The sequence below is a fragment of the Lontra canadensis genome, unplaced genomic scaffold (genome assembly GCF_010015895.1).
Source record: "Lontra canadensis isolate GAN:19392208 unplaced genomic scaffold, GSC_riverotter_1.0 scaffold86, whole genome shotgun sequence".
Taxonomy (NCBI): domain Eukaryota; kingdom Metazoa; phylum Chordata; class Mammalia; order Carnivora; family Mustelidae; genus Lontra; species Lontra canadensis.
In genome coordinates this window covers 3854459-3998637 of record NW_022631080.1, presented here as the reverse complement: position 1 = coordinate 3998637, position 144179 = coordinate 3854459, and the positions used below count along the sequence as shown (strand labels likewise).

The window sequence follows — 144179 nt, the reverse complement described above, 5'->3', positions numbered from 1 at the left end:
CATAAAGACCATGCAGGGGACTCTCAGGTGCTAACACTCTATTCTAACTTCCGTGTTGGATACATGAGCCCTCGTTTAATTGTTATTGGTTAAATTGATATAACTCCCTTTTGTAAATATGCATAATAAAAAATGTGATCCTAGGTACAAACTTGCAGTTATAAGACAGAGAACTCACAGAGATGAAAGTACAGTATATGAAATATAGCCAATAATATTGAATAATATTGTATGGGGACAGATGGTGACTATACTTATCATGGTGAGTGCTGAGTAATGTGTAGAATTGCCAAATCACTACATTGTATACCTAAAGCTAATATAATATTTTATGTCAACTATACTTCAAATAAAATTAAAATAAATAGACTCATATATAAAACTGAGCAACGAATGAAAAGTTTCAATGTTTTCATAGTATTGGGCTAAATACAAAATATTTACAGAGGCATTTCTTTAAAAACTATTGTTATTTTGGGACCTGAAATCCAAATGCATCTTTTTCCAATTTTTCATTCTATTTCCAAAAATTACTATTAAAATAAATTAATGTGTGTTTCTTTTCCTCTCTGTACGTTCTAAGTCACAAGAAATGATTATAAGTAGCTAGCACATGGTACAGTCTGCAGTGTCTTATGGATACACATTGCCATATTCTAATGTACTCATTATTGGCTTGTTAATATAATAATAATAGTTGAATGTGAAAAAATTATGACTGTGAAGATAAATGGTTTTAGTGTTGACAGTTTGCTCAGAGGTAGAATCTGTCAGATGCTTCTCTGGACTTGCCTCTCTAGAGTTCAGGAACTGATTTACAACATTTATGGTGATTTGAACATAACCCCCTCCAAGGACCTACCCACACCATGTTACAATACCCATCCCCACCTCACTCAGACCCAGTGGTGTTTTCACAAAGTTAGAAGAGTGTATGTAAACCCAGTGAACACTGAAAAATATGTCTTTAGCTGATCAATCACCCAGTATTTTTCAGGCAGTGGGAAAACATGTGAAAGCTCCCTCTTAAACAGTGGAAGGCCTTGGTTGTCTTATAAAGATCTATGGCAGCTACTGCTGCTTCTCAGAGAATTTTTCTCCATTCTCTCTCCCTTCACCATTGCAGACCTCCTAGATATTATCTCATTCCCTCAGTTCCATCTGGCTGCCATATACCTAAGTTACACTTCTAGGTCTGGCACCTTGGGGTTGAAAATCTGTATACACAGTCTGACTTGCTTCTCCTCAGGATGCAGCTTCTTATATTCTTCCACTGTCTGTACTCATTGCACTGCCACGAACAAGTAACGCTCTGGTCCAAGGCCAAAACCTGCCCTGCTCTTTCGTGAGTGAGGAAAGGGCATAACCACCTGCTTTGGCTTTAGTTGTTTTAACGGCAAATTCGTATGATTTTTGTGATGCAAAAAACAGAACAAAACAAAACCAAAAAAAGCTTAACCTGGATAGAGTGGAGTGCAAATATTCGTCCAACTGCAGTATCAAAGCAGTGAAGTTAATATCAAAAACTATAAAGAATTTTTCTGGGATATGTCCCTGTAAGTGAAATTATTGGATGAACCAAAAGCAAGGGAATAACCATAAATTAAATGCAGATATTATAATGCCTTTTGTATACAAATCATGGTTTCTCTAAATCTGTAGCTTTTTATACTTAAAATCAATTATTTATTTAATATCTCATAAATTTATTTCTTGTCCTGGAAAGATAACTAGATCATTTTATATTCAATCTAACAACATTACCTAAGATGGGATTTAATGTTTATGACTTTTTCAATAGGTAGGGATGTAAACAAAGTCATATCTCTTCTATTTTTCAAATTGATTACTTAAGACATCCTATGTCCTTATTAGCAGTTCAGCTAATTTCTCCTTTTTCAGGGCTTTAGTTAGCATTAACCAAGAAAAAAAGAGTTTACTTTTTCCAAAGAATCTATTATTTTCCCAGAATCTGTCCACATAGAGAACTACAAAGTCTGATTCTAACATCATTGTGTTGTTGCCATATGGAGTCACAGGAGGATGCTTGTTCTTTGATGGTTACTTGTCCACTGCTGAGGTGAAGCTTTGGTGGTTTAGATCCTTTCTGGGACACAGGGGTACCCTAATCTAGGAATCCAACTTTACCTTTGTGTGTGTGTTGTGGGAGGCGGTTCCTAATGTCACATTCATATTCTCAGTCCTTATTCTTTAAAGTAAAATGGGACTTCCTCAGAGACTGAGCACCTATTTACCAATTTTGTGATACAAGCCCAAGATATTTCCTTTGAATAAGAGTGCACTGATGAAAGTCTCCTAATATGCTTCATGAATAAATGATTATCTTGCTGTTGTTGTTGTTTATCTTAAGTACAAAGAAAACTTAGACACATAGGAGTCATTCTGGATCTGGACTATATCTGGATTTTTGTCTAATTATTTCCCATTTTTTTAATCATTGCTTCTCCCACAGTTAATTTGACAATGACCAGATGATGCACAAGCACTGTAAACTGGTATCATAACAAACACAAATCTTTCCTGGTAAACATTCATCTCCATGGTGAACTGGACCATAATAGAGTAGCCTACTAGCCCAGAGTCTTAAGTATGCATTGGATATCAGTTGGCTTGCTTTACAAAGACAGTAGAGAGTGTTAGTTAATTTGAGTAGTTGGTTGAGAAGAAATAGATTTCTTACATGAAATCATGGTACATTAAATGATATATAAAGTATGACAAGACAAAACAAATCTGAACTGGGAGACACAGGTTTCCCTACATTGATTATCTTTCACTTAAGATACCTTCACTCGGGTGCTTCCCCCTCTCTCTCTGCCTGCCTCTCTGCCTACTTGTGATCTCTGTCAAATAAATAAATAAAATCTTAAAAAAAAATACCTTCACTCGGGGGGAGGTGTCAAAATGGCAGAGGAGTAGCAGACTGAGATGAAATCAGGTCGCAGTAGTTCAGCTAGATAGTTATCAAACCATTCTGAACACCTACAAAGCCAATGGAGATCAAAGAGAAGAAGAGCAGCAATTCTAGAAACAGAAAATCAACCACTTTCTGAAATACAGGACATGTGGAGAAGTGAATCTGAAGCGACGGGAAGATGGACACTGGGGTGGGGGGGGCCAGCTCCCAGTAAGCGGCGGAGAAACGTAGCACAAAATTCGAACTTTTTAAAGTCTGCTCCACTGAGGGACATGGCTCCAGAGGCTAAGCAAGGGTGGAGCCCTCATGGGGACAGTGTGGTCTCAGGTCCCACGAGGTCACAGAAGGATCGGGAGTGTCTGAGTGTAGCAGAGCTCGCAGGTATCACAGCGGGGAAGCAGGCTACAGAGATGGAGCTGAGGAGTGAGCTCTCAGCTCGGGGTTACCTTAAATTGTGATCCGTGGCACAGTCGGACCACTGCTCTTTCAGCAGGAATCCCACAAGTGGCAGATCCAGAGAGACTCACCTTCCTCTGCCGAAGAGCAGAGTGACAGGAATCTGCTGGGATTGGAGACTCCAAGTGGGCCTGTGCGCCAGAGAGAGAAAAGTGCGGTCACAGGCTGGGTGAACACGGAGTGCAGCCAGAGACCAGGGAGACAGGAGTGATTGAGCACTTTTCTCAGAGGGCGCACTGAGGAATGGGACCCTGAGCTCTCGGCTCCTCCGGCCGGAGATTGGGAGGCCGCCATTTTCATTCCCGTCCTCCAGAGCTCTACGGGAAGCATTCAGGGAACAAAGGTTCCTGAGAGTGAATTGGAGCAGATTTCTTATCCTGGCCCCTAGGAAGGGTGGGGCAATTCTGCCTCGGTCAAAGACATTTAAGAATCACTGCAACAGGCCCCTCCCCGCAGAAGATCAGCAAGAACATCCAGCCAACACCAAACTCACTGATCAAGTAGAACAGCGGAATTCCAGAGGAGGGGGAAGCAAATACGGAATATATGGCTTTCTCCCCATGATTCTTTAATCTTGCAAAGTTAATTAAATTTTTTTTAATTTTATTTTTTTCTTCTTATTATTTTTTTTAAACTTTTCCTCTTTCCTCTTTTAACGTTTTTAAATTGTTTATCTTAACAATGCCTTCCTTAAAAAAATCTTTTTAAACCTTCACTATTATAGTCATATTTTATCCTTCACTGTATCTAATTTTATTTTTTGTGTACAAGTAGAATTTTTCTTCTAAAATATTTTGGGATACAATTTCTTCTAATAGATCAAAATATACTCTAAATCTAGAACAGGCTTTGTTCTAGTCTCCAGCCTGAGCAAATTCTCTCTACTTTCTTTTTCTTTCTTTTTCCAACCAACTTATCTTATCAATTCCTTTTTTAGAATATTTTTTTAATTTTCATCTTTACAATCATATCCCATCCCTTCATCATGTTTATGCTTATTTGTGTGTGTGTATATATATATATATACATATATACATATGTATATGTATATACATATGTATATATGTATATATATATGTTTTTCTTTCTTTAAAATTTTGAGAGGTAGTTTCTTCTAAGAGACCAAAATACATCCAAAATCAAGTGGGTGGCTATGTTCTATCCACCAGTCTAATTAATATATATCTTTATTGTTTAATTTTTTAAAAATTGTTTTAAATTTAAAAAAAAAAATTCTTTTTACTCCCTTTCTTTTTCCCCCGGTTGGGGGTCTCATCTGATTTGGTTAGCATACATTTTTCTGGGACCTTTGCCACCCTTTTACTATTTCATTCTCTCGTTCATATATTCTTATCTGGATAAAATGACAAGGCAGAAAAACTCACCACAAAAAAAAAAAAAAAGAACAAGAGGCAGTACTGATGGCTAGGGACCTAATCAATATGGACATTGGTAATATGTCAGATCTAGAGTTGAGAATGATGATTCTCAAGGTGTTAGCCAGGCTCGAAAAAGGCATGGAAGATATTAGAAAAACGCTGTCTGGAGAAATAAAAGCTCTCTCTGGAAAATAAAAGAACTAAAATCTAACCAAGCTGAAATAAGAAAAGCTATTAATGAGGTGCAATAAAGGATGGAGGCTTTAACTGCTAGGATAAATGAGGCAGAAGAGAGAATTAGTGATATGGAAGACCAAATGACAGAGAATAAAGAAGCTGAGCAAAAGAGAGACAACTACTGGACCACGAGGGGCGAATTCAAGAGATAAGTGATACCATAAGACAAAACAACATTAGAATAATTGGGATTCCAGAAGAAGAAGAAAGAGAGAGGGGAGCAGAAGGTATATTGGAGCAAATTATTGTAAAGAATTTCCCTAATATGACAAAGGGAACAAGCATCAAAATCCAGGAGGCACAGAGAACCTCCCTCAAAATCAATAAGAATAGGTCCACACCCCTTCATCTCATAGTAAAACTTACAAGTCTTAGTGACAAAGAGAAAATTCTGAAAGCAGCCCGGGAAAAGAAGTCTGTAACATACAATGGTAAAAATATTAGATTGGCAGCAGACTTATCCACAGAGACCTGGCAGGTCAGAAAGCACTGGCATGATATATTCAGAGCACTAAATGAGAAAAACATGCAGCCAAGAATACTATATCCACCTAGGATATCAATGAAAATAGGAGAGATAAAAAGCTTCCAGGACAAACAAAAACTAAAAGAATTTGTAAACACCAAACCAGCTCTACAGAAAATATTGAAAGGGTCCTGTAAGCAAAAAGAGAGCCTAAAAGTAGTAGACCAGAAAGGAACAGAGACAATATATAGTAACAGTCACCTTACAGGCAATACAATGGCACTAAATTCATATCTCTCAATAGTTACCCTGAATGTTAATGGGCTAAATGCCCCAATCAAAAGACATAGGGTATCAGAATGGATTAAAAAAAACACCATCAATATGCTGTCTACAAGAAACTCATTTTAGACCAAAAGACACTTCCAGATTTAAAGTGAGGGGGTGGAAAACAATTTACCATGCTAATAGACATCAAAAGAAAGCTGGGGTGGCAATCCTTATATCAGATACATTATATTATAAGCCAAAGACTATAATAAGAGATGAGGAAGGCTACAATATCATACTCCAAGGGTCTATCCAAGAAGAAGATCTAACAATTTGAAATATCTATGCCCCTCACACACATCTATGCTCCTCACAGGGGAGCAGTCAACTATATAAACCAATTAATAACAAAATCAAAGAAATGCATCAACAATATTGCAATAATAGTAGGGGACTTTAACAATCCCCTCACTGAAATGGACAGATCATCCAAGCAAAAGATCAACAAGGAAATAAAGGCCCTAAATGACACACTGGACCAGATGGACATCACAGATATATTCAGAACATTCCATCCCAAAGCAACAGAATACACATTCCTCTCCAGTGCACATGGAACATTCTCCAGAATAGATCACATCCTGGGTCACAAATCAGATCTCAACCAGTACCAAAAGATTGGGATAATTCTCTGCATATTTTCAGACCACAATGCTCTGAAGCTAGAACTCAATCACAAGAGGAAATTTGGAAAGAACCCAAATACATGGAGCCTAAAGAGCATCCTACTAAAGAAGGAAAGGGTCAACCAGGAAATTAAAGAAGAATTGGAAAAATTCATGGCAACAAATGATAATGAAAACACAATGGTTCAAAATCTGCGGGACAAAACAAAGGCAGTCCTGAGAGGAAAATATATAGTGATACAAGCCTTTCTCAAGAAACAAGAAAGGTCTCAAATGCACAACCTAACCCTACACCTAAGGGAGCTGGAGAAAGGACAACAAAGAAAGCCTAAACCCAGCAAGAGAAGAGAAATGATAAGGATCAGAGCAGAAATCAATGAAATAGAAACCAAAAAAAAAAAAAAAAATAGAACAAATCAATGAAACTAGGAGCTGATTCTTTGAAAGAATTAATAAGATTGATAAACCCTTGGCCAGACTTAGGAAAAAGAAAAGAGAAAGGACCCAAATAAATAAAATCATGAATAAAAGAGGAGAGATCAGAACCAACACCAAAGCAATACAAACAATTATAAGAACATATAATGAGCAACTATACACCAGCAAATTGGACTCTGGAAGAAATGGATGCATTCCTAGAGACATATAAACTACCACAAGTGAACCAGGATGAAATAGAAAACCTGAACACACCCATAACTAGTAAGGAGATTGAAGCAGTCATCAAAAATCTTCCAACAAACAAGAGTCCAGGGCCAGACGGCTTCCCAGGGGAATTCTACCGAGCATTTAAAGAATTAATTCCTATTCTCCTGAAACTGTTCCAAAAAAAAAAAAAAAAAAAAAAGAAAAAAAAAGAAAAGAAAAGAAAGAAAGAAAGAAAGAAAAAAGGAAAAAAAAGAAAGGGAAGGAAAACTTCCAAACTCATTTTATGAGGCCAGCATTACCTTGATCCCCAAACCAGACAAAGACCCCATCAAAAAAAGACAATTACAGACCAATATCCTTGATGAACACAGATGTGAAAATTCTCACCGAAATACTAGCCAATAGGATCCAACAGTACATTAAAAGGATTATTCACCACGACCAAGTGGGATTTATTCCTGGGCTGCAAGGCTGGTTCAACATCTGCAAATCAATCAATGTGATACAATACATTAATGAAAGAAAGAACAAGAACCGTATGATACTCTCAATAGATGGTGAAAAAGCATTTGACAAAGTACAGCATCCCTTCATGATCAAAACTCTTCAAAGTGTAGCAATAGAGGGTACATACTTCAATATCATCAAAGCCATCTATGAAAAACCCACAGCAAATAACATTTTCAATGGGGAAAAACTGAGAGCTTTTTCACTAAGGTCAGGAACATGGCAGGAATGTCCACTATCACCACTGCTATTCTACATAATACTAGAAGTACTAGCCTCAGAAATCAGACAACTAAAAGAAATAAAAGGCATCTGAATCAGCAAAGAAGAAGTCAAACTCTCACTCTTTGCAGATAATATGACATTTTATGCAGAAAACCCAAAAGAATCCACTCCAAAACTGCTAGAACTTGTACAGGAATTCAGTAAAGTATCAGGATATAAAATCAATGCACAGAAATTACAGTTGCATTTCTATACACCAACAGCAGGATAGAAGAAAGAGAAATTAAGGAGTGATCCCATTTACAATTGCACTAAAACCGTAAGATACCTAGGAATAAACCTAACCAAAGAGGCAAAGAATCTGTACTCAGAAAACTATAAAGTACTCATGAAAGAAATTGAAGAAGACACAAAGAAATGGAAAAACGTCCCATGCTCATGGATTGGAAGAACAAATACTGTGAAAATGTCTATGCTACCTAAAGCAGTCTACACATTTAATGCAATCCCTATCAAAATACCATCAATTTTCTTCAAAGAAATGGAATAATCCTAAAATTTATATGGAACCAAAAAAGACCCCAAATACCCAGAGGAATATTGAAAAAGAACACCAAAGTTGGTGGCATCACAATTCCAGACTTCAAGCTTTATTACAAAGCTGTAATCATCAAGAACATATAGTACTGGCACTAAAACAGACACATAGATCCATGGAACAGAATAGAGAGCCCAGAAAGGGCCTCTCAACTCTATAGTCAACTAATCTTTGACAAAGCAGGGAAGAATGTCCAATGGGGGGGGGGAAACAGTCTCTTCAACAAATGGTGTTGGGAAAATTGGACAGCACAAGCAGAAAAATGAAACTGGACCATTTCCTTACACTACACCCAAAAATAGACTTCAAATGGATGAAGGACCTCAATGTGAGATAGGATTCCATCAAAATCCTTGAGGAGAACATAGGCAGCAACCTCTTTGACCTCAGCTGCAGCAACTTCTTCCTAGAAACATCTCCAAAGGCAACGAAGCAAAAGCAAAAGTGAACTATTGGGACTTCATCAAGATCAAAAGCTTTTGCACAGCAAAGTAAACAGTCAACAAAACCAAAAGACAACTGACAGAATGGGAGAAGGTATTTGGAAATGACATATCAGATGAAGGCCTAGTATCCAAAATCTAGAAAGAACTTATCAAACTCAACACCCAAAGAGCAAATAATCTAATCAGGAAGTGGGCAGAAGACATGAACAGACATTTCTGCAAAGAAGACATCCAGATGGCCAACAGACACATGAAAAAGTGTTCAACATCACTCAGCATCAGGGAAATACAAATCAAAAGTACAGTGAGATACCACCTCACACCAGTGAGAATGGCTAAAATTAAGCAGTGAGGAAATGACAGATGTTGGCAAGAATGAGGAGAAAGCAGAACCCAAGAAGGATCATTCCTACACTGTTGGTAGGAATGCAAGCCGGTGCAACCACTCTGGAAAATAGTATGGAGGTTCCTCAAAAAGTTGAAAATAGAACTACCCTATCACCCAGCAATTGCACTACTGGGTATTTACCTTAAAGATACAAATGTACTCATCCAAAGGGCACGTGCACCCAAATGTTTATAGCAGCAATGTCCACAATAGCCAAACTATGGAAAGAATCTAGATGTCCTTTAACAGATGAATGGATAAAGAAGAGGTGGTATATATACACAATGGAATACTATGCAGCCATCAAAAAAAACCCAGAAATCTTGCCATTTGTAACGACGTGGCTGGAAGTTTAGGGTATTATTCTAAGCAAAGTAAGTCAATCAGAGAAAGACAATTATCACATGATCTCTCTGATATGAGAAATTTGAGAGTCAGGGCAGAGGGTCGTGGGGGTTAGGGAAGGAAAAATGAAACAAGATGGGATGGGGAGGGAGACAGATAATAAAAGGCTTTTAATATCATGAAACAAACTGAGGGTTGCTGAGGGTTGAGGGGGTAGGGATGATTGGCTGGGTTATGGACACTGGGAGGGTATATGCTATGGTGAGTGCTGTGAAATGTGTAAGCCTGATCATTCACAGACCTGTACCCCTAGGGCAAATAATATATGTCAATAAAAATATTTTTTGGTTTGTGTTAGTATTCAGATCATGCTTACACAAAGTGAGAGTGGTGGGTGTTTTTTTTTTTTTTTTTTTATAAATGCTGCTTAGTCTGGAAGATAAGTCCCAAGGTGGAAAGAAAGGGGATTAGTAATGCCGGGGGAAGAAAAAGGGTGAATGGATGGTCAGTCCTGAGCTGAAGCCTACTAGCAGGAATAAAACAAAAGGCAATTAGTAGAGCTTTTCACCTCTTGTTCCCTGAGCATAATAGAGCTTTAGGCCTTTAAAAAAAATTAGTTGGGAATAATGAAGCCATCTTGAGGTTCTGTCACTTTCAGATGACGTAAAATAGAAACCTCAGCTTTATTACATAATTGTGTGGCCTTAGGTAAGTAACTCAATCATTTTTTTTTAAGATTTTATTTATTTATTTTGACAGAGAGAGAGAGAGATCACAAGTAGGCAGAGAGGCAGGCAGAGAGAGAGGGAGAAGCAGGCTCCCTGCTGAGCAGAGAGCCCGATGTGGGGCTCGATTCCAGGACCCTGAAACCATGACCTGAGCCCGAAGGCAGAGGCTTTAACCCACTGAGCCACCCAGGCGTCCCCAGTAAGTAACTCAATCTTTACGTCACCTGGTTACCTCACCTGAAAAGCCATGCTCACACTTATCTCTGTGTGGTTGTATTCATTCAGTAATTAAAAAGTACGTGCAAAACACCTAAAAAATGCTAGCAGTTGATAGGAACTTAATAAATCCTAAATAATAATAACATTAACAAAATGATTGCAATGAACTCTGTTTTGGAGCAATCACATCTTTCAAACTCCAGGTCATTAATACAAGTGTGTCACGACATTTAAATCTCTGGCATTCCTGGACCAGTCAGCTGAGCCATAGCCACAGTATTCTTTCTCTATCCCAACCTTCTGGCCAAACATGACAGTACACTGTTACAGGATCTTACAATGGAACTTATCTCAAATTTAAATAAGGTACCAAAGAGAACAGATATTGGGACGCCAGAGTGAGGCTGACAGAGACTCCCTCTTCCAATTACTAGACTTACAAAGAATATAAAGTAGGACAAGTTCCATAGCTCTTAAACCCCTCAGCCTGATCAACAATAAAAATAGACCTATAATAGAAGCAGCATTCCTTAAAAAAAAAAAAGAAAAAGAAAAGAAAAAGAAAAAAGGGAGTAGCTTTCTCTGTCCAAACCGAATTAAGCCTGAGCTACAGAGAAGTTTTAATGCTGACTAAAATTTGGAGTTTCGATTACTATATTGCAGCTGGACATTATAATCACTGAATTGAGATTGTATTTGCCACCTAAAGTGACCATGGGACTCTCTGAAAGTGAACAGACACGCATGAGGTCTGTAAGAGATATCAATAAAGACTAGAGGAAGATTACCTCACGCTAAAAATGTTTAAAGAGACCTTGGAGGAAGAAAAAAAAATTAAGTTGCCTTTTTACTTCCAGTGTTTTTTCTTGTGGTAAAATACACATAACATAAAATTTACTGTTTTAACCATTTTTATGTGTACAGTTCAGTAGAATTAAATGCATTCATAATGCTGTGCTACCATCACTACTATTGATCTTCATAAGTCTTTTCATCTTGTAAAACTGAAACTCTAAACCTATTAAACAGTAACTCCCTATTCTTCCTTTCCCCCTGGCCCCTGGCAACCACCATTCTGCTTTCTGTAAATTGCCTTTTGAATCATGTTTTTTCAAACAGCCCTGTTACCCATAAGTGGTGGAATCATTTTCAACTCCTCATTCTTTAGTATCCACATATCTGGGCTGTTTCCAAACAGGCTTTGCCTTTTTTTTCCCCCCTATATAATGCTTTTTCATGCTTTTTCTTCTTATGGAGTCATTGTCAAATAAATTATTTGTAGTATAGTCAACTCTAACCCAATTTGGACTAATTTCTCCACTTCTGATCTATTTCTGCTTAAAGCACTATTAATGATCGCCACCAAAACTATTCTCATTTCCGCACATAATCTACTATCTTACTCTTCTGATTGTTCCCAGAAGGGATGATAGGAAGGCAAGAAACACCTTACAAGACTAAGCATACAACATTAGCAGATATGATGAGGAACTCGGGCATGGTTGTAAAAACATTTGGAAGAGTGAAGGAAAAATGGAGCAGAGACAAAGCCATTCAAATGCTTGGCTTAAACAGTGCAGTCTAAGCGAGAACAGAGATCAAGGACAGAGTGAACATTTTGTACTACAGATTCCACAATCGCACGTCTGGATTTTGTAGGACACTCCTCATTTTTAATATTTTGGCTGGTCGTTCCTTTAAAACAGTTAGCTGGTCTCCTAAATTTGGGTTTGATGACTTGTTAGTTGGCATGAATTTGGCTTGGTAATGGCAAAAATAGCCCCATATTCAGCAAAACAGTAGTAGGAACATTATACCCAAATATGCAGAGTTTCCAGTTTGGTGTAATTGCTCACATCCAAGTGAAATTTGACCATACTTCAGGGAAAGATGGTTCTACATATTTCCTGGGGAGAGACAAGGATATTAACAAGGATTGGATGTCATACAAATAATACAGTATGAGCCATGCACGCTGTATGTGTGTCTGTGTGCGCATGTGTGTGTGTGTTTTCAGACAATGTGATTCACTGCTTGCTTATTCCCAAAAAACGACAGGATGTGGATCATGTGAGAGACTAAATATGACAACAGCAGAAGAAGGAATGAAGAGGAGTAAGATTTTTTTAAACAGGAAAAAGCAAGTCATGTATACATACTTTGGAAATGTCTTGATTGTCTTTACTTCTCTTTTTTTCTGTCTATTTCTTTCACTGAATTTAAAGAATGGAAGTAAACATTGAAAATCATCAGGAAAACATGAGTTTAAAAGGATAGGATAATGAAAGTAGAAGGATGAGGCATGGAATAGCCGAGAGTCTTTTGCAGCAGGCCTATCAATAATTAAAACCACACCCTTTAAAATAATTTCTATTTTAGTTTTGCTGACTCCAAAGCACAATTTTAATATATTTATTTTTTCTTATATTACTTAATCTTGCACTCAGAAACTTGAACAAAGAATGAAAACCAGATTTGTTTTTTCTTCTAAAAGGAAGCTTGTTAGGTGGCTGGGTTATGGACATTGGGGAGGGTATTTGCTATGGTGAGTGCTGTGAATTGTGTAAGACTGATGATTCACAGACCTGTACCCCTGAAGCAAATATTACATTATATGTTAACTTTTAAAAAAGGGAAAAAAAAAAGAAAATTTAAACCTCAGTCAATTTTTGACATGAATAAATTAAAATTACTGCCAAATAAAAAAAAAAGACAAAAATAAAAAATTAAAAGGAAGCTTGTTTCTCTGAGAGAGAAACGTACTCCAGAAAAGCCATGAACAATAGCAGCACACATCAATTGAGTTAACGTTAGAAAGAAAGAAAGAAAGAAAGAAAGAAAGAAAGAAAGAAAGAAAACAAACACCAAAGCACACACAACACACGCAGAATACATGCTTCCGTCCTGGGCACACACAAAGTATTAAAACGTATGACCAAAAAGTGAAATGAAAGTGATAGTAAATTGGTAAAGAGATTCCAAACATTTTGAGAAAACTTGTAATAGACATTGGATAGAAGAATATATTGGAAAAATGTACTTCTCTGAATATGCCTACTGATCTGCCTTATCTGTCTTGCTTTATCAAAATTGGTGATACCTTGTCAAGAAATAATACAGGGTTATCAGAAATCACAGCTTCACTTAGTTCACAGTAGGGCAACGGTGTCAAAACACAGAATGGCGGTGTCAATCACCTTGATTCTCCGCCAGCTATGAAAAATCGGTCCTTGTGAGGGTTACTAGCCAGTCTTTTGGTCGTAATTGGCAAATCTAGAAATCAGTGACTTTTATTTATTTTCTATTTTTTCTCCTGAACTGCCAACTATTCATATATATATATATATATATATATATATATATAATTGCGCTTTTTAAATTCTTTAAGTAAATTTTACTTGCCTGCCATTTTTGTTCTCTCAAGCATGCCAAAAATCCTATACCCACTCTCTCTAGACACCAGGTGCCCTGGGTGAAGTTTCGCACATGCCATCTTTCACTTACTTTTGTTTCCACGGGCGATTTCTGTTCTCAACACTGTTCACTGGCACACCATTTTTTGTTTGTCGATTTGTCAATTAAGAAAACTATGTAAGAGTTTCTAAAATCTAATAACTGGGATGGCTAAAGATAAGGAATTTAAAAGGAGTCCGGAGAGCAAATCTCAAAGTGGCCAGAGTTTAAAACCCCAACAATGCAGCTTCATCCTCTTACTTTACTTAGAGGTATAATTTCCAGGCCTGTGACTCTCTTTATTTGATGGTCTTTATCATTGGGGATTAGCTGCCCTTTTGTACTTTGTTCTGTGCTGTATTTTCAGATGACTTGGATAATTGAACTTCTGCCTTTTACTTCTAGGTGCGTAGCAATTTATTTGCATATCGTGCAGCTGCATAAATGCCTCAGAGTGAATTCGCAAGAAGCCAAGGGTCACTCTTAGTGTTCCTGGGTCGTAGAAGTTGTTTTTTAAGGTGTACCTGAAGAGGAACCGACATTTATCTTCATCAGTCAATTAACACATCATCAGAATCTTGGGACTGAACTGAGAATTACAGCTCTCAGAAGTAAGACACCATTTAGAACTACTGAGTCTAGCATACATTGATTCTAGTTAAGGTCCACAATGCTGATTAATCATTGCTAATGGCTCCAAACTCAATGACAGTTAGAGCCTACTGAGAAGTGGCTATGAATGAAACACCATTCACTTTGGCAGCAGGTAACGTGAATTTTTATTTACTTAGCAGCTGGTTTGATACCACTACTTGTAGTAGAAATTGAGCACTAAGAGACCCGAGAAGATGATGTAGCTGATGCTTCTCAAACTTGGACTTATACGCGAATCACTATGGATCCCGATAACGATACATTCTGATTCAGTAGGTCTCGGGAGAGGTCAGGGCTCTGCATTTCTAATGAATTCCCCAATGATTCCAGCTCTGGCGACATGTCTGGCTCACACTTTGAGTAACAAGGATTGAGAGCACTGGGGATGAAATCTACTGAATGAGCAGATGGGGAGAAGAGGGAGGGATGGGACCAACAGAGATGTGGGATGGATGTGGATCTATGGTGAGGCAAGTGAGACATGGAGGGCTTTACTCTTTGTAGTGTAATACTGCTTACTGATGACTTCTCAAGTAGTCCAAAAGGTTAATAATTCAAAATTATATATACAGTGGTGTTATTTGATGTATTTTTCGTGGTAACTGGTGAATAAGCTGGCATTTGCACCTAGCTTGGTTAGGGGTAGACTTAAGCATTCTACTAGATGCAGAATCAGATATAGAAAAGAACAGAAGCAAGGATTGAGAAAAGGATTTGGGGCTCTAAAGGATCATAAAATTAGTGATTTGAACAAAGTTTATCTAAATCTCCCAGGGAAAAGAAGGCCCTAGCTGACATCTGGATTATAATAATATAATAATTATGATTAGTGCTTACCATATGGCAGATAGTGTATATTATATAAATCACCTCATTAATTCTTACAATAACTCAATGACATAGGTATCACCCTATTTTATAAAAGAGGGAACTGAGGTTAATGGTATGTTCAAATCCATAAAGGCAGTAGTTTCTAGAGTATCTTAACCTTGATCTGGCTAAATCAAAAGCAATTCCCATTTTTGCTTACTGAAGACCAAAAAGATTAAAAGAGTGTATGTGGGGTGGCGTGGGAGGTAGGGAAGGAGCGCTGAAAAAGGTAGGCTAAAGAAATTGAAAAAAAAAAGACTCAGAATGACAAAAAGCAATGATCCTCATATTGTTCTGATATTTCTGCCTATATTTGTTTGAACCTGAATGAGCTGACATTTTGAATTTTGACAGACTGCTGACAAATCATGCAGTACTACTCAGTCACTTCAGAGACAAATTTTAAAAGGTGAAATCTAGAGGTGAGAGCCACACTGAAATACAATTCCTAAGAGGATCTGTTTTCCACTAACCTCAATCCCCTAGCAATATTGACATTTAAGACCACCTTTTGGAAATTCCAGGGAGAAATAGCTTAGTTGCATTCTTCTTCTTGGAAGTATGAGTATAAATTGCTCCAGGTACCCTTTCCACTTAACCTTTTTTAAATTTCAGGCTTACCTGCAATTAACTTTGAGCCAACACTATACTAGAGATTTACAAATGTGGGATTCATTTTTTCCCAATTGCAAATGTGAGTCCTTCAGGTCACAAGGAAGAAAAGGGATCCACACTTTCTAATGAAAGAGAACTCTCTTACATTATAGATACAGTCTCTATCAGAACACTTGGGAAGAGCTCCCGGCTACAACAACTTGGAGACTGTTTATACTACAAAAAATAAACACATGGTAAATAATGGAACAGTGCAAATCATCATGGATGAAACTATTTTTGAGATGAGAAACTGACACTGTTGTGACCAATTTGGGAGAGGGGGGTTCCCAAGCAGGTATTTCTTAGAATTTTCCCATCAGTCTCAACTGTCTTCATTCAAATGTCCAGGGGTAAAAGGCCTCCACGAAAAATCACAAAGTACACAAAGTTGACTTTAGCCTGAAATCTGAAGTTACAGAGGAAGCTCAGCTAACAAGTTCCAAAAAGAGCAATGGAAAGGGTGAGCAGTTTCCGAGGGTGATTCCTGATAATAATGATTCCATCCCTACTCTAACTTCACTTGGCTAGCATTTAAGTCAACACCGAAATCATAATTCAACACTCATTCCCTTCAAGTTCTGCCAAGCATATGCTAAACCTGCTCGTCTCATCAAGTATTCAGCTATTCAGGGAAACCATTTCTGAGGCTTCCAGTGTTCCATTTTCAATTTAGTCCTCTAGCACGGGGTGCACCAGGAGAGATGTAGAATTGATGTACCATGTTGGTGGTGGTGGCCAAGGACAAATGAAATTCTGCCAGAATGAGAATATGTTGGTAGGCATGCACTTGCTTCTTGCTTTAGGGTAACCAACAGCTTCAACTTGTAGTTGTAGAAACAAAATGTATAAAAATACAGTCATGAGGTGCTTGGAGTGCTTACACCTGTTCATTTATCCATAAAACTGAAAGTGAATACGAATAAAATATAAAAATGGAGGAAGTTTTGTGCCTATAAGTGATTACTGCTAAGGAAAGAGATGCTTGAAAAAGATGGAAAAGGCATTTAGAGTTAGTCCCACTGGGAATATTGTAATTTTCCATGTATTCCTACCTCCTGGGCATCTGATTCATGCTTCTTTCATTACAACAAAAATTTATTTTAAAAATAATCATCCTTCAACTCCAGTGGCCTCTTGTGTTTTCACTTCCAAGATGTATTTCCTTTATCTGTGGATGAGTAAATTATTATGGCCACAGGTACCATTATGAAACAACAATCAACTTGAAATCTAAACATCAACACATAATGTGAATAGCAAATACGTTATTATTGACTTAAATCTAACTGATTCAACAATATCATACATTTTTAAATTGGAAAAGACATTAGCAAATGATGGAATTTAAGTTTTGGGGATGTGCAATTCTTTATCTTCATCAATGTTGTTTTTTATAAAAGCAGAAATAGCGATTATTAGTAACAATTCTTGTGATAACTCTAAGCCAAGAACTTTGCCGCAATGCAACAAGAAATCTCAGCAATGCAATGCAGAATACACCATAAACTGGAACTCTCTTGGACCTTATTAATTATCATAAATAGCATGCAGGTCTCATTATATCATGGTTTCACTCCCATCAGAATCCTTCTGGTGTGGAAGTCAAGAACAGAATTAGAGTAAAGTGAATAAACCACCAAAGTACCCTTTGTTTCTGATTTTTAAAATATTTTGCCAACATTATTATCTGTGACACTGGAAAAACAGTTGATGTGTGTTTCTAATCTTTTAATGGTTGCTTCATCACTTTCCCCTCCTTTCTATTTCTTCCTTTCTCAGAGCAAACAGGTCTAACCTCTATGCCACATCTGTATGTGATCCCAGTGCCAAAAGAGCACATTGATAGTTGTACATTTCAAATGGCAAGCAAATGCAGAGATGTGCCTTTGCTGACAGACTGAGCAGACATTTACTCCTCTTTGTTCTCTTAAGACACATTCAAAGTCTGGAATGTGCTCCTCCTCCCTGTCTCTTTCATACTGTCTACCTCCCACCATAACACTTTTTATTTTTCTGATGAACTTCCCACTCTCTTCCATCTGACCTCCCTCTCACATTGATGCCCCATTTTTCTGGCCTGATTCAAGCAGGGGGCTCATTTTTTCTTTTACTTCCGGGGCTAGGGAATGACTCCTCCCTGTCTTTCCCTGGCTATACATCTCACACAGAGTCACACATTGAAGTTCTGTGACTCCAATTTTCATGGAACTCCTATACCATGATATAGAGTTAGGGCCTCTAGCCTTTGCCCCCCCTGAGGCCCAGGGAGAGGGGTGACCAGAGTGCCATGGTGTCCCAGGCTAGGCTCAGGTGAAAGAGGGGAACTCTGGCCTTTGCATGATGCTGTATAGTACAGGGCCAACAAAGTCATTGCTTTTAAGAGATTTCAAGTAAATTCTCTTGAGCTAGGAACTCTTTCTTTAAAGTTCAATGCAGATATAATTTCTCAGATATAAGTCCATTTCAATCCTCATTTCTACTTCCCTCCTGTGTACACACACACACACACACACACATACACACACTCCTTAGTTGTCACTTCCTATCCCACTCCCAGTCAATTAACTTGTTTTTTTTTTTAGTCTTCATTCAATGTTTACTAATTTTTGGAATCTTCCACACTATTTTTCCATACTTAGGATAAATGTAAGTCCACCATCCCTTATATAAAAATTTTGAGCTAGCTGTGTTGAGGAATTCAAACTTTTTCAGATTTTTTAAGGATACTCTGGTGCAGGGATGCCTGGGTGGCTCAGTCGGTTAAGCAATGGTTTCCAGCTCAGGTTATGATCCCATGGTCCTGGGATCAAGTCCCACATCAGGCTCTGTGCTCAGTGGGGAGTCTGATTCTCCCCTTCCCTCTGCCTTCCACTCTGCCTGCTTGTGCTTGCTCTCCCTCCCTCTCTTTCTCTCTGTCAAATAAATAAATAAATAAAATCTGTGTGTGTGTGTGTGTGTGTGTGTGTGTGTATGTGTGTGTGTGCATGCGTGTGTATGTGTTTAAAGGATACTCTGGTGAATATACTGTAAATTTAGACAATACCCAACAGGTTCAGTGACTGCATATTTATTCATGCTAAGTGGGTATAACCCAAAACCATAAATAGCCTCACATCAGTCTGGAATTGTTTTTTCCACCAAATGAGTTTGCTACAAACTTAGGAAAGCAACAACAAAATACTTTGTCTTGAAAGGTTTTCATGTTTTAAAAGTGAGGATTAAGGATGGTAGATCTGTACTATGTTGTGCAAATTCTAAAAATGATTAACAGAGGAATGGAGTATTTCAGGAGAATTTGGGTGTTTGTAGTTAAAAATGGCTTATTTTTCTAATTTTGGAGACAATACAGAGAAAATTTTGTAGGTAATATAAAGAAAGATGGATTCACTCAAGTAACTAGTTGAGATCAAGCCAGAAAAATGAAACAAAATAAGTGTGTGTGGCTGGGGTAGGGGGGCGGTGGGGGGGTGGTAGGGGGGTGGTGGGGATGGGGGGGTGAGGCAGGAGGAGGGCAGAGCAGCTAGGGTGGAAGTGGAGAAGGAAGGAAATTCAAATTAGAGGAAACAAAGATAAAGAAAAATATTGGCTGGCTGGAGATAAAACTTATTAAAGGCAGGTTATAAAACTTGGAGAAAAAAGAGTTCTTTATAACTTTGAGGTCAAGAAATTTTCTTAAATGTTATTTGCAAATGTACATTTTAAACCCACAAACATAAATCCAGGTAAAAGAAAAATAGCACAGTCCTGGTCATCCATATTAATCATCCAGATTTTCAATTTTTCCATGTTCCATTTGTTTTCACAGAGAAGCACTTAGGCTTCTTCCTCCTTCGAAGCTTGGGAGATCAATCTTCTGGTTGGGAGAAGCTTATGGGAAGTTAGAGGTTAAGAAGCTCAGAATGTTCTAGGTATTCCTTTGTAAGGGCAGTACATATCATAATGGAGAGGTAAGGAGGGAGTCGTCAATTTCCTAATTTCCAAATGTAAGAAAACTATGGTCTTTTATTTCACATTGGGTTGATTCTTATTCTTAAGTCATTTGACACTAACTCGATTGTTTCTTCAATTAAAAATGTTGCTTCGGTCAAAATGTGGTCAGCTCTATGGCAAGATGTGGTTACAAGAAAAGAAATTGTTATCAACAAGAGGTATGAAATCCCACAGTGCCGAGGACAGTGTTTCAATAAAAGAGAGTAGTCATTTCTTTCATTCTTCAGATCTGAACCACTATTTTGGGTTTCTACCAAATTTTCCAGATGGTGAAAGATCTGGGAACATCCCCGTCCACAATGATCTATTCAACAATTGCCTCTTTTGTAGGAAAAATGGAAAGTAGTCAAAGAGATACAATAGACAACCCGCCAAACGCAAGCCGCACTAGTCAATTACAGAACCACAAAGTCAATTTCAAGGGGTGTTTGTTCCTCACAGATAGAAAAACAAACAAACAAAGAAAAGAGTGAGTGAGTTTCCATAAGAAAAAGCTCTAGGTCGTATTGGGCTGAATCTTCAGTTGGGAGCACACAGTAGGTGCTCAATAAATGTGTGCAGATTAAGTACTTTAAAATAAGCCACTTTTCCTATGCCAGGCCCTGGGCTAAGTCTTGCGGGGTACAAGAATAAGTTAATACCCTGAAAGGAATTCAGATCTGAGTTGGCGTAGTGCAAAGCCGAATGAATAAAGGTTTTCGTCAACGCGCAAAAAACAGAGTCCCAGAGAAACCAAGTAAGGTTCACTTCACATTTTGCAGGAGCTCTCATACTCATTTTAGCGCCTGCGTTCCCTGAGCAATTGCCCTTTATAGGGGGCGCAAAAGGAGGCGAGCCTAAAGAACAGAAGTGGCGGCAGGATTGGGGGAAAGTTAGGAAATGCGAAAAACTGCGGGTTCCTGGGTCCGAGACTGAGTTCGTCCTGGATTTGAAAAGAGGACTATGCCTTTTGTCACTCTTCTCCTTTCTCCAAATCCCCCGGGAGGAGAAACTGGCTGGGGGTGGGGGGCGGGTTTACATCAGAGAGACCCACAGACAGTAACGCTCTTGGCTACAATGGCCACAGCCCAAGAAACCCATGAATCCACAGCTGACGCCTTGCAGAAAAGGACCCACCCAGGCTCGCTAAGAAAAGGAAACCCACGTGACAGCGGAGGGTGGGGGTTGGAAGCGAGGCGACCCCGGAGCAGGAGAGGCCAGAGGCGGGGCCGGAGACCAAGCTGCTGCAAGAAACTACCCCACAGAGCCGGTCCGGGGCGAAGGGCTCGCTGTGGGTTCCGCGCGTGCCGGACACTGTGCAGTAGACAACTCGTTCCGAGCGCGGCACACACGAGAGTCAGAGAAGAGGGAACCGTTTCGCTTATTGGCAAGGGGCGGGGCGCGCGCTAGCCTCTCTCGCCGGGAGCTGGAGCTTGACGCCGCCGGGGCGCGGACCCACCGCCCCGCCCCACTCGGCACCGCCTCCCGCAGCCCGGGGAGGGGCCGGGGCGGAGCTAGCCTGGCCGCGCCGGGGCGGAGCGGGCGCCAGCAGAGCGCGGCGCCGGGCTGGCAGCGAAGGTCCGCGGCGGTATCGGTGTCGCTGCGGCTGCCAGAGAGCCCCCACCTCGGCCGGTAGCCCCCACCTCGGCCGGTAGCCCCCGCAGACCTACCTTCGCGGCGCGCGGCGGCTCCGCTGCTTCCCTCCGAAGGAGGTCCGGCTCCCCTCTCTCCGGACCCGCCTGGCGACCTCGCCTCCGGCGGGGCAGGGGGCTGCGGCGCCCGGGGCATGGCTTCGGCCGGCAGCGGCATGGAGGAGGTGCGCGTGTCGGTGCTGACCCCGCTGAAGCTGGTCGGGCTGGTGTGCATCTTCCTGGCGCTGTGTCTGGACCTGGGGGCCGTGCTGAGCCCGGCCTGGGTCACGGCCGACCACCAGTACTACCTGTCCCTGTGGGAGTCCTGCCGGAAACCCGCCAGCCTGGACAGCTGGCACTGCGATTCCACGCTCAGCAGCGGTGAGGGCCCGGCGCGCCGCGACCCCTGCCTCCCACCCCGGACTGCCCGGTGCCCCGCTGCCCGGACGGCCACCGCCTCTCTCCCCGCCTTCTGTGTCCCCTACCCTCGTGCGCCCCGCCGCATCCTGACCCTTTGCGGACCCTTGGGCTCCAGCCGCCTCCCTGCGATCCACCCCTCGTCTCTCCCCGGTCCTGGTCGCCAAACCCAATGCGACGTCCCACGCCCTCTCCGTCCTCCCGTGGCCATTCCTCGGGCTCTGGAGTAACACGTATGCTGTTTGGGGTAATTGATATCATTTAAGGCGAGAACCGTGGGGCTGTGTTAGAAATGCAACGCCTTCCACACTCTCGTTAAAAAAGAGACAAGCAAAACCGCCCCAACTCCACCGAGACGTCGTGGGTTCTCTGCTCGGTCTTCCCCCCTCTCTCTTCTCCCTCCTCTCTCAAGGAGGAATTTGCCTGAGTTTACCTCTCAGTGCCCACGTTTCTGCCGGCTCTACTCCACTTTGTCCGGTTTTCCCCAGGGAGTTTCGGTTTGGGTTTTATTTCCTTAAATTTTTGACGGCTGTGGAGAGTTGGAAGAGAGACAGGCGTAATTTCCTTTCCTTTTTTGGTGACACGTCGTTGGTTGTGAGTTGCCCTTCTTTCTCTCCCTCTCCAAATACCTCCTCTCTCCTTCAAACCTTTCTGTTCTCCATGAGCTACTTACTCACAGATGCCTATAAAGTTGTGGCTTATTCAGCTACCACTGGAAGCTGCGAACGGGTGGGGTGGAGGTGGAGAAGAAGGTAGTCACCCCCTGGGAGGGAGCTTTCTTCTCTCCTTGACCCCCAGTTGGCTTCCCCTGCGCCCCAGTTACGCTGTTAGCAGAAATCTGCCAACTTCCGATTTCTTGCAGTAAACGCTTTTCCTTGCTAATCTTGATTCTTCAGCTGCTGGTGTCAGTGCAGAGAAAGGGGAATAAAGGGAGAAGACCTGCCCGTGATTTTACACTTACCCACGCGTACCCCTAAGAAACTGATTAAATTCCTTCGTGACAGTCTGTCTTCTCTGGGACTATTTATGAAGCTTTACTGGAGACGTTTCAAGTTCCAAGAAAGTTGAAATAGCACAAATGCCACACAAACCTGATTTACTTTTGTCTTTGGTTTCTTGTTTCAAGAAAGATTAGTTCACTTGGTTAAGTTTCTTCCATAAATTTGATTTTCTGTTTACAAAAGGCTGCTTCTTTGATTTTACTTCAAAATTCCTATTGATGGGATTTTGTCTTTGTTGCTTAATTCACTGTGGAGGGGACTGGTTGGCAGCAGGAGGTCAACATTTAGGTCTTTTAATTCTTTCAGGGTTTGTTGTTTACAACCAAAGATAAAATAAATTGGTAAAATGCCTTTCTTCAGTAACCAGGGGATCCAAATAAACTTTGGAGAAAATATCTTTTCTTTCCCCTTTCCAATAGAAATGGAAATTTATGTAGGAATGCCAGCTTCAGCATGTCTCCTTAGCAACGGGAATCTTTTGCCCCTTTCTCCTGTCTCCTGAAATAATAGTCCCCTGATTGCATAAAGACTTTTCAGATAGGTTAGAGAAACCAGCCTCTACTCTTTTCTTTTCAGACCCATATCCTTTTCTCTTGGCCAGGAATGTGGGGAATGGGGAGAAGCCAACCCGAGTTTGTTGAGCAGTATGCAGTGTTTGCTAATCTCTCCTTAATTGCCTCCATACCCATTTTTCTCCGCTTTCTCCCCCTCTCCACGCAAGGAAGTAGGTAGGGAGACTCAAGCTTAATGCAAAGGTAGTGATATAAAAGGTCTCTACGAAGTACAAATTGGAGCCAGGGACAGTTTCTGATTTTTTACCCCCTAAGCCCGTTATCCTACCCTTCTGCTTAAACTCATGCCACAGCATTTATTTCTATTTGGGTTCCTCAAAATCAGCTTCAGTTCTATTTTGCTTAAAATAGTTTTCATCCCAGAAAAAGTGTAGTTGGTGAGCAAATGATGTGGGAGGCTTAGAGATGGTTTTGTTTGAGGCTAACTGGAACAAGTTCTTGACTTTCTTTATGTAGTAGCAGTTCATTTTTCCTCTCCAAGGCGGTGGGTGGGGGGTGCAGGAGGAAAGGAAACAAAATATGGAAAATTGCTCTATTTCCCCCACTTTACAAAATGTGCTTTCTTAAAATGTTCTGTGAACTTGAAGCTTCTATCTACAAATGTTTTGAAGCGAAGAGGGAAGCTTGAATTGAAACGAGCAATGCTTTTCTTGCCTGTTCCAGAGGGCAGGCAGCTTTTCTCAGTCTGTTTGCTGTGTGGAGTAACAGAAAGCAGGGAGGGAAATGTCTTCTCTGAAGATTTTTTAAGAGATCCACTTCATTGTCTCTTGAAATGAATTACCTCAGGAGGAGCCACCAAGGACAGTTTTACTGAAGGCCCTTCACCAGGATCTTCGGGGCTTAATTAAAAACCTTTGTCTTAATTAGAATTAAAACTGCTATGAAGAGGCGAGCTTGTATTTACAGAAGGGAAATTTCAGGAATGTTTCTACTGACGACAATATGTCCTACTTAGGCCCAGTTCCTACGGAAACTTTCCCCTCAGCCATTATTTTTAAAGCTGCATTTTAATTTTGTTACCAACTATGCATTGTTTGCTGCCTATAACCCGTTTTATGGTTTTAAGCGAAAGCAGAACCATGCCTTTTGTGTCCTGGTGTATTGAAGGTTGCGTCAGCACTTCTAGTATGAACCAGTAATCCGGGTGTCAGTCAACTGTAATGCTTTTCTCTGGTGTACCAATTCAGAGTAGGGGGACAGTCCAGGCATTCATCTAAAGCTAGAAGTTTTCTAAAAAGACAAATGAGAAAAACGGCCAATAAACTGTCATTCGCGGTGGAAACAAACAAACAAACAAACAAAATAATAATAAAGTATGCTTGTTAAGAAGTTTAGAATAGGTAGTACTCCCATGGCTGCCGGCCACAGAATTTCTAAGAATAGTTTTCCCCACTACTGATTTGGGCAGCCTCTTAATACATCTTTAATCAGTTTTTTTAAAAAATTGTAGTCGTGTTTTTGGCTTTTGCTTAGTCACATTTAGTTTTGATAACTTTTGTTTAGAATATAGTTGTTAGAATTTCATGGCCATTACAAAAGAATTCTTAGTGCAAATAGGATTGCTCAAGTGGATACAGAATGCTGATGCCCTAAACTTGACATCAAATATGCTCTAGGATGGTTTTAAAATTTATAAATATGGAGCTATTTCATACAAGGCAGATTCCTTTTTTGATGTTCGTGTGATTTATTGACCGAGCAAAAAAGCAAGGACATGCAGATAGCCAAATGAGTGCGTTTTACTAAGAGTAATTTTGGGATATAAAAAGTGCATTTATCCATCTTTACATCTACAGAATATCTATGCATCTTTTCTATCCATGAAATACTTGATCAAATAGTCTTTTTCAAGGAATATTATTAACATCATTCGTGTACTGTCCTAAAAATAGCTTCATTTGTAACATGAGTCACTGGCAGTTTTGAAATGGCAGTGTGTGCCCTATGCTAATAACAGGTGAATATTATTATTTTTTTCAGTCGACAAGAGGTTCTCTTAAGAGTGCTTTATAGGTAGCTCCTTTTCCTAAAACTAGTAGAAAATTCCACTTTAACAGGCATTGTAAGAAAACCAACCTTGGGTCATAGTTTAAGATAAACCAAACTGCCTAAACAACTGCGTATCTTAGAAAATCTGAGGTTTAGTGATTCTGAACTCAGTTGTATGTCCTTTGTGCATATTTTGAATCCATACCTTCATTGGGAAACAGAATTGCATTGGGAAACCTCACAACTGGACTTAACTTCAGGAAATGTTTAGCTTCTTTCTCAAAATGTGTTGATACCGATGAGTGTTTACAAATAGTTCTGCAGACCTGGAGGGCAGACAGTTAGACCCTTTTCTGGCTTCCTGAAAAAGAACATAAGTAGAACAAATGCAGTTTTATTTAACCTACACCACATAGGTGGGTGGAAAGTTATACAAAGAGTAGCACTCAGCACCAAAACTTTCTCAATAAACTGGAGAAAAAAACAAGTACGACTTATTTCACGATCTTCGTGATGATTTTTCTTTTACCATCTCCTAAGATTTTCAAACTCCCAAGATTGACTTTTACAAAAGATGTTTTAATTTGTGGGCAGATATAATTCCTTTTTTGCTCACATTTATAGAATGATTGTAACCTCCAGGGAACCATTTGGATCAGTCTTTGTCAGCAAAGGGATTTGATGGGTGTGTGAGAAGCCTGGCCTTTCATAAAACATTTCCCAATAAAACCAAAACAAACAAAAGCATATCTCAGGCAATAGATTTTGTCTGCTGTCAAGAATATATTTTAGGAATTTCTTTCAAGTTTCTGTTAATGGTAAGACTACTTAATGAGACCAAAGATCCATCCAGTACTACTAGATATATTAGTGAAAAGGATTGTAGATGCTTCAGAATAAGTCCCTGGAATATATCACCTAAATATCACAGTAGATTTCTATATGAACTATGCTAAATTATAATGTAATCCTGTAGGAGAGCAGAGTAGTGTTGTGGAGAATACAGGAGGCTTTAGATTCAAACTGCCCTGAACTTGGCCACTTAACCATTCACGTGACCTCATACAATTTAATGGCTTCAAATGGTTTGTCATTAAGATTAAATATATAAAAGTACCTGCACATTAGGGTTGTGTTCCTTCCTTATTATATATTCAGAAAAAGAAGCCCAAAGTGATTTTTTTCTTTTTTTGCAAAATTGAGGACTCCCCCCATCCCCCTCGGAAGGTAAACTCTTTGCATTGAATAATGAGGTATGCTGTTAGTTTCAAATTTAAGTTTTGCTACTGCATTACCGAGCATTTAACAATGCTCTTGGTAGATCATGATCACAAAATTACTATCTAATAGCTACCCTTTTCTCAGTACTATTACAGAGCAGACATCTCAGTTTTTGCCAATGTCACAGTAAACTTGCAAGGGAGTTAATGTTATCCCTATATGTTATTGAAGAGATCAGGCGTTTTGTAAGTTTACCAAGTTTTCAGTCCGTGGTAGAGACATTTTTTTCCAAGAGAGTGCCAGTTACTAATGCTGGGAAACAAACTACTTCAAAAGTTAGTGGTACAAAACAATAATCATTTTATTATGCTCATGACATCTGTGGGTCAGGAATTTAGATAGGGCATAATGAGGATGGTTTATCTGGGGCTCCAGGATGTCTGGGGGATATAGCTGAGGGTGACTTGAATGGCTGGGGACTGGGACATCTGCAACTGCAGGATCTTCTTCTAAATGGTTTCACTGGCTTTGGCACCTTGGTGGAAATGGCGGAGAGACGGGAGTCTGGCTGCTGGGACCAGCCTTACTAGCATGGTGGTCCCAGGGTAGTCAAACTTATTACAGGATGAGTGGTTTTCCCCAGAGTGAGGGTCCTAAGAGAACGAGTCTCTGTCTTAACTAGCTGGAAAATCACAGAGGAGCCATTTGGCAGCCCAAATTCCAGGCGAGGAAAGTTGGGCTCCACCTCTTGCTCTTGATGGAGCAACTGGAAGGTCCCATTATAGAAGAGCATGTAGGATGGGAGATGCTGTTGGGCCACTTTTGAGGCATAGAGTCTCACACTGGAGTCTAGCTGCCAATCTGCATTCTTACTTTATTGCCTCTGAAGAACAAAGACAACTACGTAGCTACTTTCTTGAAGAATTTTCAATCAGGGTGCCTGAGTGGCCCAGTCAGTTACGCATCTGCCTTCTGCTCAAGTCACGATCCCAGGGTCCTGCTCTGCAGTGAGCCTGCTTCTCCTTCTCTGTCTGCCACTCCCATGGTTGTGCTCACTTACTCTCTGTCTCTGAGCTAAAAAACAAATAAAATCTTAATTAAAAAGGAACTTTGCATCAATTATATAAGTAAAATTTGGCTGGGGCAAAAACTGCCCTTAACACATGGGTTTAATGATTGGTCACTTGTATGGGGTTACTTTGGATTTGGAATCAAATGAGCTTAAAAACCTAACCCGTCTACAAATAGAGAACTTCTCCCACTCTCTTTAGGTGACCTTAAGCCATTTTGGTTTATAGTCTCAAATGACCAAGGCTCAAACTGATTTGAATCTGGGGTACAATCTGCTATTTTTTGTTTTGTTTTGTTTTGTTTTGCTTTAAGAAAGTTCTATATGAGACAGAGGAGACGGATTCTTCGTACACAAACACTAAAATGTTAAAATTTCAGACAGGGGCCAAGTTTTGTAGCACTAGAAAGATGTTGGAGTTGCCGAATTATTTTTTGTTTGCTTGTTTTTCCCTTAATAAAAAAATTATTTTCCTGACAATTGCCCATATATTGAATTACAGAATCATAGCACATTTGGAGTAGAAAAGATTTTTAAAAGTATTCCTGCCTGGGCAAATTTCTTGAATGGATAAGAAAAAGTGAGGAACATACAATGATAGTGACTCAGTAGGAATTGTACTTGGCTGAACTATTTTTGCATGATGTGTTTTCCAACTTTCCTGTCACACTGCAGGTAACTGTCTTTTCGTGTCAGAAGGTTTGTTGAGTGCTCCCAGGTATGGCACTTCGGATTCAGAGTTTAAGTACTACACATGAAATAGACGTCTACTTTTTAATAACCATCCAAGATCTGATTTCACATAGAATTTAAGATCTTCAGGTAGACTCATATGTCAGTAAGTCTGTGAAGTTTTAGATGTTTCCTATCATCAAATTTACATTGTTTGCGTGATTAGTCCTTAAAAATCAGCAAAACTTTTTTTTAAGTTTTGCCATGATCGGATGCTTTAAAACATCTGTTTAATTTTAAAATCATAATTGTAAGTATGTGGAAGGCAGCCATGTAAGTTTCTTAAATTGATTACATGAATATAAATTTCACTAGATCAAGTTATTACTGCATCCTGGCTTTTTTTTTTTTAAAGATACATTTATTTATCGAAAGGGACTGATGTTCCTTAAACAGAATTTCATCCTTATATGTCAGAGTTACTGGCAGTTAAATCTTAACTGTCTTTTCAAAGTATTGGATTATCTCCCTTGAAAATTAGACAAGGACATCTTTCCTTGCCCTTTTTTGCTTGTAATTTGTGTGGGTTTTTGAGACACTAGTGTCGGCCATCAATTTTCTATTCTGTTGTTTTGTTAAAAAACAAAATGAAACAAAAAAAATCTTCAAAAACGAGGCATCCATGGTTCCCAAAGAACCGAGGAAAAATACCTAGATCATTTTTGTCTCTAGCAGCTTATATTAACTGTTGGGGGATTTTAAATGATAGTTTAATGAGCCATATTTCAACATAATGTCACCTATTGATTCTCTTTCCAAAATACATGTTTATTAGCAAAAAGATGTTTAAATGTAGAAGCTGGGATCCATGAGTGACATATCCTCAGTCTATAAAAGGCTCATCCACAAAAGAACTACAATTGTCATCAAATGGGGTTTTCTTGCTCTTGTGTTTTAAGGTCCCTAAACCAAAAGTTCATCAAAATGTTGCCATAGTACTTTGTGAATGCGACCTGGTGTCTTCCTAGCACCACTAGGTGACTTAAAGAGATAAATGACCTTTCCCTTTTCCTATCTTGTCATGTGTGCCCAAGGAGTTAACTTCATTAAAACGTATTCATTGATTTCATACAGGGCGTAGGCATTATTCTGGTATAGAATTAGCCAGTTTGTGTGGCAACACTGTGCTAGTTAGGGACAGCAAGCTGAGGAATGAAACACTTGCTTTTAAACAACAAAATCATATAAATGTACAAAGTAATGTAAAGGGGGAAATAAAAGTTCAAATTCTGCAGGGGATGGAAGAGATCTCAACTAAAGAAGTTTGCTAACAGGGAGCTGCTATCTTGCCAATTTTATCCCCCCGCCCCGTATTTACTCAGTACGGATCGTGGGTGACTGGCTACCTTCCGTCTACCCTTTGATTATTATGAGTTACTCATCACACAGAAGATTTTTAGTTGAATAGAGGAAGGTCACCCACTCCTAGTCCTGGTGTGGACTTTCTTCTTCCTGCTTTTCCAGATAACCAAGTTTCCTAAATTGTAACCTTAGATTTTTTTTTTCCCCCAAAGAGTGGGGAAGATGTTCAGTGTAACAAACTCATCACAACTTTATGGAAATAGTACGATTAGAAATTACTACTGAGCCTGTACCCTTTAGATAATATTAATTACCATAAAATGCTAATGAAATATTTCTAACATAGTACATGATAGCAGTGATGGTGTGTCTTTTTTTTGGGGGGGGGGTCCAAATTCTGCAACATGCTTTAATTGCAGGGCACTTTGCTAAGCACTGTATGTAATGGTCTTATTTGGGGGAAAAGATACCATATGTTATGATATTTAGATGATAAATTGCATTTTCACCAAATTTTCTAAGATAGAATTCTGTGAAGCAGTTAAAACAACCCTTGATTTGTTAAAGAAAAAGAGATACATATTCATCTGACACCACACAGAATAATTCAAAAGGCTTAAATGAAATTGTCATGGATTGAAAATTAGTAACCTGTCTGGTACTTTTGGACAACCAGAATTTTCCAGAATTTTGGCAAAATCGACCTACATTTTGGTTATTAGAGTTATTGTATCACTTACTTGCATGGTCTCCTAGTATCATATATGTGCTAAAGTCAGGTCGGCGCTGTGATTTTGATACATTTTTTATCCATACGTTGGCCTGAAGAGTAGGACTCTAAGTTGTATCATTGCAACTTGATTAACAAGGTAGGTGCTTCTCTAATATTCCATTTCACTTTGTGCGGCACAGTGTACAGTGTCTATGCTGTCATTTTGTAAAAGACACATAGTTGTTTGCTTTAAATATTTGTTTGCACATGAAGAATGTAGGATTTGATATTAGTTGATTCAAAAGACATGGTCATTTTAATTATTGAAATTGGAATCAAAATTTTTCTTTTGCCTGTCTTTGTCTCTATATCTCATGGAGTCGTAGAAAATTAATACAACACTGGTGGATTTAGGTCAGAATGTAACTTAACAAAGAAAACAAAGTTTAAACTCCCTTAATAATGGCTTCAGTTTTCCATTTCATTTGCCATATACAGATTGAAAAAGTGAAGTGTATTATTTGATACCTCTGGAAATATTTTGGCTGTTAAGTCTATAGTTACCTTCCTTTTACACAAATTAACAGCACCATTTTGATTCATTCTTCATACATGAGGATATGGGCTTACTGTCCAAACCTGGAAATATGTAGCATTAATCTCAAAATCCTAAATTACAGTTGATGAAAATAATTCAGTGCATAATTTAGATGAGCTAGTCAGGAAACAGGCATGTTCTTCTGTGATGAGGTCGGTGTGTTAGAGAATTGGGGTTTGAAAAGTTATTCTGTAACTGGAGCTTGTTTTCTCCTCAGCAAATATAAACCATCCCAGTAGTTCCCATTCCTGATGATAAAAATGGAATTGGCAATAATGAGTTCGCACCAATATAATTAAAATTCATTTAAGTGTTTTGCTATACATATGCCCAACAAGTGAATAAAAGTATTTAGAAAAACTGAAGGTGCTCTGGGGATGAGTGAAATGATCCAGCTTCTGTGGATTTAGGGAAGATTTATGGATGACCTGTGAGGTGGTGTCAAGATGATAGGAAACCTCTTCACCCTGTCACCTCTTTTAGGTGGAACAGTAAATGATTTTGATTGCAGTTATGGATATCATTTTGATTGATATAACTGTCTTTTAGGGAATTCAAAGGTGAAAATAAAAGTGTTTGGCAAATTTGAATGGGATTATAAAAGTTCATTAAAAATCAGTATTTTAATTTGTGATGAGAATTCTAAAACAGTGATACTCCCATATTAAAACATTAGAATACATTTAGGAAAATACTGCCCGCCCAAATTGTGGGAGTTGAATTTCTAAGACTAAAAATCTGTTTCTTCATTGCCTTTTAATTTTATCTAATTTCCTAGAAGAAGTGGCAGTTGTGTGCTCAAGGATTTACATACAGTAGAACTAATTTCAGCGTATTAACAGTACCTACAGAGGTAAATAAATTAGCCAGTGTTTGACAAGTTAAACGTTTTGAAATGAGGTGGGTGGAGGAAAGCTTTAGACAGTGGTGTGGTGCATTTGAACTTGTGGAACGTGTGGAAATTGTATTGTCATTAAGATTTTGCCTTTCATGAAAATTGGAAGTAAACTTTGACCATGAATTCCCTAAAGGAATGTGAATTCTCCAATCTGGCAATTAGAATGTGGCTCATAGAATTTTCATAATGCAATGGCAATTTCAGACCTGTCTCATGTATTAGACCGTAAAGAAAGTCAGCACAATTCTGCAGAATACTAAAGCATTTATAGACATTGGAAACTCTGGCGCCAGCTAATAAAAATACCTTGAAAGAGGACTTGAATTTAGTTCCTGAGTTGCATATTAATGCTGGACTTGATATTGTGATATAAAGACTGCCCAATTTTGATTCTGTAACTACAGGGGAAAGTATAACATTATATATATTCATTCCTGTTATTTTTTCCTTTTTAAAAATGTTTAACTTTTATTTATTTATTTATTTATTTATTTATTTTTTAGAGAAAGCACTAGTAGAGAAGTACACACATATCTTGAGCCTTGGCTTCCACAGGTGCACATCCAGTGCCTTGTGTGTGCCACTGTGTCAGTTTTGCCAAAATACAATAGCCCCCCCCACCACATCTCTGGGGGATATATTACAAGAACCTCAGTGGATGCTTGAAACTCTGGGTGGTACCGAGCCATATATATACTATGTTTTTTCCTATTCACACATACCTGCAATAAAGTTTAATTTTTAAATTAGGCACAGTAAGAGATCAACAACAATAACTAAGATTAAAAAATAGAAGAGTTATCACAATATACTATACTAAAAGTTATGTAAATATGATCTCTCTCTCGGACTATTGTATTGTGCTATACTCATCCTTCTTGTGATTACATGAGAAGACAAAATGCCTACATGATGAAATAGGGTGAGGCGACCGATACATGCATTGTGACATAGCATTAGGCTACTACTATTGACCTTCTGGTGATTCATCGGGAGGATCATCCGCTTTCAGCCTGGACTACGTTTGACTGCAGATAACTGAAAGCAGGGAAAAGTGAAACTGCAGATAAGCGGGGGAACTGCTATACTCTTAAACAGAATCTGCCAGAGAGTATGGCAGCCTAATTTCAGGTGGGAGTTCCAGATCCAAAACATTCTTCACAGCCCATTTGAGTCCTCCCTGGTTCATGGACCGAGGATGTACCTTTTTTTTTTTTTTTTCATCAAAACTGATTAGCACTTGTTTTCTGAGATCTCGGAAACCAAACTCAAATTTCAAATCAGCTGGCCTGACATTGAACAATGACCAGTTTTAACTGTGCAGAGCACTGCAATCTGTAAAGTAGCACCGTGGCCATTGATGTTCTGCAGAGCTGGTTTATGTTCACTGCTCCACTACAGTGTCACTTTATCATTTATAGAAATGTGTAAAACTAATGCAGAGTAATAAATCTCTAAGGACTCTTAACACTTCATCTGACTAAATACTGTGAGGGCTATAAAATTGTGGAACTAAGATTGATGTAGAAATTAACCAATTATGAGAACTTAAAATAGATGATTTTATTTTAAGAAATGGGGCTGAAAATTGAGATTTTTATGACATTTTAATTTGTTTTGCAAACACTGAATATGGGATAGCAAGTATTTGTGGCATGCAAACCTTCTAATGGAAAAACCTTAGTGTAGAGACAAATTTTCTGCTCATTTGTTATAATATTATCCAAAAAAATCATTCAAGTACAGAACATTCTATATGTATATGTTGTTAACTCTACATTGGTAGATAAGGAAGTATATGTGTATACATGAAGCCCAGAGTATATTGTTTTAATGGCTATTGCTAGGTATCTATAAAACTATTTTTCACTTTTTTAGAATTCTCTGTATACTAGTCTTGTTCAACAAGAAAGAGGAAATGGTATCAGTCCGATCTACATGGTCCCTGACTTTAGCTCACCTGTAAGGCAGGCAGGCCCCAATATTTGGACAGAGGATTCTGTTTCCTGAAAGAGGCCTGATGCCACAAGCACTGTTCTCAGCTTCAGAATACCTAGTGCTCAGCCGGGAAAAGTGCCCTGGATCTCACTGACTATGGTAGCCTTATCGAACCAGTTTTTGGCTTCCTAATTGTTCAGTTGATCAGCGAGTTAAAGCTTGGGTCCTGGGCATCCTGCCTGAGTGAATCATTCCAAATGGCTATAATGACAACAATCTCAAAACTTGGCACTGTCTATGAGAGATATGGGCTCAATACTTCAGTCTAAGCCCCAGATTCTGGCCAGGCCGTGGCAGACATGGCCTAATTCTAGTCTTTCATAAAATAAAATGGCTTCTCTGTGTGAACAGGCATTATCTATGGTTAAGGACCAAAGGGAAGGGTAACAGTATTACAGTGTGATGTGCCTTTTTGACTTTATGTCTAGTATGACTTTCATTAGCCACAACCCTCAGTACTAAAAATAGAGAGATACAGGACTTTTAGAAGACAATAAAGGAGCTCCTGGGTGGCTCAATCTGACTCTTGGTTTCAGCTCAGATCATGATCTCAGGGTCATGAGGTGGAGCCCTGCCTTGGGCTCCGTCCTCAGCCATGTCCTTGAGATGGTCTTACCCTCTCCCTCTGCCCCTCCCTTCCCCAAATAAATAAATCTTTAAAAAAAAAAAAAAGGAAGAAAATGAGAACTGGTTGTATTCACTTACTTTTTAGAACTACTTCCTGTGATGTAAGTGGTTCCCTTCCTAATTAGGTTCTAGTCCCTTTTAATAAGTGTTGTTCTCCTGGTGGCTTCTATTGCATTTTATTGGTTTTCTCTATGACATGAAGTATTATTATTTTAAGGAGATTCGACATTTTGTGAGATTTGTGTTTTTTGTACTTTTCGGTTGCTAAATTGGATCAGCATCACTTTGCATACCTTTATTACGCATTTATCAAATTGACTTTATTATGAAATTATTATTGTCTGAGAGACCTTTACATAGAAAAAAATTCAACATTTTTAAATGGTACATAAAGTACAGACCAGAGGTCAGTAAATTTTAGCCAGAGGGTCAAAACTAACCCACCACCTGTTTTTGTAGATAAAGTTTTATTGGGACACAGCCATGCTCATTCATTTATATATTGTCTATGGCTGTTTTCACACTACACAGCAGAGGTTGAGTAGTTGCAACACAGACCATCACCCATAAAACTGAAATATTTACTGTCTGGCCCTTTATGGGAAAATTTTGCCAATTTTTTTCTGTCTTAGTTTGTTTTTACAAAATGCAAATAAATACATGTGTTTTATCTATTCTTTGAGGATATTTAAAGTAGAGAAAAGTGAACAAAATTCCTTTTTTTCTTTTGGATTAAAAGTGGAAGTAGTCAAATGTGTGGCATTTTATGCATACATATTGGGCTGTGTGAAAGAACTTACCAGAAAAGCAGTCTTTTAAGCTATTTTTTGAAGTGAGTGAATATTTAGGTTGTATCTTGACTTAAAATTGATTCTGTAAAAATTCTTATTTAAAGGAATTTGGAGATGCTAAGAGTAATAAACATTTTATAAAAATAATGGTCCAACTAGACAGTGTTCCACATCGTCTCTCTTAAAGAATTTGATTAATGAATGGAAGGATATTTTTTTGTACCCTAAACACTTTAATACAATGAAAATTTTACTTATTCAGAAATTTCAACTTAAAAGCTTTCAGAAGGATTTTTGTTATGTTAAAGTAAAAAATAATTGTGCTATGTATAAACTTTTTCAAAGAAATTTATAGACTTCCAAATGTAAGGATTACTCTTTGGGGTTTTTTTAATTCAAAGCTACATGCTGTTATGGAATAAAAAATCCATAGTATGGCTCTCCTTTTAAACTCTAGTTGAAAGCCAGATATACTTTTGTTTGAAGTTATATGGCTTTGTTACAAATAGATGGCATAAAAAATGCTCTCTACTTTCTTGTGGTTCACCTTTATATTTTAGAAGTGTGGATTTTTTTCTGTTTTCCCCTTGTTTGTTTGTTTCCTGAATGCAATGCAAGTTCTGTCAGTGCCAGTTATAAATCCAGAATTTATTAGAAGGCAAGGATGTGGGAGAGGACACTTAAGGAGGAGATATATAAGTGTAAAGAAGAGAAGAAAATCCTAGGGTTTTATAGGTTCCTCCATTCACCCGTGGTAAAGAGTGCGCTTTGAAAGCTTTGTGGAAGGATAATTTCAGAGTGCAGCATCAAAATATCATGAGTTCTTGACTTTGGATAGACTACTTTGCAATTTAACCATGGATTAAAGTCTATTTGCATTTTCTGCACGTACATTACAGTGAGGACCAGAAGAGGCAGTCTGGGACTTCCAAAGGACCCCCATTGAAGAACGTTCTGCACAATAACTTTTTTTGTGATGCTTCTTAAACTGGATAGTGCTTTCATATATTCACTTTGCTATACTTCTTAGAGAACATTCTCCTCTTCTTATGGAATGGGAAATGGGCCAATTTTCTGTCATGCTATTTCTATATCTTTATAAGAAATGACAGATGCATTTCTGTGAGGTTTACATTTCACTCAGCATATGGGAGACTCACAGTATCCATGTATAGAGACATGTATGTAGCATGTGGTCAATATATGCTTGCTGTTTCCACGTATGAATGAAGACAGGGGGTCAACAGCTATTTAGAGTACATTCTGGCTCTCTGGGAATACTTAATTTCACAAACCATCCTTGTGGTAAATACCACAGTGAGATTAAAATGAAATGAAAGAGAGGAGGAAAGGACAAACAGCAACAAATTCTCCTGATGCCATTTTGCTGGGGGAGTTGTTTTAGGGAAGACTGGCAAATAAAAACTTGGTTTTTGTGGGGGTTGGGGGCGCGGTAAGGAGAAGGAAGGCTAGACAGGAAAGGACAGGAAAAAAAAAAAAGGACGAAGGAGTGTGTTACTGCCACACAACATGGGTGGATATCAGAGACGTAAAAGCCAGACACAAAATCAATATCACAGACATAAAAGCCAGACACAAAAGAGTTCATACCATTTACATAAAGTTTAAGAATAGGCAAAAATGAATCCAAGGTGATAGATGTCCCTTACTAGCCTGGGTGGGAGGATAATTATTGACTGGGGAGGGGCACGAAGGAACCCCGGTGAACAAATGTTCTATATCTTAATGTGGGTGATGGTATATGGGCATACGAATATATATAAAATGTCATCATAGTCTCAACATTCATATTTAAGATTTGTGAACTTTATAGCTCAATAGAGAAAACAATAAAATAATGAAAATAGGTTATGGAAAGGATACCCAATTTACCATGAAGGCTTAGTAGAATCCTTGGAAAGCGTGGCAAACCCCTGGTCTAAAAACACTGCTGAGCTTAGCATAAGAGACTTTTCTGAATAAGGACGTTTATGGTAATTTTTGTTGCAAAACAGTTCAGTTCCCAAAGGATGCTTAGCGTGTAGCCGGATCCCATGTATTTCGTTGTAGCTAGGTACAGACTGCTGAACATCATTCTGTTGATTCTTTGAGGACAGACTGCTTAAAAGCAATACCTTTCTTTTTTTCTTTCCAGATTGGCAGATTGCTACTCTGGCTTTACTCTTGGGCGGTGCTGCCATCATTCTTATTGCATTCCTGGTGGGTTTGATTTCTATCTGCGTGGGATCTCGAAGGCGCTTCTACAGACCTGTTGCTGTCATGCTTTTTGCAGCAGGTAAATACATATTTATTATGTTCAAACTGGTATTCAAGTTGCAGGAACCTTTCTACCACCCCTCTCTTCTCAGGCAAAAGCAGTATGGGGTTGCTGCATTACATAAAAATTGAGAGGCATTTGTTATATTTTAAGGTAACTTGATGAAGGGTTTGTCTTATTATTAGTTTTCAGTTTGTTAAGCACTTCAGACAGAGCACAGTGGCAATTTCTAAACTTCTAACTAAAACATGAATAAGTCATAGTTCTTGACAGGGCCGTTGCCTTATGAATTGCAGCAGATGTATTTACCAACCATCTTCATATTCAGCTTTTTACCCCACCTTTCACTGCCCCCTTGGTGATCTTAAGGCAACATTATTTTTTTCTGACATGAAACTGAAAAAAATTCCCATATATTTAAACTTAAAGTTCTAAATCGGTTTGGAAACAAACGTGCTTGTAATGAAAAATGATGATGTGTAACTTGAACCATCAAACAATTCAGTTGTATGCCGTCCCTGGCATAGTTGTTAATAAAACAGCCCTTGTCCTATGAAGCACGCACAGCTTGGATGAAAATACCAAGCAAGAGCGGGTGGAGGTTTTGCTAAAATCAGGGAACCATTTAGAAAGGGGGTTTATAAGACTAAAAGCCCAATCCATTAATGTGTTTTAATTTTCATTTATAAGAATAGCCTTGGATATATTGTTCTTTTTGATCCAAACGGAAATATTCTTGGTGGTGCCTTCAATTTATCCTGTCAGTCACAGCTGATTTGAAGACTGCAAAATAAGCCCCTGTGACTGTCAATAATGAAGACACTGACAGAACCGTCTCGGCTGTTAGATGGATTTTTTTTTAAAGCTGTTTAAAGATGGGAACAGATGAAATTTCTCAGGATTTGAAGTGTAGTTTGATCTAAAAATATAAGATCAAAAGTATTCTGCTGCCCCCTGCTGTTTGTGTTCATTTTTGTATACCCAGGAACTGATGGGAATATAAGCGTTACGAAAACAAAGGTCCAGAGGGCTGAAGTACATCTAAGTCAAATCTTTGAAGTGACTTGCTCAAGATTGTGTAGTAGCTACTGTCAGAGCCGGGGCTGGGAGGCTACTGAATTTTGAATTAGTGGCTTATTCACTACTGACTCATTCATTCATTCAGCCGTTCATTAGGTGCCTCTTACGGACGGAACATGGTATTAAGAGACCCACAAAACGAGCTAAAGAGCATCACAGACACTTTCTAATGGAATAGAAAACACCATTACAAAAAATAGTTTGAAGTCTTAGGCAGTGGCAATACTACTAATTTTTTTGTTGATCTCCTGTGTAATAAAGATCTTTATTGTGAATCATTTAGTACACCATGAAGATTCTTCTAAAGATTTCGTCACAGTTCTCTTGTTTATATCTTGGTTCATGGATTTAGCATGGATCTTTCTATTCTTAGAATGAAATATCTTAGATATTTTAATTTTAGTATAAATTTGTCTTTACAGCTAGGATTTATTAACCTAGTGATAAGATAATTGTGATAGAATTTCTTGATAAATTGTTCTGAAATGATATACCATTCCTTAAAACTGGAATTATGTTTTGAATAATCTTTAGAACACTCAGCTATTTCTGGTTTTAGAAAGGTACAGAGGTTCTCTAGACATTCTCTTATAAATATCCAATATTATGGTGCTACCCAGTTACTGTCTCATTTAGACTTTAACTTACCACATAATAGCATGCACAGAATCTGTAAAGAAACCCTTGTTTATAGCACCTATTCTAAACATGCTTAGAAAAACAACTAGGAGTTTCTAGTTCTTCCTTAAAAACCTCAGTTTTCCCAAGTATAGCAAAATTTATGAGAATGTGAATATAAGTACTGATTGTAACAGAAAACATACTGTAAATGACCATAAGTTATGGTAATGGATTTGGTCAAAGTAAAGATTCCTATTTAGCTCTAGCTACTACAAGTATTAGTAAATTATAAAAAAATAAAAGAAATCCTACAGCAATATTCATATATTCATATTCTACCCGCTGAGACCTAAAGCAAGCATTATACTGCTACATTTTTAAAATGTACATGTGCTGAGATTTTAATTTTACCCATTCTCTTTTGACACTGTGCTTATGGAAGCTTTTTAATGAAATAACCATTAGTTTAGTGTTCTCTTTGCATAAAACAAGGTAAAACTTACTGGTTATTTGAAACATCATGGAAAGGTTTCTCTCTCCCATCTGAGAACCCATTAAAGACTTGCCTGTAGCTGATTTCTGGAAAAGGTACTCATTACACATAATAATCCATTATTGATTTGGGCGTAAAAGTAACAAATTTGGAAAATCTGCCCACTTGAAACAATGCTAGCAAGAATCATGGCTGTTTATTTCACTTGCTTCATAGTAAACATACTTATTCTCTTGGTTGGCCTGTCTCACCTGTAATTCAGTTTAGTGATTCTTTGTAAATGTGTATTTGGGGCCATTTCCCCTTTTTTCTCACCTTGGTGTGCTTGAAAATAGTCTGTTTCTCTTCTTTTCTCAAATTTTTTTTTCAAATAATACCCAGCTTTATCTTGGTGTTGACACACAGAGAATGTTAACGTATCTCAGCGAACAAATAATCTTTTCTTCTGCTGAAACATGCAGTACATAAAATCAAAATAAACATAACACTACCACTTAGAAACATCTCTACACTGGACTACATAATTAATTCAGCACCAAGTGCTATGCCCAGTACAACGTGGTGCACAATGAATAGTTGAATGAATGCTGGAAAGATGACGAAGGCATGTGTGGCTTATAACTTGACAGGGAAAAACAGGCACGTGAACAACTAACTATCTCTAGTGCCATTTTTCTTAAACCATTTCTCTCTTGGCAATTTATGAAGTAGCAAGTTTCATGCGAGCACAAAGCTCAGACCAAAACAGCTCAAGAATTTATTCAAGTTTTCATTCACTTATTTAACAAATACTTGTGGGACATCTCTAATATGTAGGTATACTGCCTTGGGGTTAGATTATATACTCCAAAGGTATTTACTTAAAAGCTGATGATTAAATCTCATAAAGGCAGCCAAACATATTTTAAAGATTTTTCATCTTCCATATGTCCCTGAATTTCCTAATTTGGTAGGGGGGAGGGTTGTTACCCACCTGAATATTTACAAGAATTGCTAAGAGCTTGTCATCATTGCAGCCCATCTAAAACATTGTCCCATGTTCCACAACTCTTTCATTCACTGGTCCTAGAAGTCTGAACTTCAGAATAAGATACTATCTGTAATAATAAGGTTGACAACAATAATTAATTGAGCACCTACCCCCTGTAACACTGCTAGACACTTAGCATATACTCTTTCTGACCCTAGCAATCTTAAGATTGGGTATTTATTTTTGCCATATTATCACTGAAGAAATAGGTTCAGAAAGGTTAAGTGATTCCCCAGGATTATCCAGCTAAACAGTTGCAGGGCCAGGGTTTCAATTCATCTTTACTTGGACATGCCTAACACATAGCGAAACAAGAGCAGAATCAGCCTTGAAGTTTGAATTCAGCTGCCAGCTGTGTGCTGCAGCTAGAGTCCATCCCATAACTCCAGTTACTCCATTTTTGGGGGGCAACACCTGAAGGAAGTAAGCAACTAGAAATGTCCTAATAACCACACATTGATCAGTGCAATGTGACTGAATCATAGTGCATCATGAAAGTGTATACATTTCCAATACAGAGGACTATAACATATTTCTTACTGTGTAACTGATAACAATAGGTTATATATGATGGGATTATAAGTTACATCTAGTTCTCACTAAGAGTTGGTGAAATTAAAGGGGCTGCTTCTTTCTCGGTCCTCTTCTTTTATTGTCTGGTTTTGCAGATCTGTTTTATGCTCCACTGGAACTTACGATGATATAAAGGCCTCTTAAAAGGGCCTTTGGTACAAATTGCATATTTTCAGTCTTCTAATTCAGATTTTAAATAACAGAATCCCTACTAATTTTACTAAAGATACTTCCTTTCTGTTCTATCTGCAAAAATCCTTCTGTAAATGAATGTTTGTACAGAATGGTGATTTTTTTCCCCCATGGTCCTGCAACTGCTTTCTACCTCTGAGCTGTCTCTGATTAGAGACTTGCGTTTTGTAGCCCTACACACCATCCTGTTATACAATGAGGTGCCTGGAGGTATTTTGGTTCTAGATTTTGGCAGAAAAACCAATGTTCAGCTTCGATTTCAAACTAAAAAGGTATTCTATTCACAGATCTTTATCAGTATTGAACTACCCTTTGGTTAGAACAATTTATAGTATAAATGCCAGTAATTAATTTCATATGTAGTATGATTCTCGGTAGTTACGGATTAAATTTAAAAAGGAAAATAAGTGGGTGCCTGGGTGGCTCAGTCGGTTAAGCACCTGCCTTCGGCTCAGGTCATGATTTCAGGATCCTGGAATTGAGCCCTGGCTCTGATACTCAGCGGGGAGTCTCCTTCTCTCTCTCTCTCCCTCTAGCTCTGCCCTCTGCCTGTGCACGCACTCACTCTCTCTCTCTCAAATACATAAGTAAAATCTTTTAAAAAAAGAATAAGAAGGAAAAGAAGATCACTTCATATTAACCCTTCATGGGAAAATGTTTTCATTCTCCAAATTACCATTTTCTTTTTGTAAATATTCTGTATTTAGAGACTTGCCTGGTAAGTCCTATCAGTTCTGTCTCTAAATTAATCTCCTAAGTCCGTAGTTTCTTTTCATGAACCACCATTACTGACTTAGTTGAGGGCATAACTCTTCAAGTGAAACATCTCCATTTCCAGATTAGAAATTCCCCTACTTTATTTTTCAATAATATCTGACTTAAACTATCTATGTGATTCCTTCCTTTCCCTCTCTTAGAATCCAGTTACTGAGTTTTTCTTTTACCGCCTTTTCTTCAGCTTCTTTCCCTTTCTTTCCCGCTGGTGTCAGCTCAGTCATCACTGCGTACAGGTATCCATGCATTGACTAGCCTCCTAGGGGCCTCCCATCTCTAGTCTCCTTCCCGCTTACAGTCTGTCTTGCACACAAACACATGAGGTACAGTTCTCAAATACACAGCTGGTGTTGTCACTTGTCCTGTTGGTTTCCCCAGAGGAAGAATTTAAGACAAGGAAACAAGTTCAAGTACTTAGTCTGGGAGGCAAAAGCAGGGAAGCTTAAACTTCGTGGAAAAATTCTGGAAACTGGTTTACAACATACAGCTCAGTTATTTCATTGGAAGGACTAGAGAACTGGGGTGTTTAGAAACCAGATTCTGAGAGTCATTGGTAAGGGCTGAGGTGATGCAAGGGAGCCAGCAGTGTTACTTTCCCAGAGCAACAGACTTGCCCCGCAGTCAGGCAAAGTAGCTTTCATGGCCAGAAGAAAAGTCAGGCAAAGAAGTGCAGGTGCTGCTGACAGTTGGAAGTCAGGCTAACATGTACTGGAGTGACGAAGATGAGAGCATACGGGTAGGGCATGAATAGCATCTACAATTCAAATAACCTCTGAGATGTCTCCCTGTAGAAACCAGTCTCTTATTTTTATGACACACTAAGCCTTTTATAGTCTGAACCAAACCTTTCCATGGGAATGCACCCTTTATTCCAACCTCGTGAATTTTCTACAGGCACACCCTCTTATACTGCTAAGCTCTATACAGTCTGCTGTTTTTTTACCAGAGGTCTTTTTGTTTCTATCTTCTGATCAAGTCCTGTCCATCCTTCAAGAATCAGTTCCAACGGTGCTTCCTCTTGGAAGCCCTCCCTTCTTTATCCAGGCAGAAATGGTGTTTGGGATATCGTTAGAGTTCAGGAAATATGTAGTTAATGGGTCAGTGAACATGCCTCTGCTCTTACTGTTGAACACATTCATTTGTAATTATCTATGTGTCTGTTTTCACCATAGAGTATGAAATCTGACCAGCCAAGAGCCATGTCCTGTCTGTCTGATCCCTTTCACCTGCCACACAGTCAACATCCAATAAGTGTTTGTTGAAATATCCCCTTAAATTAAAGTATTGAATATTTCAGTATTGAATGTTTTCAATGTTTCAGCATTGAAAGCGCTGAAAAATAGCCCCTTAAAGAAAACTAGATGTAAGACAAAAATCAGTACTTCTAAGTTCTTGTCATGCCTCTCTCCACACAATTTCATGGTTAGTAGTTTCGTTACTTCTTTTCAAAAAAATGGAGAGAAGTATAAAATGAACTTCAAACTCCCTTCAAATTCTAAAATGCTACATGACTTCACTTACGTTGCCTCTGAGGTAGAGCACAGAGAATCCAAAGCCCGTCCCTATTATGTTTCATTGATTGGTAGGAAAGTAGAAATGTAAGTGTGATGATGTTTTCTTGAGTTCTGGCCTTGGTTTGTGTGTTTGTTTTTGCCTTCATAGCATCTATAAAAGGCAACGAGGCATTTTTACCTGCTTCTGTGTATTTTTATTAAGTGGAAAAAGTTATTTACAAATGCAGGCTTATATATTTTTTTTCTCAGTTTTGCTATTACATGCTTTTCTCTCAGTGATTCTAAAGAGAGTAAAATAATTCAGAGGCATAAAGCATTTTGGGGTAATTTTCATCTGGCTACAACACAATAAAGCTTTATCTCTAAGAAAGCTGTTCAGGAGAATATGCCGGAGGAGCCTAATGGAGTTGTATTACCCCTTTTCCACTAGTGGGAAATTATGTCATTGTGCTATACCATGGAGGCCAAATAGTTGCTAAATAAAACACATTGAAGTGAATATTAAAAGCAGTCTAGGTAAACAACTCACCCTAGGGACTGGCTGTTTCACACACGAACCCATATAATCCTTCTAGAATAGAATTCAGATTAGTTATTACTTCTCTGCTCAAACTCCTTTAGCAGTTGTCCATCACACTGAGAATAAAATCCAGACCCCCACCCATGGTTCACAGGGCCATCCCCAAATGGGCCCCTGCTTCTCTCTTCCATCTCATGTCCTGCTGTGCTCTGCCTCATTCTCTGTACGGCAGCTACAGTGTCCTTACTGATGGCCCGCTGCCACTGGCCTGCTCCTGAGTCAGGGGTTCTGCACTGCCTCTGCCCTTTACCTCACTCAGTTGACCTGCACCCTCACTTTGTTCTGGTCTGTGCTCAGATGACCCCCCCCCCCCCCGCAAAGAGGCTTTCCCCAGCTTTTGATCTGAAAGAGCAGCCTGCATCCCTCTATCTGGTTTTCTGGCATTCTTGTATTTTCATGTTTCTTGACAATATCTGCCATATTCTCTGCCTAGTTACCAATGGACTGCCTCCCTGTGAGGGTAGCAACTTTTGTTACCAATGCCTTAAACTGTACCACTTGGTTCAAACATTTATTGAATGAGTGAATTTATTGAATGAGTAAATGAATGACTATTCCTAATTCACATTTGTATTTCAGTCATCTACTGGTAGGATCAGTCATGCTTTGACTAGTTACCAGAGTATAGAAGCCTGAGGAGAAATGCCTTTTTCTTTTTTTAAACTTCCTAACTTAGCAATTTTTTTCTGTACTTCATGGTTGATAGTAATTGACTTCTTGTTAGTTTTAAGACGTTTAATACATGAAAGCACCCTTTCCCTCACAAAGTCACAGAGCCAGCTGACTTTTTTTTTTTAATACACATTTAGCACTTACTGGCTGGAAGTAGAGCAAGTGTGGGTTATATAATAAGCTGTCAGTTGTCCTAACAATGACTTAAAACATTTTCTGAGATTTTTAAACTATAAACAAGTTCTGATTTCCATTTTGGATGCCAAGAGATTCTCATTTTATATGGACCTATTTTTCCATCCATTCTCTATAGTGCAGAAGTGTGGTAGGCGCAGCGTTGACCTACATGGTAAAAGTGTTTCAAATTCTTATATCTGGCTCCAGAAATGTTACTTGACCCCTAGTCAGAACCTTTTAGAATGGAATGATTTTGTGCAATCTCACCCTCATGTATTTTCTGGAGTTCATCAGTGTTATGCTAGAGAGAGGACCATTAATGTAGACTTCCTGAGAACATGAATCATATTGGTAACATGGATCTTTTATAGGTACTGAGAATAGACGAACATAGACTTTAAAGCACAAAACTCCAGTTTAATTAAACACACTATCCATCCTACTGCTCTTTTTATTTTTATTTTTTTTTAAGATTTTATTTATTTATTTGGCAGAGAGAGACACAGTGAGAGAGGGAACACGAGCAGGGGGAGTGGGAGAGGGAGAAGCAGGCTTCCCACTGAGCAGGGAGTCCGATGCGGGGCTCGATCCCAGGACCCTGGTATCATGATGTGAGCCGAAGGCAGATGCTTAAGGACTGAGCCACCCAGGTGCCCCCCCTACTGCTCTTTTAAAAAAAATATAATAAACCATATCTTTTTTTTTACCATATCACATTTTATTCTTGTCACTTTAATTGTTCATGTTTGTTGTTGTACTTTTGGAATTTACACTGTTTTTAAGATGAGTTAAATAATAATCATTTTGACTCATCATTTACTTTATGTATTAGGGGTTGGCAAACTTTTTTTTATAAAGGGCCAGAGAGTAAGTACTCCCGACTTCGTGAGCTGCATAGTTTCTCTTGCAACTACTCAGCTCTGCTGTTATAGTGCGGACAGTACATAAATGAATGAGCCTGGCTGTGTTCCAAGAAAACTTGTTTTCAAAAACAGACAGCAGACCAGATTTGGTTGTTTGCCAATCCCTGCCCCATAGTACATGGTACCCCAGATTTTTTAAGATTGTTTCTTAAGGGTGGAAGCTGTTCTATAGTAGAGAATGAGGCAGACACATCCCATAAATTCTAGTTAAGCTGATTTAAATGAAGTAGCAATTATATAATAGTTGATGCAATATGCAGTGAAGATTTTGAATGGAAGCCATCATCTCTTGTGTAATCTAGTGCCTCCCATATAGAAATAGCCACAGGATAAGGGCCACTTTAATTTTATATATATAAGCAAAAACAACAACCCTTCCCTTTCCTGATGAATTGGTTTGTTTTATTTTGTTATGTATGACTCATCACAGTTCCCCTTTAGCCGTGACTGACAACTGACTTAAGAAGTGAGAGTTAGCTAAGAATGAATAGCTGAGTTTTGTGCTTGAGGTAGTACCCAGCATTCACTGATGTTTTCAGTACCATTAGCTCCTTCCTATGCCTTCATTGATTTCATTCTTTTTTTTAAAAGATTTTATTTATTTATATGAGAGAGAGAGAATGAAAGGGGGGAGGGTAGAAGGAGAAGCAGACTCCCTGCTGAGCAGGGAGCCCATTGTGGGACTTGATCTGGGGACTCCAGGATCATGACCCGAGCTGAAGGCAGTTGCTTAACCAACTGAGCCACCCACGTGTCCGATTTCTTTCTTTTTTGAAAGTAGATGAAGAATGAATATATAAATGTCATCTATTATATCTAATACAAAAGTATAATTCGATGTGGCTTCTTTAGAGCCCCTTTTGAAGGATGAGAGGAAAGGAATAAAAATCATTTTTGATCAGAGGAATATAAGCAAAAGACATCACAGTAAGAATTGCTAGAATCGTCGGCTCAGTTGTGGTATTGAGAAGCAACAGCAAGAAAAGTGTGTCTTAAAATCACAGCTTAACTATTTTCATCAGTACAAATGAATTTGAATTCCTCAATTCCTTAAGAGCATAAATAAATAGCAAGAGTTTGGGGTATTTGGGAATCACTGTTCTCGGGAAACTATTTACAGGTTTTGTATAGTGGAACAGTTGAACTTACAGTAATACTTGCATAATAGTGATGCTTATATATGTATGTCTGTAAAGTGAGAATCACTATGCTCTTGTAAATTATTGCACTAATTATTTCATCAAGTACTATTACTGTGAGTTACTAATTACTAACCATAATTCTTACTATATTGTGAAACAGTGTTAAAGAAAAAAATGTTAATGTTTTCAGGTATACCATCTAGAACAAGCAGTCCTTCAAATTTTTTGGCTTTTATATTTGATTACAAAGTAATTCTCATATATATAATTATATATATATATATATATGAGAATTATATATATATATATATGTATGTATATATGTTGTACCCTTTTATTTCCTGCAAATAACATTTTTCTAATTTCTGTTTGCTTTTCTTTCAGTTGTTTTACAGGTTTGCAGCCTGGTCCTTTACCCAATCAAGTTCATTGAAACTGTGAGCTTGAAAATTTACCATGAGTTCAACTGGGGTTATGGCCTGGCCTGGGGTGCAACTATATTTTCGTTTGGGGGTGCCATCCTTTATTGCCTGAATCCTAAGAACTACGAAGACTACTACTAGAAACAACAGTCTGAGATTTTAAAAACAACCAACCATCCAACAAAAGGATTATGTCTGTATCTTTTCTAACTCACTGTTTTCTAAAACACTTGTGGAGCATCAAGCAGTTTGCTCAGTTGATTTAATATCTTTTGCCTTTTGGCTGTCAACATCATAACCAGCTTTTACATCCATTTTAGGGACCTGCACAAATTAAGAGAGCTGATTAGACATAGGCAAATGCTGCAAACTTCAAATATTTTCATGTCATTTTTCTTGACAAGTGAAGGGTCTATATGACAGCAACCATTGTGAGAAACTAGTTGGAATGAGAAATGCCTGAATCTCCTATTGCCTGCAGGGGAGCAGCTGGCATAAGCAACATTTAGAAGTTCCTTTGCTCTAACAAGGATTCCACTGTTAGAGTCCTTGTCTCCTGCTTATCCCACCCAATGACTAGATTGGCCATTGGTTATTTGTTTGAGTGAGCTTTTGAAAAGTGAACTGCCCTTTAGCACCTAATGGAAGTTCTGAATGTAATCGGTTCAGGGTACATATTCCACCTTCAAGAATACTCTTTTTTTTTAATGGGAGGCAATGCTTTGGCAATCAGCTTCTCCCCGGGAAGGGAGTCAAGTCTTGGAGACATGTGCTTTTCATTATGTGGTTAGCAGTTGTGCCTCAGCCATATCTAGAATGAGGAAAATTGAGAGTCTCTACTTTCCCTGGGGCAACTAGAAAGAAATATGCATGAGTTGCTTTTGTCCTAAGTACCCTTTAAATCATTTACCAAACATTACCGCAAATAATTGTGCATATGTAACAAGCTTAAGTATTTTTATAGAAGGTGAACCATTAGTATAAATGGTAATAAGTTGTTCCCTAACCCTATACATGCATTTGCCTATTACACATAAAAGTAATATTTGCTCTAGTGAAGTGATTTGAACACTAACCTTGTACACGTTAAGAGGCTTAGATTGGTATTCACACTTAGTTACTGTACAAAAGTACATATACCTTAAAACTTTTGCTCTATGTTCTCTACTGTTTCACTGGAAAGTTTTAATAGAATTGTTTAAGAAGAAAAATTGAAATGGTGTTAATCTGAAAATTCATGATTCTTCTGTAAGCACTGTAGTTCAAAAGAGAATAGCAATTAGAATGATCATTTTGTTAAAAATTCAGTAAAATAGAAGGCTGCTTTTTTTTCAAGTACTTTAAACGTCTTTATTAAAAAATAAAATAATAGCAATAGATTTATAGAAATGTTTAAATGTCTCAGTAGAGGAGTAGAATTCATCTGGTTATCACCTGGTCCTCTGAAGTTAACTAATGGGCTAACTGATTTGTGCACACATTTATGATGGATTTATGTTAAGGGAATCATTTGTTGGCTGTTCAAATGGAAGGAAATATTAATGATAGGGAAAAAGTTTGCAGCTAATCTCATACTGCAAACTTGCATTAATCCTGTTTAATATACAAATTTGGATAGTTTAATTATAAACATATTTTTATATCAAATAATACAGTTCTAATATAAAAGTTATAGATAGTTATTTTTGTTAACAAAGACACTAAAACAGTATGTCCTGATTTTGGCCCTTTTGCAGAAAGAAGCATTGGAAAAATCATTTAAAACCCACTTATGTTCTATTGTATTGCAAAATCCGTTAAGAGCAGGACCACATCAATAGTATTTAATAATTTGCTTTACCTCCCAGAGCCGAGTTCTGCTTTCAGCTTGTCTTAAGAACTGTTGCCAAAACAACAGGGGGGAAAAATCTATTTTATTATTCAAACACTTAAAAAAAAAACCCTCCTATCTTGTGACTTTTCTATAGAATCACAAAGTAAATATAAAGAACCAGGCTTAATCTTACTTTAGCAATGACAGACAAAAGTAATTAAATGCATCCTAGAGAGAAATCTTTGTAAAAGTATATGATTCTCCATAGAATCATAAGAAACTAGAAACTGGGTGGAAGTTTTCCGGAAAGGTATTAGTATTATAGAATCTTCTGAAGCAATTTTCTTAAAAACTAGTAAAATCTGGGCCAGACTGTCTTGCAGTTAATTGCATATTGTCAGAGCAGCATGAGAAATACGATATTTCTTGGATAGGGATTTCGGCTACTAAACACTCTCTATTGTGAGAGAGTCTCCTTATTCCTGAATAATGGAAGAACAGTACTTTGGTGCTGACATCAATGAGGCACTTTTCTTAGTCCTAGTAGAGGATGCAGTGTGCTGTTAGACCAATATCACATCTCGAGTCTTATCAAGTTTTTTCATTCTCTGTCAATATGACAGGCTGGAAAATGACAGAATATGTTATAGGCTAAGGCACACATGTTTGCAGTACACTGAAAAGTAGATTTCTTATATAACTTTTCTCCCCTTCCCAGTGAAGAGCCCTATGTTATATTTCTACCATCACTAATATTTGAAAGTATTTCATGACTAACAAGCTCAGTACAACATGAAAGTTGTTGCTCATCCAAAATACTGTTTCATCTATCAGAATGAACACATGTGAATTTTCACCTACATTATGTCTTTGCAGCTTTAGGTTTGCTTGATGGTTTCTTACAAGCAAAACTGTTGGCTATAAATCCATTGTTTATCTTAAAGAGATATATACACGTACATACACACATAGAGCATAAAGTACTCAGCAGGGCTAGTTATTTGGATTTCTTGCACAACTATTTAGCTTTTTGTAAGTTCAACATGTAAATTTTAAAGACAAATATAGAGAGACCTATGTGTTTGAAATATAAATGATATATATGGATTAGCATGTACCTGTATATTATTAAACATGCAATGAGCTGACTGGTAAGTGACGTCTAATTGTATGGCTAGCAATGTAATTTATTCAGACTGTATTTTTGTACAGAGCAGCGCACACTAACCTATGCCTCTGTGTCCTCTTTAATGCCTAAAACTGTGCCTAGAAATTTCATCTGTCTTAAAAAATAAAATTATACTTCATGCTGTTTATGCTATAGTTTCTCTACTGCTGTTCTATATTTATTATTTTTAAATATATGACATGTTTACTACTTAAATATGAATCCATGGTATTCTGGTTATTTTTTCTAACAGTCCTCTGTGGGAATCCTGTTTATCACTCCAGTGGTTTTGAGTTTGCAGTTTCGCGATGGGTTCTTCATTTCATGATTTTTGTAGCTGACCTGAAGTTATCTATGTGGAAAAAATAAAAATAAAAGTGGTTTCACTGATGTGGTTTGACTTGTGCCTTCTGTGCTGTGTAGACCCATTAACAGGTTCCCAAATTACACGTCTGCAAGTTGATGTTCTCCTTTATAATATATACTTAGAAAACAGAACCTGCCATAACATGGCTCATTTTATGTAAATCTTCTTTCTTTTTTTTTAGATTTTATTTATTTGACAGAGAGAGATCACAAGCAGGCAGAGAGAGAGGAGGAAGCAGGCTCCCTGCTGAGCAGAGAGCTGGATGCAGGGCTCGATCCCAGGAGTCTGAGATCATGACCTGAGCCGAAGGCAGCGGCTTAACCCACTGAGCCACCCAAGTGCCCCTATGTAAAACTTTTTATGTTAAATGTCTCTTTAAAGCTTTCTTTTGAAATGCACAGGAAAGAGATACAGGGCAAGCTATTGATTTTCATACTTTAATGACACAATTAGAAACAGGAGTAGCAAAAGGCTCGATATTCTGTTTTGGATTTTGTTTAGTTTTCAGTGTTTGCAAGGTAGGTTAAAACAGCCTCTCCTGCATTATTTTCTTATTTTTAATTAGAGAAGTACACTCCATTTGCCATGCACACATGCATGTGCATATGAACAAATCCATAAAATTGAAATTTTGCATCACGTTTGTGTATATAAATGGTGGGTATACTTGGAAGGAAATTTTTTTTTAAATAAATTTTATTTTTTTTAAACATATATTTTTATCCCCAGACTTGGAAGGAAATTTAAATGAGGCAATAAAATCCACTTGTATGGTTGCCAGAAATTTTTCTTGAAAACCTAAATAGAACCACATGTAATTGAATAAATTTTCTTGTATTGTTAAAATCAGTTTGAACAAAAAGTACATATTTTTGTTAGGATATCCTTTCATGTCTCTTATGAACCCTTAAATTTTGAAAGGTTCACAGAACTCTTTTCTGCCAAAAAATACTGTAAATCATCTGCAAGCCTATGCTATATTTAATCTCAAACTTTCAAAAGTATGCATATTTGACAGCCATATGTTCTAATATTTTCTATCACTTTTCCTTTCAACGGCTTTATAGTCTAATTTGATGGAGTAACATCATTCATATGATGTATTACATTTTCAAGATAAAGTAACTTTTATTTGTATGTAGAATTCTCATGGGCAAAACACTTTTACAAACATGTCCTGCCTGGGAATTATCCATGACCCACTTTCTCTGAATACAAAGGACATGGAGACATAACTTTGCTCTGATTTGACAAGGGAAAATCCTTTGCCTTCAGAGATTTCATTGTGAACACGAAACAGGAAAGCGTTTTCAATTTGCTCTGCCATGATGGCCGAATAGCCTGTTAGCAGTTTCTTTTATTAAGCCAGGTCCATCCTATGTCAATACAGCATACCATTTAAGTCATTTGGGTTAGAAAGTAAATTGGTAGTGAAGTCATTTTCTATTCTGTAGAATAATCCACCGAATGCCTGAATTTCTGAATTTATCGAATTCTCATGGCCTTCTATTAATAGCTTTCCAGAAGCAGAACCTTAGGTGGGATTAAAAGAGCAAATAAAAATTTAGAATTATGTGCTTAGTATTTTCACTAGAAGCACTAATTTACTTGAATAATTTAACTTTTATGACAACTATTGGACTGTGGCATCATAGCTACTTAATGCCAAAGTTAAGATCAGACGAAGTAACAAAACACCATCTAATAAAATGCCAACAGTTTTTCTTATGTGAGACAGGTCTTCAGACTGTTTGGGAAGTCCTCAGATTTTTTTAACAACTACGTGTTGCTATGAGCAGAGAGTCCATATATCTATAATTAGAAAATCCGTTTAGAAGAGTCACCAGCTGGGTGACTCACACATTTATATTCCAGCAGTAAGTCTAATAGTTCCAAAGTATAACTAAGAGAACAGGAGCTGAACTGTTCAAGAGGGAAGAATAATATGTGGTGTTTCGAAGCCAAGATTAACAGCACACAAAGAATGGTGTTCTTTATAAAACTAAAGCTGTGTTGAGTGGTTCACCAGAGAAACTCAGTTTTGGCAAGCAATTATTTCCAAGTTGAATGACTTCATAGGAATAATGATTATAAAGGAAACTTGGAACAAGTGCTGGAAAATCATGTCATCAAACCAGCAAAAACCTTGAATACTTCAATTTCTGCATGTGACCAGAATTAATGAAGAAAATAGTACCTAAATATATATATATATATATACACACACACACACACACACACACACACACACACACACATTAATAGCCATATATACTAATCGTATGTAGTAGATAATTATACATTACATATATGGGATAGTGGTACTGAAGACTGCCCCTTGGCAGCTTTGAATTTATCATTATAAAGGTAAAATAAGAAACAAACAACCGTTTTTAAATAAAAATATGGTTCACAGGAAAAGTTTAAAGAAATTGTTTTAAGTCTGAACAGACTTGAGCTCACTATGAATGAGGGATTACATTGCTAAGGGATAAATGGAGGAGATGCTTGTGTTAACAGATACCTTGTGCTAACTCATTGATACCATGTATTAACTGAAAAGACAATGCTCTCATGCTTGAGAACCTCTCCCACACACAAACTTCTCTGTCAAAGTGTTTTTGGAGACTTTTGTGGCCATATCACTCTTCAGTGGGAATGTAGCAACTCCTAACATCAAGAACAGTTTTCCAATTTCTAACATTTAGGTGATACTTCTTAAACATTATCTAGCTATTATGATCGTGTTACTTATTTGTATAGTGATGTGTCCGAAAGAAGCAAAATGAGAAATTGTAATCATTGGAAAGGAAAAATTTTCCTCTACCATTCAAGTTTTTTTTTTTTTTTTGCTAGTCTTAAATTGCTATGAGACAGCTAAACAGGAGAAAATCAAATTTAATTATGTACATATGGGGACTCTATAAGATTATGAGGCCCACAGGCAGTCAGGCATTTCACTAATAAGCAGGTAGGGGTCTGGGGCTACAAAGGGAAGAAAGGCAATTCACGGGAAGATGAAAAAGTCAATGTTTGGTAAACAGTATTTGCTGAGTCTTCCAGAAACAATAGGCCATAGAGGACTTGGCTCGAACAGGACTAGCTAGGGTTCCTCCCTGTCTATCGCACCTAGTTCATATTATACTATAGTTATCTGTGGTGATAGCTCTCTCTGGGAGCAGATCCTCTGTCTAAATCCTTTCAAGCAGTTATGGAAGAAGCAAAAAAGAAAAACTCCTTGAGTCGATTGTTTCTTAAAAACAATCAGCCTAAAGTAATCCACAGGCCAAAAGACACATTTGAGGAGGAAAATTTTGCGTCCCTAAATAATAAAACATTTAACACTTAAGATAATGAAAATTATGCTTCTCATTCAACTCCACCCTCTGAATGCTGTTCGCTGTTGGAAAAATTTTGGCATAAATTTGACATAATATAGAAATCCTTATGGAGGTGTAATGTTTCATATAAAATTTTCAGTTATATTTTCTGAAGACCTTGATATTTTTAAATGCTGCTCAATGAAGCAGAATTTTGGAAAAGTCTATTCTCAGGGTATTTCTGTGCAAGCCTCAATATTTAGAACATCTTTCTAGCCAATTTTCAAGACATGGAATACTTTGAATTACTTTCTCCCATTTCTTCAGGCCTGTATAAAATTATTTTTTTCCTATCTGTATCAAAAGTCAATAAACATTAGTACATAATTTGGCCAGGCCTTTGAGCTTTAGCAAGTTCAAGTATGATCCTACACACCAGGATCCAACCTCCTACTGCCAATGATTGGATAACATTTTTGAATTAGAAATGTTCTAGAAGTTGAAGCAAACACTAAGACTTCTCATGCCCATTCAAACCAAAAGCACAGTTTGGCTTCAGTTAGGTTTCTTTGACTATTGTGCCATTTGGACAGGGAAAACACATGTAACATGCTATTTTCCTAAACTAAGGCTGGTTTTGATTTATTAGTATAAATATGTAAAAATTTCATGCATTTATATGCTTAGAATGGTTTTCATATTATCTATTTTGGAACTGGAACGTTTTTAGATTTACAACTTAATAGAAATAGAAAGTTACAGTTAGAGTAAGGATTGAGGAAAAACATCTATAGGAAAAGGAGATCAAACAGCTAGATCTTCCAAGTCTTACCATTTAGTCATAACTATGTGGTATAAGACTGTGAAGGTATGAAAGCAGAAACCGGACAGGTTGTTGTAATTGATTAGCTTTGGAGTGTGTGCTCCACCCATAATGATTTTTCTGAGAACAGTGGAGGACTTGGCAGGCGGCCATATTTACACCACATGACCCTGCACCCCTGGTCAGAGGTAATTACTGCAGAGACGGTTCCTGCCTTAAGCTAGCCTCCTCTGTTTCTCTTGCCCATTAATTTGGAATTGGTCTCTGCATGTAGCTAGTAATAAAATGCATAAACCATGGGGTTTTGGGGTATGTGTGCAGGGATGCAAAGAAAAACTGCAGAGAATAAAGGAATGAAATAGATACGCAGAAAGAAGCAGACAAGAAGGACCATGTAAGACCCAGAGAGTGGGAAAGAGTATCAGTTCCTAGTAAAGTCAAGCTGCCTGTGTTCCATGAAATACTCCCATGTCCTTCCAATAATTTCCTGTTTTGATTAAACCAGTTTTATTTGGAACTAACAGAACTTCTGTTAGACAAAGCACCCTTCATTAGAGGGTTCAATATGTAGGTTGTGCTAAGAGAACTGGGAAGATTTCTTGGCACACTTCCCATCCCAACCCAGAGTGCCCAACACTCCATTTCCCTGTCAAAATTTACTCCCACTTGTCTTATTCACATTACAATGCCTCATTCACAGTATAATATAGCTCAGTGAAAAGATTTTAATATAAATTCCCCCTTCTCTGTATATATATTTTCCAGGATCAAAGTCATATGCTAAGGAGGAAAGATCAATAATTATCAGATGGCAGAAAAGCTGCCCTGGAATCTCGGAAGCCACTTACGGTAATTTCTCCCCCGTCCTATATCTAGAATGCACTGGCAATCTACATTAGCCCCTAAGAGTTGTTGTGCTGCACAACCCCAGAGAGCACCATTCTCATGTGTTCTCCAAGAATGCCAGTCTTTCTGACTTTGCCTATTTCTTTGAATTTATGGCTTATTTTGAGGATTTCAGACTAATATCTCACACACACAATATATTTTTTTAATATTTTATTTATCTACTTGAGGGAGAGAGAGAGAGAATGAGCAGGGGGGAAGGGCAGAGGGAAACAGAGAGGGAGAGAGAAGCAAATTCCCTGCTCTGCAGAGAGCCCAATGAGGGGCTTGATCCCAAGACCTGGAGATCATGACCTGAGCTGAAGGCAGACACTCAACCAAATGAGCCACCCAGGCACCCCTCACATACACAATATTATCAACTAAAGTTTCCATTACCTTTACTCCACTGCTGCTTTGGGCTCAGGTGCATCAAGCCCAAGTAGAATCAAGCATTTTGGAGCAAACCCAGTTAACAGCATATAGTAAAAGAGTCTACTCATCCAACTTCTCGGGAGATTTGATCTGCATGGCTCCTTAAGCAAGTCAATCTGATGGTTACAATTATTCTTAAATCATCCTTTGGCTACATAGTGGCTCCAACACATGACAAAGTAGTTATATACAAGCACAGACAACTAAACCCAAGGTCAAAGACTTAATCTATGATATAGATACTAACAACTTCAAGAGGAGGATTGTTCTTAAAAGAAAGAACATCAGACCAACAATATTTAGGTGTTTACATGACATAATAGGATGAAATTTTTAGTTCTTGGTGCAAAGTATTATAGGCAGTCAAATTATCTGTCATCTCCACAGCTTTCATCCAGGGACTAAGTGATCCATTTTGAGAGGTTTTTTTGTTTTATTGTTTTTTTTCTATTTAATTTCAAAATAAAGTTCTATTGATTGATGTGAATTTTAGCTTTGATGGACATTTATTCTGTGACTCTGGATGACAGCTGATGGCCTCGTGCCCTTAAGACCAACTGATTCACTACTGCTGGTATAATATATGATCCCTTCATTCTGTGAACAGTATCTTCAGATTGTCCAGAGAAGCCACATGTACACACAACATTAGACAAAGAGTGGCTATGACAATTAGTATTATTGGGAAAAGGGCCCCTTAAGACTTAAGTGATAGAAGGCTTCAGGGATATGGTGGGACTTTCTCTGGCCCATTTTAGTTGTTTCAGTATCTGATATCACTAAATATCTTACATCATCATTTTTTTCATTCATTTACATTTCTCAGGCCTTCAAAAGATCCTTGAACACATCTAACAAAAAGTCCAATCCTTTAGCACATTCTTTTTTCCCTGGCCTGTGCAGCAAAGGCCATTTGTGTTTTGAAATACCAGCAACTGTCCCATTTCCTCGGTCAAGGGAAAATACATGCCTTGGTATTTTCCATTCTTATTTGGATCTAATAATGTGAGGCAAAACAATTTTGCAATCCTGACTCCTTCATCAGGAAAATGACATAAGAATCCACATAACAATCACAGTACAAGGCATTTAGGAGTGCTGTATTTTACACACTATATTTAAATGCTTCAGGAATAAGAATAGAGTCTTAAAAATACATCAGGTCAGGAATTGCTTCCTCCTTTCTCCAGTCTTTAAATGCAAACACATGCATAGTGACAACTCTCAGAAAAATAGCCCTAATGAGAATTTCCCCCTTTCCCAAGGGGTGCCCTCTGCCACCATCTATTTATGGAATAATAGTGGGCTCCCTCCTTCATTCTCACATCCTACATTTAAAAGAGCAATTTCCATTTTTAAAGTACTGCTGAAAGGAAAGAAGTCATCTTTTATCACAGTCAGGAAAGGTCAGCAAGTCAGTAATCCTCCATTCACTTACTGACAGAAATATCCTTCCCTCCCACAGCAGACCAGAAAAGTGATTTATTTGAGATTGACATTAATACATAAAATGTTCAGTACACCTAGCTATGCCTGGGCAATCCCTTACATGGTCCAGAGGCTTCTTTTATTACCTGCTAAGGCTGTGAATTGAATCTGTTGGAGCAAGCATTGTAGATAGGATTCCCAATATCCTCTCAAGCACTCTTCCATAATATCTGATCCTGTCAAGGCCAAAATATTTTCATAACGAAGACGAACCAAGAAGCGCTTTTTGCTTCTGTGCCCAGATGTTGACCTTTCCTTTGCATTTGGGTGCCCACACACATGGATGACCCTATTTCCAGAAGTTTTCTTTGGTGCAACCTGCATGTTTGTTTTTTAGTCCTCCAAATACTCACTAAGTTCTATTGTGACTTTAATATGGGCCCAATGTTGTACAAGATCAAGGGACATTTCTAAATGTATAATCTGAGACTTCATAGGTCTTCTAATTCAAGGGGGCAACACAAGCATTGCACACAGAAACAATAATTTTGCCTCAAATTATGGAATACTTGCAGTTCTCAAAGTAAGTCCACTGATTTTATTACAACCTGATACTTTAACAATATAGAGTATATAGCAATATTTTGACCAAAATTAATACATGGTTAAACAAAATGATATATGTAAGAGTCAGTCTGGGTTTTCCTGTCCAGTTGTAGGCTTAATATTTTCTTTTGGGAAATCTCTACCTATGACTTGTATCTTGTAAAATCTAAGATACCACTGGTTGTTAAGACCTTATGTACCAATAAGAAAGGAAAAACCAAGATTGTGTGGAGGAATGGTCTAACAGGAGTCCTCTGATTAAAACTGGGTCTAACCAAAGGCTAGAGCTTCAGTATAAAACTAAGCAACTCGATAGAGTGGCTACAGAGAAAGGACCGGCAAGGGAAACTTAGTATTACAACCTCAACACTGGGTGGCAAATTTGAACGACTAGTCAGTACTCATGCAGGTTTGAGGTCTAAATTCACACTTTTAGTATGGTCCAAGAAACCTCAAGCAGAGAATTTAATTTAAAATGGTCTCAGATGGATTGTGCCTGAAGTTGGCTGGCAAAAGCAAATGAAAATTCTCTCTGGAAGTCCTTAACTTTGACCTAAGCTGACAAAGATTGAGGGTGCACTTGATTATAAGAGACACTCTGATTTCACAGGTGCAATAAAATATGTTTTAGGATTAATGAAATATGGTTATTACTTATTTGTAAGTGATTAAAAGACTTTCACCTCAGAATTAGCTCTCATTTATGATTAAAATATCTGAGATTTAAGAAGAGTTATCATATGTCTTAGTTATTATTTTTCAGTGTCTTTAATTTTAGGAGACTTATCTATTCATCTTCCGAGATACGTTTCCAGCATAGCAATCCCAGGCTACTATGTCACTTATTCACAAAATAATAATGGTGAAAATATTAGATAAGAATTTAAGTAGTTCATTTGAGAGATTTGTTCTCTATAAAAGCAAACATTTAAAACACGTGGTGCTTAATGGCAGCTTAGGCTAATGGAATACAGATAAACCAGAAGATAATCATGTAGGGGTGCTTCCATATGAGATGTTTTAATTAATATTGTTTGTTTTTAAATCTTTTTTTATTGTGAAATAAAATACACACGAAAGTGTACAAATTCATATGTGGAGCTCAGTAATTTATCATGGAGTGAACATCCATAGAAGCATAACCAAGATCAAAAAACTGAAATTGTCATGCTTCTCTCATCACAGTCCTCCCCATTTCCCCCACTCTAGAGAGTCATCTCCTTGTTTCCTTTTCCAAAAAAAAAAAAAAAATAGCTTGACCATGTAACTATTCATCCTTATATATTACAGTTTTATTTAGTCTGGTTTCTGAACCCGGGAAAACGGACTCATGCAGTAGTTGTTTTGTTTCTGTCTTAGTTTGTTCAACATTACGCCCTTGAGATTTATCCATATTGTTGTGTGTAAATTGTAGTTTGTCCACCTCACTGCTCTTTAGTATTCCATTATATGAAGATGCCACAATTTATTTATCCTTTCTACTGTGGTTGGACATATAGTTTGCTCTCACTTTGGACTACTACAAATATTGATGGTATGATTATTCTTGTATAGATCCCTTGATAAGCTTACACACACTTCTGCTGTATATTTATAATTTGGAATATAATTGATGGGTTCTTGGGGGAATTCACAAGTTCAAGTTAATAAGTATTTCCAAGCAGTTTTTGAAAGCAGTAGTATCAATTTGTATGCCCATCAGCCATGCAATAAAGTGCCAATTTTTTCAGGTTTTTGTTTGTTTGTTTGTTTGTTTGTAGTCATCTGGCCTGTGGAAAATTTTTTCAATGACTTTTAAGAATAAATACAAATTTGCATATAACATTGTAGGATTAAACTGTCAGGATTGAAAACTACTGACAGGCTCAGACAGCGAAACAATGACAATAAGGTAAAATTCAGCAGGAATGATACAGAGCTACTTCATCTGGTCAAGCACAATACAAGGAGACTAAGTGTCACAGAATTTCACATGAAAAAGTTGGCGGGGGGTGCCTGGGTGGCTCAGTGGGTTAAGCCGCTGCCTTCAGCTCAGGTCATGATCCCAGGGTCCTGGGATGGAATCCCACATTGGGCTCTCCGCTCAGCAGGGAGTCTGCTTCCCTCTCCCTCTCTCTCTGCCTGCCTCTCTGCCTACTTGTGATCTCTGTCAAATAAATAAATAAATAAAACCTTAAAAAAAAAGATGGCAGGAAGCTATGAAGGTGTTATGGTCAGTAAAAAAATTGGTATCCAAATCTGCACTAAGCAGGGTCAGTTTTCTCAAAGCAGAGCTTGTATATGCCCAGGCCCTAAGGAAAAGTTATCATTTCTCTCAGTAGATGATTGTTACTTAATGAATAAGTTGAATGAAGGAATGACTGAATAGTTTGTGTTCAAAGCTGAATACTAGAGAAAGACACTCAAGAGCAAAGCTCTTCTGAGCATTCTTCCTCTTTCCTATTTCAGAGGACAGAGACAATTAGGTGACAATTATCAGAGGAGAAACAAATGTTTAAATAGGAAACAGTGAAATCAATGCTAGGATCTTTTGGAGACACTGATGAAACAACAGGTTTTGTATAAATCATTTAAGTCTTAGTTATGCTTTCTGCAGAACTCTCTTTCCCTGTTCTATTTCATGTGTTTTATTTTTTAGGTTCCGTTTTTTCTTCCCTTTTGTTCTAAGTTCACTTTTTCTTTCTCTCTTTTTCAAAGTGTCAGTTCTGTGTTTTATTTAAAAAAAAAAAAAAGGACTCCTGCAGACAAAAGCCTCCCAAATCAAAAAGTCCCACTTCTGGTCATACCTTGCTTAGCTTAGGCACACCCTTCCACAGAGAGTCCTATTTCTCTTCAGTTCTCCCCACTATTCATTTCACCCAGTGTAGCATTCTAGTTTTTTTTTTTTTAAGAAAATAATAAATTTTGGGGGGGAGATGTTTGATATATATATAAATGAAAAGTCAAATGGAATTAAAAAAAAATTCATGCCCATAGAGAATATTCCATGTAAATAAAGTCACACCTCATAAACTTAATGCCTATTAGCATCTCCAGACTTTTCTTTTTTATGTTTATTCCAATTTCTAGGCATAATCAGCTTCTTGTTTTGCACCATTTGTATTTGCATGACTCCTCGAAGCTGAGGAATAAACGCCTGTTTCGTTGCTATTTCCCTAGGTTATTTTGGTTCAGTGGTCTGATGTGTGTAACGCTTCATAAAATTAAGAAATATCTTATTAATGCCTTCATTTCCCCTTCAGGTTTTTTTGTCTGTATGATCTATGCTACAGATTACATTTACTGTAAACTTAATCTATTTTTAATGACACTTGCCAAGAAAACCATGGCTTTATTTTTCTGTTTACTTGGTAGTTGCCAAGCAAATAGCAGCGGTCTATCACCGATTCGGAAGGAAGGTGGCATACTAAATTTCACCATTTATCAGTTTTCCCTATGTAACTGGCATATCAAAGAACAGCGCATTTTAAATCATCTAGTGCTTGCCTGGGGTTTCTTTTTTTATGAGACAAAGAAAAAACTTAGTTGGAATTTTACAGCATCTTTGAAAAAGAGTTGCAGCTTCATAATAATGACTTATATTTTTAGTGTGCTTTAACATTGACAAAGCACTTTCAAAAAAATAATCTCATTTCATCTTCACAAGAACAAAGCCATTCAGTATACTAGTTAGGATATGGCCTCTGAAGCCTGGCTTCATAATTTCAAACCTTTCCTCTGTCATTTATTGTCTCTTAATATGACCCAGGGCAGTTCATTGAACTTTTCTCCGGGTCACAGTGTCTTCTTTTGTCCGGAGAGGATGATAATAGAGCCTATAGATTTGTTGTGTGCATGAGATAAGAGAATCATTTATATTTGTTAGTTATTGCCACAATAATATGAGTACTAATATAAATCCTCTAGGGTATACGACTAAAAGTTTATAGTTGGAGGTTGGCTATACTAATCATACCTGGTTTCCTGAACAGGTCTAGGAGTTGGCTGAATGTCAGTTGATCTAGAATGGCCTAGGCTGGAATGACTGGATGTCCTTAACTCTGTCTAGATGTGTCTTATTCTCTAGCAGTCTGTCCTGGACAGATTCCCGTAGCATAATAGGGCAAGCCCCATTTCTAAAGTTCTTTTCAAACCTCTGCACGATCTCACCCATGCTAATGTTCCATTGACAAAAATAAGTCAAGTTGTTAAGCCCAGGGTAGGTCAGCCAACTAGTGATGGGAGGACACTGAAAATATATTTTTGCAAAGGGCACATATACCGAGAGGGGTAAAACATTGATGCTATCATTGTAATCTACTACAACATGTGGAACATAACAAAGTACTTATATGACAAGATTCAATAAATGTATAACTCTTACTATTAGGTTGATCCAAATGAAATGATCATTTTTATAGATAAAAATGATCAAATATCAGCAATTTTATATGATTCAAGCTCAAATTACCATTACAACTTCCTGTAAAAAAGAATTACCATCTACAATTTTCAGTGGAAGAATCTAAAGCCTAATTAATTTTCAAGGTTACTCAGCTCATAAATTTTAGCCTTTTATTTCAATGTAGTCTTCTGACTTTAAATTCAGTTGTCTTCTCTTACATTATAGAAGCATTATGAGATTCTTGGTGATAGATAACTGATTGTAACTATGACATGACTTTATATATAATACAGAGTCATAATTTTCTCTTTTTTTTAAACAGGCTTTAATTAAATTTATTTTTCTTATAAAAAACTCTGTGGTGGCCACATCTGGAACCTGTGTTCTCTGCAGAGAAACTCTGGTGTGAGTCTTTACAAGATGGTCAGTGAATTCCTAATAGGGAGACTTGGTGAACACAATCTCTTTCCAGAGGTCATAGGTGAGATAGCCACAGGTCTTGGAAATGACATCAAAAGTGGCCTTGGTGAGGCTGCCTAGGGTGGCAGTGCAGCCCTGGGGTGAGGTGTAGCAGGTGTCAATACCGGCTGTCATCAGCAGCTTCTTGGGCAGTGCCTCTGGGAGCAGGGAGGAGGCGCACCGGCACAGAGCCATAGAGGCCAGTCAGCCTTGCCTGGGACAGTACAGGGCTTGCCGATCTTGCTCCACCAGTAGCTTTGCCACAGGGACAACGGAAAGTTTGGCCAGCAGGATGGCCCCACAGATGGCAGTGGCTACCTCCTTGGAGCACTTAACATCCAGACCAGTGTGTTGATTGTAATCGCCCATGACAATAAATGCCTTGAACATGGTCTGCTGGCCAGCACGGGTTTGCTTTTGCACAGGCATAACCTTCAAAACCTCATCCTTGAGGGATGGTCTCCAGGAAAAAGCCAATGATCTCAGAGCCCTTGATGGGCTGGGAGAAGAGACAGATCTCCTCCCAGGGACTTGATTGTCATGCCCTTGATCAGGCGGCCCAGCTTGTCGATGCACTCCTTGTCCTTGGCCTTGCCTCTGAGAAACCCAACACCCGACCACGGCCAGGACCAGGTCTGGGCTGCTGCTGCCTAATCCTCCAGTGAAGACTTGGCAGCCTCCCATTCCAGGGCCCCAGGGCCCTCCAGGCCCTCCTGCAGCACCGGCGTCATCTGCTGTTTGGTGTTTTCTCAGAGAAGAAGCTAATTTCCCAGCTCTTTATCCTCATAAAACTCATGCCGTGCCAGTGAGTACAGGCATCTGAAACACCTGGTCTTTTGCCAACACTAACCCTGTAGCATTCCATCTCCTGGTTACTAGCTCCCAGAAACAGAAATGAAGTTGGTAGTAGCTAAATACTATATTGGTACTCTCAGAAAAGCCATCTCAAAAGCATTTGAGAATTTATGAGTTATAGCTAAATATATTATTTCATGCTTATCTCACTTGTATGTTCCTAAACATGCTGGCTATGGTATTTTTTTCACATTTATTTCTTGTTTGTATATCTAATTATATTTTAGCCAGTTAAATAGATACATTCTGTATAAATACACATTTGGATTATTTTTACATATGTGCCTATTACATATTTAACATTAAACTCTGCATCGCAGGGGCACCTAGGTGGCTCAGTTGGTTAAGCTCTGCCTTTCACTCAGGTTATGATCCCAGGGTGCTGGGATCCTGCCCCAGTAGGTTTCCTACTCAGCAGAGAGTCTGCTTCTCCCTCTCCCTCTGCCTGCTGGTCCCCTTGCTTGGACTCTCTTTCTCTCTGTCAAGTAAATGAATAAAATCTTAAAACAAACAAACGAAAAAAACTATGCATCACGATGTTTCTAGAGATGCTCTGTGTACTGTCTTTCACATGGCCTCTATTCAACAAATTGCCTTAGATTAGTAAACAGACATAGAGTTACAATACAACTGATGTCCCTATATGTGGATTTGGATGAGTCAATTAAATGAACATCCAAATCAAATTATTCTTACATTTACAAATCATGTTTCATATAGCTAAGAAGCAGAAAATATTTGCAAGGAGAAATAAGCTATTAAAGCTCCTCATTATAATATATTGCTACTGAATTAAGTTTCCTTATCTGTCAGTTAGTATCTTATTTATAACGAATCTAATTTCATTCCTTCCTTTCTACTCACACTAGGGTCATGATCTCGGAAGGATTCTTCATTCTCTGAAAAACTGGTAATTTCAAGACCCCAGAATTCTGTTACTTAATGCTTTTTAAATTAAATGATTGCACAGATTTATTTTGTTGGTGTTGTCAGATCAAGACAGACATATATTTATTACTGGTGTAAACAGCCACAGTATCTTTTTTTTTATTTTTTTATTTCTTTTCAGTGTAACAGAATTCATTGTTTATGCATCACACCCAGTGCTCCATGCAATATGTGCCCTCCATAATACCCACCACCTGGCTCCCCCAACCTCCCACACCCCCCAAAACCCTCAGATTGTTTTTCAGAGTCCATAGTCTCTCATGGTTCATCTCCCCTTCCAATTTCCCTCAACTCCCTTCTCCTCTCCATCTCCCCATGTCCTCCATGTTATTTGTTATGCTCCACAAATAAGTGAAACCATATGATAGTTGACTCTCTCTGCTTGACTTATTTCACTCAGCATAATCTCTTCCAGTCCCGTCCATGTTGATACAAAAATTGGGTATTCATCCTTTCTGATAGAGGCATAATACTCCATAGTATATATGGACCACATCTTCCTTATCCATTCGTCCGTTGAAGGGCATCTTGGTTCTTTCCACAGTTTGGTGACCGTGGCCACTGCTGCTATAAACATTGGGGTACAGAGGGCCCTTCTTTTCATTATATCTGTATCTTCGGGGTAAATACCCAGTAGTGCAGTTGCAGGGTCAGAGCGAAGCTCTATTCTTAATTTCTTAAGGAATCTCCACACTGTTTTCCAAAGTGGCTGCACCAACTTGCATTCCCACCAACAGTGTAAGAGGGTTCCCCTTTCTGCACATCCTCTCCAACACACATTGTTTCCTGTCTTGCTAATTTTGGCCATTCTAGCTGGTGTAAGGTGGTATCTCAATGTGGTTTTAATTTGAATTTCCCTGATGGCTAGTGATGATGAACATTTTTCCATGTGTCTGATAGCCATTTGTATGTCTTCATTAGAGAAGTGTCTGTTCATGTCTTCTGCCCATTTTTTGACATGATTATCTGTTTTGTGTGTGTTGAGTTTAAGAAGTTCTTTGTAGATCCTGGATATCAATCTTTTGTCTGTACTGTCATTTGTGAATATCTTCTCCCATTCTGTGGGTTGCCTCTTTGTTTTGTTGACTGTTTCCTTTGCTGTGCAGAAGCTTTTGATCTTGATGAAGTCCCAAAAGTTCATTTTCGCTTTTGTTTCCTTTGCCTTTAGAGACATATCTTGAAAGAAGTTGCTGTGGTTGATATCAAAGAGGTTACTGCCTATGTTCTCCTCTAGGATTCTGACGGAGTCCTGTCTCACGTTGAGGTCTTTTATCCACTTCGAGTTTATCTTTGTGTACGGTGTAAGAGAATGGTCAAGTTTCATTCTTCTACATATAGCTGTCCAATTTTCCTAGCACCATTTATTGAAGAGACTGTCTTTTTTCCACTGTATATTTTTTCCTGCTTTTCGAAGACTATTTGCCCATAGAGTTGAGAGTCCATATGTGGGCTCTCTACTCTGTTCCACTGGTCTATGTGTCTGTTTTTATGCCAGTACCATGAGCAGCCACAGTATCTTATCAGCACTAGTGATGCACTAAAGATTCACACTTTTAAAAAATTAACATATAATGTATTATTTGCTTCAGGGGTACAGGTCTGTGAATTGTCAGTCTTACACAATTCACAGTACTCACCATAGCACATATTCTCCCCAATGTCCATAACCTAACCACCCTATCCTTCCCCTCCTCACCCCTCAGCAATCCTCAGTTTCTTTCCTGAGATTAAGTCTGTTACGGTTTGTCTCCTTCCCTGGTCCCATTCATTTCATTTTTTTCCCCCTCCCTTCCCCCCATAACCTCCCGCCCTGCCTCTCAAATTCCTCATATCAGAGAGATCATATAATTGTCTTTCTCTGATTATTTCACTTAGCATAATACCCTCTAGTTCCATCCATGTCATTGCAAATAGCAAGATTTCGGGGGGGGGGTAGTGATGGCTGCGTAGTATTCCATTGTGTGTGTGTGTGTGTGTGTGTGTGTATACATATATATACTACATGAAATATTGGGACTTCGTCAAGATCAAAAGCTTTTGCACAGCAAAGGAAAGAGTCAACAAAACCAACCAAGGGACAACTGATAGAATGGGACAAGATATTCGCAAATGACCTAACAGATAAAGGCTAGTATCCAAAATCTATAAAGAACCTATCAAACTCAACACCCAAAGAACAAATAATATAATTAAGAAATGGGCAGAAGACATGAACAGACATTTCTGCAAAGAAGACATCCAAATGACCAATAAACACATGAAAAAGTGTTTCACGTCACTCGGCATTAGGGAAATACAAATCAAAACCATGACGAGATACCACCTCACACCAGTCAGAATGGCTAAAATTAACAAGTCAGGAAATGACAGATGCTGGTGAGGATGCGGATAAAGGGGAACTCTCCTACACGGTTAGTGGGAATGCAAGCTGGGCAGCCACTCTGGAAAATAGCATGGAAGTTCCTCAAAAAGCTGAAAATAGAGCTACCCTATGACCCAGCAATCGCATTATTGGGTATTTACCCTAAAGATACAAAAATGTAGTGATCCGAAGGGGCACATGCACCCAAATATTTATAGCAGCAATGTCCACAATAGCAAAACTATGAAAGAGCAAAGAAGCCTCACACTTCTTAAGCATCCTATTTTCTGCAGGGGGCCCGAAAAATGTGTGTGCATGGAACACCTGCCATATACCATCTAAAGGAAGTATGAGGAGAAGGGGACACATCACAGTGTCTATAGTTGATTCTTATTTCTGTCTTGTACTATTTGGGTGACTATGGGAAAGATATTTAAGCTCTACATTCTCTAATATTTGAATAAACTGTAACACACAGTGTTAAATGGCATCATATGAGATCTTGTGTACATTTAAGTGCCATGCAGTAGTTGGTCAAGCTATGAACTGCAGAATCCAGAGTCATCTAAGAAATAGAGGCTGATGCATCTAGTAGAGGAGAAAATGTAAAACAGCCCACACAGCCTCTAAAGCTGAGGAAGTTACCCATCAAATCTTCCAGTTATGGTACTTTATTTTAGGGGGATTCTTTTTTTGCATATTATAATTACCACAGATTATTTTGATTTGAGAATGTAGACTGCAGTGTTTTTTAAATTTCTCTTTTACTGTGATATAGCAAGAAATGCATTTTTATTTTAGATCATTATATACATGCTGCATACATATATACACATCTGAAAGAAAAGTTTCATGAACTGTTGCTACCTTCATTGCTGCCTAATATTTTCTACTTTGCCTTGTTCTACTGTAATTTTTAAAATTAAAAAAAAAATGGCTGATCAGTATCCCAGCAGCAATGTGCCACAACATATGTTTTAAAATACTTTGAAGTAGGACAGATCAGAATTTAAATCCCAAATCATCCACTTACTAGCGTAGTGACTGTGAACAAATTAAACTCTCAGATTCCTCATTTGTAGAATAGGAGTTATAATAAGAATAAACCTTATCTCATAGAGACATGGTGAGGATTATATCAGATAATTAATATAAAGCACAAAGTATAGTATATGCTCATTATTTGGGGGTTTCAAATCACTACCTTTAATTGCATTAGAGATAAAGTTTTAAAAATGTATCTGACTGTATTCTATTAAATTCAGAAAGGTCAGATAATAATCTGGACATTTCAGATCTCAAATTTCTTACTCCCTTGACTATGTCATATAGAGAGAAACCAAATATTATTTTAGGAGGTTTAATATCCATGAAGACACAACTTAATATCTAAACACCATTGTCCTAGTGTGGTGGGAAAGGGCATGAATGCTTTGGAAGCAGCATTCTGGAACTTGACAAGTGCCTCACTGCACAAAGCCATTCAGGACACTGGCCTGGTATAATTTAACTGTTCCTGAAAGCTCTAAATCCAGGCCAACATTTGTAAACACTATTGCACAATTGATTGCAATGTCACTCTGGTCTCTCTTCTCCCTCCTTACCCTCCTTCATTTCCCAGCATGACTCAAAGTTTAAATTTATCTGAACCTTCCAAGTGTGTCTAAGAAAAGTTTATCATTGTTAGTCACTTAACCTCCCTGGGCTTAGAATACTTGGCCAAACCCAAATGTCTTATTTCATACCAGAACTCTCCCCGTTCAGTACTGGTGCGAGAAGCAGAAATTCAACTTAATTTAATTTGTATTTTCTCCCTAATTTAGTAATGCAAATTATTATTTTCTGCCTTGTAGATGCTACAATGCACAATGCAACTGAGACCCTGTTGGCTAGCAACCCAGATAAGTGAATCGGTGGAGATGTTTACAGGGAAACAAATGACATGCTTACTTAAAATTCATTTTTCTTTAATGACAAGAAAATTTAATTTCAAATTGCAATCTACAGGTGTTTGTTAACAGACCTTTCCAGCCATTATGTCATTTCTTATCACCCACCCTCTCTTGCCATGCCTTGTAAATACTGTTGACAATGGGTTTCAAAACATTTTGCTGGTATGTTACATTTCTAAGTCCTATAGATTGCTTATCATGTCCTCTTGATATCATCTGAAACAATGTGTTTTTATGAGGAAACTGGATGATTACTTAATTGCAGTGTTTCTGTTTTCACTGTACATGCTACTGAATAGAAATGAGAGTAATATAGTCTCCTACATAAAATTCCCTAGCTAAGCTAGAAATCTGATTTTCATATCTCACTCTTCAGGTGACTATAAGCCAAAAAATCCTCCATCTGAATGGAAATATTTCATGCCTGGTCTCTGATGGAAAGAGAAGCTTATTTTGATCCAACCTATTTCAGTTACTTTTCCATTAAAAAATCCTTAAAAATATTTTTGTGACGTGTAAAATGTTCAGGCAGCCTTAAAGATGAAATAAATTTAAACTAGCAGGAAATCTCATTAATAAAATCACTTAAGTGTTCTGTGTTTAACTACAAGACCTTTGGAAAAAATATCACTGTGGAATGAGATACACTCAGATTTCAATGAGAGAAATTTTAGGATTTGATATCTTGATAAATTGAACCTCAGGAAAAATATGGGAAAGGTTTATCACTCACAAAGTAGTGTCTTCATTATGTGTAGGCAGTCTGTATTTTTTATTATTTTATTACATCTTTGTACCCTTATAAAAGGTTCTTAATTCTAGGGTTTCTGGTTCAATGATAATGGCCTGTCTCTGCTAAGGTTCCTGTCTATTGTATTGGGTAAATTTTGGGCCTGTCACTTCAGTGACACTGCGAGTATGCTGTTGAAATGTGTGTGTAATCTGGGGTGCATGGTTGGCTCAGTTGGTTAAGCATGTCCCTTCAGCTTGGGTTATGATCCCAGGGTCCTGGGATTGAGTCCTGCATTGAGCTCCTTGTGCAACAGGGAGCCTGCTTCTCCCTCTGCCTGCCACTCCCCCTGATTGTGGGCTTTCTCTGACAAACAAATAAAATCTTTTAAAAAAAATGTATGTGTAATCTTAAGACACTCCAGTTTGCCCAAATACAATGAAAATGGTCACATCAGTTCTAAGAACTAGAATTTGGGCCAATGGACCAAACAACAACAAAAAAGGCTAAATGAATGAAATGGATATGACCAGAGTTATGAACACAAGTACCTATGTGCCTGCCGAAATAACATAAATGAATGAGATTGGTTGTATGAAAGACACATTGGAGAACGGCAGGGTCTCTGTGCCACTGGGATTGTAAGAATTTATTTGATCCTAAGCCCAGCTGCTAGGCTTATTTGAAAATGTGCGTTCAATGTTTCCAGGTCTTCCTATTTTCTATAAAAAGTTAGAAACAGATTCCTTTTTTAAAAAAGATTTTATTTATTTATGTGAGAGAGAGAAAGAGCACAAGCAGGGGGTGCAGCAGAGGGAGAGGGAGGAGCTGACTGCCCACTGAGCAGGAAGCCTGACAGGGGACTCCATCCCAGGACCCTGGGATCATGACCTGAGCCAAAGGTAGATCCTTAACTGACTGAGACACCCAGACACCCTAGAAACACAGACTTCTAAGTTGAAAATATTGGCAGCCATTTAAAAAAATTACTTAAACATTAATTTATAATAACTTTTGTTAAGGTTTTTTTTTTTCAAATTTTATTCTTTTCATTTTGGTAGTTTAATTCAGAATCCAAATAAGGCCAACACTCTGCAGTTGTTTGAAAGAGCTCTTAAGAGTCTTTGTTTTTTAAGTAGCCCCACGCCAGTCTTGTGACCTCACGACCCTGATGGGAGAGTCGCATGCTCTCCCGACTGAGACAGCCAGACTCCCCAAATTTTGTTAGTTTTTTAACTTAGAGTCCTCATTCTTCCAAACTTTTAGATATAATTTACATATATTATTTATAGAGATTTTAAATATGTACTATGATAAATTTTGATAATGCATATACTCATCTAACCTTTACCCCAAACAAGTTATAGAATGTTTCCTTTACCCAAAAAAGATTCCCTTATTCTCAGTTCCAGTCAATTCCCCACCTGACAGTTAAGAATAGTTTGGATTTCATGATAACTTAGATTGACCTTTTCAAAAACTTAATATAAATGGAATGACGCAGCCAATTTAGGTTTGGCTCTTTTTGCTCAATATAATGTTTTTGAGATTCATCCATGTTGTTACATTTGTCAGTGGTTTGTTGCTTTGAGTTGCTTAGTAGTATTATATTCTATTCATCTCAAAGCATTATGTCGACCAAGTCTCAAGATAGCCTTGGCCTGCAGGAAAATGGTAGGTTATTTCTGGATTGGAAAGAAGATAATAGTTGAAGGCAAAAAAAAAAATGCAGGAAGGATGAAAGAAGAGATGATTATTGTACTAGGGGAGTGTTCAAATAAAACAATGTAAAATAGTGGAAAGAGAAGGGCTGGAAAGCAGAAGAGAGCAAAGGACCCAGTAGGTAGGCATTTCAAGATTCCAGGTGTGAGAGGGACATAGAAGTGACAAAGGAAGTGAAGAAAATAGCTGATTCTGTGATGTGGGTATTTTCTTGTTCACCCAGTGTGTTGGAGTTGCTCAGCCAGTTTCTGGATTTCTTTTAGAGAGAATTGTTCTGTGTGTAGCTGTAGATTCTATGTGTTCATTAGAGGAGGTGAATTCAGGAGCCTCCTACGTCACCATCTTGTACTGAAATCCTTCTTATGGCTTCAATAGTACCCTTGATATTCTGCTACATGGATGACAAAGATTGTGCTTTTTTTTTTTTTTTAGGATTCTGTTTCTTTCCTATCTTCCTTTCTTCTGATCATCTTACAGTAGCCTCATTCTTTAATGATTTAGCAATGATTATCATTTTCCTAACTTGTGAAAGTTAAGTTCACATTGTAAAATTATTTTTGTATTGATGATAGTTTAAGCACAGGTCATATTTTTCCTATTTATCACACTTAAGAGAAATAATCTCCATTCTGTTTTTCATCAGGATCTCATGCTCTATCTGCAATGAAATTGAATTACAATTCCCTAACAGTGCAGAGAACTTCCAACAAGGCCATTGCCATATATAATCATTCAATAGTCATAGAGTAGATATAATAGAAATTACTTCTCCTTCAATCTCAATATTCTAAAATTACTATACTTCAGTCCAATTCCCTTCGGTTGATAATTGTTTGCCTCTATGTTCTGTGTGTGTATGTGTGACAATTTAATACTTGAGGCTTTTTCAGTTCTGAGGTATTCCATAATTTAGAGGATTTTGGAATCAGTCTCTCAGCTACCAACAATGCTATCTTCTTACATTCCTAGAGATGGTCTGGTAAACCCCTTCTGAATTGGATTACATTATATGAACTAAAATGTATTCACTTATTTTCTGTTGCTAACAATGTAGACAAGAATCGTTTTAGCCTAAAACTCAGTCCAACAACAAAATATTTTACTATGAATCAAGGCCAGAGTAGATAATGACATACTTCCATGTTGTTTAGAAGAATAGTTTTTGATAAGAAATACTAAACTAAACTCTCCCAAACAATAAGGAAATATATTTTCTTGCATATCAGGAAGACTAGAGGTAGTGCAGGGTCAAGTATAGAAACATCAGTGATTCACCGATTCAGTAAAATATCAATTTCTTCTTTGCTTTCCTTAACAACAACTTCTTTTCAAGAAAATGCCAACAGCAACAGGGGTATTTACTTTCTTGTTTAGTAAAACAAATAAGAGTAACTTCTCTTCAAAACATGGAATAAAATTTATTCTGATCTAACTTAGGTCACACGACCTTTGTGGAGCAAGAATAACCAGAAGAAATTCTATGCTCTTATTCCTTTGGCAAATGGGAACTCCCTCTGGAGCAGGAAATGAAGTACATACCTAAACAAAACTGAGGTTCTGTTAGGAAGCAGTTAAGTGTGGCTTCAGCTATTTTCCATTCTGCTGTATTTTCTATTCTAGTATCTCCTGAGATTTTATTTACAACACATGGGCATTTAACAGCTATTCATGCCATTTAATGTGTGAAAAGATGGGAACTGAAATTGCATTGGAGTCTAAGTACATAGTGGCTCACAAAATGCAGACACTGAACAGTTATATTGAAGAAATTATTCATAACTTTCAGGAACAAAAATCTTTCCAAATTGTTTATTTTAATTGGGTGTGTTTCCTGGCTGCAGAAATAAATAAAAGCTTATTTTAAATTTGTGCAGTATGTCTTCAAACACCAGAGATGTGCTGAGTCATTGATAAATAATTCACTTAGCCTGGCAACAGATGAACGAATTTCTGAAAGCTGCAGACATCTAAGTTTCCCCATACTTTTCCTTTTTGAGATTAGCTAGAACAGATGAATGATGGGATTCTAATCAGGACCAAAAAAGGGCAGCCTCTTTAAATTTTCAGCAACCTGCTATGGTGAATTACAATGTCACGCCTAATCATATTGTTTGTGTCAAGAGTCCTCTGGTCTGCTGCATCTAAGTGCTGCAAATAGTTGCAAATAGTTGATATTTCCTCCAGAAACAGCTCCATTTGCAAATTAACACACCTCCTAAAGGAGAAGTGATAAGCAGGAAAATAGGATAATTCTACTCCAACTAATTTAAAAGTAAGTTTGAATTCATTTTATCCAGACCACTAATGTAGTTTGTGATTTTTATCTAATTTTTATCCAGCACTGCAGATTAAAGGGTATTTTAGGGAGCATTATTCAATAATCTGCCTGGTGTATTCTCCAATATCCCTGAGCAAAATAAATTAATCTCCCCACTGCCCTTGCCAAAGCCGATAACTTAGATTCACAGAAATAACAGGAGTTATATGGTTTATGTAGATTTGAGTTAAAAGTTGACAGGATGCCTGGGTGGCTCAGTTGGTAATGCGTCTAACTCTTGATATTATCTCAGAGTCGTGAGTTCAAGCTCTGTGTTGGGCTCCGTGCTGTGCATGCAACCTACTGAAAAAAATTTTTTTTTAAATTAAAAGAAAAATAAAAAGTTAAAAAAAAATTTTTGTATTTTAGATTTTTTTTTTTAAATTTGTCAGAGAGAGAGAGAGAGAGAGAGTGCGAGCGAGCACAGGCGGACAGAGTGGCAGGCAGAGGGAGAAGCAGGCTCTCCGCCGAGAAAGGAGCCCGATGTGGGACTCGATCCCAGGACGCTGGGATCATGACCTGAGCCGAAGGCAGCCACTTAACCAACTGAGCCACCCAGGCGTTCCAGAAAAATTAAAAGATTTAAGAAAAGAAAAGCTAATGTTGACTGTAGAGTCAATAAATGTGCATGGGGTGACCTTGAATAACTCTTAAGAATAGAGCCAGAGAACAGAAGATTGTTTTCACTGAGGTTCCACAGGTATATATCATAAAATATTTGTAGGTCAAACAAACTGGATCAGAAAAGAAAAATAATTACATGATGAGCCAATGTCCCCTTGTATTATTCAGCTTAAATATCTTTTCTCAAAGTATTAATGTATAAATTTATAAAATTGCTGAATTAAATTTATATATAATGAAATAAGCATTAATGCAAGTACACAATTCAATGACATTTTATTGTAAATGTGCCTTATTTTTTATTGCTAAATATTTTTTTAGAATATATATATATATATATTTTTAATCATTTTTTTTTAAATTTATTTTCAACATAACAGTATTCATTGTTTTTGTACCACACCCAGTGCTCCATGCAATCTGTGCCCTCTCTAATACCCACCACCTGGTTCCCCCAACCTCCCACCCCCCCACCTCTTCAAACCCTTCAGACTGTTTTTCAGAGTCCATAGTCTCTCATTGTTCACCTCCCCTTCCAATTTCTCCCAACTCCCTTCTCCGAACTTCCCATGTCCTCCATGCTATTTGTTACGTTCCACAAATAAGTGAAACCATATGATAATTGACTCTCTCTGCTTGACTTATTTCACTCAGCATAATCTCTTCCAGTCCCATCCATGTTGCTATAAAAGTTGGGTATTCATCCCTTCTGATGGAGGCATAATACTCCATAGTGTATATGGACCACATCTTCCTTATCCATTCCCCTTTCCCCAATCAATACTACCCCCATAGGTAAACCAATTTTTAATCCCCCTTTAGCCTAGGAAAGTTGAGTCCCTTAACAAAGATATCAAGATACATCCAGGAAGAATCAAAACAACCTTCCTCGCCCACACTGAGAATTTATAACCACTCTCTCATCTTTTTCTTCCACCAGTGTTTCTGTGTTTTTGTGTTTGTCCTGATAGTATATAAATCTTACACTTGGGGTTCTTTTCGACAAGGTTCTTCCTTTATTGCTAAATATTATTTCATTATATGAACATATCACTTTACTATCTTACTAATAGACTTGGGGTTATTTCCAGTTTTTGGTTATTATGAATAAGACTCCTATAAACACTCTCATATAAGGCTTTGTGTAACCAGTATTTTTAACTTCAAGTGAATACCAAAGAGTGGGAAAAAAATTACCAAGAAGTGGAATCAATGGATTATAAGGGTGGTGTATATTTAATTGTTTAAGAAATTGCCAACCAGTTTTCCAAGTGGTTGTACCACTGTGGTTTTAATTTTCATTTTCATGATGTCTAATAACATTGAGAATCTTTTCATGTACTTATAGGTTATTCACATATCTTCTTTCAGGTAGCATTTAAGTATTTTGTCCATTTTTTATTAGCCATTTTTGAGAGATTTTTATATATTCTGGACACAAGTCCTTAGATATATGTGTTGTTAATATTTTCAACCTCTGTGTTGCTTGCATTTCTTTTTCATAAAGACAAAAATTGAAAAACAGAATTCTTTTTTATTTCAAAGTCCAGTTTATCATTAAGTTCAATGTTTTTTGTGTGGCTGCTCTAAGAAATCTTTGCTGATTCTGTATTTGCAAAGATATTCTGCAATATTTTTTAAAGCTTTTACAGTTTTAACTGTTACATTTAGATGTTAATCTACCTCAAATTATTTTTTGTGTATCATGTACGGAAGGAGTCAAGGTTAATTTTTTTCCCATATGGTTATTATACCCAACTTGTGGAAGATATTTTCCTTTTTCCTTTGAATTACATTGAACTCTTCCTTGAAAATCAGTTGAGTGTGTAAGTGTGAGTCTTTTTCTGGTAGATCTATTCTGTTCCTCTGATGTATTTGCATATCTATTTATAATACCACAATACCTCAGAATTGCAGCATTATAGAGAGCCCTCAACTTAGGTAGTCCAAGGCCTTTAAAATAGAAATTTAGTCAATGATTTTAAAAATAAACATGTGAAGGTATAAATTTCCCTCTATATATCACTTTAGTAGCACCCCACAAACTTTGGCATGCTGTTTTCATTTGAACTTAGTTGGATATATTTTCTAATTTTCTTTGTGATATATTCTTTTACCCATGGATTATTTCAAAGTGTTGATTAATTTCCAAAGTTTGAGGAATCTTCTAATTATCCTACTATTATTGATTTCTAATTTATTTCTGTTGTTTTCAAAGAACATACTCTATGAGTGTTTAGTCTTTTCAGATTTATTGGTACATATTTACTGCCCGATATATTGTCTATCTTGATAGAAATTTTATGTGAACATGAAAACTATGTTCAGTAATTGTTGAGGTGATCTATAAATGTCAATAAAGTTGAGTTAGTTGATAGTGTTGTTCAAATAGTCTACAGCCCTATATGATCTTTTGCCCACTTGTTTTATCAATTACTGAGAGAAGGGTAATGAAATTGCCTACTATGTGGCCTTTTGTGTTCATTTCAGTTCTGTCAGCTTTTATTTCATCTATTTTATAGTTCTCTTATTTGATCCATTCACTTTTAAGATTGTGATGTCTTCCTAATGAATTGGCAGGGTTTTATATGGTTTCATTTAAATCTATCTTCTAAGCTATTTCTTTTCTATTTGTCCCTTACATATTTTTCAGTCTTCATTTATTGTTTCTTTTGTGTTATTTGAATATTTGTAGTCTTTTATTTGATGTTCCTCTATTGGATTTTGATTCTTATATTTGTCCTACTTGTACTACTTTCTCTTGGGATTATAATATGCATCCCTAATTTATCACAGTCTACTTAGAATTACTATCATACTACTTCATGTAAAAGTTGAAACATTTAAAAGAGTATGATTCACAGGGTGCCTGGGTGGCTCAGTTGGTTGAGTGTCCAACTTCTGATTTTGGCTCAAGTCATGATTTTGGGGTTGTGAAATTGAGCCCTGTGTTGGGCTTCATGCTGGGGGCATGGAACCTGCTTAAGATTCTCTCTCTCCCTCTCCCCCTATTTTTCCTTTCAAAAATAAATAAATAAAAGAGTATGATTTTATTTTCCCTCCTATACTTTGTGCTATTTTGTTATACATTTAACTTCTACATATATTAAAAATACCAAAATATATTATTTATGCTTTAAATATCAGGTTTTTTTAAAGATTTTATTTATTTATTTGACAGAGATAACAAGTAGGCAGAGAGGCAGGCAGAGAGAGAGGAAGGGAAGCAGGCTCCCCGCCGAGCAGAGATCCCAATGTGGGGCTTGATCCCAGGACCCTGAGATCACGACCTGAGCAGAAGGCAGAGGTTTTAATCCACTGAGCCACCCAGGTGCCCAAATATCAGTTTTCTCTTAAAGAAATATAGAAGCTAAAAGAAAAAGAGACAGCCTTTATATTCACCCACATATTTACCATTTCTATTACTTTTCTTTTTTTTGTTATAGATTTGAGTTTTCTTCTAGTGCCATTTCTCTTTAGCCTGAAGAACTTTCTTTATCATCTTTCAGAGGTTAGGTCTCCTGGCAACAAATTTCCTCAGCTTTTGTTTATCTGAAAATGGTCATTATACCCTACTATTTTTCATTTTTTTAAAAATGTACAAATTACATAAGGTAAAACTAATCTTTTTTTAAAAAGATTTTATTTATTTATTTTGAAAGAGAGAGGGAGAGAGAGCCGGGGGAGGGCAGAGGGAGAGGGAGAATCCCAAGCAGACTCCACATTGAGCACAGAGCCCAATCCCACAACCTTGAGATCACTACAGAGCTGAAACCAAGAGTTGGATGCCCAAGAAACTGAGCCACCCAGGCACTCCAAATCTTTTTTTTTTTTTCTTATATAGTTCTGCTAGCTTTGACAAACTCACATAGACAAATGTCTCCTTAATCAAGATATAGAACAACGTCATCACCCAAAATGTATTCCCATGTGACCCTTTAAAGTCAACCCATCTACACTGAGGAGGTTATGTACTATGGTGAGCACTGTGAATTGTTAACAGACCTGTACCCCTGAAACAAATAATACATCATATGTTAATAAAAATAATAAAATAAAAAATGCTTGATGATAAAAAAAATAAAGTCAACCTATCCACCTACTACCAGTCAAAAGCAACCACTGAACTACTTTGTCCCCGTAGTTTCATCTTTTCCAAAAGATCATATAAATGAAATCATGCTCTATGTAGCCATTTGATGCTAGCTTCTTTCACATAACAAAATACATTTGTGATATATCCAAGTCATTGCATATATCAATAATTCATTCTTTTTATGCTGAGTAGTATTTCATCATGTGGACACACTACAATGTGCTTATCCATTCTGCATTTGAGGAACATTTGTGCTGTTACAAATTTTGGTGACTAGGCATGCAGAAAGCCACTATAAACATATGTGAACAGATTTTTGTGTGAACATATATTTTCATTCATTTTGCTTGTGTAAATACATGGCTTGTACATTTAACTGTATAAGAAACCACTAAACTATTTTCCAAAGTGGCTGTACCATTTAGCATTCACTAGTGATGTATTTCCAGGTGCTTCACATCATTGCCAGTACTTATCAGGATTTTTTTTTTGTCATTCTAATAGATGAGTAGTGATACCTCATCATGATTTTAATTTGGATTTCCCTAATGATTAATAATATTAAGCATCTTTTCATGCACTTATTTGCCATTTGTGTATTTTCTTTGGTGAAATTTGTTTAAATTTTTTTGCCATATTACTGATTTTGGTTAATATATTCTGGACATAAATTCTTTCTCAAATATCTGACTTGCATATATTTTTCCCCGTCTTTGGTTTGCCATTTTATTGCCTCAACAGTGTCTTCTGAAGGGCAGACATTCCAATAACGACCATACCTCCCCCCCCACACACACATATTTGCTTCTGAAGACACCTAATCTAGAGTTTCACTTAAATTGCTAATTGAAACAACTTTCACGCTCTTCCTTCAGCACCACTTCTTCTTATAAATATTTAAATTATCATATTAAAAAAGAGACATAAAGAGAGAGAGAAAGTGTATGTAGTTAAAAAATTTTTTAAGTGAATACTTATGAACTCATTCCAATGTTATGCACTACCTTGACATAAGGTAAAAGTAGGAGAGCCTCAAATGGGGTGACTGTGAGTTCTCTTTCCCACTCTGCTCTCATGGAAAAGATTCCCTAGCCGAATAACACTCCCCATCAGATTGATCAAGTTCAGTTCCCATTTATTTCAGAAACAAGGTTCAGTTCACTGCCAAGTGGCAGAATTATTCAAAGAAGCCAATGACAACCAAGGTACACTCCACCCTTTTGATACTACAAAGCCTGTTTCCCCACAGCCTCTGTTTTCTCACTCTGTTTCCAAATGCAACCTCTTTGTGGTTCTGTATAGCATATGAAATCCTCCTTCCCTTGCCTGTGAGTGCATGTGATAGTAACAAACTACTGCTCTCAATCTTAAAAAAAAAATAAATAATAAAACAAACAAACAAACAAAAACCCCAAACATTCCTTATTTTGATAAAGTTCAACTTACCAGTTTCCTCTGTTTTGTATTATGCCTTTGGTGTTATGTCTGAGAAATCTTTGCCTAACTCAGGGTCACAAATATTTTTCTTATGTTTTCTTCTATCATCCTCTTTTTTGAAGGATATTTTCAATGGATATAGAATTCTGAATTTATAGGTTTTCTTTCTTCTCTTTTTCTTCCAGCATTTTATTTTTTTTTATTTACTTTTTTTTAAGTAAACTCTATGCTGACATGGGGCTCAAACTCATGACCCTGAGAACAAAAGTCACATGCTGTACTTACTGAGAAAGTCAGGTGCCCCTCCTCCAGCATTTTAAAGATGTTGTTCCATAATGTTATGGCATCAACTATTTCTGGTGAAAGGTCAATCACCATTTGTATTGTTTCTCCCATTAGTCTACTTAGGTTCCAACTCCCTTTTCTATCTCCTCAAAAGTGGCCCCAGATAAAAAGCCAGATTGAAAAGCGACTCACCTCATGTGTTTCCTTCTCTTAAGTTTCAAAGTTTTGAGCTATCTATGCTCAATACCTAGACATTATTACCACAAATAATTTGTGAAATGTTATAGTACTTCATGATAAGAGGTAAGTCTGATACCTGTTACTCCATAATGGCTATATGGAGAATTCTAGCATGTTTAATATTCTTACTCTTATTTCTTCCATCCATGTATGAAGCAATCAATAATATATTTTTGGATACCAACTATGAGAGTGTGCTTATTATTAAAGAGGCAAAGACATGGTCCCAACTATTAACTAGCTTATAATATTGTAAGCATATATATCTTTTAATTAACTTATTTCATTTTTTTAAATTGAAGTATACTTGACACAGCATGTTATATTAATTTCAGGTGTACAACATAATGATTCAACAACTCTACACATTATGCTATGCTCACCACAAGAGTAGCTACCGTCTGTCACCATACAATGTTATTACAATACCACTGACTATATGTCCTATGCTGTACCTTTCATCCCTGTGACTTATTCATTCCCTATTGAAGGTTTATACTGAAAGAGAAAATAGGGCATAAAATACAAGTTTTGCAAACTGTTCTTGAAACTCAAATATATCAAAATTTCCAGAATCATGGGTTGATAACTCTATAATAAATGTATGATTTCAAACCTCATTGTTGCTCAGCATTACCTTCTATTATCACCAACTGAAGCCCTCACCCATTTCTCACAGTAATAATTCTTAAGTTTATCTCTCTAACGCTGGAACAGTTAAACGTCCTTACTGTAGATCCACTCACGGATAGTATGATTGACCATCTTCACAGATATCTTCTCTTTCTCAAATTCAACCCAAATGTGTATATTCAGACCTGCATGAAACTGTCTAATTGGGACCATTCTCTAGCTCATAAGTATCAATGGAAGGAATGTACTTATTTGCTATTTGGTTGAAGTATTGCTAAAAAGGATCTCCAGAATTTGTTATTTGTCTTCCTTTTGCTTTAGTCTTTGAAAAACTGTTTGAGCTTGGAAATAATTCTTGAACACCTGTTTAACTTTCATAACAAATATTTCAAAGGAATCAACACTTGTATTTATGGTTTTAATCACTCAAAGAGAATAATCAGGAAAAACCACTTTATTCTAGGTCATGTGCTAGACCGAAGGGGGCAGAGCACAAACATGCATAAGACTCATTTTTTACCCATGAGGAGTACACAGCTTAGAATGAGAGAAGGACACGTTAACAAATTTTGTGAATATAATTAAATTATAGTGCAATTATAGTGTTCTTGTATGAAAGAGAGGGAAGAAGAGGAAGAGTGTTAGGGGTTTGGGGAGGTGGGAACATGTTCTTTATCTTGGTGAGAGACTAACTGGCCTTTTGGTTTAAAAAATGTGTAGAAGAGCTTAAACCAACTCATTTACTTCAGGAAAAACTGGGCTGAGCATAAAACCTTGACAAAAAGCTCTTCTGGTCAACATTTGAACCTATAATATTGATTGCAACAGTGACTCTGAAATTCTGGACCCAGAGGTTATAAATCTTTTTGCCAGCAGGATGCAGTCTGCAGTTTGACATGTAAGCACCTCCATCTCATGGCAGGGAGTTATTGATGGAAATTGCCTGGTCCAGCCTCAGATGTGGCCCAATGCAAACAGGCCAGAGACATGACATGGATGTGCCCTATGCCAAGAAATATGCAATTTGGAGTAAGATTCTTGAAACAGCCAAAGCTGAAGTCAGCTGGTGCTTTGTCAAACAAACCTGAGCTTAAGACCAGCAAAATCCAAGGCAAAGGTGGCAGCCAGGCAGCAAGGCAAGGTTTGAGGCAGAAACACCAGCAGGTTTTAAGTGAGGGGTCCCTTACTGACTGTGACACTATGGGAGGCTGGAGGCCTGACGTATCAGTCAGCAAAGAGAAGGACAGTCATGTCATTGAATAGGACTGATACAAGATTGTCAGTGTAAATACCAGTATTTTGTAGCTTATAAAATGATTGCATCCACAGAGAAAACCTCCAATCCCAACAGCTGTGTTGCAGTTTTAATGGAAGCAGGTCTTCTACCACGGTTCCTAAGGAAAAGGCAAATTCTATTAAAAATTCAACTTGCTTCTCAGAAGAGTGACCAATGCTAAGATAGGAAGGCAATACAAGGCCACACATTTTCAATGCAGATTGTATCATAACTTTGGATGCTTAAAGGAAAGCACTTATTTTCTCAAATTACTGCACAAAGTAATCTGTGAAATGAAAATCCTTGCAAACACCAAGTGCACTCCGAGAGCACTTGAAGTACTTGGCAATCATTCTGAAGCTCTTTATTAAAACCCTAAAGCTTACTAAACCCTGCACATCAGATGAAAAAAAAGTCATTTTGAATTATTCGTGGAGGTCAAGGGGATTGCTTCAGTTGATACTTTTTAAAGTTTTCCTCTCTTCCCTGCACTAATGACTATACTGGACAAAGATATTATTGCCCACAGATTGGTGTAAATGATTTGGTTTTAGCAAAATACTTCTGCTAAAGTAGTCTCATAGAAGGCATGAACTTCTCAAACATATGGGCAAAGTTTTTGCTTTCTCTCCAAGTTTCAATGCCCTTCATATGTAAAATGAGGATATTGAGGGAAAATTGGAAATCTGTTCTAGTGACATAATCCTTCTACATATGGGCAAATGATTATACACTAAAAATGTCCATTGTCGCTTAATATAAAATATTAGTATTTTGAAAAAATCTAAATATCCGAAACCAAGTTATGGTATAGTTGTTCAATGCATTATCATGCAACTGTATAGAATCACATTCACAAAGGGCTCTAGTGGCGTGTGAATGTACCTGTGATACAGTGTGATATTTTTTAATTAGGAAAGAATATCTATTTTTTTCTTTTGTTGCTTGTGCTTTGATTTTGGTGTCATATTTTAATCTTTTTTTAAAGATTTTATTTCTTTTTGACAGAGAGAGAGCGTGCAAAAGCAGGGGCTGCTGCAGAGGGAAAGGGAGAAGCAGACTTCCTGCTGAGCAGGGAGCCTGAGGTGGGGCTCCATCCCAGGACCCTGGGATCATGACCTGAGCTAAAGACAGACACTTAATGGACTGAGCCACCCAGGTGCCCCGTGTCATGTTAATATTTGTATAAATTTCATGTAGAGGCTGGGGGAAACAGGTACTGCCATAGATTGCTGGTGGCAAAGCCACCAGCTTTGAGAGATGGAGGAGAATTTGGTAATATCGAACAAAACCACAAGGCATTTATCCTTCAATTTAGCAGTCCCAGTTCTCAGAATTTACCCTAAACATATGACTCAAACAACGTGAAAATACATATGATCAAGGCTATTTATTGGGATTACATATAATTGCAAAATATTGGAAACTGCCTAGATGCCTGAGCTTAGAGATAGGTTGAATAAACTATGATACGTATGCATGAGGATTATACAGTTGTGAAACATAATGAGGAAGATCTCTGTGAACTGATAAAGAGTGATTTCCAGGGAGATGATATTAAGTAAAAAAGGCAAAATGCAAAAAGGCATAAACATATGCTACCATTTGTGTGTATAGAAAGATGGAGATACGAAAACGTGCATATGTCTGCTTATCTTTACAAAAAGAAACACAGAAAACAATGAATCATTACACATATGGAGGAATAGGGTGGGAAAAATACAGAAGGGAATGAATGACACTTCTCTGAATGCATCTTTTTGAATATTTTTGACTTTTGAACATATGCTAATGTTTTACATATTCAAAAAATGAAATTAAATCAGAATGAGGAAGGAAAAAATCTAAAGCTGAAAGGAAATGGAAATAAATAAACTTCATTTTATTTCAAATGATTTTCATATCTACATTGAGGAGAAAGGCAGAAAGGACTAATACAATTAATTTAGGAATGAGGCATTTGATTATATATTCTTAGTCTTGGGCAAGGTTGTGGGGAGGACAGGAGATTTGTAAACAAATTTTTTTTTGAAGATTTTTATTTATTTATTTGAGGGAGAGAGAGTGCAAGAGAGCATGAGAGGAGAGAAGGTCAGAGGGAGAAGTAGACTCCCCATGGAGGTGGGAGCCCGATGTAGGACTTGAGCCTGGAACTCCAGGATCATGACCTGAGCCGAACGAAGGCAGTCGTTCAACCAACTGAGCCACCCAGATGCCCAAATTCTGATTTAAAAAAAATTTTTTTTAAATTTTATTTCTTTTAAAGATTTTTTTCTTTTTATGTATATATGTACTTATTTATTTATTTTAGAGAGAGAGAGAGCATGAACAGAGGGTCGGGGGAAGGAATAGGGGTTGAAGGAGAAGTAGACTCCACAATGAGCAGGGCTTGATCCCAGGACCCCATGATCATGACCTTAGCTGAAGGCAGACGCTTAAGCACCTGAGTCACCAGGCACCCTGTGATTTCTTTCTAAAAGATTTCTTTATTTTACTGGTTTGGAGGAAGCAACTCTTAAAGTAGCATATGAGCAAAACTGATGATGTTGAGAGGCAGTGTTCTCACTGTGGAGGAAGGGACATTAAAGTATAGAATGTGAGGAAAAAAAGCTTAAAATGTCTAAAAGGCAACAGAAAGCTCTGTGGAGATGGATTAGATTTGGAAGTGTCACTGAGGATCCATGATTTCTAAAATGTGCATGTGTGTGTGTGTGTGTGTGCACCAATCCATGTGCATGTGTGTATGTATGGGTGTATGCATGTTTGGTTGTATATTTAGATACCTGTGTATACACAGGCATATTTTCCTCACTCTATCCAGTAAGAGGGCCACAGAGCAAAGTTACTTCAGGGGCAATGAGCACATACGACACCCAGATCTAGATCTCCAATACCATTTCTCATGAAAGAGTCAGGACTCCTTGGAGAAATAAATGGTTGAGTCCAGGAATGAGGCAGACAGATACAAGATAAGCCTAGAGCATCTTGTTCCATCTGAAAGTAACAAAGAGTAAAGAAAAAGTTGGTAAGTCAGTTCATAAGAGCATAGGAATAACTTGACAGGGCTCCTACTGGTCAAATCTAGGACAATTTGAGCAACAAAATAATTAAGACCCATAATGAACCACTGATAAAATAGAAATTCAAGGGTTCACAATCATAATAAATAGATAAATAAATGAATGGGTGTGAGGTGGGGCAGGAGAGGCCTTGCTTATATTAGAATTCTTTTTTTTTCTAAGATTTTATTTATTTATTTGCCACAGAGACAGAGAGAGAGAGCACAAGCAGGGGGAGCAGCAGGCAAACAGAGAACCAGGCTCCTCACTGAACAAGGAGCCAGACATGGGGCTTGATCCCAGGACCCTGGGATCATGATCTGAGCTGAAGGAGGACGCTAAACCAACTGAGACATCCAGGTGTCCCTTATAGAATTCTGTGGATTGACTGGTAAATGGGAAGGGAATTACTGGAGTTGGAAAATCATTATTTTGTAACCATAATGATAAAAATGGGGTCATTTAAGAATCATCAATAGATATTAAATCCAGGGTGAAGTTTTAATGAGGAATGGGATAACTTCACGGCCTTCAAGTGCTTACTCACAGATTGCTTATGAATTTCAAGGTGAGAAAAATACTAATTACACACTGAAAAAATTGATAAACCTTTTGCAGGGTGATCAAAATTAACATTACCAATGTAGGGAAGATGGATAGGATATGACACCCTGTGAAGGCCGCAAACTGGAACGTGATCATGAGGAATACCAGACAAACCCCAGGTAAGGAAGAATTCATATAAAAAGATGCATGGATAGGAAAGTTCATAATATCTTATAATAGCCTTTAACTGGATATAACTGAAATGGTCAACAGTGAATGCATAAAGAGTGTGGTATAACCATACAAAGGAATACTACTCAGTGATAAAAAGAACAAACTGCCACAACAAAAAATGTGGATGAATCTAAAAAGTATTCTGCTGAGTAAAAGAAGTTAGACATAAAAGTGTACACACTGTATAAGTCCATTATATGAAATCTGAGAATAGGAGGTGGTTTATGGAGATAGAAAGTAAATGAGCATTGCCTGAGGCAGGAGTAATTATGCAAATTGACTGTAAATGTGCATAAAGGAACTAGACAGATGCAATGGAAATACTCTATTTGGAGTGGCTGGTGGTTACATGCATGTATATAGTGGACAAATGCATTGCACTATTTACGGAAAAATGATGTATTCTATTGTTCTAAATTATACCTCAATAAGGCTTGTTTAAAAAGGTGAAGAGGAGGAGTAGTCAAGGGAAAAAATCTGCAAGAAAACACGAAAATAATCACACTTGTGACTGGGTGGTTTTTATTTTCACTTTTATGCTTTCCTGCATTCAATATGTTTGTCTAATGAGAGAAATCTTAATATTTATGATAAGGTTGTGTTTGTGTCTCAAGGCACTGTATTTTGTTTTGTATATGGCAGTAGTGTGTGGCATTTCAGATTCCTCCATGTGAGGTGTGCTGTAGTGGCAAACATACCACTCAACTGAGAGACTTCACTGCTGTACATTTTGTGAAGGTCTTTTGATCTCTCTCAGTTGCGTTTCTTTATAAAATGAAGTTGACAGGACTGAAGGAACCAAGAGAGGTAGTATGAACATGGCCCAGACTCTGGAGTCCTGCAACAAAAGAACCATCATCATCACCTCGTGTCTAGGTCAAAGCATGGAGATATCAAGTGTGTGCTAAGTGAAGGTATGTCAATTTGTGATAGACCATATGAGAACGGTCACCTAATCATCAAATTTAAGGTAAACTTTCCTGAGAATGGCTTTCTCTCTCCTGATAAACTCTTTTTGCTGGAAAAACTCCTACCTGTGAGGAAAGAAATAGAAGAGACTGATGAAATGGACCAAGTAGAACTGGTAGACTCTGATCCAAATCAGAAAAGATGGCGCCATTACACTGGGGAAGCATAAGAAGATGAGGAACATCATCCTAGGGGGTTGTTCAGTGTCAGACCTCTTAAAGAGGCCAGTGAATAATACCACTGGTATCTTTTTTGGGGTAGTGAATAAGTGAAGGACTATAATCATAGCTCACTACTTGCTATTGTTTTTTTTTTAATATTCAACTATAGTTGTGTTTTGAAAGTTAAATGAAGAATAAACTCAAGTATAAAAGCTCAAAAAAAATGAAGGAAGTTGATCTACCTGACTTAAAATTTTCATGATACTTTTGGTACCAACTTAAGAACATAATATGTAAATCTTCTTAATTGGATTCTCAATAGTATCAGCAATGCATTTGCATATTCAAAAATCCTTTGAACTTTGCATGTGTTACATGTTTCTCCTGTAACCTATTACAACACAAATACCCAGAGGCCAGTTTAGAGGGCCTTCTAAATCCTTGACAGAAAGTATAACTCACAATCATCTTCAGTTTATTGCTATATTAAGGTGCTACTGATTTTGCTTATTAAAGAAGAAAATGAGTCTTTTTTTCTTTAGTATTTTCTCTTGGCACTGAAAATATTGCAAGCCTCTGTTAAAGACAGTAGTAAACCTTCGTACGTATAATCACATTAACAACCTTTTTCCTTCTCCAGTGAAAGAACCATAGGCTATAAAAGTTCCATATCCACTTTTTCTTTATTGAGTGAAACTGGCTTTCGATTCCTCTGATTACATGATAATTGAATCAGACGTCTGGTTCTAAACGATATGTTTCCTTTGCTTTTCCATTTGTTTATTGTTTGCATTGCTGCAAATGCATTAAAACTGAATGCTGATGAAAAGAGTTGAATTCTGTCAGGTGGGAAGAACAAGTTTGCTGGCCACAGATGCCATTTTAACTGTGTCTCTCAGGTGTTGGTTCTTCTATTTGTCTGTAGCTCATTCTCTAAGACACACTTTTTTCTTCAAATCAGAACGTCTTTCAGAAGGTATAGAAAATGAGAGAAAGCTTTTTTTCCCCCATCACTGCTTATATCAGGTGGCTGCATTAATGCCACAAAATAATAGGGAAAAGCTCTAAATTGGTTTTAGCAGCACTTTATGTCACATAAAGGAGAGTTTAGCTGGATTTTAATGATTTCATCAAGAACTAAATAAATGTAGCCAATATTCTGGATATTGTATCTATAAAATTCTACACTTTATTTACATTTCACAATGCTGGCTAAAGGGCTTGTTCTGTGAATTACTGAAGGAGACAGGAAGAATATGGCTAAGTATTTTGTTATGTTATATTTTCACAATACTCATATACAAGACCCAGGAATCTCATTGATGTGACAGGAAGTGACTTAATAAGTCCAACTCCTAATGACAATGCATTCCGGGAAATGTACATTCAACTGTGATCTTTACCTTCAACAATTTACAAATGAGTTTAATATGCCCGAGAGTGCTGTTCTCTACTGACAATATGTAAAGACAATTGTTCAGTGTGAGAAAACGGAAGCAGCTGGTACTATTGTGTATGCTTCAGATCACAAGAAAATGAGAGTATATCCTGTTTCCAGCTTATCCAGAAAATCTCTATTGAATCTTACAAAATTAGGAATCAAATTATTTTTGAAGACTTTTTGTTTCTCCTATTATAATGAGATATAATACTTATGACTGAAATTTATTTCATTTCTAGAGATTCCTGCAATTTGGGAAAACTGGTAAGAAAGCATTATTAAGACAAAAACAAAACATGGCAATGATTTGAGCTATAAAGTCATGGTTCTCCTACCTTCTCTTTTAGTGAAACACAGATGTTACATTTGCAGCAGACCTTCTGTGGTTAATGTGTTTGAGAATAAACACTGGCAGTTTCACTGAAACTAATTTACCTGCTTTTGATTAGTAATGCTTAGCATTTTAAGAGCCTGGGAGGAAATACAGGAAAAAGCAATCATCCAATCACTGTTACTTCATGGACATAGCAAGGAAAATTACTAAAAGTTCTATGCCCAAGTCCGTTCTTACACCTCCCAGATTTCTTAGTGAGGCCCTTCAACCCAGCTAAGGAAGTAATCTGGTGTTTTTGTTAAGTACTGACTCTTAAGAGCCAGAAAATCCACAAGAGCTGCTTGACAGCTGGTGAATTATTGCAAGAAGATGTAGAAAGAAAAAATAGGGTTAATATTTTAGTATCAATTTTTTTTTTTTTTAAGTAACTCTATGCCCAATGTGGGTCTTGAGCTCACAACCCCGAGCTCTACTGACTAAGCCAGCTGGTCACACCTTGCATCAGTTCTTGACAAAGTCCAGCATGTAGCTGCAGTCTGACTTTCCATTCTGAGTCAAAAAAGGATAACAGCGAAGGGCTTACTATTTCTAGGTCAGAAAGCTGGGAGAGAAGGTTAAAGAAAACATAGGTAGTGGAAACAAAGTTAGACTCTCTGAGTTACATCAGATAAAATAGAGTTACTCAATCCTAACTCCACATTTAGAAACACTTGGAGAGTTGTTAGCAATGTCTGGACCATGGTACAGAAAAATAAATCCTTATATTTAGAGGTAGTCATGGACATGTGCAGCCATGGTTGAGAATCAGTGATTTAAATAATCGTAACTTTTTTTCTAGCATATTCTTATGATAGACAAATTTTAAATCGAGAATATTTAATTATTTAAAACTATTTTTCTTGAGGCATCTGGGGGGTGCAGTTGGTTAAGCATCCGACTCTTGGTTTCGATTCAGGTCCTGATGTCAGGATTATGAGATCAAGCCCCACATCAGACTCCATGCTCAGCACAGAGTCTGCTTGGGACTCTGTCTTTCCCCATCACCTCCATGCTCTTGCTCTAAAATAAGTAATTTTTTTTTAAAACCTGTTTTTCTCTACTCATCATTTGCACAGTCTGAGGGTATTTAGTAGAATAATACTATGCTAAAACATATTTAAAATATTATATATTTTAGGACACTAAATAAGCACGACAATATTTTCATGGAAATATGGAATCAATCTTACTCTCCTTTAAAAAATATATATTTATTTATTTTAGAGAGAGAAAAAGAGCAGGCACATATGCACGAGATGGAGGTGAGGCAGAGGGAAAGAATCTCAAGCCAACCACCCCAATACACCTCCACTAATTGTGGCACGTCATGAGGGTTTTGATCTCATGACCCATGAGATCACAACCTGAGCCAAAACCAAGAGTCTGCCACTCCACAGACTGAGCCACCCAGGTACCCTTCACTTTCTGTTATTATTTGAATGACAACCAATTGTTTTCCCACAAAGAAAAAATCCTGATTTGAGTTTTAGCCATCTTTTCTAAAAGATTTTCTTATTTGCAGTTACAAAAAGAGTAAGACATCTGTATCAGAATATTTTTGGTTGCAAGTAACAAAAAAATCTTTGACAAAGATGACATGTATTGGCTTAATTTTCTGAAACTTCTAAAGGTGTTTATACTATAGGTTGGTGTGGATGGCTTCAAGTTAGAATTACTTCAGCAAAGTAAAAGTGTCATCAAAAGCAAATTTCTCTCTACTCTTTTTTTCATGGGGTTGGCCAGTTCCCGAGGTTAGTTCCCCTAGCTCTTTCAAGATGGTTTCCAACACAAGCCATGCCACAGACTTCCTAGTTCCTATTCAGTGAGCATGTGTAAAATTCTCTTCTTCCAATCATAAAACAGAGTCCTGGTTAACACTTTACTTAGACCAACTAGGTCATACCACATGCTCATCCTTAACCAATAATTGTCCAAACGGGAAAGGGTTATGTTGATTGGTTTGGGTAGACCCAGAACTGGAACCAGGGGGATAGGTAGGGTGGGGTGGGGATGGCCAGCCTTGCTCAAATGACAAGATTGCCTCCTGTGTATGTATATGTGTATGTGTGTGTGTGTCTCTGTGTGTGTGTGTGTGTGATGGTAAGTAGGTAGATTCCAGGGAAATTAATCATCAATGTCTACTATACTGCTCAAAATAACATATTAAAACAATTGATCAAATAAACATTAATAAGTCAGAATTCATGAATGCATATAAATATTTTTGTTTATCAACATGTATGGCTATAGTATTAGATGGGATTAAGATGTAACAAAAGTTTTCCTTTTTAAATTCATGAACAATGTAAGGTATCCAGCATAATACTATCTTATATACATTTATAAATCCACATTATCTATAATTTTGAGTAAATTGAAAATAATTTTCCACTATAACATCCCTTGTCTTATTCAAATATTACACTGGAAATAATATATATAGTTTATATATACATACCTATATATATATATATATATATGAATTTTCTCACATCAAGATGCTGTTAGTGTTTAATAATATTTTCATGTGGGATCCTAGGCGAAAATAAATATGCTAGAGTTCTGTTTATTGGATTGTTAGATCCAAACAAATATTTTTGTACTAATGATTTAGTAACCATTTGGAAAAAAATAATACATATAAATTAAAAGAAAAAATATAACTTTTATTTCATTCTTAAATAACCACAATTTGTATTTGCCTGTTGGGCACAGCACATTTCAAATCTTGGAATCACTTTGGATACCATCACCCTCATTTCTTGTTCTATATTGACTTGTGTATGGTGCTTGCTTCTTTTTTTTTTTTTAAGATTTTATTTATTTGACAGAGAGAGATCACAAGTAGGCAGAGAGGCAAGCAGAGAGAGAGAGAGAGGGAGGAGGAAGCAGGCTCCTTGCCTAGCAGAGAGCCCGATGCGGGAGTCGATCCCAGGACCCTGAGATCATGACCGGAGCTGAAGGGAGAGGCCTAACCCACTGAGCCACCCAGGCAGCCCGTACGGTGCTTGCTTCTTATCATGGCAACTGCAAAAATCCAGACTCACAAAGACACAATCTAATCAAAGGGAATTTCATATGATCTAATGGTAGAACTGTGAACTACTTTGGCCTAGTAGTGCAGATCATATCTGATAAATGTTATGATAAATGTTACTGGACTTCTTTTGAAAATTTAAAATATCTCTTAGTGTCCTAGGGTACCTTCATACACAGTTTGGGAACTGCAGTGACAGTTGTTAAACAGAAGACAAAGTAAAATTCAGAATTGGAAAGCCAGGTTCTCCAATTAAAAATATGAGGAGGTGATAGGTAGTATTAAAAACAGGAAGTTGCAATATAAGTCTTTCAATATCTTCTTAAAAAGTTAAATATTTGATCTGTATAACATATTTTTTATTTATATGCTTTTTCCCCGAAAACACATTAATGGAAAAAAGTACATTATAAGGTATCAGTTAATCTTTGGAATTTTAAAAACTACTTCAATATATTAGCATTCTATGCTCAATATTACCATGGAATTACAAACTCATTCTCATGAAAAATGGGTAGAGGCCCATCTAAGAAGAGATACAACCTCATATTAATGTAGATTTAAAATTTTAGTACACTTCTAACTAAAACAGAACCAGTACCTATGGCAATGATTGCTGGGACCAGTCGATATTCTGAATCTATTAGCCTTATCAACTTATCTCACATTTATGCCTAGGGATATATTAGAACATAAAGAATTCATCCCCTCTGTTTTTCCTTTTACTATGGCTGACTGTCACAGAATTAGGGTGGATAGAGTCCTATTTTTTATCCTCCTAAAAAGACCAGTAAAAACTCATAGGCTAATGTATCACAGTAAGGTTTTAGAAGGAGAAAAATCAATTGTCAGTAAGATACTTTGTAATAAATCTTATAGAAGTGACCTTGTTCTCTTCTTCATAGGAAGAGAAGCCAATCAAAATGGCATGAATGATTAATGCATTTCATACAAAACCCACAATATCCTTAGAATATATTTGCTAAGGTGCTGCAGTGATAAGAAGGCAAACAAATGACAGAGCTCAAGTAAGGAGCTTCAGAAAGAGTTCTTAACAAAGACACATGCAGTTAATTTCTTAGTTTCTGTTGACTGTATAAACCAAAGTACTACTACCAGAATATATATTGTAAGGAAAAAATGACATTCAGATACTAGGTTAAAGGTGTGAAAATGGGGCTATATAGTAGATTTGATTATTGAATAATCCTATAAGAGGTTGATGCATTCTGCTCTGCCGACATAAGGTTAGTCATATGATTTGGTTTGACCAAATGCAGTGTGTCACTTTTTAGCACAAATTTTAAGACTGAATATGTGGTTCACCATATGGTCTTCCCTCTGCGACAATGACCAACACTATTCCAGGTTAAGACTGCTCCATCAATGTTGAGCAGAGCTGCATCTAACCCCGGCTGGGCATGTGAAATGACAGAACCACTGAAATATTCAGTGTTTGTCACTGCAACATAATCAAAACCATCTTGACTGATGCAAGTTATTAGCCAATAGTATTAGCAAAAACTAAATATGAGTATATAGAAAAAGAAGAACAATAACAAAAAAAGCAATTGCTCTCATAAAGGGTATATCAAAATTTTATAAGCACCTAAAAAATCAGACCTTGGAAATGGAGAAAAGAGGAAAGAAATCATTGGTAGTAACCCCATTGTTAGAATCCATGACCTGTAGTGGACTGTGGTGGTCAGAGCTCTCATGACTATCCTGGAACAGCCACTGACATAAATTTTTTCTAAGCTCAGAGAGTTTCAGTTGCTTTCTTGTAGTCACACAGCTAATAAGGGACAGGCCCAAAATGCTTTGCTTTCAATTATATTACACTGTCACCTGAGTACCTGGCTAGGTGTGGCAGCTCTGAGGACTACAATAAACACAACCTCCAGTTGCACGGCTTTCGGGATTCCAGATTGGCTAAAGGCATTTAAACCTAAGATATACTCTCCCCAAGAAGCCCACCACTTGCCAATGACTGAGCATGACAAGGGTATTTGGGTCTGGCCATTTCTGCCCAATGCAATGTCTTCTTTATGGATAATCTTCATTCTGGGGCTCCCTGTTGGAATGCTGGGGTTTTCTCAGAGCTGCACTGTGGTCTGAGGTTTTTCCAATCTCCTCCTCCTAGCTGCCCCCCTCCCTTCACAGGTGTCAGGCCTGTATCATGATCTGAAGGCTTTCCCTGCCTATTCCTGCTCTCCTAGCCCTTATCTTATATAGGTTTTGCCTGTGTAACAAATATTAGTCTGACACTTGTTACAATGGTGAGGAAGACTTTATTCAGGATCTTTGGGAGAGATGTCAACACTATCACAATAGGGGAGAGAGCTCAGGCTCAACTTTTAATATAGCAAAGATAGCTGTGAATTAGAGCCAATGAACAGAATGAGGGAAGTTAGTGGTTAGAAAATTACTAAAATGAGACATCATGGCTAGGAGGTTTCTTGCTAAATTGACTTAATGGGATTCTTGCTGAAGGCAGGTCAGGGTGATCAGATCAAGGTGGGGAGGTGGGGATTCTCACTCAACTTTCTTAGCAGGATTCTTACTAAAAATGGGATGGGCAGGCAAAAGTCAAGGCCCAAGGATGAGGTGTAGATGAAAAGTTGATTCAGACGAGACTATCTAAAGTTTAGTCAAGAGTCTTTGTCATGTCCCAATAAATCTCTTATACTTAACTCCATCTTTGCACCTACTTCCTGGAGGTTCTGAATTTTCACACTAGATGAACTTGGAAATCTGATCTGTACCCTGTTTTGTGCCAAAATATGTAGACCTTTATGCCTAGATTACTATGGCTTGAAGGATAAAGTTCCTCCTGTTTAAAAGAGAGAGAGAGAGAGAGAGAGAGAGAGAGGCTTGAGTGCTGGTAATGTGCTGCCATCTATGGGTTATTTTCTTTCTTCCTTTTTTATTAACATAAAATATATTATTTGTTTCAGGGGTACAGGTCAGTGAATCATCAGTCTTATACAAGTCACAGCACTCACCATAGCACATACTCTCCCCAATGCCCATCACCCAGATATTCCATCCCTCCCACCCCTCTCCCCTCTAGCAACCCTAAGTTTGTTTCCTGAGATTAAGAGTCTCTTATGGTTTGTCTCCCTCCCTGGTCCCACCTTGTTTCATTTTCCCCTCCCTTCCCCTATGACCCTCTGTCTTGTTTCTTAAATTCCTCATATCAGTGAGATATGATAATTGTCTTTCTCTGATTGACTTATTTTGCTTAGCATAATATGGGCTATTTTCTGTTTGTTAAACACTGAAGGTAGGAGTTTATACAGATTATCTCATTGAATGCTCTTCTAATGTTGCCAGTTAGATATGACTATTTTTATTTTATACATGAAGAAACTGAAGCTTAGGTGAAATGATTCCATAAGATGTTCCTTGCAATGCATGGCAGAGGAAAAATTGAGGCACACACCTGTCATATTCTAAACTATTGCTATTTACCCATAGTTAAAATCTTAGTTGATAAATTACTATTATGCAGGTTTGCTAAGTATGGGGAGAGGTATAATATTTGGAGTTTGCTTTATGGTAGGAAGGAATTGAGAGGTATAAGAAGTTTGTGAGTATAACATTTTATGCATACTGTTCCCATTGTTATGCCTAGCCCCTGAAGAATAAAACCTGTTGTGAGAGTCACAATTTGGGTATATAACTTCTTGAATGGGAAGTTCTACAGCTAACATAAATCTGAGAACTATACAACAAAATAGAAAAAAAGAGAAAAAATAAATGACTCTAAATTTATGTTACATTCAAAGTTCTTTTCATTTCTTTTGGATAAAAAGAATCTGAGAATACTTGGCCATGGACCCAGATTGTGACTCCCAGCCCTTCAAATGAGGAAATGCTTGTACCAAGTATTATTCTTTCTTCTGTACCTGCTCTTTTACAACATCTGTTCTAACCTAGCCAATAGTGGGGAACGGGGAGAGTTGCTGATTATGTAAAGGAAATTGAATAAGGATGCAGCATATTAAGAGAGATAAATGTCCATAGTCTAACTGGTATTGCTTGTTTTTCATCCCTACCTAAACCCTGACCTCTAGCCCATAGGTTCTTGATGCAACCTATTCCAAGTGTACTGCCTTGGACTGAGTTAAGAATAGATCATTCATTCTTTAATTCATGAAACAAAAATTAGGTACCATACCTGATAATATCATTGCTGTGTCCAAATCCATCTGATTCCGTTTTACCAGATACGTGTGTACCTTTGTACACTTTGATGTGCTTTTGCTTCCAACAGCCAGCAAATTTGGGTCATTTCCACAGGATTGCCCTTGGACTACTGGTGCCTCTTTGTTTTAGTTCACACACAGAGCTGGAAGTACCTGGGGATGTATAGTCTGTTTGAATGGCAGGGCAATTCCTTTTCTTGGATCAAGATAACCATGAGAATTAACTTTCACTCCAGAGTTACCCTATGGGTTCAAGTGATGTTTTACTTTCCACAGGAATTTCCCTGAAATCACATCCTTGCTTGACTTCCTCCCTTTGCCTGTCCTGCTTGCCCCACTCCCCTACCAGTTTCCTCTGAGTCAGACACACTACCTTAATAAATCACTTATATCAGGATTCCTTGTCCCAGAGTCTTTTTCTAAACCTAAGAAAAGCACCCGCTAAGTCTAAGTCATGATGTGAAGTAATAACAATAGTTCTTGCCTTCAAATGTGTAATTGAATGATCACAATATTTTATGCTATAACACAGGAAACATATATTATAAAATGATACTACTGGTGAGAGGCAAGATGGTGGAAGAGCAGCAGAATGAAATGACATCAGATCCCAGGAGTTCAGCTAGATAGTTCTCAAACCATTCTGAACACCTACACACCCAACAGGAGATTGAAGAAAAAAGAGCAGCAATTCTAGGACTAGAAAATCGACCAGTTTCTGAAAAGTAGGATGTACAGAGAAGTGAATCTGAAGCCATGGGAAGACAGACCTCGGAGGGGGAGGGGCCGGCTCCCAGCAAGCGGCAGAGCAGTGGAGCACAAAATCAGAACTTTTAAAATTCTGCTCCACTGAGGACATCGCTCCAGAGGCTAAGCAGAGGTGGAGCCTTCCTGGGGACAGTGTGGTTTCAGGTCCTGTAGGATCACAAAAAGTTTGGGGGTGTGTGAGTGTGGCAGAGTTCCCAGGTATCGGAGCCAGGAAGCGGGCAGCAGAGATGGAGCCAAGGAGTGAGCTTTCAGTTCGGGGTTACCTTAAACCATGATCCACAGCACAGTCAGACCACTGTTCTTTGAGCAGGGACCCCACAAGTGGCAGACCTGGAGAGACTCACCTTCCTGCTCTGAGAGGACCAGCACAGCAGGAACCTGCTGGGTTTGGAGACTCCAGGTGGGGCCTTGTGCCAGAGATAGAAACACTAGGTCATAGGGAGGTGAGCTCGGAGTGCGGCCAGAGACTAGGGAGACAGGAGTAACTGACTGCTTATCTCTGAGGGCGCACTGAGGAGTGGAGCCCTGAGATCTCAGTTCCTCTAGCTGGAGAATGGGAGGCTGTCATTTTCATTCCTGTCCTCCAAAGCAGTACGGAAAGTGTTCAGGGAACAAAAGCTTTGAGAGCAAACCAGAGCAGATTATTTAGCCCAGTCCCTGGCCAGGGTGGGGCAATTCGACCTCGGGTAAAGACATCTGAGAATCACAGCAACAGGCCCCTCCCCAAGAAGATCAGCAAGAACATCCAGCCAAGACCAAGCTTACTGATCAAGGAGAACAGCAGAATTCCAGAGCTAGGGGAAAGCAACTCATAGAATTCATGGCTTTTTCCCCCATGATCCTTTAGCCTTGCAAAGTTAATTATTTTTTTATTTTATTTTTTTCTTATCTTGTTTTTTTTTAAAACTTTTCCTCTTTCCTCTTTTAATGTGTTTTTAACTAGTTTATCTTAACAATGCCTTTCTTTAAAAAACTTTTTAAACCTTCATTGTTATAGTCATATTTTATCCCTTCATTGTATTTAACCTTATTTTTTGTATATATATAGGGTTTTTTTCCTAAAAAATTTTAGGATAAAATTCCTTCTAATAGACCAAAATATACCCCGATCTAGGACATGGCTTTGTTTTAGTCTCCAGCCTAAGCATATTCCCTCCTTTTTCTTTCTTTTTCCAACCAACTTATTGAATCAATTCCTTTTTTAGAAATTTTTTTAAATTTTCATCTTGACAGTCATAGTCCATCCCTACATTATGTTTACCCTTATTTTTGTATATATATGTTTCTCTTTCTTTAAAATTTTGGGAGATAGTTTCTTCTAAGAGACTAAAATACACCCAAAATCAAGTGGGTGAGTGGGTGACTCTGTTCTACTCACCAATCTAGTATATATATGTATATAAACACACACACACACACACACACACACACATATATATACATATATATATGTATATATATATAAATTTCTTTTTTCCCACTTTCTTCTCCCCCAAGTTTTAGATCTCTTCTGATTTGGTTAGCATACATTTTTCTGGGGTCTTTGCCACCCTTTTAGTATTTCATTCTCTCATTCATATATTCTTATCGGGATAAAATGACAAGGCAGAAAAACTCACCACAAAAAAAGAGAACAAGAGGCAGTACCGAAGGCTAGGGACCTAATCAATATGGACATTAGTAATATGTCAGATCTAGAGCTCAGAATGACGGTTCTCAAGGTGATAGTTGGGCTTGAAAAAGGCATGGAAGGTATTAGAGAAATGCTGTCTGGAGAAATAAAAAAACGTTTCTGGAGAAATAAAAGAACTAAAATCTAATGAAGTTGAAATTTAAAAAAAGCTACTAATGAGGTGTAATAAAAAATGGGGCTCTTACTGCTATGATAAATGAGGCAGAAGAGAGAATTAGCGATATAGAAGACCAAATGAGAATAAAGAAGTTGAGCAAAAGTGAGACAAACAACTACTGGACCATGAGGGGAGAATTCGAGAGTGATACCATAAGATGAAGCAATATTAGAATAATTGGGATTCCAGAAGAAGAAGAAAGAGAGAGGGGGCAGAAGGTATATTAGAGCAAATTATAGTAGAGAATTTTCCTAATATGGCAAAGGGAACAAGCATCAAAATCCAGGAGGCACAGAGAACCCCCCTCAAAATCAATAAAAATAGGTCCACAGCCTATCATGTAATAGTAAAACACACAAGTCTTAGTGATAAAGAGAAAATCCTGAAAGCAGCCTGGGACAAGAAGTCTGTAACATACAATGGTAGAAATATTAGATTGGCAGCAGACTTATCCACAGAGACCTGGCAGGCCAGAAAGAACTGGCATGATATATTCAGAGCACTAAATGAGAAAAATATGCACCCAAGAATACTATATCCAGCTAGGTTATCATTGAAAATAGAAGGAGAGATAAAAAGCTTCCAGGACAAACAAAAATTAAAAGAATTTGCAAACACCAGACCAGCCCTGCAGGAAATATTGAAAGGGGTCCTGTAAGCAAAGAGAGAGCCTAAAAGTAGTAGATCAGAAAGGAACAGAGACAATATATAGTAACAGTCACCTGACAGGCAATACAATGACACTAAATTCATATCTTTCAATAGTTACCCGGCATGTAAATGGGCTAAATGCCCCAATCAAAAGACACAGGGTATGCTCCAGTAGTGCAATCAGTTAGTGTGCAGTACTTATACAAAAGACACAGGGTTTCAGAATGGATAAAAAAACAAAACCCATCAATATGCTGTCTACAGGAAACTCATTTTAGACCCAAAGACACCTCCAGATTTAAAGTGAGGGGGTGGAAAAGAATTTACCATGCTAATGGACATTAAAAAAAAGCTGGGTTGGCAATCCTTATCTCAGATACATTAGATTTTAAGCCAAAGACTATAATAAAAGATGAGGAAGGACACTATATCATACTCAAAGGGTCTGTCCAACAAGAAGATCTAACAATTTGAAATATCTATGCCCCTCACAGGGGAGCAGCCAACTATATAAACCAATTAATAATAAAATCAAAGAAACACATCAAGATAATACAATAAGAGTAGGAGACTTTAACATCCTCCTCACTGAAATGGACAGATCATCCAAGCAAAAGATCAACAAGGAAATAAAGGCCTTATATGACACACTGGACCAGATAGACATTACAGATGTATTGAGAACATTTCATCCCAAAGCAGCAGAATACACAATCTTCTCTAGTGCAAATGAAACATCCTCCAGAATAGATCACATCCTGGGGCACAAATCAGGTCTCAACCGGTACCAAAAGATTGGGATCATTCCCTGCATATTTTTAGACCACAATGCTCTGAAGCTAGAACTCAATCATAAGAGGAAATCTGGAAAGAACCCAAATACATGGAGCCTAAGGAGCATCCTACTGAAGAGGGAATGGGTTCGACAAGGAAATTAAAGAAGAATTGAAAAAAATCATGGAAACAAATGAAAATGAAAACACAATTCAAAATCTGTGGGACACAGCAAAGGCAGTCCTGAGAAGAAAATATGTAGTGATACAAGCCTTTCTCAAGAAACAAGAAAGGTCTCAAATATACAACCTAATCCTACAACTAAAGGAGCTGGAGAAGGAACAGCAAAGAAAGCATAAACCCAGCAGGAGAAAAGAAATAATAAATATCAGAGCAGAAATCAATGAAACAGAAACCAAAAGAACAGAACAGATCAACAAAACTAGGAGTTGGTTCTTTGAAAGAATTAATAAGATGATAAACCCCTAGCCAGACTTACCAAAAAGAAAAGAGAAAGGACCCAAATAAATAAAACCATGAATGAAAGAAGAGAGATGATCACAACCAACACCAAAAAAATGCAATTAAAAGAACATATTATGAGCAACCATAAACAAGGAAATTTGACAATCTGGAAGAAATGGATGCATTCCTAGAGACATATAAACTACCAAAACTGAACCAGGGTAAAATAGAAAACCTGAACACACACATAACCAGTAAGGAGACTGAAGCAGTCATCAAAAATCTCCCAACAAACAAGAGCCCAGGGCCAGGCAGCTTCCCAGGGGAATTCTACCAAACATTTAAATAGAATTAATTCTTATTCTCCTGAAACTGTTCCAAAAAGTAGAAATGGAAAGAAAACTTCCAGAGTCATTTTATGAGGCCTGAATTACCTTGATCTCCAAACCTGACAAAGACGCCACCAAAAAGGAGAATTACACATCAATATCCTTGATGAATACAGATGCGAAAATTCTCACCAAAATGCTAGCCAATAGGATCCAACAGTACATTTAAAGGGTTATTCACCACGACCAAGTGGGATTTATTCCTGGGCTGCAAGTTTGGATCAACATCCAAAAATCAATCAGTGTGACACAATACATTAATAAAAGGAAGAATAAAAACCATATGTTACTCTCAATAGATGCTGAAAAGCATTTGACAAAGTACAGCATCCTTTCTTGATCAAAACTCTTCAAAGTGTAGGGATAGAAGGTACATACCTCAATATTATCAAAGCCATCTATGAAAAACCCACAGCGAATATCATTCTCAATGGGGAAAACCTGAGAGCTTCTCCCCTAAGGTCAGGAACATAGCAGGGATGTCCACTATCACCACTGCTATTCAACATACTACTAGAAGTCCTAGCCTCAGCAATCAGACAACAAAAAGAAATAAAAGGCATCTGAGTTGGCAAAAAAGAAGTCAAACTATTACTCTTTGCAGATGATATGATACTTGATGTGGAAAGCCAAAAGATTTCCCTCCAAAACTGCTAGAACTCATACAGAAATTCAATACAGTGTCAGGATATATAACCAATGCACAGAAATCAGTTGCATTTCTATACACCAACAGCAAGACAGAAGACAGAGGAGTCAATGCCATTTAAAACTGCACCCCAAACCACAAGATACCTAGGAATAAACTTAACCAAAGAGGCAAAGAATCTGTACTCAGAAAACTATAAAGTACTCATGAAAGAAATTGAGGAAGACACAAAGAAATGGAAATGCATTCCATGCTCATGGATTGGAAGAACAAATATTGTGAAAATGTCTATGCTACCTAAAGCAATCTACATGTTTAATGCAATCCCTATCAAAACACCATCAATTTTTTTTCCAAAGACATGGAATAATCCTAAAATTTATATAGAACCAGAAAAGACCTCAAATAGCCAGAGGAATGTTGAAAAAGAAAGCCAAAGTTGGGGGCATCATCATCAAGGCAGTATGGTACTGGCACAAAAACAGACACATAGATCAGTGGAACAGAATAGAAAGTCTGGAAAGACCCTTAACTCTATGGTCAACTAATCTTTGACAAAGCAGGAAAGAATGTCCAGTGGAAAAAAGACAGTCTCTTCAACAAATGGTGTTGGGAAAATCAGACAGCCACACACAGAAGAATGACACTGGACCATTTCCTTACACCAAGCACAAAAATAGACTCAAAATGGATGAAAGACCTCAATGTGAGACAGGAATCCATCAAAATCCTTGAGGAGAACACAGGCAGCAACCTCTTCAACCTCTGTGCAGCAACTTCTTCCTAGAAACATCACCAAAGGCAAGGGAAGCAAGGGCAAAAATGAACTATTGGGACTTCATCAAGGTCAAAAGCTTTTGCACAGCAAAGGAAACAGTAGACAAAACCAAAAGACAACTGACAGAATGGGAGAAGATATTCGGAAATGACATATCAGATGAAGGGCTAGTATCCAAAATCTAGAAAGAATTTATCAAACTCAACACCCAAAGAAGAAATAATCCAATCAAGAAAGGGGCAGAGGACATGAACAGACATTTCTGCAAAGAAGACATCCAGATGGCCACAGACACATGAAAAAGTGTCCAACATCATTCAGCTTCAGGGACCTACAAATCAAAACCACAGTGAGATACCACCTCACACCAGTCAGAATGGCTAAAATTAACAAGTCAGGAAATGAGAGATGTTGGAGAGGATGTGGAAAAAGGGAAACACTCGTACACTGTTGGTGGGAATGCAAGCTGGTGCAGCCACTCTGGAAAACAGCATGGAGGTTCCTCAAAAAGTTGAAAATAGAGCTACCCTATGACCCAGCAATTGCACTACTGGGTATTTACCTAGAGATACAAATGTAGTGATCCAAAGGGGCATGTGCACCCGAATGTTTATAGCAGCAATGTCCACAATAGCCAAACTATGGAAAGAACCTAGATGTCCATCAACAGATGAATGGATAAAAAAGTTGTGGTAAATATATACAATGGAATACTATACAGCCATAAAAAGAAATGAAATCTTCCTATTTGCAATGATGTGGATAGAACTAGAGGGTATTATGCTGAGTGAAATAAGTCAATCAGAGACAGTAAATTGCCATGTGATCTCCCTGATATGAGGAATTTGAGTGGCAGAGTGGGGTGTTTGGGGGGTTAGGGAAGGAAAAAAATGAAACAAGATGGGATCAGGAGGGAGACAAACCATAAGATTCTCTTAATCACACAAAACATACTGAGGGTTCCTTGGGGAAAGGGGGTGTGGAGAAGGTGGTTGGGTTATGGACACTGGGGAGGGTATGTGCTATGGTGAGTGCTGTGAAGTGTGTAAGCCTGACGATTCACAGACATGTACCCCTGGGGCAAATAATACATTATATGTTAATAAAAATAATAAAAAATAAAATAAAATGATATTACTAATAAGGGAGTGGTTATCAGTAGCAAGTCTCATTAGAGAAATTAATATTTAAACAAATTCTTGCAGGGTGAATGAATGAATAGGCATCCACTAGGATGAAAAGAGATGAGGGGCATTTTAAGCAAAAGAAACAGATTGTACTTTGATAACAGTTTCCCTGGAAAAGATTTGGTAGGCTATTTTTTTGTGGGAGAAGAGCTCCACTGTGAACTCTGAGAAGGGAAGGACCCTTCCTGAATTACACAGGTTATATCATTAGCATCTAATACAGGATTTAAGACAGTGTTTAAAATATTTTTAAACAAAAGAACCCATTTCCAGAATGTATTTTATCTTTTCTCCATGTTCTCCCATCTGCCTCAAATTTAACAATAATAACAAGAGAATCCTTAACCCATAAAAAAAAAATGATAGGATTGATTTAAATTTCCCAGCCTGCCTGCATGTAATAGGAAGCTACCCCTTTTTAATGTACTAATTCATAAAAGTAGCATTTAATCACTCTCACTTAATATTTTTAAGTCCCTACTGTGTTTCAGAGACTCTGCAGCGTTCTGATTATTAATCATAGCCATTAGGAATTTAGGATTTAGAATTGGGTTTTAATACACACTCAGCTGCTTATTTATAGGCCTTCAAGCAAGTCATATAAAATAAACATAGTGAAAATAAACATAGTGCCCACCCTGTAGGGTGCTGCAAAAAGTCTATGAGTTAACGCATGGAAAATTCAAATCAGAGTGCGTGGTATATACTAAGTGCTCAGTAAGTATTAACTGTCACTGGTGTTGGTATTATGGCTGCACTTGTTGTTTCTGTTATTCTGTCATACACCAGATTTGCATAGGTTCTGTGACTTTTCTGATGTAGAGTCAAACCGTTATTGTGTTTCCTTCTTCTGAAATATTAAAAAGAATGGATGACTGCAGCATACATTTACAGAAACCTTGACATACCAATCAGCTACAGAATGCTTAGTATCCTCATTCATCTCAAGAACTAAATGATTAACTCTACATCTTGGCAAGATAAATTCATATGTAATCAGTTGGCTTCCATAGTGAATGTCTAAGACTATGTAGATTTTTAGTGTAACCAAAGGCACTGTTGTGTGCTGAAACTTCTCCCCCAGCAAACAAGGAAAAACAAACGTTTTTTACATAGTAAAAAACCCCAACTTTGAAGATGTTCAGTTAAACAACTTATAGATAGTTAGATGTGCATCAGCCATTGTAAACCAATTAGGAAAGATCAGAAGTTTTTAATTTCAAAGTTAGAATGTATGAATTTTGAACATCTAATTCTGTTCTGTGGTGCTAAAAATCATTGCTCAACTTATTTGAAATAAGTAATCAGTTATGGGGGTATTTTTGGTAATTTTTTTTAGAAATACAACTCCCCTTTTAATATGTTTCAATTATTTTCAGATTAAAATGTCTAATTTGACAAATTAAAATTAGGACCTCATAATCATTATTTATCTAAGACTTTAGTATTAAATATATGAGCTAAGCATTTATTTTATTTGGGATAACTGATATGTCAGTCACTTGCCACCCACCTCAATATAATTTTCTGCACAAAATAGCTGGAAGAAGACACTGAGAATTTTAAAAAGATAATTTGAATTTCAAGTCCAGTGAGGCCTGTCATTTCTCATTGCTTGGTTAAGTAAAACCTGCATAAAGACTTAACTGTGAAATATATGCTCCTTGACACCTATACTTGAGACATAATAAAGCCATCAAAAGAATGGTTATTAAACCTGGGAATTTTTGTCTCAACTCATTCCTTTGTATTTACAGTTGAAAGATTATAATTAAAAATGAGGTTTGATATTTTACACTACTTTTATGCACTTAGCTTATTCCAAAATAAAAATGATGTACAACACATAAAACTTTTATTCAGCTCCTCACTGTGGTGTAGGAAATGGTGTTTGTTTTTTAGTATAAACTTGAAAAATGGCTCTGACAAGTTTCCAATACTGTTCACACACTGCTTTGAAAATTTTCTTTAAGGGTCTTCAAATCAATATTTTTTCATTTGGTTCTAGCAAAGATAGCCTTCCCGGCTATTGTGAAAATTACTTCCCTTTGCAAGTAGAATGGTAAAATCTAAATCATGAACATCAGAAGTTCATGAATTTCTAATTTACATTGGAAAGCCCTAAAATATTCTTTACACATTGAGAAAGCTTTGTAATTCAAACAGCATTTTTTAAAAAGATTTTATTTATTTATTTGTCAGAGAGAGAGAGAGAGAGAGAGTGAGCACAGGCAGACAGAGTGGCTGAGGGAGAAGCAGACTCCCTGCAGAGCAAGGAGCCCGATGCGGGACTCGATCCCAGGAGGCTGGGATCATGACCTGAGCTGAAAGCAGCTGCTTAACCAACTGAGCCACCCAGGCGTCCCTCAAACAGCATTTTTAACAAAGTTAAAATATCACCAAAATTGTTCTTGGAATTCTTGGCAAAGTGTTATATGAAATTGTACTGCAATGCTTGGGTACTTTATTGAATTGTGTCCTCAAGAATCACCAGTTTTTACAAGTCATCTGAGTAATTTCTTATTATCAAGCAGTCTTACCAACAGATGTTTATTGGACCCCAAATTTCTTTAAATGTTGTATACAGTGCAAAATAAACAGAAGATATAGTTTTTACTTTTAGGAAAGTTGGTTCTTATTTGGGAAAATACACTAAATGGAAATAGCTCTATTAGAGAACTGTTAAGTAAAAATCTGTATGGTAAGTTTAATAGTTTATAAAAGAGAAAGATCATTAAAGTCTGACATTTATGGAAAAGTCTCCAGGGGGAATCTGGGCTCACAACTGGATTTGAAGAAGGACTAGGATTTGAGAATAAAAATAAGTGACTATCACCATACTCCTTAGGTTTTCATCTAAAAATATCTTTTTCATCTTTAGAGAAAATATTAGATTGTCAGTGAAGAACAGAATTTGACACCCTTAAATATGCCACTTTGGCATAAGGATTATCTTGAGCTGTTTTTCTTTTAAAGATTTATTAATTTATTTGGGGGAAGGAGGTGCAGAAAGAGAGGAATAGAGAGTCCCAAGCAGACTGTATGCTAAGACAGAACCCCACAGTGGGCTTGATCTCAGGATCCTGAGATCATGACCTGAGCCGAAACCAAGAGTCAGAAGCATAACTGACTGCACCACACAGGCACCACTGGAGCTGGTTATTTTTAAGAAATGGCAGGCAAAGGAGAAGCTCTGAAAACAGAGTAGAAGTTACCCTTTGTAAGAGACACTTTATTTTTAAGGGAAACCCGTTTGTAAGGGTGTCTTCCTCTCTGTTGCAGGAATAGGAGGATGACTCTAAATCTCTTGAAATTCGATCAGTAAAAAAGGCAAAACATAAATCTTCATAACTATATCATTGTTAATGAGGCTTTTCATGGTAACCTCCCATAACTGGCACCTCCACCCCCCCAACGTGTTCTTTTGTCTTTAGTTGGAGATAATATTTAAGGGGAGTTACTCAGTTTTCCTGGGTCTCTCCCATGTTTACAGGAGGTATACATGTTATTAAACTTCTGTTTGCTTTTCTTCTGTTAATTTGTCTTTTATTATGGGATTTTGGGAGGGAATCTCTGTAGAACCTAGAAGAGTAGAAGGAAAATTGCTTTTCCTTCCCTACATTGGTGAGTAGTATAAATACTAATGAAAATATGTGCCTTGGAAAACTGGAAGTTTGTATAGACTTTCAATAAACAATATTAAAAATACAAAAAGATAATTTATACATTGTGTCTGTTTTTTCATATCGGACTACAATTTTTTTAGTGGTCTATGGATCGGCTACGCAGTCAGACAGATCTTGGTTCAAATCCTGGCTCTGCAGTTTAACAGATATATGATTTAGGGCCAGTTATGGATCTCTGTTTCTCCATCTATAAAATGGGGGTAACATCTAAAATCTACTCCATGAGTTTCTGAGTAAAATTTTTTAAAAATGTAGACATGTACTCCATCCATAAGACCCTACTAAATATTCTACTTATGTTAACTCTTAATATATTCTATTTTTATGTAGTCTGCTCTATTTCACAAAGGATTTGGAATGATGGCAATAATATATAGAATAAAATAACAATAATATATAATTGAGTGATTCCTCTAAAATTAAGTCAAAGGAGGTAAGTGGGAGGATGGGGTAATTGGGTGATGGGCATTAAAGAGGGCACTTGATAATAATGACCACTGGTGTTATATGCAAATGCTGAATCACTAAATTCTAACCAAGAAACTAATAATATACTATTTGTTAACTATCTTGAATATAAATAAAATTTTAAGTAAATAAATAAATAAATAAATAAAAATTAAGTCAGATTATTTCAACTCATCTTCTCAAATCCTTCAATGGGCTTGCATTTTAATCAGTAAAACCCAAATCTTTATAGGGGCTAATAACATCCTCTAATTTCTGGCCTGTAATTCCTTTTGATCTTATCTCCTACTACTGTCCTCAGAATTCATTCCAATATAGTCCTACTGACCTCAGCAATGTTTTTAAGTGTGCCAGGCAAATTCTTACACCAAGATTTTGGCCTTTTAATGTCTCCTCTGCCTTGCCTATGCATCCTCCAGCTATCCACAAAGTTCCCTTCCTCATATTACCTCTGTGTACTCTTCCCAGGCCAACCTATCTAAAACTGAATAACTCACTCCTGGCTTAGTATATTTTATCCTCTTACTCTGCTTTTTCTCTATAACACTTGTCACTCTTTTATTACAATTTTTTTTAACTTTTTTTCTTGTTTGGCTTTTCTGCTAGAAGGTAAGCCCCATAAGGGCAAGAATTTTGCCCTTTTCAAGTGTTATTGTATATATGGTGCAAAGAACATTCCTGTTGCTTAGTAGTTGCTCAATAAATATTATTTCTGATCATCTAATTATGTCAGTAAGTCTCTTACTCAACTATAGACCCCAACAATTGAAACCAGAAATAGATAAGACCACTTAACTCATGCTCTAATTGAAAACCATTGTGCTTATTTCTTATTGTACTTCCTTGAGGCACTGAAGAAGATGTTTTGCAAGGACCAGAACATTCCAACCACCAGGCCAGAAAAACCTTGACAGCAACAAGGCCTAGAAGACCACACTCCACACATCCCTTTCCCTGCCCATGATGAACATGCCTGCGCTGAGCACATACTGCTCCCTAACTACAATCATGCACTCTTTACCTTCTCTCTTGCCTGTACCCCCTGAAACTCTCCCTTTAAAACTCTAGGTGTCCATCTTGCTGACAGAGAGGTCAGGTAGTAAAGCTTGAGCCTGCCAACTCCTCTAGCTGCTGGCACCTAAAATAAATTTCACCCTTTTTCTTTTCCAAACTCATCTTGAGTTATTGGCTTCACCTGACATGAGTTTATCTGAGTTTGTTTCACAACAGTATTGGCAAACCAGCGAGGAGCTATGATTTCGACTTTTCCAGCCCCCTCAGGATTCCCCAGAATGGAACAGTTGGCTATGGCTGTGTGGCAGGGCTCACTTATTTGGTTCCTGAATTTGAGGCTATGATAGATCAGTTAACAGCTACTTGCAGATCCTATGAAATGCCATTTTGTTTCAAATAAAGCTCTTTTTTTGATATTGCCTTTTGTTCAAGAAATGTATTGCACATTTATTATTGCATTTAATCTTCATAGCCACCTGGTAAGCTAAGTAAAATAGGAATTAATATTCATTTACTCACACACTAGGAAATTAAGAATCCAAAAGAGGAAATGACTGGTTTAAAGTCATACCATTAGTAAGATGCAGAACAAGGCTAAGAGGTTATTTTCCTTGGCTAAGTTTCCTTCATTTGCTGTTTCCAGAGTTAGATAAATGAATGAAATAAAACTTAGGTTATACATCCATGCTGTTGAAATTGATCTAACATTTTAGATTCACTGGGAATTAAGTATTTCAGGGGTTTCTTCAAGCATCCTTCAGTTAGTTGCAGAACTCTGTTTCTGAGGAACTCGTGAATTTTTTCACTTACTGCCTGAGAATATTTTACAGATTCATCGTCTTAAAGAAGTGTACATCTGTATAATAATGAATGCTTACTGCCTGCCTAACATGCATAAAGATCTACTTGTTCCTGTATAGACTGTTGCTGTTTGCTCATTCTGGAATACTCTTCCCCAATCTGAGTCCTTATCATTACTTGGGTCTGCTCAAATGCCATCTTCTTAGAAAGTCTTTTGTTGAATACCTTATCAGAAAGACCCCAATCTTTCTCCTTTCCCACTTCTAATCCTTCTGTGTTAAATTTTCTTCATATCATCTGTCACATTATAAAAGGGTTGTTTATTTAACAAATACATTTGTTAATTAATTATTATGAGCCTTCCTTAATAGAATGCTGGGTGCAGGAAGGTAAATTTTGGGGGGTCGTGTCTCCAGCATTTAGTATAGTGACTCTTACATAGTAGTAATTTAATAATAAAGGGGAACAGAATTTAGCACCCCAAAATATGTCTCTTTGAGACATAGATTATCTTGAACTTTTTTTTTTTTTTTTTTAAGAAACAGCCGACATGGGAGAAGCTTTGGAAAACCAAGTAGAAGTTACTTGTTTGTAGGAGATACTTACATTTTTAGAGGAAATCTCCATTTGATGGGTGTCTCCTTCTCTGTACCAAGAAGAGAAGGATGACTCTAAATCTCTAGAAATTCTTACCAATGGAGAAGACAACAACATAAATCTGTAAAACAACCATACCCTTGTTTACTGTGCTTTTCCTGTAGCCTCCCATAAATTGGCTCCCCCATCCCCAAACATCTTTTGTCTTTAGCTGGAGATGGTATTTAAGGTGGTGACTTGGGTCATTTTGGAGAGTTACTCAGTTTTTCTGGGTCTCTCTCATCTATATGGAAGGTATACATATTATTAAATTTCTGTTTGTTTTTCTTAGTTAATATGTCTTTTATTATGGGGGTCTCAGTCAAAAACCTAGAACAGTAAAGACAAAATTGTTTTTCCTCTCTTAAAATAAAAATACATTGATTAAAAGAATACTCATAATGTACTTTTATGCCCCAGAGCATCCATTTACAATTGCAATTAAATAATAATCATGGAGTTAATTGTGTACTTTTATCAATTCTCCCACTGGAATATAAAATTCATAGAACATGAATTGTATGTTTTTTTTTCATTGCATTTTAGTTAAATGGTTTGAATACCACAAAATTCTATTGCTTACTCTCAAGGAATCTAGCGATTTATTCTCTATGTGGAAAAAAATGAGGACATGAAATGACAATAAAAAAGAATTTAACAGATCAAGGTAACATAAAAGAAATCTGATACATGATTGGCAACTGCAGTGTAATATTAATCTATTATACATAGTATGAGACTAGATACTAAATAAATATTTAGCATATATGTTTTTAGAAGTGTTACAAAAACATTAAAGCGTGGAGAGACCAAAAAAGAAAAAGAATTCAAATGTTAGATGTTTTAAAGTTAGTAACTCTTAAAAGGGAATAAAAAAAATTATGAGAAGTACATTGGGATAGATGCAGCTAAGGGTTTCCATTGCGGGTAAGTAGTGAGAGATAAAGGCTGGAAATTAGGCTGCCAGGGGACTTGAAATACAGTTTCAGGACTTTAAACTGATAAAATTAATTTGTATATCAGGACCCACAAAATGGAGCTGCCCCTATTGGCCTGGCCTATAATCACAAATCTAAACCTAAATCAGTCTGCACTTCAAAAAACACCTGTGGAGGAATCCAAACCTATATCAATCACAATCCTCCAACTCAGCTTTAGTTAGCTTACCTTCTCCTAGAAAATAGGACCTGGTAGCCTTATAAGAAAATCCCTGATCTCCTGGCCAATTGTGCCCTTTTTCTGTATTATCTCTTTAATGCTCTATAAAACTCAGTCTTGCCACAAATCCCTCAGAAATAGTACTTCACTGCTAGCGAGGCACTGCATTTCATCAAATTATGGGTTTTTCCCCTTAAATAAGGGGCACCAAACTTGTTACTAAGTTGTTTATTTTGTCACTTGACAGGACTTAAATTTCTAACAATGAGTGGTAAGAGAGCAAGAAGTCTTCTAAGCAGCTTAGTAAAAATATAAAAATGATGTATTTTTGAGATAATTTAAGAGGTGTATATAATAGTAGAAATTGGACAAAGTAAAATTGGATAGTAGACTAGTGATGATGTAAGTAGCAAACACTTCCAATAAAAACTAAAAGGCAAGTGATGAGGTAAACATATTTTCCAATCAAGACTGTGCCCCCAAAATACTTTCTGACTTGTGACACAAAGACAACTGATCTGCTGTACTCAGAGCAGGTATCCTTCATTTGCTTCTTCTAATTGAATCACTTGTCTACATAATCCCAAAATATTATATTCTCTAAATTGCCCAGGATTATCCAGATAGTTCTCTTAAGAAGAAAGTGGGGATATCAGAGCAACAACATCATTTATTAGAAATGAAGTTTCTGTTTATGCACTTCTGGTCAGCAGTGCTTATCTTACAAAAGCATGGTAAGCAGTGACCATCTGTTTAGCTGTTTAAAACACTCTTGTTTCTACCTTTAGAAGGGAAAATTTCCTCTCCGATACATGTGCAAAACTCCAATTAGAGTTAATTGGGATTATGTGTGAAAAACACAACGAAAATTATTTCCAAAGAATGAATAAACCCGCATACATTCATGACCATTTATCATCCTCTTTTAAAGGAAAATAAAAAGCCAAGCTTACATATTATAACTTACAAATATATTAGACTATCTTCAAAAGAAAAGAGGCATCTAACCTCTCTCAAAGCTAAAAATGAAATATAATGGGAGGTCAAATAAAAGCGCTTGTTAAGATCAATTCTGAAAAAGGTATCTTCTGGCTATAATTGATGGTATAAAATATATTTCATTAAACAGGAAGAACTTAAGAAGAAATGATCCCAACTACTCTTCTAATTTATGTTAAAATTGGGCCCATGAATCTAAGGATATTACTTAAGTTGTAATTTTTGCAGAGATTGAGGTTATGTTACATGGCAAACCACAGACTAATTCAGCCTTGTTAGGGTATGATACTAAATGCCAGTAGAACAAAAGGATAATTCACTTCTTGAGGTAGAGTTTGGAATTCCACAGGAAGAATTTAGCAATTTAGCCTAAAATAATGTACTACAGTGTCTTTTATTATTATATGGCTGCATCTCTGCTTGTCATAAATTTTGCTCTTAGGTAAAGCATCCCAAAGATTGCAATTATTTTGAGTAGCTTTGTTAAAATACTCTTTGGAAGGAAAAGGGGAAAATTCACACTGACAGTAAATGTTATATTAACAGCAGTGGCTTTTTGCTAACTGCAAAACTGAAAGCTGAATCCATTTGCTTTTAATTATTATGAAAATTATGTTTCATTTTTGTAAAAAATTACTTTATTCTTTTAAAATAATTATTATTGTTTATTATTTTAGGAACATAGTAGGAAGGTCTCCTGCTTATGAATTTATTACAAATTAATGAAACTTCAGTTCCAGAGGTTATGGAACAGTAAAATTATCTTAAGGAAAAGGAAAGTGCTAGAAGAAATTATTTCCTTCTGGTTTTCACCTGTTTCTTGCTACCCATCCCACAATATTTGGTAATGGGAAACCAGACCCTTGTTACTCTGAATGTCTAAAACTAGTTAAATGGCTTAGTTTAATACTTATTTTATCATCTCAACTCTGAGGAGAAAATGAGTGACTAAGAAACAGTTTTGACATCATTTTCCCTTGGTGTTTGGTTAATATTTCTTTGAGAATTGTGCTTTTAATGTTGACAAGCACATGCAGATTTTCATATTTATTCCAAGAGGTCATAGTTTTTTATAGCTCTATAAATCCTCCAGGCCAGCCTATTTTTATTATGCTTTCCAACTTTCAAGCCATTCCTCCTGCCTGTGTGAGTGGATAGGTGGCCACTGTTAACAGAGGCCAACACATTTCTGATTATTTAACAATACTTTCTCTACCTTATTAGGTTACAAATGATAAGGGAATTTTCATGAATGTGTGACACAAAATACAATATCACAGGAAATTGCAGGAAGCCTTACACAGCTGTTCATGAGACTCATATGATCCAAGGTATTTGTCTCAGAAAGGGGAAAGGAATTTTTGTGGAATGTTCAGTACATTCCACAATAGCTGGATGAATCATTTCCTGTTTGTTCCTGGGACAACTATGACCTTTATTTCCTGTAACATAATTAGGACATGGCTTTAGAATGTGCTTAAGAAAGGCGTAAGAAAAAAAAGGCATAAGAAATAATGTTAAGCAAGTTTGGTTAATTAATTTTATAAATTATTTCTATAATTCAATCTATACCCAGTACCTCTATCCTTTTCCCTCCATCCCCCTGAACAGATAATAAAAGCAGATATTTCTATGCAATTCTGTATAGACTTCTAAATATTCTGAGCAAGTAGGTTATAGTTAATTATGGTATGTTTCTTTTTATCTTCTATACTGTGATTTGTGAAATTACATAGATGTTCTTTTTTTGTCTGTTTTTTGGCTATTGGGAAGCTCAGAGGTAGATTTCAGTTTGATCTGTGGCAAATATGCAGGAGTCAATGATTTTTAATTACTTTTTTGAGATGTAATTTCTATACAACAAAGGCCACAAATCTCAGTGTATAGGTTGGGGGATTTTTTTTTTTAAGATTTATTTGACAGACAGAGATCACAAGTAGGCAGAGAGGCAGGCAGAGAGAGAGGGGGAAGCAGGCTCCCTGCTGAGCAGAGAGCCCGATGTGGGCTCGATCCCACAACCCTGGGATCATGAACAGAGCCGAAGGCAGAGGCTTTAACCCACTGAGCCACCCAGGCACCCCAGGTTGGGGAACTTTTATGTCGTGTGAGTTTTCATGCACATGAATTAACCACCTCATTCAAAAGTATCTTTTCAGCACCCCAGAATATTGCTTCCTTTCCCTATCTATACTTCACATAAGGTAACCACTATTCTGACCACTATATAATGTTACATTTGTATAAGACATGTCATACTACATGAATTATTCTTGTTTTTGGTTTGACTTTGTTTTTCTTCACCTAACTGTAAATTACATTTTCTTAACTTACTTTATTTATACCGAAAAGACATCTTGAATTCTTAACTTGGACCAAGATGGGTCATCAAATATCCTTACAAAAGTGTGAAATAATTTGCAAAACTACTCAGGAAGTGAGATTGGAATGGATATGTAAGAACTTGGGAGTTAATTATTGATACACTTGTTCAAAAGAAAATCACAGGCCAAAAATGGAGTCACTTATGTTAAGAGACCCATGTCAGTAAATCACGATTTAATACCTAACCTAACTATAGTTTCAAGTCCCCTAAGCATGTAACCGTTAACCTGTCAACCAAGAATTTCCTGATCAGCACTAGGAAATTTACTGATAGACTCATTCCATTCCCCTAAGGAAAATGACCTTGCCTAAAATAATGCATTCTTTGCTAATAATTTCCTTTTTTCCATTCCCCTCTCTGCCTTTAAAACTCTTACCTTTCCTGCAACTCAACTGAACTCCTTTCTGTTTGTTAGAGGTGATGCTGCCCAATTCATGAATCATTTAATAAAGCCTATTAGATCTTCAAATTTACTCAGTTGAATTTTGTTGTTTAACACACTTTTAACACTGCTGACTTTAAATTATGAAGCTGAAATACTAATATAATCTTGCCTTTTAAATTTCAAAAGACAACCCTTTATCCAACCTCCTCCCCTTATCTTCCTTAAAAATATTATTAGATTCAGGGACACCTGGGTGGCTCAGTTGGTTAAGCAGCTGAGGTCATGATCTTGGGGTCCTGGAATCAAGTCCCACATTGGGCTCCTTGCTCAGCAGGGAGTCTGCTTCTCCTCTGCCTGCTGCCTGCCCCCCCGCCACTTATGTGATCTTTCTCTCTGATAGATAAATAAATAAAATCTTAAAGAAGATATTATTAGATTCAATGTGTACACTAAATATGTGATTCTATAACCAAGAGTGTCCCTGATTAAACAATAAATCATTAACAATAATTCATGTGAAAGACTTTTACTTTCAACCAAGATGGAGTAACAAAGATTAGACTTACCCTCCTGTCTGAAAAAATATTAAAACAGGCAATTATATTAGAAATATCCAATGTATTGGAGGTATCTAAAAATGGAAAATCTTGGCAATAACCAAAAAACCTGGAAATAACAAAAATATAGTGTAGAGAGGGGAACCTAGGTAGAGCCCAGAAGACTCCCTGAGATGAAGAGACAGATAAGAATTTCGGGAAACCAAAGAAGCTGAAGTTCATAGGACAGATTACCTGAGAGGAGAGTTGAACAGAGAGAAGGCTGGAGATCCAGAAAGTGGCCTTCTCAACTATTTAGCTGAGGACTGATGTGCACATGTGTGAAGAAACTATACAAGGCCCTATATATTTTGTGGCTCTCTACTCTGATCTGGGCCCCAGAGAGATTCTCCTCACAGACTATATCACCCAGCCTTCTTTGCCCTTGGCTTTGGTTGCATTTAAACAACAGGAGTAACTTCTAGAATGTGGGCAGAGTAGAGAACGAGAGACTGGTGTGCTTATTCTTCCCATTTCTTCCCTGCCTCCTTGTGGTTCTATGATGATTGAGTAGCTAGGCTCTTGTTATTTTCAGTAGAGCATCAGCATCACCTGGGAACTTGTTAGAAAACACATAATCTCTGGCTCACCCCAAGCTTGCTGAATCAGAATCTGCATTTAAGTAGAATCTCTAGGTTTTTTATATGCTCATAAATAGCACCCCCTCTTCCAAGGCTCCAGATTTCAACCGAGATAACACTTTATCCTCCTCTTGTCTCTTCTGGCCCAGGAGCCATAATGGCTTTCTGTTGTCACTAGTCCCTTGTTAGGTTACTTAACTCTACACATCTCCATAAATAAACTCTTAAAACCTATTTTCCAGTTAAATGCTTTTGAGTATACAATTTGTTTCCTGCCATACCTTAATGATATAGTAATATATTATCTATATTGATATCTATGTATCTGTGCTGATAAATATATACATATAGGGGCTCCTGGATGGCTCAGTCGTTGGGTGTCTGCCTTCGGCTCGGGTCATGATCCCAGGGTCCTGGGATGGAGTCCCGCATCGGGCTCCCTGCTCTGTGGGAGGTCTGCTTCTCTCTCTCCCACTCCCCCTGCTTGTGTTCCCTCTCTCACTGTGTCTCTGTCAAATAAATAAATAAAATTACATATATATATATCTATCTACATATATATATATATATCTGTATTTTTGTACTTCTGCCTTTATTGTCTCTATCTCTAAGATTCTTTCCTAAATATCTCTTCCTAAAATTCCAGTCTTCATGCTTTTCTTAGTTACAGCTCAGTGATATCAAATTATGTACATGATTTCCCAAAAATGCAAATTCAGAGTTTTCTATGAAGAAAAATATATTATTCCTAGTTTATTAGCAAATTTTGTGAATCTGGAGAAGAAAGCGTTAGTATGCTAGTGTGGTGAGCAACCTCTAAACTGGTTCCCCAAGATTCCTGCCTCTTGGTATTCACTCTCTGGTGTAATCCTCTCTCCTTGAGACTTGCCAACTTACTGACTCACTTGTAATAAACAGAGTGTGGAGGAAGTGATAAAGTGTGATTTCTGGTATTAGGTTATTAAAAAAATGACAACTTTTGTCTTGGTGTTGCATCTCACTTTCTCTCATATTGCTTACTCTTGAGGAAGCCAGCCATCATGTTGTAAAGAAGTCCCACGGGGAGACCTAACTGGAAGGGGACTAAGGCCTACCAATATCCACATGAGTAGGTTTGGATATCCATCCCAACCCTCACACCACTTAACACTGCAGATGAGTAGCCCCAACCAAAAGCTTAACTGTAGCCTCTTAAGAAAACTTAAGCCAGAGGCAACTAGTGAAACTCTTTCTGCATTCTTTCCCCACAGAGACTCTGAGATTATAAAGTTTGTTGTTTTTAGCTGTTAAAGTTTTAGCTGCTAAATTTATGTACTAAATAGCTGGAATAATTTATTATATAATAATAGATAATTAATGTAGCTAGATTCGTTTAAAGCATAAAAATAACTTGAGAATTTTGTTAACAAAAACGAGATATTTTATTTAGTGATTTTTTTCTTTCAAAACGTACAGATTTCAAAACCTTAATTTTGAAATATATTTGGAGTCACTTTTTAATCCAAATCAAGTTTTTCAATAAACTGAAGTCCTGGAAATGAGAATTTAAATATGAATAGTTTAAGAAGGGAAAAATTAACATAGTTTTAGTTAAGATAAGATCTTCCCGAGAAAATGTTAATTTAACTGGAAGCAGTAAATGTCTCCAGGAAAACAGGGAATGACTTATGTGTCATTTAAGTACAGAGAATGGAATTTTATAAACTGGTTTTTCACTTAGATACCAAGGTTTGCTTTTCACACTTTAAGAAAGTATCTTGAGAGAAAAAAAAATGTATATGAAGGAATAAAGAGAAAATAAAAAAATGAGTGATACTAATGAGCTGACAAACATATATATGGCTGTAAAGATAGCACAGTCATACTTGCTTTAGTAGCAACAATAAAGAATACAGCTTAATCCAGTGACCTTGAAGCTCAAGTTGAAAGAACTTCAAGTATCTTTTTCAAATTCAAATAGTTTCCAAACAGTTCAAATAGTTTTTCAATATTTAAAAAACATAAAATTGAGGGGCACCTGGGTGGCTCAGTGGGTTAAAGCCTCTGCCTTCGGCTCAGGTCATGATCCCAGAGTCCTGGGATCGAGCCCCACGTCGGGCTCTCTGCTTGGCAAGGAGTCTGCTTCCCCCTCTCTCTCTGCCTGCCTCTCTGTCTGCTTGTGATCTCTGTCTCACTTGTGATCTCTTTAATTTATCTCTGGAATAAATTAAAAAAAAATCTTTAAAAAAAAACAAAAAAACAAAAACCATAAAATTGAAATGAAAATTCTATGTATGCAATAATAGGTATTCTCATTTGTGAGAACCATCAATTTTTCCTTCATTTTAAATTTCCTTTCCCCTTGCAACCACTATTCCCTTTTTAGGAGAAAAGAGAGAAGTCATTAAGAGTTGTGGAAACAAAGAAGCGTCATCTCCAGAATCATGTACTTTTAGAGGGCAACACAGACCTTTGATATATATAGAGGTCTGGACTCCAGTGTAAATAAACATTATTATTTTGAGGAGGTCTCTTGATTTCTTCTTTTCTGGATGTGTAAAATGGTAAACTGGTATACATCATAACCAAAGAGGTAAAAATAGAGTCTTAGTGCTAAGTACTCTCATGAGCACAGGTAAGATTCTCCAGACTACTGGCAAAGATGTATGAGGAGAAAGGAAAAAATGTAAGAAAAGGCTTTGAGACTTATTCTTTACCCTTTTGACATTTGAGTGCTGTTAATGCTAATCTATTGTTTAGTAGATTAAACAATAATAGATTTAAACAATAATTGAACAATAGTAGTTTTAAATAGATTAACAATAATAGTTTAATAGACTAATATATTGTTTGTTTATTTATTTATTCATTTTTTAAGATTGTATTTATTTTTTTGACAGAGAGATAGACAGCCAGAGAGGGAGCACAAGCAAGGGGAGTGGGAGAGGGAGAAGCAGGCTTCCTGCAGAGCAGGGAGCCCAATGAGGGGTTCCATCCCAGGACCCTGGGATCATGACCTGAGCTGAAGGCAGATGCTGAAGGACTGAGTCACCCAGGAGCCCCTAATCTATTGTTTAATACCAAATCTATAGTCTATTGTTTAATACCAAATAAAAACTCTCTTTAAGAGGTATGGGGTCACAAGTTGAATTCATTAGAATGTGTCTAGTACACTACCAAATAATGGAAATTCATAGCTTAAAAAAATAAAAAAAGGAAAGGTTTTGAGAAAATTACAAACACAAGTTTTGATTCAGTAGAATCCCCAGTAATAATACTGCTATTGAAAACATCTTGGTTTTCACAGGAAGCATTTTTAAAGAATAATTGGTTTACTAATATTATAAAATTGACACATGCTTTATAATATAAATACTTCTACTATATTTATTTATAAGTCATCATAATTATACATTTTTAAATTTAAAATTCAAAATTAGAATTAAATTTTAAAAATTTTAAATTTTAAATAATTAATTATAAATTACTAATTAATATAAATATAAATGTTTGTAAATAATTATTTGTAATATAAAATTGACACATGGTACATAATATATTATAAAATTGACACATGCTCAATAATGATTCAAATATTAGATAAAGATGAAAACAGAAATGTAAATTCAAATTCAATGATTCAGCAATAAACATTACCAGCATTTGGTAAAAATCATTGCTTATATTTCTATGTATATTTTGGTAAAAATCTAGATTCATAACTTTAGAAATATTGGATAATTTAATAATGCTGTTTTTAGGGATGCCTCAGTGGTTCAGTGGGTTAAGTGTCTTCCTTCAGCTTAGGTCATGACCCAGGGTCCTGGAATCAAGTCCCCCATTGGGCTCCTTGCTCACTGGGGAGCCTGTTTCTCTCACTGCCTGCCACTCTCCCTCTTTGTGTTCTCTCTCTCTCTCTCTCTGACAAATAAATAATAAAATAAAAAAATCTTTTAAAAAATGCTGTTTTTAGTTAAAAGCATTTCTGGAAGACATTCTTAACTGCCTAACATCTTTTCACCTCTTATTCATTCTTGATAAAACCCTGGCATTTTTTTTCCCCTTTATTCCAAAACTGACCCCACCAAAAAGGGGAATTAGAGACCAATAACCCTGATGAACATGGAACCAAAAATTTTCATCAAGATACTAGCTAATAGGTTCCAATAGTACATTGAAAGTATTATTTCCCATGACAAGTAGGATTTATTCCTGGGCTGCAAGGGTGAGTCAACATCTGCAAATCAATCCATGTGATCCACCACATTAATAAAAGAAAGGACAAGAACCATTTGATCCTCTCAATAGATGCAAAAAAGCATTTGACAAAATACAGCATACCTTCCTGATAAAAACCCTCAAGAAAGCAGTGACAGAAGGAACATACCTCAGTTTCATAAAAGCCACATACAAAAAAACACAGCTAATTTCATCCGCAGCAGGGAAAAGCAGAGCTTTCCCCCTAAGGTCAGGAACATGACAAAGACATCCACTCTCACCACTGTTGTTCAACATAACGGAAGTCCTAGCCTCAGCAATCAGAAAACAAAAAGAAATAAAAGGCATCCAAATCAGCAAAGAAGTCAAACTTTCGCTTTTCACAGATGACATGATACTGAATGTAGAAAACCAAAAGACTCCACCAAAAAATTGCTAGAACTGGTACAGGAATTCAGCAAAGTCGCAGGATATAAAATCAACCCACAGAAGCCAGTTGCATTTCTATACACTAACAATGAGGCAAAAGAAAGTGATATCAAGGAATTGATCCCATTTACAATTGCATCAAAACCATAAGATATCTAGGAATAAATTTAAGAAAGAGGTAAAGGATCTGTACTCTTAAAACTTTAGATCACTAATGAAAGAAATTGAGGAAGGCACAAAGAAATGGAAAAACATTTCATGCTCATGGATTGGAAGAACAAATATTGTTGAAATACATATACCACCTAAAGAAATCTACAAATCAATGCAATCTCTATCAAAATACCATCAACATTTTTCACAGAGCTGGAACAAACAATCCTAAAATTTATATGGAACCACAAAAGACCCTGAATAGCCAAAGGAACCTTGAAAAAGAAAAGCATAACAGGAGGCATCACAATTCTGGACTCCAAGGTGTATATTTCAAAATTATAATCATCAAGACAGTATGTAACTGGCATTAAAAACAGACACATAGATCAGTGGAACAGAATAGAGAACCTAGAAATGGACCCTCAACAACATCGTCAATGAATCTTCAGAAAAGGAAAGAATATCCAATGGAAAAAAAGACAGTCTCTTCAACAAATGGTGTTGGGAAAATTGGACAGCCACATGCAGACAAAAATCCATCAAAATCCTAGAGGAGAAAATAGCCACGCAACCTCTTTGATCTTGGCTGCAGCAATTTCTTCCTAGACACATCTCCAAAGGCAAGGGAAACAAAGGCAAAAATAAACTATTTGGGCTTCATCAAGATAAAAAGCTTTTGCACAGCAAAGGAAACAAAACTAAAAGGCAGCGTACAGAATGGGAGAAGATAGTTGCAAATGTCTTATCAGATAAAGGGTGAGCATTGAAAAATCTATAAAGAACTTATCAAACTCAACACCCAAAAAAACAAAAAGTCTGGTCAAGAAATGGGAAGAAGACATGAACATTTCTCTAAACAAAGTATACACATGGCCAACAGACACATGAAAAATGCTCAACATCACTCACCATCAGGGAAATACAAATCAAAACCACATTGATCTACCACTTCACGCCCATCAGAGTGGCTAAAATTAACAACTCAGGAAACAACAGATGTCTGTGAGAATGCGGAGAAAGAGGAACAGTCTTACATTGTTGATGGGAATGCAAACTGGTGTAGTCACTCTGGAAAAGAGTATGGAGGTTCCTCAAAAAGTTAAAAATAGAGCTACCTTATGACCCAATAATTACACTACTAGGTATTTATCCAAAGGATACTACATAGTGATTTGAAGGGGCACATGCAGCCCAGTGTTTATAGCAGCAATGTCCACAATAGCCAAACTATGGAAAGAGCCCAGATGTCCACTGACAGATAAATGGATAAATGTGCGCACACACACACACACACACACACACACACACACACACACACACTGGAATATTACTCAGCCATCAAAAAAAATGAGCTCTTGCCATTTGCAACAATGTGGCTGGAACTAGAGGGCACTATGCTAAATAAAATAAGTTAGTCAGAGAAAAAACAAATACTATATGATTTCATTCATATGTGTAATTTAAGAAACAAAACAGATGAACATAGGGGAAGGGAAGGAAAAATAAAATAAGAGGAAAACAGAGAGTGAGGCAAACTATAAGAGACTCTTAACTGGAGGGGAAGTAGGTAGGGGGGGGATAAGGTAACCAGGTGCTGGGCATTAAGAAGGGCACTTGATGTAATGGGCACTGGGTGTTGTATGCAACTGATGAATAACTGAATTCTACCTCTGAAATTAATAATATAGTATATATCAATTAAATGAATTTAAATAATATATATTTTTTAAAACCTGGCACTTTTTTGCACCTAGACTCAAAGAATGCTAGATACTAATTTTCTACTATCCCTTTACTAGAATAATCTTTTGGATCATGAAATCCAAGACAATATTTCTATGAGCCTTCTGAAAAGATTTTTGTCTGCTGGGTAAAATTTTTGTTTTCTCAGGGAGAAGTCCTATTACACTTTTGTATTACTTTATGTTTGCGATGCTGTTATAAGAATTTGATGCCTAGAGTTGCAGCAGCCATATGTGATTGTAAAGTGGCAAATCTGCATATGGTGAAGGTGGTAGACTGGAAGGATGAAAAAGCCATTTTCTGTGGTTATACGGTTGGCTTGCTAGCAACTCATATAACTCCTTATATCCAGACTTCTGGGTAAGAAGACAAACTTTCTTTTTTTAAAAAAGATTTTTTCAAAGATTTTTTAAATATATTTGACAGAACAAGAGAGAGCACACAAGTAGGGAGAGTGACAGGCAGAGGGAGAGGGAGAAGCAGGCTCTCTGCTCAGTAGACAGCCTCATGCAGGGCTCCATCCAAGGACCCTGAGATCATAACCTGAGCCAAAGACAGACGCTTAACTGACTGACCCACCCAGCCACCCCACAAAGAATGTTCCTAATCAGGAAAACATTTCTAATTAATACAATCTTTAATTTAATTCACTTGAATTTAATGGAGGAGGAGGAGTTAAAAAGTAGGTTGGAATAATGGCTAAATTTAAGATTATGTGTCTTTCACTATAAGGAGACAGTAGGTCTAAAAGATTTCTGAAGAGGGGTTCTTGGGTTGCTCAGTCAGTTAAGCATCAGACTTTCTTTTTTTAATAAAGTATTTTTTTAAGATTTTATTTATTTATTTGACACAGAGAAACAGATCACAAGTAGGCAAAGCAGCAGGCAGAGAGAGAGGAGGAAGCAAGCTCTCTGCTGAGCAGAGAGCCTGATGCGGGGCTAAATCCCAGGACCCTGAGATCATGACCTGAGCCAAAGGCAGAGGCTTAACCCTCTGAGCCACCCAGATGCCCCCAGACTTTTTTTTTTTTACCAAAGATTTTTGACAGAGAGAGAGCGAGCGCACAAGCAGGAGATATGGGGGGAGGGAGAAGCAGGCTCTCCGCTGAGCAGGGAGCCCAATGTGGGACTTGATTCTAGGACCCCAGGACCATGACCAGAGCCGAAGGCAGATGCTCAACCGAGCCACCCAGGCGCCCAAGCATCAGACTCTTGATCTCAACTAAGGTCTTGAGCTCATGGTTGTGAGTTTGAGTCCTGCACTGGGCTCCACATCAAGCCTGGAACCTACTTTAAAAAAAAAAAGTTTCTATAAAGAGTATTAGAGGGAGGGGAAAAGATTGTCTTTTTAGGACATTTGCATCAGTATTTAAACATATAATAAGTGTAATAAATCAGTTATAGAAGCACAAATGCTACATGATTCCACTCATACGAGGTATTTAAGTAGCCAAACTCAAAGAAGCAGAAAATAGAATGGTGGTTGCCAGGGACTAAGGGGAAAGGAAATGAGAGTTGCTGTTCAATGGGCATAAAATTTCAGTCATATAACATGAAAAGGTTCTAGAGGTCTATTGTACAACATTGAACTTACAGTTAACAATATGTTACTGTACAGATAAATATTTAAGATGGTAGATCTCATGTTATGCAGGTTTTTTTCACCACAATAAAAAAATAAACACTAAAAATTTGAGTTTTATCACATACATTTAAATCTATGACCCACTTTGAGTTAATTTTTGTGTATGGTGTGAGATAAGAGCCTAACTTCTTTTTTTTTTTTCTTTTTTCACTTGTGGATATCCCATTGTCTCAATATCATTTTTTTTCTCTTTTTAAAAATTTAAAGTATAATTCCACTACTGTGTATTTATCATCCAAAAACTAAAGTCACCAATTCAAAAAGATATATGCACTCCTACATCCTCTGCAGAATTATTTATAATAGTCAAAATATGGGAGCAGCCCAAATGTCCAAGGCCAGATGAATGGATAAAGAGATGTTGTATATATATACACAATGGAATATTACTCAGCCATAAAACAGAATGAGATCATGCCATTTGTGACCACATGGAAGAAACTAGAGGATATTACGCTAAGTGAAATTAGTTAGAGAAAGACAAATGCCCTATGATTTCATTTATATGTGAAATCTAAAAAATAAAACAAATGAATAAGCAAACAAACAAAAATCAGAGTCAGACCTACAGAGAACAAACTGATGGTTGTCACAAGGGAAGGGAATAGGTGAAATAGGTAAAGGAGAATGGGAGATACAGGCTTCCAGTCAGAGAATGAAGAAATCATAGGAATAAAAATTACAGCACAGGGAATATGGTCAATGTTATTATAATAGTCTTGCATAATAACAGATAGTAGGTACACTTGTGGTGAGCAGAGCACAACATACGGAGTTGTTGAATCACTATGTTGTATACATAAAAATAATGTAACTTTGTATGTCAAGTATACTCAAATACCAAAAAAAAAGTATAATTGACATTACATTTTATTAGTTTCAGGTCAGCATCATCTCCTAAAAAAGACTATCCTTTCCTCATTGCTTTCATTGTCACCTTTTTTGAAAATCAATTGACCATAAATGTAAAGCTTTAGTTCTAGACTGTTAACTCTTTTTCATTGAACTATATGCTTATCTGTGAAGCAATACCACACTGCCTTGATTACTATGGCTTTACATAAGTTTTGAAATTGAATAGTGTTTTATTCTTTTTCAATTGTTTTGGCTATTCTAGATCTTTTGCTTTTCCACATAAATTTGAGAATCAGCTTGCCAGTTCTAACATTAAAGCCTGCTGGAATTTTGAGAATATCAATTTCAAAAGTCAAAGAGCCAGTTATTTTACCAGCAAAATGGAATTATTTGGGAATAGCAGCAGAATTATAATTTGGGATATAAGCTATTAAAAACCACTGCCAAGTCCAGAGGTCAAAGGAGAGGAACATCAGTTTATAGAGAAAAGGAGAAAGTTGGGAAGTGCTGCTTTGAAAGAAAGTCCATTGGAGGAAAGCAAGAGCTCAAGGTGGTGATGTTTTTCTCATTGGCTGAATTGTGGTATTTTCTTATGGCTGAGCTTATTGCTGGGCAAGGAGAAACTCTTCCTTCCGCCCCCTGGAGGAGTAAAGTAGGCTTCTTTCTCTTGGTGTCTGCAACTGATGATGAGTGGTAGGGAGAGAGAGCTCTCCATTCTGGCCTCCCAACACCATTTTAAATGAGGTTTTCTTTATTTGGTTTCACAAGGAGAATTCGAAGAAATTAATAGATCAATTTGGGGAGAATTACCATCTTCACAATATTGAGTCTTCTGATCATGACTATTGCCATTAATTTACTTGTTCTTTATCTCAGAAATACTTTATACTTTTCAATATACAAATCTTATACAGCTTTTGGTAAATTTAATTCTAAGTTTTTTATCCTGTTTGATATTTTGTGAATTAAATTGCTTCTTCATTTCATTTTTGGAGTGATCATTGGTAATATATAGAAGTACAATTTATTTTCATAGTTGGATTTTGTATACTACGTAGGGAAGAAAAACAATTTCCCCTTTCCCTTTCTAGGTTTTTGGCTGAGATCCCTTATAATAAAAAATAGATTAAAAGGGGGAAAAAAGCCAGAAGTTTAATAACATGTTAAACATGGGAGAGACCCAGGAAATTGAGTAACTCCCCAAAATGGCCCAAGCTACTATCTTAAAAACCATCTCTATGTTAACACAAAACAAGATGTTGTGGGGGCAGCTAGTTATGAGAGATTATCAGGCAAAGCACAGTAATGAAGGATAAGGTTGTTGTGCAGAATTAAGTCTATGCCCTCTCCATCATCAAAGTTTCTAGAGATTTGGAGTCATTCTTCTCATTCTGGAACAGGAAGGGAGACACCCTTACAAATAAGGATTTCTCATAAATGTAAATGTCCCTTACAAAAGGATAACTTCCACTTGGTTTTCATGTTTTTTTCCAGTGTCTGCTGTTTCTTAAAAAATAACCCAGTTCAAGATAGTCCTTATGCCAAAGAGACATATTTCATAGTGGCAAATTCTCTTCCCCTTCTAGGAAAAATGGCTTATGGCCTGAAGCATACATGCTTTCCTTTAACTCTCTTCCCCTGTGGTTCTGTATTATACTCTGCAGGGACCTCTTCAACCTTTCCTGTGACATTAGATCTCAATGTGTTGTAACCAAAGGAACACTGGCAATACCTTTTAGGATATTGGTGCTTAACTTTTAATAGGTCTATGGTGGCACTGGTAACCTTCATCATTGTTTCAGTTCTGACTTCTCACTCTTGGTCATATGGAGTTGAGGAAATTATTTGTTGTATTGTTTATCCTTCATTTTGTTCTCTATATTTTCCATTTGGAGATTTGAGAGTGGATATGTAGAAAAAATTCTCCTACTTCATTACATGTTTAACCAATAGTCCTAAAGTATGTTTTATTTTCACACTTACTTTCTGAACTACTACCATCCGTAAGCTGGGAAATAAAGAATACAGAGATTAATTACCTAAGGTAATACAATTAGCCATGAGGAAAGGGAAAAAAAATGCATCTAGCTCAAGGGTCATTTTTGGCTAACCTACTAATTGCTTTATAATCTTGGACTTTAATTCTTATAGAAATGATTGCCACAACATGACAAGGAAGGCAAAGCAGAAAAAAGGAAGATGTTTGGTATCAAGAAAAATTTTTTCAACAGTCAACAGAAGCTAGAGAAAATGAGCCAAAAAGAACAGTTAATGTAAGTTTATATCAAAGTTTAAACCAGTTTTTTAAAACTTAGATTTCATCTTCCAATCTTTTCCCCACATAACACAGATACTATTTAAACTGTTGGATGCTTAGCCTAAATGTATATCCAGGGTTGCCACTCTCAGGTGGGACTTCACAATCTTAAGAAATTGCCCAGAAGAGGTAGCTAAAGTATAATAGCCCCAAAGCAATCAATGGGCTTTAGGATCTCAAGTATTTTCTTTCAGGTTAAATTGTATTGCAATGCTTTTTAAAGAAATAGTTGCCATGGTAACCTCAGTAATCCACTTTTTGAGATTTACATGATTTTTTTTTCATGCTATTCCTCTGGTGAATTTATTGTTCCTATGAAACAGACAGTGGAGGGAAGTCAGGGCTAAAAGCTATGATTTTATCTTCTTACTTGGTGGTTCCAAGTGAGACTAGAGGAAATTATCTTCTGCCATGTAGAGTTTGTTTTTTGGGGTAAAGGAGAAGTCGGCCCTTATACTCACACAGCTGCAGGCTATTAAAATCAAACAGAATGCAATCAAAATAAATTCCAACATCAGAATGCAACACTTTTAAGTTATTCTTTAGCTGTCCTATTCATACACAACTCTTGGAAAATCAAGCATGAGATAAACTGCTCTAACCAAAAGTTAGTTTTCAAACAATATGTAAGTAATTGATTGACTGTATTCTACTATTGGTTCAAAAGGACATGTGTATACTGGCCTAGACTTTGTTAATAATTCATAGAAAACAGAGAAGACTGCCTAGCTTTCTGAGTTGGTAGTTCTTAAATGGATTTTTAAAAACCTACAGAATTTCTCATAATGACTTTTATCCAGATGCTGCTTCATAAATGAATCTATGTTTCTCACCCTCTCTTCATCTCTCTTTAAAATGGTTTGTACAGCTTTTTTGTTCCTCAAAATTTTTTTGATTAAATTCATTCATTATCCCCAAAGAATTTAAAAGTGAAGATTTCCTTTATGCCATATCTAAGTGTGAAGCCCCCAAAAGTTACAACAGGTAAAGAGTGACTATGGAGTATACATATGCAGTGCTCACAAATGGAAAATGTCAGAAAATCACAAGACATTCAGGCAGTTGGATGTTTTTGTGACATGTAGCATACCTATTTTTCCTCAAAATAGCATTTTTTCTCCAATCTCTCTGTCCATAAACAGTCATGATGAGAAACAGAAAAATCTACTTCACATTCCAATTACAGTAATGTATATATCCATTTTTATATGATGTCCTTTGAGTGGATGATGTAGGGATCATTTCCACTCTTATTGCAAATATACTATAGGTCCCAAACTTTTGTACTTAGAAAATTAAATCATGTGTTTCATTTGGACTTGTGTACAGAGTCACTTGAATTTTTCTACATATTTAACTAACTATATTTTCATAAGTTGATCTCACATTTTTATTACTATTAGAGTTTAAACTGAAAACATGACCAATATCAAATTTGAAATATATGCTCATTTATATTGAAAATTTTGTTTTCAAATTCATTGGTAGGGTGAAAGGAGGGAAGGAGGAGACTATTAAGATAAATTCATATCATATTAAAATCAATTAAAAAATACTGGCATACACTATGGATATGAACTTGGTCAATTTTCATTTTATAAAGTCATAATGCAGGACTTTTTCCAACTATTCACAAGAATGTTATTCTCATTCATTTATTATTTTTTATTAATAATGTTGAAAAACATAATTATTGATATTGAGTTTTATTTTTAATGTTTTATTAATGCCCCACTTTAAAATGTTTTTATTTCTTCCCTTCTTTTTGAAAGGTACATCCATTCTTTGATTAGGAGAACTACACAATTTTCTATTATTGCAAACTTTTGTTCATTCAAAATTTTAATAAACTAACATTTGTAATTCTAAAATTTTCTATTAAGTTCTTTCATATGTGCAATCTATTTATAAGTGATTCTTATTAAGATCGTATTCACTTGTAAGCAATCAATGTTCATTTTTAAACAGGAACCAAACAACATTTCTTAATATAGGATTTTATAGTCAGTTATTATAAATATTCAGTAATGTTCTCTTCAAAATGACATTTCCTTTATGGGGAGCAAGGGTAAAATTACCCACTAAGAGATAGCAGCATTCACTAAACAATAACTGTTCTATAAAACTCTGACCTAATTTAGATATTGGAAAATAAGGACAAATATTCCTACTTACAGGCTTTGTCTATTATAGTCAGAGCTCACTACTGCTAAGAATGTAGGCCATAGTCTTTCTGAAAAGGTAAAATTGATATTTTAATAAAGTGCTTTATAGCAAGATTTTACTGTGCTGAAAAAATGCTTATGAGAGAGTTCTGAAAATGCACATCTACACTGAGCTTTAGAAAAGCAAATTTGGGGATGTGTTATATTCTCAGAAGTGCTTTGCTTATCCATTATTTAGCATGTTTCAGCTGAAGTGTCAATATTTGCTAATTCAGTGAGCTATAGATAGGTAAGGACTTATAAATTCTTTTCCTCTTCTGATTTTCGATCTCTTGGGTGGGAAAAGGCCTGCATCTCTTTTCCCATCCATTATATCATGAAGAATATTTAATTACTGGTCTAGCTACAAGGTGGAAAAAGAGGAAATTCACATGAGTTTTTTGTTTTGTTTTGTTTTTACTTAGTTTGCTAGTTTCTTTTTTTAAAATTTTTATTTATTTTTAAAATTTCTTTTCAGTGTTCCAGAATTCATTGTTTATGCACCACACCCAGTGCTCCATGCAATACGTGCCAGTTTGTTTCTTTCCTTTCCTCTCTCTCTCCTCCTCCTCCTCTTCTTCTCTTCAAAAGTATATGTATATCAAGTTCTGGATTTTAGTGGGTCCCAAAGGTTTAGGAGAAAAATAATGTGACCAAAGCATTATTTCATGGGAGTATGTCTAAGAATTGTGCAGAATTCATGAAAGATCATAATCCATAAATTCAATAAATCCAATGAATCTCAAAGCAGAGAAATGAATTTTTAAAACCCCACAAAAAATAACATCACAGTGAAACTTCAGAATTAAAGAGGCAAATATAATATAGTAAAACAACGTAGAATAAAAGATTGTCTTCAAATGAACAGCAGTTGCACTTATAGCTGATTTTTAACAGTAATTAAAGTTGGAAAAGAATATAATAATATCAAAGTGCTAAAAAATATACTACATATCAAAATCTTTGGAATGTTGTTAAAGCTGTAGTTTGATGGAAATTTAGAAACTTAAATGCATATATGAAAAAAGAAAGGTTAAAAACTAATAAACTAAATAACCACATCAATACTATGGGACAAAAATTAGCAAAATAAGTCTAAATGATTCAGAAGAATGTAAATGGTAATGATAAAATCATATATTAATAAATATAAAATAAACATATATTAGAGATCATGAACAAGCCAAAAGTTGACTCTTTGAAATGACTAACAATTTGAAAAAAATTGGTGAGGACTAAGAAATTCCATATGTAAGACAACACAAATAAGTAACCACAGGAATGAAAAAGAATGCATCTCTACAAAGTCTCCAGTTGTTAAAAAAATAAGAAAATATGTGAAAAATTTTATGCCAAAAATTTGGACAAAATTAAATAAAACTTTCATTTAAATATAGAATTGCAATCACCTAGGAATATATCTAAACAAAAGGTATCCAATATGTCTACATGTAAAACCATATAATTTCAAAATTCATTAAGGGAATAGACATAAATGGAGAGGTATACCATGTTTATGGATTGGGAAGTTCAGTAATATAAAGATACCAATTGTTCCCAAATTTATTTATAAACTCAATGTAATTCCAGTCACATTCCCTACAGAATTTTTATGGAATTTTATAAGCTGTTTCTGTAATGTACCTGGAAAAAAAGGGGATACGTACAGATAAGTGATATTGAAAGTAAAGTTATTAAGTCATTTGGACACAATGATATATTAACAGAGCAAGGGAATGGACTAAAAAGACCCAAAATGACTGTTGTATGTCAAATGGCCACTTGATTCATGATAGATATAGTTCTTGCATAAAAATGGCAAAAAGTGGTCATTTTAATAATTGGTTTGGGGAAAACTATTTATCCTTATTAAATAAAAGTAAATTGGATCTTTAATTCGCATAGTACACAAAAATCAATTCCACATAGATATATGCTCTAAAATGTGAAGTCTAAAATAATAAAGGTTTTAAAAGAAAATACAGTAGGATATTCTTCAGAATTCTGGGAAGGACATATATCTTAAGTAAGACACATTTGCACCAATGATTCAGAAACAGGACTGATAAATTTGAAAATTTCAAATTAAGAACTTTTGTTTATTAAAAGACAAAGAGCAAAAAGATATTTCCTACAGAGTAGGAAAATAGACTTATCATATAAACAACTGCAAGTGACTTAAAGAACTCTTACAAATTAATTAGAAAAAGACAGATATCTTGATAGAAGAAAAGATGGGAAAAATATTGAACAGGGGTTAATGAAAGAGTTGCTGGAGAAAAGGTAAACTTACAATGTACTTCCATATTGCACAGTTTGTTGAAACAATTAAAAACTATGACATACCCAAGTGATGAGAATGGTATAGAACAATGGAAACTCTTATAAACTGCTTATAAACTTATAAACTGCTGTGTGGAATTTAAATCATAAAACCATTTTAGAACATAATTTGTCATCAAATAGTAATTTTGAAGATGCATGTAGCTGATTCTTTTGCAATTACATGCCAAACACTTTAGAAAAACATGCACATAAGCACCAGGATTTCTGTACAATATTTATTTCAGTGTTTGTTTAATAGTTTGAAGTGAAAGTAATGTAAATGTACACTAAAACTAAAATGGATAAATTGTAGTATATTCCATATGAGAGAACAGTATCAACGATAAAATCAAACAATTTATAGCTGCATTCAACAAGCCTTATATTAAGAGAAAGAAACCAAATATAAAAGGATATGAGTTGTATTTTTTTGTTTATAAGGATTTCAAAAATAGGTAAAGAAAAGAAGTATATTTTCTAGAAATATATGATCAAACTTTAAAAAAAACAATGAAATATGAGATAGATAAGGGAGCCTCTGGGAAACTGGTCATGTTATACTTGACAGGCACTCACGTTTTCTACTTTCTGTATCTTTGTTGAATTTATCTTTTAAAATATTTTTTTAAATATTACTTAGAGACCACATGATCTTTTTTTGGCAAAATCTTCAGCTTTTAGCTGAAATCAACAGCTATGCTGCTGACATACCTTTAAATATTACTTGCTAATAACAGAAGTAGTTCTGCTAGCAGTAATGGAGGAATGAGAGAGGAGATTGTTTCTGCCCCAGTCAAGCTCAAATTTCTTTTCTAGCATTGAACTTGAGAGCAAGCAATCAACAAATTCTCTGCCTCTTTAGAAAGATGCAGACATCTGATGATGGTAACTTAGTGATCACTGTTACAACCTTTTCTTGGGAAAATATATAAAAGAATGTGACAATGATGGGCTTTTCTCAAAAATACTCAATAGAAGATCACAAAGAAAAGCTATTCAGAAAAAAAAGAGGTTATGAAAAGAGAGATAATTCAGGAAATGTGAATCATGGAATTATTTTGAACTATAGGAAGAGGTCAAATTGGTGGAATCAATATTGAATATCTGTCAAATAATTTAGGAAGGGGAGCAATATGGTATGTATTTTTAGCATGCATATAATATGTGTCAGTGAAAAAATTATATTCTGAATTGCCTATCCCAGAGTTCCCTTAAAAATCAATTATCCCCTTTTAGGAAAACATCATGATAAGGGCTCTGATGTTAGTATCACCCAAGAAAACAAAATAGATTTACTGCTTTACTTGCTAGTAAGGCAAATATGTGCATGTGTATTTGTATGTCTTCTCAGAAAATAGTAGGAAGCTAAGGACTAGGTGGAGTGAAGTAACCAGTTGAAATTCTGTGGCAGTGATATGGTGAAGGATATTTTATAAATAAGGCTGATTAATGTTTAATGCATAGTGTATTACATTGATGTAATGCATTTATTTGGTCTCCTCATGCCCAGATCTGTCTCACTCATGGATATTTTGTGTATGTTCACTAACTAAGGTCACTATGACCAAGGCCAACCATGAAAAGCTAGATTCATGGACTCTACTTGAACTAAAAACAACTTTAATATGTATTGTTAATATGACTACCACAGCAGTGTGTGCCTTCTTCATAGTATAGTCCAGAGAAGTAACTCCACTTTCTCTCTCAAGTCCTACTTACCATGAGTCACATTAGAGTCACTGCTCTTTGAATATAAGTCATCCATTTTTACCCCCATGCAAAGATCCCATGAACCATACAAGTTATAGAACAGCTTTCTGTTCTTCCACAATTTTTTTATAATGTGCAGTTCTTCATCAGTGAAGTGAATCAGAACTGCCCACTCATATTGTCTAGGCGTATGCAGGCCTGCAATTATTTGAAGCATACATATAAGGACTGTAATCCCAAATCTTCTAGGGCAGTAATTCTAAAAGTGTGATTCCTGGGCAGCAACATCAGCACCTGGCAACTTTTTAGAAATACAAAACTTTTGGCCCCACTCCAGACCTATTGAAGGAGAAACTCTCAGGAATGGAGACCAGGAATCTGTTACAAGTTCTTCAGGTGATTCTGATGTATACTTAAATTTGAGAATCACTGATCAAGGTGGTTGGTAATAATGATTAAGTTTTCTGTTCCTTCTGAGAGCCACACATTTTTGAGACCTATTTCTCAAGAGCAGCTGAACAAAAACAAGAGCAGACTTGTGCTAGCACAATGCTTACATACCAGATCATTCTCTAGTTAGGCTGCCATGACAATATAACTTAACAATAATAAAGATTTTATATCTTGGAAAGTGATTCTGGACATTTTTTCAAAGCACAGACTATGAAGCTTGTCTGTGTGGGTTTGTTTTCTAGTTCTGACTGTACTAATTGTGTTGCCTTGAGCAATTTACTTAACCTCTCTATGCCTCTTGGGCTCCCTGCTCAGTGGGGTTAACAATATAACATTATTTATAGGATTATGTGAGATTAAATAATATACATAAACTTTTTAGAACAATATCTGGATTGACAGCTTTATATAAATACTTGACATTATTAATACTAAGGAGAATGTTAGAAAGAACAGACAGCTGACATAGGAGAAAACCAGGTAGGAAATTTGTTGAAAGAACAGACAGCAGCTAACCTGGACAAAGGAAGACTAAGAAAATACATTATAACTGTCTTTACAACCTGTTGTACCCAATAACAATGTTATAAACAAAAAGTGGTCATAAGAAGGCAATCTTTGGTTCAACATGAATGTATGCCATATATTAAAGTATATTTCAGATGTTAAAATATTGAAATAGGTTAAAACTCAATGATAATGTGTACTGGATATAGCATGATTAGTGATTGCTGTCCCTGATCTCTGTCTTTTGTCTAACATGCTCTTTTTTTTTTTTTTTTTTGAGATTTCATTCATTTATTTGACAGAGAGAGAGAGTGAGAGAGGGAACACAAACAGGGGGAGTAGGAGAGGGAGAAGCCGGCTTCCTGCTGAGCAGGGAGCCTGATTCAGGGCTCAATCCCAGTACTCTGGGATCATGACTTGAGACGAAGGCAGACACTTAACGACTGAGCCATCCAGGCACCCCTATAACCTGTTCTTAAATGTAACTGGGAAAAGTTCTTATATTGGGAATGGGACGGTGTGAGAGGATTAGGAAGTGATAGCTACTGTATTTTTTGGGAGTTTCTGACTTCAGTGTACAGTCAGTTATGTAAAGCATAAGCTTCATTCTCTTTGCTTTTGTGCTTTTGACAGTACAGGCTGTTTGAAAAATGTACTCTTTTCTTACACTCACAATACAGTGACCCCACATTTTATGGAATTAAAATTTTGGATACCATACAGTATGTTATAGTGGAGTTTTAAGGAAATATTATTTAGATTACTAAAGAGATTCTATTCTAAGCCCCTCTGAGTGGACCTCAGCTGCCCGGACTTCTGAACTTCACTCCTGGAACCCCTCAAACCTTTCCATGATCAAGAAACTGCCCAGCAGGTCACCTCAAAGATGCTGCTCCAAAACAAAGTCTGTTGTTCATTTGTCTAATCTGATTTGTCAATGAATTGTTAAAGATATTGAATAGCACCCAAAGTCCCATGTACTTCTTTGTTTTTCCTTATGGCACTTCCCAAAAGATACTTACCTACTTGTTTATTTATTTAGCACCAAAAGGGCATGATCCTGTTCTGTTTGATTTATCACTGTAAACTCAGTACCAAAAAGAGATACAGCATGAACAAGTACACTAAATAGGTACTGAATTAATGAACAAGTAAATAAATGAACATATATATCTTCTAAGAACAGATGACCACGTTTAAAATAATGTACTATATCTAAAATCTGCCAGGGAATTACCAACAAAATTGAATACATACAATAAATATAGTGTTGTGTACATTTAATAACCATCATGAACAGACTTAAGATATTAATATTTGCATTTCACTGATATTAAAATTCATGTTATTTTCCTCATAAGAGATGAAAAAGCTCACTCCTTACTTTATCAATGTTAATTATAATGTAAAACACATTTTAAAGTCATAATGGATGAGAAAATTAATCTCTGCAAACTGGTGAAGCATTATTTAAATTACTAATTGGATTTCAATAAGCATTTAGTAGATTATCAATGATTTTAACTCTGTGTAATGAGTGATTGGAAGCCTTATAAAATATGGCATGTTAATATCAAAGAATCTGAATAACAAAAACAACTCAGAAGTATGAGATTTTAGGGATCTGTTAAAAAGACATTCAAAGTTTAAGGACATGGAGTTCATGTAAAACAACCAAATTCTACTTATCTAACATGTAGATAAATATTTGATTGTAATAATCATTTTTCAGAAGGCAGAAAAATGCAGAAACCTAAGGAAAATTATAACTTCAGGGAGAGAGAGCAACAGAAGGAATAATTTGCTGTGGAAATACCAGTGATAGAAATTCTAGAAGCAATATGAGTTAGCGATTTGGCATCAGCCTTGAATTCAGATTTGACTCTACCACTGACAAACTGAAAGACTTAGGCAAATTATAAAAACTTTCTAAGCCTGTCCACCCTTTTCAATACATATCTTCCTTGACTTATGATGATGTTACATCCTGATTAACCCATTCTAAATTGAAAATAACCTAAGTCGAAAATGCATCTAATACACTAACCCACCAAATATTGTAGCTTAGCTTAGCCTACCTTAAACCTGTTCAGAACACTTGCATTAGCCTACAACTGAGCAAAATCATAACAGAAAGTCTAATTTATAATAAAGTGTTGAATAACTCATGTAATTGATTGATCACTGTACTGAAAGGGAAAAGCAGAATGGTTGCTAAGTCTATCAGTTGTTTACCCTTGTGATCACACAGCTGACTGGGAGCTAGGGCTCACTACCACTGCCCAGCATAATGGGGGAGTATTGTACAATACTCTAGCCCCAGGAAAGGATTAAAATTCAAACTCTGAGGTAATATATATCATTTTCATATCATTGCTTGAAAAATCTTAAATTGAATCATTTTAAGTTGGGGATTGTCTGTATTTCTCTTTCCCCCTTTATTTTTCCTTTCTCTTTTCCTCCTTTGCCTCCCAGCCTCCCCTGCAACCACCTTCATTCATATGCCCACACATAGAATTTGTGTTTGAGAACTCCAAATTTCTTTCTTTATAAATATAGTACATTTTTTAGCAGTATTATGACAATAGAATCTCATTGCTTAATCCATGCATAATACCTATTTTCCTTCTGTGGGAGGGGGACATGTTCTCTACACAAAAGGCTGGTAAACATAAGGACAAATACAGCGAAGACCAATTTTAGTGCAGAGAAACATTTTACTCCAACTGAAATAATGGGCATAAGTGTTGTAATTTTTTTAGTCTCTCTCTCTCTCTCTCTTGATTTCTTTCTTTCTTTCTTTCTTTCTTTCTTTCTTTCTTTCTTTCTTTCTTTCTTTCTTTCAGAGGGAGATATAGAGAGAGTGAGATCAGGATAAGGAGCAGAGGGGGAAAGAGTATCAAGCAGACTTTGTGCTGAGTGTGGAGCCCAACATATGTCTCTATCTCATGACCCTGAGATCATGACCTGAGCTGAAATCAAGAGTTGGATGCTTAACCAACTGAGCCACCCAGATACCCAGTATTGTAATTAAAAGTAATGGAATAAAGTATCTTGGGGTTCAACAACAAGGATTTCTGTAACGAATATGAATATAATTAACAAGATGTAAGACACCTGAAGTTACAATTTAATGAAACATTTAACTCCTATAGTAGATTTTCATAGTCTTCCGAGAATGACATGAAAGTTTTCAAAGGTTTATTCAAGTAACCTCCCTTCCTACCCCAACAATTATCACACATTCCAAGCCAGATATTCTTTTTGCCAAGGAGAGGGATAAAAACTGTTTTGTCTCAATGGCCTTCAGTGTTTTTCTTTTTTTTTTTAAGATTTTATTTATTTACTTATTTGACAGAGAAAGAAAGAGAGCACAAGCAGGGGGAGTGGGAGAAGTGGGCTCCCCACTGAGCAGGGAGCCCAATGCTGGGCTTGATCCCAGGACCCTGGGATCATGGCCTAAGCCAAAGGCAGATGTTCAATTGACTGAGCCACCCAGGTGCCCTGGGCCTTCAATGGTTTAAAACAAGAATCGATTTCTTTAGAAAACTACCACAGCAATTGGAGCAACACTAAGCTGTACTTTTCGAAGAGCTATTTACTATACTTATGCTGGTTAGAATGAGCCACAGGAATAATTTTAAACTAAAAACTGAGGTCTGGCTTCCATTTTAGCACCGGACAAACTAGCACTGGTGCAGGAAAGAGGAGTGGGGTTTTTCTTTTCTTTTCTTTTTTTTTATCATGCCAATCATCTCAGCTCTGTTTTACAAACTATTTCTGGAAGTACAGTGAAAATTCATGGGCTCAGATAGGCCAGAAATATGAACTTACTTTAGGGAGATTTGACCAGTTGGTTGGAACTTAATAGTAATGAGACTGAATTATCTGTTATGGACCAATGGAGTATGTTCTGTTCTACAGCCTCAGGCTAATTCTTGAAATTTAGCCAATCACCTCAGCATTGCATACCAGACTGAACTGGATGAATCAGCAAAACTATATCTCCATGACTATAAAAATGTCTAAAATATATGCCCTACTCTTCTGAATTAGTATCATTATGTTAGGATTCGGAGAGAAACAAATGGATTTGATTACAAACTAATAAACTAAGCTGAGCCCATCTCCCAAACTTCCTCTGATATCAATTATCTTTAAGTTTTAAATTATACCTGTAAGTCAGAGTCAGGTCCAGCATAAAAAAAAAAAAAAAAAGGCAGGATAATACTTGATTAATAAGGTCTCCCTGTCTGGAAATGATTAATTCTAGGATGTAGCTCATGCTAGACTGAGAGCTCATATTTGTGATCAAGTCTCTCAAATCCCACCAGCATCCCTAGCAAACCCCAAGCACAAAAGAGACATTTATTCAGTGACTGATAACATGTCAAAAGACTTTGGTGAGCATTTTGTCAAGGATCAACTCCCAAAAGACCACCAGAAATAACTGTTGATCAAGCAAGTCTAAGTTTACTGGATACACTGTAATTAGAGAGAATACCTTAACAGGCAGTTAGCAGCATCTCAAAGTGAGGAAATTAAGGAAACATCTTTATAGGGTTTTGGGGCCTCGGGTAGATGATTTTAAGGCGGGTCTTGCAATGTAGGAAATCGACCAGGAATGGACAAAGTTTATAACATAATAGCCTTCAATTAATTGATAGGCACAGTGAAGCAAGGGCTTGAAATAGTCTGGATGTTAGTCTTCATAAAAAAGCTTATTAATTGGCTTATAGTTTTACCTTTGGGGAGTTGGTACTTCTTGGTGCAAAAGCTAAGGCATTTTTTCTTGCTGTTGGTATAATTTAACATAGGGAAAGAACATATGCCTGGTCCCAGTATTGTTTAACATAGAGACAGGAAATAATGACGGTTTTAGGTAATTATAAATTAAATGAAAAGTAATTAAACCTTTATAGAACCACTCAATGACAAAAATCATCTTCATGAATTAGTCACATCTACCTAATTGCAAAGAAATTACTATCGCAGTGTAAAGAATTCAGTAATATATTCTTAGTTAATTCTTTCCATGTTTACTTTATGTCTTCCTGAAAGTAATTGAACAGACTGGTAGAGTAATCACCCCTTTTCTGAGGTACTCAATGTTTTGTATCAATTTTAATTAACTATTTTTGACACTCAAGAGTTTTTGCCTCTGTACATCTGCCTAACTTATTTTTCCATACTCCATGTGGGAGGAATTAAAGGATAAGAGAAGACTTTGAATTTTTTTCATCTTTCTGGTAATTAATATTTATGGCATTTCAAATGTTGGTATTTTATCATGTATAGGTAAAACTTTCATTTTTTGAGTTAATTATTTCAGGTTTTGATTGGAAGATTAATCTCTTTGGCTACTTTAGCTTCCATGAATATTCTAGATTTTTGCTTCCTCCACTTTGCTTCACTAGCCCATAGCATTCTATCCTGCAGGAAACTTGTAGAAATCCCTTTATTTCCACTTTCTCTAAAATATAATTTTCCTATTCCTTTCTTGCTTTACTGTTATTTAATGCAGTTTTAGAAGGAAAAGGAGAAAAAAGTGCATACTTGGTCTGTCATTTTTACCTAAAGACTTTTTAGTTGATTTTGTGCCCTAATTTGAATATTTGTTTTTAAATGGTTATTAGGTAATGAAATCTTACTTCTCTAAAATATACATCTTAGGGAAAGCAAAATAGAATGGTGAAAAATAACTGTAGATTGAGTTAATCCAGTTCTAGTTCCAGTTTTGATGATTCTAGCTTTATGAAGTTGAACAAGTCACTTAACCTTTTTGATTTCAATACCTTCATCTGTGAAACAATTGAGTTGTTTTGCATGCCCTTCTAAGTTTCTTCTAATGCTAATATGCTGATTCTATTTAATACCAAGACAGAATACAGAACAATTTGATTATTTTAGCACAAATTTTATGACCATTACATCTCAAATCCCAGCTTTTTGGTCTCAAGTCTCAGGTCTCCATGCATTAAAATATTTGAATACATTTGTCAATATAGACATAGGGCAACTAAATATACTACAATTCAATTCAATTCTGATACTATCTGATGTTAGTATCAGACTTCACAGGTATGAGAGCTCAGTCCCACAAGACTGACTCCACTTCAGATGCCAGTCACAAGTATCAGGTCCTGAGGTTATCCTCATTTCTGTCACTTGGCTACAAAGTTTGAGGTTCTCATCACCTACTTCAAGTTTGATAATTTGCTTGAATGAATCACATAACTCAAAAGTTGTACTTACTATTATTTTTGTTATGAAAGATATAAATGAACAGCCAGATAAGAGGTACATAGGGCAAGGCCTGGAAGTATCCTGAGTGCAGGAGCTTCGGTCTTGTGAAGTTGGGATATGCTATTCTCCCAGCACATGGATGTGTTCTCCAATCCAAAAACTTCCCAAACTCCTTCATTTAGGGGTTGTTAAGGAGGATTCAAGGCATAGGCATAATTTTGGTCAGTGGCAATTAACTCAATCTCCAGCCCCTCTCCACTCTCCAGAGGCTGTGTGTAAGGGTGAAATTTCCAAGGTTCATCAAGGCTTGATTCATTCTGGAATCAGTCCCCAACCTATAACTATTTATTGGCCCATCATGACTTGCCTCATTAGAACAAAAGATATTCCTATCACCTTTATCATAGGAAATTCCAGTGGTTTTAGGAGCTCTGTGCCAGGAAACAGGAACAAAGATAAAATATTTTTCTTATTATAATATACAATATGTATGTATATTTACATATACAGAGAGAAATTTAATGCCTATTTCCTTCCCATTTTAAAAATCAGTAAAAATATCTCTTAAAAATGTCTTGGATTTTGATTCATTTCTTTATTAAAGAAACTTTTACGAAACTGATTAGACTACACAAGCAAACAATACATAGAATTTTACCCACATCCTCAATTTGTTTCATCAGGGGCATAACTACTCCCTTGTGGTATATTAGATACTTAAGGAAGCTACGTAAGCTCTTCAAGTCACAAGAGCACCATTCTGTAAATTGCAACTTCAATGGATTATTAACTTTTTACATAATATATTTCAATTAAAACAAAACTGGATCTCAATGAAATCAAATGGTTGATGCTACGTTTAGTCTATGAGCAGGAGAGTGAGCACTGGAAATGTTGCTTGAAGACATATTACCTACAAGAAATCCAATCACTTTAGAAGTGGGCTCACTCATATTTGACTGCAGGCAACCACACAAAATGAGTGGATATATATCTTAACACTTCATCTTCCTCAGAAATTCTCCCAGATATTATCTCTAATATAAAGTAATCATCTGAATACTACAAAAATAACCACTTTTAAAAATCCAGCTTGAAAGGTCTTGGTAGTAATTTCCCCTCACACAGTTATTTTGAATAAGTTAGAACTCTTCAAACCTACTATATTTATAAACCTAGATTGTTTCTGTGCACTTAAATTATACTCTGATAATGACAGACTCATTTTTGAAAGTAGAATTAACTATTTATTGCCCACCAAGGGCACATCTGAGTGCACTGAAGAACAGTTATTAAAACCCACATCGCCTGCACTTTCATAAACTGGCTTATTTTTGAATTATAATTTAAGGCCTTAGTAGAGTCACTGAATTCTATAGAAAGAAGAGACATTTTGACATATTTATTTGTAGTATTTCTGATTTATTGATTTTTGTTATACTACTTTGTAAGGTTTTTCACTATCCACCCCTGTTAGTGTTCCAATTGGCCTATATACACAACCCACTGAGAAATGAGTCCATTAAACTGCGTTCCTATTAGTATAATGCAAGTTCTGTATCATGCCAGCTTAGAGTAAATATTTGATGGAACATTTTTCTCTCTCTTGAGATCTTTTGACTTTATCCTCCACCCACACACATCTGTACTTCTAATTTAAATAAGTTGGCTTAGTACTTCCTTATTCTGACTGAATTAAGTCTTTTGTGATACCTATTTCTAATGTAGCCAAGTTTTTAGTTCCATCCTTTAAAAGTATATCTCCTGGTTCTGTTTGTAAGCAAATTTTGATAGTAGGAATATTTCTAAGT

General features: G+C 36.8%; 1 protein-coding gene and 1 pseudogene across 1 annotated transcript; one reads left to right on the top strand and one right to left on the bottom strand.

The window, feature by feature from the left end:
• The first annotated feature begins 21815 nt into the window (after positions 1–21815).
• TMEM47 (transmembrane protein 47) lies at positions 21816–51539 on the top strand. The gene is made up of 3 exons (XM_032883133.1): positions 21816–22151; positions 37853–37993; positions 48131–51539. The coding sequence occupies exons 1-3, from the start codon at positions 21926–21928 to the stop codon at positions 48307–48309; spliced, it is 546 nt and encodes a 181-aa protein (XP_032739024.1). The 5' UTR covers positions 21816–21925; the 3' UTR covers positions 48310–51539.
• Positions 51540–63465: 11926 nt separating this feature from the next.
• LOC116882652 lies at positions 63466–135217 on the bottom strand (annotated as a pseudogene).
• Between the last annotated feature and the right edge of the window lie 8962 nt (positions 135218–144179).

Bases quoted from the DNA above. Each gene is read 5' to 3' on its own strand.
- TMEM47 (XM_032883133.1), top strand. From the start codon at position 21,926: ATGGCTTCGGCCGGCAGCGGCATGGAGGAGGTGCGCGTGTCGGTGCTG. The intron at 22,152-37,852 runs GTGAGGGCCCGG...TTTTCTTTCCAG, and splicing joins CGATTCCACGCTCAGCAGCG to ATTGGCAGATTGCTACTCTG. The intron at 37,994-48,130 runs GTAAATACATAT...CTTTTCTTTCAG, and splicing joins TGTCATGCTTTTTGCAGCAG to TTGTTTTACAGGTTTGCAGC.